Raw genomic sequence first — 138427 nt, 5'->3', positions numbered from 1 at the left:
ATATTAGGATACTCTGGGGGGGGGGGTATTTGCATTTTAATAGGTAGCTTGAATATGGAAAAGCTTCAGACTGAAGCAGCACATCCTCACTGGGGAAAAGGCAGGCCATCTTGGATGGGCTGAGGGTGTGTGAGATTGGAAACATTATCAAATCCTACTGTGTATGTTCTAAGATGCATTGGTGTGGCCTCTGAGCAGAGGTCAAAGACTGAATGAAAGGTGCTCCTTTATGTTCCCAACCCTAGGAGAAAATAGGGGCTGCTGTGGGAGCACAGTCAGCAGTGACCATGCTACAGTGTGGTCAGATTTAGCATATAAAAGTACAAGATGCCCAGCTAAGTTTGCATGTCCAATAAACAATGAACACTTTTTAGCATGAATATGTCCCATGTGATATTTGGGACATACTAATACAAAATAATTCTTGTTTATCTGAATTCAGATTTAACTGGGTGTATTGTTGTTAAAAAATAATTTCTTTCTTTGTTAAAAAATGTTTATATATTTATTTTGAGAGAGAGTGAGCACGTGTGTATGTGTGTGTGTACATGCACAGGAGAGGGGCAGAGAGACAGGGAGAAAGAAAGTCCCAAGCAGGCTCTGTGCTTTCAGCGCAGAGCCCAATGTGGGGCTCCATCTCACAAACTGGGAGGTCATGACCTGAGCAGAAATCAAGCTTAACCGACTGAGCCACCCCGGAAAATAATTTCTAAAGAGATAAAATCATAACCCCTATGCAAACATAAACATGTATCAAAGGTTAAACTCCTTGATCAATGAGAGAACAAGTAAGATGTCACAGTTGGTTCAAAAGAGAATTCAGCACACATATAGACACATACATATGTACAATCAGGAAATGCTGAAATCAATTAGCTAATAGAGGCAAAACTAGCCATATTCATAGGGCAATAATCAATTGCATTCCAGTGGGAAAAATTAATTTGCATTTCTCTGGACAAGAGTCACGGGCATTACTCTCAGTTTTCTACAGTTTGCAATAGTTGTAAAATAGGTCAAAGATAATGAAGGCACAGATAACTAGGAAGGGTGTGTTAGAATATCCAGTAATAATTTTTGCCAATTTTTTAAAAGTTTATTTATTTATTTTGAGAGAGAAAGATAGAGAGCATGTGCATGAGTGAAAGAGGGGCTGAGAGAGAGGGAGAAAGAGAATCCCAAGCAGGCTCCATACTTTCAGCACACATCCCCAACATGAGGTTCAGTTTCAAGAACTGTGAGATCATGACCTGAGCTGAAACCAACGGTTGGACCCTTAACCAACTGAGCCACCCATGCACCCCCAGTTTTGCCTATTTTAAAGTCTTTTACAAGTTCTCCTAACAATGTCATGATATTTCCTGTCTCAGGGCCTTTGCAAGTGATGGTTCCCCCACCTCCTTAGTAATCTTGTATTTGTTATTGATATCCCAAAAATCTTTACCTCTGGGAATACCTCTCTGACCCTCAGTCTGGATTAGATTCATGCTCTACAGCATAGGAGCATGTTTCTTTCATTAGAGCATTTATGTCACTTTGTAATTCATGCTTTTTACTGAGGTCTGTAATTTCTTGCAGGATCTAGCCTCTGTTCTCATTAGCTTCCTCTTTAATAATTAAACTCTGTTCATACTTTTCTCCTGTCAGTTACTTGACCATAACAAGTTCTTCCCTGCCACAGAGACTTTGCACCTGCTGTTCTCTGTGCCTGGATTTTTTTTCTCTTGGCTTTTGCATGGCATGTTTCTTTTTCATGTCTCAGGTCTCAGTTGAGTACCAGGAAGGCCTATCCTGATCATCTTATCTTAAGATGCTCCCTTCCCCACCCTTACTTTTTATCCCAGTGGAACCTTAGCGCAGATCAGAATCCCCTCATGGGCTTGTTAAAACATAGATTTCTGGGGTTCACGCCCAGAATTTTTGATTCAGGCATTAGGGAGAGGCATTAGGATCTGTGTTTTAACATGTTCTTGGGTGATGCTGATGATGCTGGCTTGGGCACCACTCCTGGACAAACAATGCTCTGATTATTTTCTTTCAAAACATAACATTATTCCCCTCATCTTTTAATGATTTGCTTTCTATCTCCTACACAACTGATAGCTCCATATGTGGAGAGACATTGATGACCCTATTCTCTGCTTTATCCACAGTACCGAGGGCAGTGCCTGGTTTTATAAAAGATAATAAATATTTTTTGAATGGATGAACAATTTTCTCTCTTTTGCTCCTGTTCTGTACTATTATAAAGGGTTTGTTCACCAAAGCACTGCTGAATTCAGGTGCTGACACTAAGCCAAAGGGATTGGCTTTCATCACTAAGTTTGTGGAGGAGCGGTCTTGATAAACCACACCAATATCTGATCAGTGTCTGTTGGGACCTGTGCTGTCCCATAAGTGTAACTTCCTCTCTAAGGCTAATGTCACGAACCTGCAGTTTGTTAGATGACATCAGGGCTTTGGGTACTGTTGGCAGGGTCCAGGCTGACCTGGGTTTTATGAAGACTAGTGCTATGATGACCATTTAGAAGACATGGGCAGGTAAAGGTGGGGAGGGCCTTGTGCACTGGCTTCCTGTGTGCCTTCCCATGAGGCAGCTTGTGGAGAGTAACAGAGAGAGTTGGGAGCAAGGCCATCCCTCCTCTAAGTTTGGCAGTAGGTGATGCTCTTACATCTTTAGTCTTTGTATCTTCTTAAATGTCTTTGGGTCCTTTGCCCTTCTAGTCCTAACTTCTGGGCCTCCTGATGCCAATATTCTGTTCCACATTCTACTGTCTTCTGTATCATTCCTCTAGGCTTTCATCTCACCAAGTTACGTGGTAAACAAATGCATCCTTGAGAGTGAGAGAGACAATATGACATAGTGCTTACTCCTTGAAAGTATGTGCTTTGAAGTCAGCCACAGATTCTAATCTTATTCATGCTAGATACCGTGTGTCCTTGAGAAAGTCACTTAACCATTCTGTACTTCAGATTATGGGGATAACAATGGCATTAAATCATAGGGTTGTTGCAGGTATAAAAGAGATGATGCTTGTAAAGAATTTAGTCTCTGTTCCTTGCAGCTACCAGGATAATGGTGTAATACTCCTTTATGGAAATAGTTTTCCATTTTAGTAATGGACTTTGGGAGACACATGCTTTGACTGCAAGAGTCTTTGCAGGTCAGATATTTGGGGGCCTTCAGATGACAAGACATGAGCAGATGCTCATTCTGTGTGTGGGTTAAAGGAACCCTCTGCAGATCTCTCTGGGAGACAGAGCACTAGGTGACTTGGCCATTGGCTCTGGTCCTAAGGAAGAAGCCCTGGAAATTGAGGATAAGACAATAATAGCAATGTTGTATTCAGGAGCATTGCTTTAAATAATCCTTCTCCTTAATAGCTTTGCCCCTGGCGTGTGACAGGTGTTTACATTATTAAGTAAAAGCATTTAAACAGTGACCTCCTTGGTATAAGGGTGAAGGAGATTAAAATCCAAGCAGTGCTCCAGCCATTTAAATCAATGAGACTTGTCAGATCTGTAACACATGAGCTACTTAGAGGGCGCAGGCACCTATTGTTTTTGAGGTTCGACTAATATCTCAATATGCTCATTCCTTCTAAGTCTGGCCAGGCCCTGGGTTGCTCATTAAAAGCTGGTTTGGCCACAGCCTCTCTGCCTTTGGAACTGGCATTATTTAATAGTTGCCTAAATGTGCACCAAGTAGTTAAGCTATTAGGGAAGATCAGAGCTTGGGTTGATTTCTGCTTAGTAAAATGACCTTTCAAGGAATCCCAATGCACAAGTCCCTTAACTCATCAGAGCAAAGACCATGAATGCTAGCTCCTCCTCCAGTAGGGGGTGCTAAACCAGGTTGCTGGGCTTCACCCAGAGTCTCCCTTTCTTGAGTTGTGTTTCAGAGTTTTGCCATAGCACTGGCAACCTCACGTCCACCAGCAGTATTGAAGAACCAAGTTTTTGAGACCTAAGTTTTATTTTTGTTTTTAAACTTCATGTTATTGCCATGCCCTGGATTTTGTTTTTCTAAATTAGACTTTATTTCAGTTTCTAAGAAACATGTACACGTGTGTGTATGACAGGAAGAACATGGTCCAGCCCAGTTCATGGCCATGGGTTTCACCTGATTTTGGCAGACACTAGGTCAATGCAAACACAGTCAAGCGTGGCCCTGGGGCCCCAGATGGGCTGCACAGATGCTATGTCATAAACACATGAACAAGAGTGACTGACCATGAACATGGGGAATGCCTGGGGCCAGCCCAACCTTGGGCCCCTGCCTGTGCCACCCCACAGTGGGCACACAGGTGTTGGCACATGTGCAAACTGGTGGGCCCTGGCAGACACATGCCATCTGTCCATTGAGGGTTGGGGTGATCCCACTAGATGACTCACAACTGAGTCAGGCTGGCCACAAAAGGAACTACATGCAGGAAGGCTTACATGGCAGAGTTTACTTTCCTTCTGCTTATGGCCTCATGGGTCAGCCTATCCCTGACTCCTGAGGGACTGCTCAAGCCTCAGCTTCAGTTGTGCAGGTCCAGCAGAAGGTGAGGAATTTCCTTTCTGGGCGGTCTGAAGGGCTTTTTCCCAGGTGATTGACTTGAGGAATGTTCCCTGCTTCAGAGGAAAGCCCTCCTTCTACTCAGAGCAATGATGTAAGGCCATGGCCTCTAGTCTTTATGGAACTTCTTTGTCAAAAGGCGACATCAAGGGCTTCACAATGGAAACGAGATATGTGCAAATAATACCGGGCCACACGCAGTGTCAGGACCAGCAGTGTGGGCATTGCTGGGAGCTTATTAGGAATGCAGCCTGTTCAAATGCTTTGCGTGCTCTCTTTCTCTCTCAAAAATAAACATAAACAAATCTATAAAAAAAAAAAAAAAAAGAAATGCAGCATTTCAGGACCCCAGACCCAATGAAACAGAATTTGCATTTTAACAAGCTCCTTGTGTGTATGCCAAAGCCTGAGAAGCACTGATACACACAAAAAGGGCCATTTCTTTTTGTCCACACCACCCTTTGTCCACACATCTCCCTCCACCACAGGAAACAACTCCATGAAGCCTGGCTCAGGGAAGAAAGTCTTGTGACATCCCTGTGCTCTGGAGCTGAGAAGTCAACATGGCCTCTGAGGGGTTTTTCCTGGATTATGGCAGAATGACTGGGACCTTCTGCTCAAAGCGAGGGGATAATGAGACCATGTCATGGGTTAGGGACCATCACACAGATTAATTTGCCTTTTTCCATAATCATGGTCAGTACTTCTGGTATCACCTTACCAATGGTGTGTAGGCCTCCAGGGGACCCAGAGCAAGACCATCACTGAGGCAGCAGCCTCCTAGGAAAATGCCCTAGTGAAGCACAGGGAAGTCTCCCAGACAATGCAGCACTTATTCGGGTCAATCAGTTCTGTCAAAAGTCCATTCACTGAAAACAATAGCTCGTGGGTTTATGACTGCTTGGTCAGTTCAGTTGCCACAGCAGTTCAGACAACACCGGTGAATGCAGCCTTGGGTGTTAAAAGAATTCAGGTTATTTAAGAGGCAGTAGAAACCCCTATATCCTCCACTTGCTAGCTCTGACTGGAGGCAAGTGATTTAACTTCCCCTACTTTAGTTTCTCGATTTTAATTTTTTTTAATGTTTATTTTATTTTTGAGAGAGAGTGTGTGAGTGAGTGGGGCAGGAGCAGAGAGAGGGAGACAGAATCTTAAGCAGGCTCCAGGCTCTGAGCTGCCAGCACAGAGCCCTATGCAGGCCTCAAACCCATGAACCGTGAGATCATGACTTGAGCTGAAGTCAGATGCTTAACGGACTGAGCCACCCAGGTGCCCCAGTTTCTTGATTTTTAAATTGATTATCAGAATGGTACTGGTCTTATAGGTGTGTTGTATATAGTAAGCTCAGTATTTACTCTGTAAGACTCTATTACTCAGACTTAAAGTCATATTCACAGGAGGTGAATTATATTTAGAAGTGGAAGGAATCTTGAAATCACCTTATGGAAAGGGGATGAGAAAGGAAAAACCACGAAGAAGAGAAAAAGCCTCTTTTCATTTTGCCAGAGCCCCAGGTTCCAGCTGTAGGTCTGTCACTATGATCCCGAATGAGTATAACTTCCTAGGACCTGTGAAGAACTCTGGACGAAATATGAGTGAGGAGTAGGCATATGATGGTACAAGTCAGCTGGAAGCCATGGAGTTAGTTAACAGAGGAGAGAGATAAACATATTTATTTTGGCAAAATATCAGAAGATCTGAGGTTTCAATAGTGTTGGAAAATAATATGATGGTTGATTCTTGATGATCAGTGTTCCTGGGAAGGAGAACCACACAGCCAAAAACCAAGTTGTGGATTATAAACACCATGTTATGGTTTTTAAAGGTGACTCAATCAGATGTACCCACGTGCTCCCATGCACTGCCTGTCTCCTGCTTGACCTCTACCTTTACATCCCATGGCTGGTAGGGTACCACTGGGCAGACGGGGATTTTCAGCAGCTACCAATAAGCTTGCAAAGTACATGTACTTTCTAAGGAATATTCATTTTTGCAGCTAGATTCCTGGGGCTTAAATAGAGCAGTACTTTCTAGTGACAAATGATTTCAGAGTGGGAGATCTTATGACCTTGTAAATATGGCATCATACATTTGAATATTTTATTCTGGAAGCTAACTGCTGAAAGCAGAAGTTAAATTTTTTTTTTTTTTATCTCCCTCTGTTTTATCTCTGGGAGAGGCTAAAAATCCAGAGAGGGGTTTTCATTTTGCAGACTTGAGCTTCCCTTTCTCATTGCTGTCCCTTTGATCTTCTATTCTCTGTGTTCAGGATCCCCTTTGTGCCTACCTGAACCATGTGAAACAAATCATCTTAATTACTTCAGGCCTGGCTTCTTCCTCTAGTTCTCATTTTTTTTTTTTTTTTTTGAAATTCCTGCAATGGTTACCAAATAAATCTGTGTTGGGCTCCAGCCCTTGGAAAAAGCACGGAGGGACCCGCAGCAGTGAGAGGAATTTCAAAGTTAGTTAAAAGGCACAGGAGGAGTGAGGGAATTGAATGAACCTCTCTGGTTTTCAGCCCGTAGATGTAGTGCTGACTGTACTCCAAGTCCGTGTTCATTGCAGAGCACAGCCCTCGCACCTTTGCTTGTAGAAGAGAGAATAATTAATGCTGTGTCTCCTTGGCTTGGTACCCAGAGCTCTGCTTCTGTCAGCTGTACTCAAATACTGTAGGAACACATACCCTGTGAGAAAGCCCAGGCGGGCAGAAAAAGGGGAAAGAGATGGTGGCGTGCTCTCATCTGCTGGGGCTCCCCGGCTTAGCCAGTAGGAGGCCCCAAGCCAGGCAGGGGTAGCAGGAAGGTAGGCAACTCCAGGGGCCTGTCACTGAGTTGGAGACCAGTTGTGTGGGGCTGCATTTTAAGTGGGCCATTCTGAATGAAGAACCTCTGGCAGAGAGGTGCTGAGGCAGGCCAAGCTGTTGATCCTGTATGCTGGGGGGTCCAAGGGGAGGTAATTAGGAGCAATGAGCTGAAACTGCGGAAAAGAAAATGTAAGCCGTGCAGCATAAAAACCTTCCTGACAGTGATGTCTATTAGCTGATGGCATTGTCTCCTAAGGGAAGTTGAGAAGACCCATTACTGGAGGCATTTAAGGGGGCCCTGGTGACACTGGGGGGTGGAGGGGAGTGGGCTGCTGGGAATTGCATTGCTCCTTCTCAGGGCTGGGGCTCTACCAGAGCTGGCCTAAGGCTAACTGCTTGGACCTCCTCACCCCTTCAGTCCTGTTGGAAGAGCCACTTAATACAAGCCCTTTCAGCAGGATCATTTCACCTTGGAGTGATTTTTGCCTCTGCAAAATTAAGGTGCTGTGTATGCATGTGTATAAATACATGCGGTACACCCCACAGCCCCTCAGGTGTGGGAGAGACTGCTGGGTTAAATCAGAGAAATTTTGAAACAAAATTTTCACTGGTTAGGTGATGGTTTGTCAAATATTTTTTTGGGGGGGGCTTGTTTGAAGTGGATAGATTTATTCTTCTAGCACACTTAATTTTTAAAACATGGTGATGAGACAGCTCTGTGTCCACCAAGTAGAAGGTGTCACTCCTCTACCCCTCTCTCTGATGGCCCCAGTTTCCTGGAGGACTTTGGAGGTCACCCAAGTGACCAGGAAGTGGCTTCTCCTGAGATAATCATAACCGTTGTCTTTCTTGGTTCTAGTCACAAAACACAGCAGTCTGTTAAGTACCCTAGGTAGACAAAATGATCAGACTTGCCCCTTGCCCCCAGTGATTTACATTCTCTTCCATTATACCCTTCCTTCCCCTTCCTTAGAGGGGCTTCTGGAAGCTCTAGGCCAGGCAGTTATTTAGAATGCAAAGCTGGACTAAGTAAATAGCTGGAACTGGTAGTTGCTTTGGGTACTGGCTCACCGTAGATTTTCCTAGGCCAACCGTCCCATACTCTGTGAATAGCTTTACATGATACTGCTCATATTCACCGTCTCTGTCTTACATTAGATGATTTGAGGGCTCATTCCGGGATAATAGCCATTGTGTGACCTCCCTGTGTTTATACTTGTTCCTTCAAACTTTCCTTCCACCATAGCCTGGTCCATCTCTGGAAACTACCTTCTCATCATGATATTTTTGCAAAACTTTTCAATGGCTCCCCAGGGATTTCAAGGCAGAGTACTGGGGCTAGAATAAACATCCTTTGCTATCTATAAAATTAGTTGGTCCTGGTAATATTTTGAGAAATTCAGACCTATTCATTTCAGGAATTGACTAGGGTTGACATTAAAAGCTGGTTATTTCTTTTTCATGATTCTTTTAAAATATATCTAAACATTGCCATTGACAATCAAGTTATATTCTGAATCCTTTACCTTTTGAAGTGCAGCCTCTTCTAAAAGATGAGTGGTTGTAGTAGAACAGTGGTTCTCAGCCCAGGTTGAATGTCAGAATCATTTGGGAACTGTTGCAAATTATGGATGCCTGGGTCAGAATCTTTAGAAGTGGGGTCTGGGTCTCTAATTTTCTAAATATCTCCCCAAGTGATTTAAACATGCAGTCATTGTTGGGAATTATATTAAATTACCTGTTAGACTCCTATAATTTCAGATATTTTTGGTTTCCTAATTATTGAACTCTTCCAGGCCAGCTGACTACTTCCTACTAGCATGAAATTGGATCCTTTTAGCTAAGGTCAGGATAATAGATCCAAATTGACACTACTCTTTTGTGGCCACTATAACCCCAAACAAGATTTTCATTTTCTCTTATTCCAACCCTCCCCCATCTCCCAATTTATCCATTCTACATATGTTTATTGAGCACTGACTATATGCCAGGGGCCATATTCTAGATACTGGGGAAAGATACAACGGTGTCTTCTCCAGGGAAAACAAGGAGCTTGATCTCACAGAACTCATATTCTAGAATCAGGTCCAGATCAATATGAATCTCCTCTTTGTCTTGTATGATTCTTTTTGCTAAGCTTTCATCCATATTCTTCTGGCTACTCATTCTTGTTTCATCCCAGGGCATCAATTAAATTCCACTTTTATACTTGGTTACCTTTCATCTACAGAAAAACACTAAATCAGACAAGAGACAATAATGGTGAAGTACAGCATCTAAAGGGTATTATGGTGTTTTCATAGCAGGTAGGATCAATATTCTTTTATAACTACAAAGGTTAAGGAATCTAACCATTTGGATGCATATTTTTTGCTCTCTGTATTTAAAACTCATTCTTACTTTCTACTGGTAATGAACATCTGTTGTTGCTATCAGCATTCATTTATTCTCTTGTTAAATGTTAGGTGACATTTATTCTCTATTCCTACATTGTGTGTATGAAAGTTTTCAGAGTAACAATCTTAACTCCTCTACCCCCTAGCTGCTCTCCCTTCGCCCCAACTGGGGAAGAGTGACTTATTCGATAGGTGAGTTTCGGTGCAGTGGCTGAGCCCTATTTCCTCTTCTGATGTTACCTATCAGTATGCAGAGAACATTCTGGGCTTCTTCATGCCATAAATCTGATAGGGACAGGCCCCTGTGGGAGCCTACATGTCCATGATGGGGCCGATTCATCTAGTTCAGGAATTAGCAAGCCCTCTTGGTAAATAGACCTAAACTCATATAATAAAGGTAACCTTTTTGTGCCTATCTGGCTCCTGGGTTTTTCAGCTGGTTCCAATGGTGGGGCATTGAGCCTCCTCAAACCCCAACAGTAAGCATACATTTCACCTGTAAAGATCTACCTTGTCCAACTCATTTTGGATTAAGTGAAACTGATTCCACGCATGACACCACAGTTACTTTTACTGGCTATGATAGTTAGCTTAAGGATGAGTGTATGACTCCCAATCAATTCCAATGAGCTACAGTGATGTCTTCCACACTGAGGCACTCTTGATCTTATCTGCTGGACCTAAAGAGGGTGTAAGGTTTAGAACCAGTGTAGCCATTCTGTTCCAACATGAAGCTCAGAGATGGAGAAAAACAGTCCTGATGACATTTGTTGAGCTCAGGATTCAGCCATGGCTGAAGCTAAATATCCCTTTAGACTTTTCATCCTAAGTGAAACAATAAATTCCCTTTTTGCTTAAGCTAGTTCAGACTCAGTTTTATGCTACTTGCAATGGTAAATGAGCCACACTTTGTTTTATTTTCACATTGTTAGTTCTGATTGATTTTAGAAGCTCACAGATCAACTCTATAACTCACTTTAGATCCCAGGAGCTACAGATGACTTTAGAAAGTATTAATTTACTACAGGGAGAGTAGTTAGGTTATAATGTCACAATATAAATTATTTTAGGCACTTTTCATTACTTATTTCCTTTGTCTATTTATTTTTTGGAAACATAATTTGACGTGGTACTTGACTCTAGTAAGTCTTTAATCAAAAACTTTCAAAATGCAAACAGCTTATATTTTCCTTCTGATTAACTGGAGAAGAACGAATCTTGTTCTTAAAGTTATAATTATCAAATAAATATCTTCAAGGAAACAGACTCTTTTGGGAAAGTTACTTTAGTTACTTGTCAAGATAAAAGACTAGAAATTTTTTTGCTGGGAATTCTAGTGGAGGTAAAATATAACCAGAAGGGGGCTCAGATTTGGATGAGCAATAAGAAGGGAGAAAAGCCTGGTAATTGGGAAGGAAGTTAGCAGAGGAAGAGTGAGCCATATTCATAGCTGCTGAGGTGCAGATGTACACAAAAACTTGTGTTCTCCCTTCCATTTTGTAGAATTTGTACAACACCAAAAACCAAATAATCCAATTAAAAATGGCAGAAGATATGAATAGACATTTTTCTAAAGAAGACATACAGATGGCTAACAGATATGATGCTCAACATCACTTATCATCAGGGAAATGCAAATCAAAACCACAGTGAGATATCACCTCACACCTATCAGAATTGCTAAAATAAAAAACACAAGAAACAACAAGTGTTGGTGAGGATGTGGAGAAAGGGGAACACTCACGCACTATTGATGGGAATGCAAACTGGTGCAGCCACTGTGGAAAACAGTATAGATATTCCTCGAAAAGTTAAAAATAGAATTACCATATAGTCCAGTAATCATACTATTGGAATACAAAAACACTAATTTGAAGGGATATATGCACCCCTATGTTCATTGCAGCATTATTTATAATAGCCAAACTATGGAAGCAGCCTGTGTCATTGATAGAGGGAATGGATAAGGAAGAAGTGACATATATAAATAATATGGAATATTACTGAGTCATAAAAAGATGGATCTGGATGGTATAATGCTAAGTGAAATAAGTCTGTAAGACAAAGAAAAATATCACATGATTTCACTCATATGTGGAATTTAAGAAACAAAACAAGCAAATTAAACAGAGAGACAAACCAAAAAATTAGACTCTTAACTATAGAGAACAAACTGGTGGTTGCAAGAGGGGAAGTGGATGGGGGATGGGTGAAATAGGTGAAGGGGATAAGAATAGATCTACTGTGATGAGTAATGAGTAATTTATAGAATTATTGAATCATTACATTATATATCTGAAAGTAATATAACACTGTTAATTATGCTTGAACTAAAAAAGAAGAAAAAAAATGGTCTGATTTCTGGACACCTTTTCTCTCTTCCACCTGTATATGCTCCTAGTGGCTAGTAGAGATTTCAGCTCAAAACATCTTGGGTCCCACACTCACTGAATGAAAGAAACTTGCTGTTGATTGTTTTGTGAAAGAAAAATAAACTTCTATGGTGTTTGGCCAGTACACATTTACAGATATATTTGACACAGTGCGAAATTGATGATACTCAAAGTATGGATGCCAGACAAAGAGCATCAGCATCATTGGGGCTTGTTAGAAATGTATATTCTGGGACACCTGGGTGCCTCAGTCAGTCAAGCATCTGACTCTTGATCTCAGCAGATTGAGCCCTGCATCAGGCTCTGTGCTGACAGTGTGGAGCCTGCTTGGGATTCTCTCTCTGTCCCTCCCTTGCTTGTGCTCTCTCAAAATAAATAAATAAACTTAAAAAAAAATGCAAATTCCCTAGACCTACTGAATCAGAAACTCAGATCCAGAAATCTGTTTTCACAAGCTCTCCAGGTGATTCTAATGCATATTTAAGTTTGAAGGCCATTGCCTTCTTTATCAACTTCACTGCCACTCTAACTGATCAGACATGAGTTGTTTTTCTCCTCAACGTTGCCTTTTCTTGTTCAAACCCTCAAAGTATCCCTCAAAGTTTCTTAAATTGCTGGCTTTAATTAGGAATGGTGGCAAAAAGTTAAGAATAATGTTAGAAAACCTGGTGCAGTTGTGAAGATGTTTGGTGAGTTTGAAGTTCCTTTGAATTTTGAGAAGGAAACATCTTTGCTTAGAAACAACTTTCATACATTCTGAATATTTTCATTACAAAAGATTTTTTTAGATTTTTTTGAAGTTAATTTGAGATAGTGGGGAGGGACAGAGAGAGGGAGAGAGAGAGAGAATCCCCAGCAAGCTCAGCACTGTCAGCATGGAGCCCTATGTGGGGCTTGAACTCAGGAACTGTGAGATCATAACCTGAGTTGAGGTCGGATGCTTCACCTATGGAGACACCCACGCGCCCCTGAATATTTTCATTTTTAGAAGAGTATATATCTTCAAACAGGGGTCACAAGCTACATGCCTATCAGGTAATCTTATCAAAGGAAGAAGTCTGAGTACAGGGCAGCAGCCAGTATTCAGCTACAGCTGATTGTTGAGAATGTGGGCCCAGTGTTTTCAGGTCTAAATATTTTTAAAGACAACTGGAATATTGGATTTCCATGTCAAACCTTCTGGCTTATACATGTTAGCTTACATTTAAAAAAAAAAAAAAGAAATAAAAAAGAAAAAAGCCCAAACCCCAAAACCTTTGTGTGGTCAAACATGCCTAAGTGTTGGATGTGGCCCCTAGGCTACCAGTTTTATAACCTTTGTCTTGAGGAACCAGGGAACCAGTCAGGCTGGCTGATCTTGTCTTAGTCATTAGGAGGCAAAATAACTTTTACATAAATGATGAGCTTCAGGGGAGGGAGGAATAAGAGCTCAACAAAGTAGTTGCCAAGGTAACATCTTGCTGATCAGAAAGGGACGACAATTGGGTTTTATGTAGACGCAGTGGGAGAATGAAACATAATCTTTCTCTGTATTCTTTCTCTTTAAGATCAGTGAGCAAATGGATGTGGATGCAATGCGGCTGCCTGAGATTAGCAGGAAGCAATTCTTTTCCCATTTGGAGAGACCCCAGTGAGACCTGATCACCAACCAGCAACATATGGAAGTCACACCATTAAATCTTCCAATTTGCTAGCAGCAAATCAATGGAATCTGATAGCTGCTGCCCTAAGCTAGCATCCTGGGAACTGTGGACAAGCTATTTGATACCTGAACTTCAGTGAAGGAAAGTTAAAGCTTTTTCTTAAAGCAGGGGGGAAAGAGATTATATTAAGCAATGAGAGAAGAGAATTGAAGTTTTATGAGAGTTGGTTGTTTAAAATTTATATTTACTTAAATGTGTTGGCAAACTGTTGGTAATTAGTATTTTGTTGTGTATTTTAACAAATTAATAAGAAAATCTTTTATACTTTATTTCATTGAATTGAAGTTTAACTTTTTTTTTTAAATTATGAAAATAAGACATTTAGGGCCTGTCAAACATAGGCATTCTCTTCTCTCTGGACAAGATCATTCTTTGGTATATTTTCAGCACAATGAGATGGAAATTTTAGAACACCAAGAGACAGATACTTGCCTGGAGTTTTATTTTGCCTTTAATCCTTATCAAATAACCAGATATTGCCTGTACTGTCTTGGCATGCTGCCTGAAGATGGGCTTCTTTGATTGTGTAAAGAGTTCTGGGCCATGGGGGTGACCTTGCTTACTTTGTGACAGGGAGAAATAATAGGATGTTGTGTGGCAGTCAAGCCTCTTTTTCACGTAGCCAATTTTGGACCTTTTTTTGGGAGAGATCCAACTCATGCATTTTTTGTAACTACTAGACTCTTGGACATTTGGAGTTCTCCAAATATTGGTTGTCATCTATGGTATATTGTTTTTGTTATGATGATTTTGCTATCAATATCCTAGCAAGTCATTTTTGTTTACGTCTAATATAGTATTTTTGAAGGATAAATTCTTGCATATGAAAATGAAGGGTCAAAGTATATATGTATTTAAGATTTCAATGGTTATTACCTAATTGCCCTATACTGAGATTATAATAATTTATACTTCCATCCATAGTTTATGAACCTAGTTTCCTTGATACTTCTGTCACGTAAGGGTTATAAAAATAAATGTTCTAAGTATTCAGTCTCAGCCTAAGGCACCTTGGGAGAATCTAGACAGCAGCTATGCACAGCTATTTGCCCAGTGAAAACTACATGGATCTCAGGCATATAGGATAACCTACAAAGAGGCAACTTGCACATGCAAATCTGTAAAGGAAGACAAAGTCTGAAGGCCATCTGGAGACAATTTATTGAGTGCTCAGCACAATGTCATGGGCACAGGTGATGATTCGAGGTGCCCGGGTAAATGTGTGGTGGTGGTGGGGGGGAGTCAGGGCTAGGTCTGAGGTGGGATTAGTAAGAGTAATGTATATGTGGGCAACTCAAGGCTAGAGCTCTCATGGTAGGGTTTCTTTACATTTGTACTCAAGGACATCCATTTTGCCTCACTGCTTCTTGCTGGTGCATGGAGGATATTTAGTTTCCTGCAGATCCCTTTTGCTGCCAATGCCTTTCCAGGCTAGTGGAGTGCTTGCACTCAGCTTTCCCTCACTTAGAGCCCCAGGCTGGCCTAAACCCTCTGTTAAAGCTAAATAGTAAAGCCACAATCCGGGTTACCCAATTTTCCCCTTTGGTATTTATAAAAAGCAACACTTAAAAACCTTGAAATTTACCTAACCAACAACAAAAGCCATTGCTTTGCTAATTCCTTCCCGGAGATGGTTCTTTCTTCTCAAATAGGCCAATTTTCAGACTGGAAATCACCCCAAATCCTCAAATAGCCTGATGTTTTTCATGTGTGATTCCAGCAAATTGCTGTTTGCCTGATGCCTTGGTGGGGACTCACTTAAGAGCTAGATTTGTTACTGTATTTACTGACATTTTAACATGACGTTTTCAGCTGCTTAAATAATTATAATATTTATCAGAAAAAAGAAATCAAAGTAATGAAAGGTACCTCAAATTATTCATATCTCAACATTACAAGTCTTAATTTCCCGCCTGAAGCATGGTGAATGACTCATTTTTAAAGTCATCTCTAGCTACTGGGAGTCTATGGTGATGTATATAGATGGTGTGTAGATTGGAAAAATCAATGAATATCACATATTGTCAAGACAGGCAGTGTAATTATAGAATAATGAGGTCAGTAAAAACATCAGACTTCAGACATCCACATTGTAATAGACAATGAGGACTAGCAAGAGGGAAGTATCTTGCTTAAAATCTTGCAGGAGCATCTCCCCCACATGTAAGATCTGCTCATACCCACCCATTGCTCTTTTTGCCCTCACAGAAGGCCTGACTAGGCCAGGAGATAGCTTTGCAGGAGCAGAGGACCATGAACTGGGCTTTGGGGGATGGGCTCTCTGGTTTTACCCTGGCTATACGCACTGAGAGAGGCCTGGGACAGCTATTGTTATTCTTGGTGGCCTAGCACTAGGTTAGCCAACCTGCAGATAGAGTGGGAAGCCCCTATAAATTGAATAAACAGAGAATGCTTACTTGATAAAAAATTACTTATTTCTTCTGATAGAAACGGCTATTATTAGAGTCACTCCTTAAGGGCTCATTAGTGTAAAGATCCATTCTAATAGTTTAACTATTCCTTTTAACTGGAAAGGATAGTGCACAAATAGGAAAATAAACATGTAAGTGTTATATCCTCCCTTCCTCTGGATCTGGTCTCATAACCCCACGTTCATTTTTATGCCTCTAAGTCTTTGCTTATATTATTCTCCTGACTTGGAGATATCTTCTCAGACTGGATAAATTTTATGATTTTCCAAGAGTCAGATCACATATCATTTCTTTCTATGATTTTCTTGATCCTTCCTCCCAAGTAGAACACCACATATACGCCTGCACAATTTGTTTGTAATCAACATAAACCTCCTCATTCTATACAGAGTTTGAGAAATCTTACCAACATACCTACAGAAGGATAAAGGAGGATTTGGGATCAAGGGAAAATAAGGACAGCAAAACAAATGCCTACCACCTGCTCTTGTATAGTTGGTAGAGGAGGACTACACATTTGCTCCTAAGCTTCCAGCAGCTACAGCAAAAATGGAGACACAATGAATTATAAGACTCTGTTGTATCCATAAGACAAAAACAAATGAGCTGTTCTGAGGAGGCTCTTCCTGAATCTGAGATGTGAGAAAAACTCCATACGGACCTTAGAAAATGAACACAGGGATGTCCGGGAGGACTCTCTCAACATTCCTACATTGGATACTTATTTAATTTCATTCAGCAGTTTTTAAAATGTTGCTCGATCTAGGCAGATGAGGAGACACCAACGTATAGCTGGGTAAAAGCAGTTCTACTGAGGTATGAAAACAAGGCCATGGATTGTGTTTAGTTTTTTATAGATTTTTTAAAAAATTGAATTATGTTTCTGTGTACATGAAGGTAAAATTTAGGATATCTAAAGTAGTAGATGGACTGTTTGTCTTTTAGGTAAACCTCCATAAATTATTTATTGTAAGTTTATTTGATAAGGATTATATGACTGTGAATTCAAGGTTGCATTTTTTTTCCCCTAGCAAGAACCAAGGATGCAGATAACCTGAAGCCAATTGAGGACAGATCTGTATGGTTTGTCAATCAATCTGCCAGAATGTACCTGTATTATAGCACTTATCACTTTGTTTTATAGACATCTGTGTCCCTGGAATAACTGCATACTCTCCAAGGGCAGGAAGTATTTCTTTTTTGTCTTTGCATCCCTAGCCCCTAGCATAATGCCTGAAACATAGCATTTGTATAATAGATTTTGTTGAATTGAATAAATCTCAAAGCTTCCCATTATCATCCAGTGCTAATTGATAAAAAAAGAGCCCTGAGGAGACAAAGGAGGGAAACATAGGATAGCTAAGCTCTGAGGAAGGGAAAAGGCAAAGAGACAGGGAAGGGTGGGAACTTGGAGTGCAGTTTGAGAAAGCAAGTCTAGGTGAGAGGTTCCAGTGAAGAGTGGTGAGTGGGGCATCAGCTGATTAAGTGAGGGGGACCAGAAGGGATTCTGAAAGAGCAGTTGGGGTGGGAGGTAGTAAATGTTTATTGTTTCATTACATTTTGAGATAATTTGTTATATAATAGCAATAGGTAACTAATACAAGGGCAGATCCATCATTTCCAATACGGGCAGCAACTGTGTACTGGTAAACTGTGGATAGAACCATACTCACCCCTTTGCTCCTCCAACTATAGGGGCCATGGCAACTTCCTGCAGTTGCTGACCTCTAGATAATGCCTCCTTTCCCTTAGCCAGCATTTGCAACACCTTTGTCACAATTTTCCTATATTAAATCTCTTCTCTCTTAAATATCTGAATGGGGGCTGATACATCCACATAACTATTTTTCCTGAGAAAGACATAAAGGGGAGTATCACATTATTCTAAATGCAGTCATGTTTTTTTAGATGTTAAAAAATGTGATGCAACTTTTGGTTTCTTTTTTTAAAAAGCAAATAGAGGTCTGCTTCTCTGCAGGTCCTGGTTTCTGGGAAGGTCAACTTCAAAAAGTAGAGTCATCTGTACCTCCTTCCTGGGTGTAGCTGGTATATATCCCTGCCCTACAGGAAGCAAAGGCAATGCATGAGGGATTGTGGACACACAGTGGCTTCTTCATTTTCATGTGAGAGTCCATGGAAGTGAATCGCTGTATGCTCCCTGTAACTAGGATAAAATAACATGGTGCGTGTATGAGGGCAAACTCTTAACTCAGCAGGTGAACAACCATATCGACTCCATTTCCCTTGGAGACAGTCAAACTAGAAAGAAACCGGCATATCAGGCCAGAGAAGCCCTTGATGAGGCTCAAAAGAGAGGTGGCAAACTCATAACTACACAGCAAAAACCGAGTCAGAGAAAGCAAAAGCTGTAGCTTGAGAACAAAGGGAGAAAAAAGGCTAGTCAAAGAAGCCATATCTAGCCACCCACAGAACACCCAGTGAAGAAAATGAGCTACACTTCTGCCACTGGAAGGCTTGAGGGGAGGAGACATTCAGGAAAACCACAGGTGCAGAAAATTAGATAGTTTATCTGAAATAGGAAAAATACACTGAAGTGTGCTTTTGATATACGGCTGAAAGTGAGGACAAAGGCAAAACACCAACATATACTTAGCATTGGAAGAATGCCTTTTATCCAAAGATCTTAAAGCAGTTTGAGTCTATTAACTGACTTGTGAGACAGTTAAATTGTTACTTTTGTTTTTATGTGACACTTTATTCTAAGATTTGCTAATTATTTTACAACCCAAGTACGTTGGTTGTGCCCCAAACGCTCAGATACATTCGGTGCGGCCATTCCTGTTTGACACATGTGGAAACTGACTCTCAAAGAAGTTGGGTAATGTACTGAGGATCAGGGGAGGGCAGAAGATCAGAAATGAATGTTTAAAGACTGAATAAGGAATGGGGAACTCAGTGGAGACAACTCAGTTGTTTTCTTCTTTTTTTTTAAAGTTTATTTATTGAGAGACAGACAGAGACAGAGACAGAGACAGAGAGAATGTGAGTGGGGGAGGGGCAGAGAGAGAGAGAGAGAGAGAGAGAGAGAGAATCCCAAACAGGCTCTGTGCTGTCAGCATGGAGCCTGACGTGGGGCTCCATTTTACGAACCATGAGATCATGATCTGAGCTGAAACCAAGACTTGGATGCTTGACTGACTGAGCCACCCAAGTACCCCAACTCAGCTTTTTCAATGGCTAGTTCTTCAGGGCGTCTGTGTTGGGCAGAATAATGGTCCCCCAAATGTCCATGTCCTAACCCCCTGGAAACTGTGAATAAGTTACCATATGTGGCAAGAGAGACTTTGCAGATGATTAAGGATCTTGAGATGGCAAGATTACCCTTATTATCTGGATGGGGCCAATATAATCACAAAGGTCTTTGTAAAGGAAAGAGAAAGGCTGAAGAGTCAAAGAAGAAGATGTGATAATGGAAGCAGAGAGTGGAATGATGGGAGGCCATAAGCCAAGGACTGTGGGCAGCCTATGGAAGCTAGAAAGAGCGAGAAGCACTTTCTCCCTTAGAGTCTCCTGACAACCCACTTTAGACTTCTTTCAAAACTGTAAGATAATACCTTTGTGTTGTTTTAAGCCTTTAAGTTTGTGGTCATTTGTTACAGCAGCAATGGGAGACTAATACAATGTCTTTGAGGAATGGAGATCTGGATGATTCCCTGACACTACAGATCTGAAATTTCATTTTCTGAGTTATGAATAACACAAAGAAGTTTTTTGGGGGGCAGGAATTTTTTGGATATTTATTCACAACAATAACAGATTTAATGGTTTGAAGGAAAAGAATAATGGCAGTAATGACAGTAATAGTAACGGGTAATAGTTACTGAGGCTTAATATGTGCTACATTCTGGATCAGGCTCTTGATGTGTCTTCTCTTTTGCTTCTTATAACAGCTGTAGGAGGTAATAATTATCCTCATTTTACAGTGGAGGAAGCTGAGTCTCAGAAAGCCATGCAGTTAGGGAGAGAGCTGACATTACACACCAGTTCATCTGACTCCTAACCACTACTTGAAATGGCCGTTTTAGAGACATCCTGATTTATCAAAGGGAAAGAGTGAGTCACATGTGGAAGCAGGTTATGACAGAAGGTTGATGACAGGCTTCTTTCAGGCATTGAGGAAGTGTGATGACTCTGCTTCAACCAAGGGGGAGGTTAGGGACTCCTCTTTTCCCTCTTTTCCTTCTGCCGTTCTAGCCAACCATGTTACAACATACTCATCATCAGAGGGTGAAACTTTTCCCCCACTTTTTTCTAGCCAAGAGTGATACCCTCTATTGAAATCAAGCAAGCACACTGCATAATGAATGTCTTTCCCACTAGAAGCAACTACAGGCAGGCAGAGGCTCTGGGGCTTCAGGTTACATGAGTGGTAGGGGGGCTTCAGTGAGTGGGATCTGGAGGATTTGAGATGAGACAACCACAGTCTTTTTAAAATGTTTATTTATTTTGAGAGAGACAGAGAGAGAGAGAGAGAGAGAGAGAAGAGGAGAGGAGAGGTTTATAAACGAGCATGAGCAGGGGAGGGGCAGAGACAGAGAGGGAGAAAGAGAACCCTAAGCAGGCTCCATGCTGTCAGCATAGAGTGTGACATGGAGCTTGAACCCACAAAACAGTAAGACCACGACCTGAGCCAAAACCAAGAGCTGGACACCCAACTGACAGAGCCACCCAGGCACCCCGAGAGGACCACAGTCTTAATGAGATGTTGCTGGAACTAGCACAACCAAGTTTGGTATCAGTTAGAACTGAAATAATTCAAAATGTTATAGGCAGTATTGTAAAACAGACATTTATAATAATCCCTACTTCATAGGGTAGTTGTGTGAATTGACTTAATAAATGTAAAGTGCTCTGAACAGTGCTATAAAAGTGTAACTGTTACTTTGCTGCACCCAGCACTGCAACTACTCCTGCTGCTATGATTATCACCATTGCATCCATTACTACTCCGCCGTTGCCCCCACTACTGCTCTGTTACCACCACCACCACTGCTACCATCACTACTACAGTATCACTCCTACTATTGCTGTTACTATCACCACTGCTACCATTACTATTAAATCATTGCTCTTACTACTGCTTTATTACTGCAATTACCACTGCCATGATTACTACTATACCGCTGCTACTGCCACCACTATGATTACTACTCTTCCGTTGCTATGATTATTACTATCACAGTTACTCTTACTACTATTACTATTGACTACCTCTGATACTATCACTATTATTTCAAATACTCCCATTATTGCATTACTACTACTGTTACTACAACAATTACAATCACTACCACTACCTTTATAATAAATATGCAACATGGACATATGTACCTTCAAAAAGGCATGGCTAGAGCAAATCTTCAAGTCATCCGGGGTTTTCCTGGCAATACCTCCTCGTCTGGTCCTTTTCTTTGGGTTATTGCCATCCTTTGGTTACTGTCAGGCTTGGACAAAGTGGCTGTCATTGCCCTGAGCTCTCTGAGGTAGCAACTCTGCTTGCTTCACTAATCCTTGTCAGTGACAAATACTCCTCAAATCCATTCCCAATGGCCCTTTGAAGTGGACAAACAACTCCACAGCCATGAAATATCATGTTTTATATAGAAGGCACTGTGTCAAATGTCATCAGTAGCTCAGCCATGGGGCTGCTGATCTCAGACTAATTCAGATAGTTTGGGGATAGTAATAAGAACTAACATTTATCTAGTGCTTATCAGGTCTTATCAAGTGCTTTTTGAGGCACTAAACACAGATTGACTTATTTAACCATCCACTAAACTTTATGAGGTGGTTCCTATTATTAACCACATTTTACAAATGAGAACGCTTAGGCTTAGAGAAATTAAGACACTTGTTCAAGACAACACAGTAAGTGGGAGAGTTGGGATTTGAACTCAGGCAGTCTGATTCCATGGAAGATGCTGCTAGCCACCACAAACCAACACACTGGCTTCACTGTACACAACATTCTAGTCAAAGGAGATCAAGGCCTAGTGAAGACAGCTGTTCATAGTAGTTGCCTAATAAATGCTAGACCAGCAAATAAATGAATTAACAATGAGTGGAAGAATGAGAATAACCTAACCTGTTGTTTGTGTGAGTAAAGAGAGGAGGCAGCATTTTGAGTGTTCTAAACCAAAGGGACAACTCAGCTATTGGTAAAACAGATTGGCAAGAGAGTTACAGAGGTCAAGAAGAAACTGATGAGGAGGGGCATAAAGATACCTGCTTTCCTGGAGATCAACTGAATTTGTCACTAGGTTTTCACACTGTGAGGATTTTCCTGGGCTTCCTGGGTCTACTTGTGGCTGGGCAAGAGGAAGCTTGAGTGGTGGGAGGCAGGAGGACTTCCGGACGCTTGACTGGTCCTTGGACCTGCATGGAATGATGCATGATGTGGTTCCATCCCCCACAACAAATCAGCACCTTTCTCTGATGTGGAGAATGATTTGTTTGCTTTTCTTATGTATAAAAATTGTAGGCCATAGAATTTTAATGCTGAAAAACTCCTTAAAGCTCAACCCCATTCATTTTACTGATTAGGAAAGTGAGTTACAAGGGGTCATGTAACTTGACAAGGCCACAAAACTAGCGAGGGGCAAATTGCCCTGATTTTCCAGGCGCTAACCACACCTTTAATTATGGTTTGTTAGTCTGCCCCAGTCTGGTGACAGTCCCTTTTGTCAACTTAAATGCCTTGGTGTTTCAGAAAAAGGGTTGGCTTGAACCAGGGCCACAGGCATACTTTGCCTTTCATAATACTGGATACAACAAAGATCTAATTAGCTAATTAATCTACACTGCATTCCCTCGATACAAGGTCATACAACTTTCATCTTTAAGATGGACAAACTAAGGTAGTTTGCATTTTCCTTCATTTAATATTTAAAACCTCTTTATAAGAGGAAGTGGCCCCAAAGAATTCTATTTGCACTTATATTAATATCATTTAATTAAAAACATTTTTCAGCATTATAACAAATAGAACTACCTTAGCTATAATATATGCTCTTTTAGCAGTGAAATTTTGCCTCTTTACATAGTTAACAAATGTGAGCATCATAAGATTGTAATAAATTATTTAGAGGGTATTTACTTTTAATTATTATTTTCTCAATAAATTCTAAAATTCAATTCCAAAGAAACTAAGATGACTTAGTTACATACAAATGTTTCACACTGGACTCATTTTGGCTTTCTGGAAGTGACTATGTTACTTTACTAAAAATTTCTTTTGCTTTTCATAAGGGAGAAAGAACTGTGTCATTTAATCGCTCACTCTGTCCTGACTAGCATGTTAACTTCTTCATAATTATACTTTACCATAGTTCCTCCTCCTGAATAGAAAATATCAAATCTTCACTGTAATTATTACTCCTATCTGACATAAAACAGTGATTAAAGTAACTCATGTCTGGAGCCAATTTGATATATGACAATAAAAATTTCTTGTCAAATTCCAATGTGATCTGGGTGATTTAGGTATATAAATCATCTATTATTGATTTTTCCTACTTTGATAATTCAGCACTACTTGTCTTGGGGTTTTCCTTAGCTTGAAGGGGGAAAAAAATGCCATTTTGTTCTTACTGTCACCAAACATTTTTAAGTGACCATTCTGTACAAGTCATATAAGATTCTATAGTATTATAATCCAGGTAAGCAATCTACTTCTAATAGCTTTGAATTGTGGATGGGCACACACATTTTTGTTGGTTCAATGGCTTACAATTTAACCTGATCCCAAGACTTTGTCTATTCCCTTTCTCTTATATTTCTCTCTTCCATTATTCTACTATTTGATTCTTGTGGGATTGATAGGAATTAGCACAGAAAATGGAACTCAAGTGTCTGCTTTGAGGCCCCTTTCTTCCTTCATGGAGTTCATAGCAGAGAAAAAGGTAGCTCCAGGATTCCTTTTCTTTGTGACCTCAATAAGGGGCCACTATTATTTTTCCATTTCATAGATGGAGATATGAAGACAGAATCAGCTTGGGGACATGCTTCAGGTTGCACAGTGAATCAAGGCTGCAGTCAAGAGGAACAAAACATAGGAATGAAAGTTGATTAAATAAATAACCTCATTGCCTCATACACAGCTTTAGCTGAAAATGCTAATAAAACTCAAGGAGGGTTTAAGCAAAGTTGTGCATGACAGAGCATTAGTAGGAATTTAAGGACATTTAGGAGTTGCTTCCAAGCTTGTGAAGCCATGATTATGGAGGAAGTTGCAATTCCTTCCTACAAAATGTCTCTTGGTACTGTTTTCAGACAGTTGGTCTAAGCCAGCATGGCAATTCTTATTTTGTTATGTTTCCCAAAACCCCTTTTGGTGTTTTATCTACTGGAGCGTTCATTTGAGACAAACAGCTTATGTACTCTTTCTGGCCAAGCAGAAACTAGAATGAATGAGAACATTGCCTAAGAAAATCTGTCCTCCTGATTTCCCACATGAAACCGGCTGGAGAGTCACTGTTCCCGTGACAGGGCCTTCTGCAGGCTCCCCCAATACTTGTCAACTGCCTGGCCTGTCATGGGGATGGTGGCAGCTGTTGCTTCCACTTCTTCAAAATAAAAACTGAGAATAAGTATATTTAAAAAGTGTGTCCCTCCTAGTTCATCTTCCCAGCTGTTTTCCTTGTGGAATGAGATTAGTGGTGTAAGTGAGATATTTTCTGAACTTCACTGAAATCCAGACTTGCCTAGTCAGTGGCTTCACCTATTTATTTTTATTTACCTATATTTTTATTTATACATTTTTCTTATTTTTTTGAACATTTACTATATGCTAAGGACTATGCAAAAAGCTTTATATTATTTCTTAGTCAATTCAGGTTGCTATAACAAGATACCATAGACTGGGTGGCTTAAATAGAAGTTTATTTTTCATGGTTCTGGAAGCTGGGAGGTTCAAGATCAGGGTGTCAGCAGAGTCTGCGTCTGGTGAGGATCCTCTTCCTGTATCCTCACATGACAGAGAGAGTGAGTTCTAGTCTCTTTCTCTTCTTATAAGTGTCCTCATAACTTTAAAAGGTAATATCATCATTGGGGTTCCACTGTCATGACCTCATCTAAACTTAATTACCTCCCAAAGGCCCCAAATCCTAATGTCACCAAACTGGGAATTAGGATTTCAACATTTGGATTCTTTTGAGACACAAACATGCAGTCCATAACACATGTACTATTTTATCTCAAACAGCCCTACAAAGTGGGTGTTATTACCCACAGATGACAATACTAGATTTAAGCGACTTGCAGAGGTCACTCAGCTGGGTGGTATACTCAGGTCTGGCTGACTCCAGGTTCTATGTTCCTAGTCAGGATGCTCCATGCCCCCAGCAGGGGACTTTACTTAATAGTCTATAGTCTTGCAGAGTTGAACCTCTTCAGTGGTCTTTGCAGATGCACCTTGAAAATGAGTTCTTAAAGGGCCATTGGCACTTACAGTTTTTGTATACTTCCTAGAGACTGGTGGTAATGATGTAGGCTTTCTGTTGTAACAAAAGAATACGGTCTCACACATATGGTGGCAATACTAAAAGTGCAAGAGAAAGTGTTCATTTTCTGTATGCCTCTTCACATCAGAGATATGAATAATAAGATATAAAATAGGAACCTTAAATAATAATGAGTTTTTTGGAAAGAATATTTTTTTCTCTTAGGATGTCTCCAATTCTGGGCCTCAGGCTCACATTTAAGGAAATTTCACAATGATGGGTATCAGTTGATGCTTTCGGTTATAATTATGTAACTGAAAACAACTCTGACTCTAAAGCAAATAAGGGCAGTGGTGGTTGGGAGGTCATGTTTGGAAAATGAACAAGAACGAGAGAGTCAAGAAACAAGAGAATCTGGTCATGCCTCTGTGTGGTCAAACTGCTGCTGTGAGTACATTTAACCAACCCTTTGTCTTTGCTTCATTTGCTCAAAATTCAAGTGAGTGAAAGCATCTGACAGGCTGAGCCTTGATTGTGTGCCAGCACTGCCTACTAAGGAATGGGGAGAGAAAGGATCTCTGTAGCTTCCTCTGTGGGAGCCTGTGGGAACCCTCTAAGCCTATGCTCAAGGAGATAGATATTCCTTAAAGCCAGGAAAGGGGTAGGTTGGATGCTAGACTGCCATTAAAAAATCCCCACAAAAAACATTAAGAAGTCAAAGAAGACAAATGACTACAATGGAAAAAAAAAATCCGATGGCCAGTCCAGTGTATTTTTTCAGTACTGTTTTTTAAAAATATCAATTAGTATTCCTAACAGTGTTCTGAATCTATAGGCCTCCCTTTTGTTCTTTCTTAAATACACACTTTTTAGGTTAGCAATTGCCTTAATATTGCCAACATTTTATACTGAGCCTATACAGTCACTGCTAACGCGTATAGTGAGAATTGGATTCAGAAGATTGATGTCCTCTTCAGGCTGCAGACCATCTGATTACTGGATCTCCTCTGGGCAATGAAGCTGCCTCCTTTTTCTCCTCTCTCGACCGTCAAGCTTGCACCACAGTAATAATATTTAATAAGAACAGCAGTAAAACTATGTCATTGCTTCTCTGATGGTCAGAGTGAACGCAGCTCCAAATAAAACAGGAGTGATTGTCATACAGATAATACAGTTGTTTTAGTTCTTTCACCTTGAGAAAGGATGAGGTAGCCTGAATGTTGATTGATGCTTGTCTCTCACAGCCTACTGGAATAATACATTGGGTGTTTGGGTGAAATTGTGAGGTGCACTTGATCATGTATTAAACATTCGTGAGCTATTTGATGCTGCACATTCTGAGTGGATCTTGAAAAACAACCCTGAACTAGTAAGTTCAGGATAAAGGAAATAAAGCCTTTGTATTTTTTCCTGTTCTACCTGAATCAGGTGACTCTTTCTGAGGCTATCTAACCACTTTGCCACATTTATCTGCCTTTTTCACATGTCATCCCAGAATAAATAATGTAGAATATATTATACAGGGGAACCTCATTTAAAAGAAACTTCTATGTACAGAAATCTGGATTTATGAAACAGAAAAATTGTGGTGAGGTTATTTACATTAGCAAATAACTTTCTTTTTGGTTTTACAAAAGGATTTACATTAGGATTCTTTAAATATCAAAATCCCATACTAGATTAAGATTGTGACTGAAACCCTCTCTCAGAAATATGTCTATTAGGAAAACAAGCCATGTTTTATGTCATCGAATTTTATAACTGAAGAACTGAGAATAATACAGGAAAAAAGCCATAGAAACTTTTTGTAGCTCTAGAGAGAATCCAGGATACCTGATTTTCATTTCCTTACTCTTCTAGAAAGAGAATAGCTTCCATGGAAATAAAAACTGGGACCTTTTTTTTTCCAAAAGGCTGGAAGATTCCTGCATTAAGTCATGACATTATCATAAGGTCATTCTACTATTAATGGTGACATTTTCAAACTATGTTGTGAATAACTCATTGATGGTTTGCATTTTCTGGTTTGGAAAAAAGAATTTTAGAAAGTATGATTTCTAAAAATAAAATACATGCCAAGGAAATACTGTGTTAAGATACCATAGTTTGTTATTCAGGGAAAGGCATTTCACTGTAATCTTTCTGAACCTTAGTTCCCTTACCAACAAGATAAAAATTTTAAAAATTGAGATATATCTGACATATAACATTATATTAGTTTTGGGTGCACTACATAATGATTTGATATTTGTATATATTGTGAAGTGATCACCACAATAAATCTACTTAACATCCAAAATGAAGGTTTTGAACTAGATAATCTGAGGTTTTTTATAGCCTCCAAATTTGCTACTTAGTTCTTTATAAGAGTAACATAAATCCTGATTCCAAGATTCTATACCTTTTCCTTTGCTTAATTCATATTCTATGTTAAATCACTGATCTATTCTACACTTTATCTTCTAATCTTATAAACATACTTAGTTGGTGTTTTTAAAGTCTGTGTCCAGATTTACAGCTCATTAGAGGTCTGAAGAACTGCAAAAGAATGTTAGGTGTACCCAGATACTGTTTTTCTATTTTAATGAGGAAAAAAATCTTAGATTCTTACACAGCAAAGGTGCAAAAAAAAAAAAAAAAAAAAAAAAATTTAAGGGAGGAAATCTGAAAGAGCCAAAGGGCAGAAATTCCCCTCTGGTAAGGATCTTACAGCTGTGGTGGTTCATCATTATCATGAATAAGCCCTGTGTCTGGTGTGTTAAAGTAAGATCACCTGGTTATGTGGGACAATGAAACATGGACATGGAAGCAACAGCCCTCAGAGAATTGCTGCTTGTCAAAGCCAATTGATGGTCAGTTCTGAATCCTGAAGATCAATTTCAGTCAAGCAATGATCAACACAGGATTTTCCACACAGCCTTGAGCAATGACTCCTGATGCTAACCACCTAGACTTTGGCCGAACTTCACAGGTTAAGGGCACAGTCCTCCACAAGACCGCAGCCACCACTCAGTCTCAGGGCTTCCCAAGCCATGCTGATTTCTGACCAATTGGCTACAAATTTGGGATACTTGGCTAGAATGACTCAGAACTCAGGAAGTGGCACACTTACAATTAAAATCATAACGTGGCAAACGAAGAGACTCAAAAGCATGAGGTGTCCTTTCCTGGTAGACTTAAGATGCATCAATCTCAGTTCCTCGATGTGTAACATAAAGATACTGTCTCTGTAGTTTCTATTGGGGCTTCATTAAATATGCATGAAAGACACTTCTATTACTCTGGAAATTCCAAGGATTTAGAGGCTGCCTTCCAGGAACTCAGAACAAAGGCCATCCAAATTTTTGTCGTTAGAACACCTTGCTTTTGTCTGTCATGCAGTCTTTGTAAAGAGTACAAGTTGCTAATTCTATCTCGGACAGGGGCTTGAGGAATGGGTGAGGTCATTAATTGGGTTAGACACCAAGTACCAGACTGGCTCACAGCACTAGGCTGTTTGCCGTTGCTGCGACCTCAGAGTTCAGCAGAAGTCGATTCAGAGCCCCAGGAAGCCCGCTCACAGACCCTGCCTCCTGACCTGCAGGGCTAAACATCTAGGACTGCACTTGCGCAGTTCATTGCCCCACGGCGCCTCAGGGGGTCCCGCCCCTGCTCTTCCGGTGGGCCAGAGCACAATGCCCAAACCTAAACGAGTCCCTGTGGTGAACCCTGGCAGCACTGACTTCGACAGAGGTGCGAGGTGCGCGGCCGAGTGGGGAGGTGTCCGTCAGGACTGGGATTTACCTGAAAAGTGGCTTGAACCAGAACCCACGCCAATTCATCTAGAGGAAGTGGCCTCTGGCAACTGGGTGTTTCTCATCCCAGGACGCACAGATAGCCCCGCACAACTCCTGAGATCTCGCGAGATCGACCTGCCTCTGGGGAGAGTAGGCGGTAGTGTCCTGGGACTGCTTGCTCTCGACCTCCTAGACTACCCCGACGGTAATGGTATCGTAACCCAACCAATTTCTGCCTCAGTATCTGGACTCGGCCTTCTGCCCGTTTCCGCACCTAGTTTTAGCCACGAGGTGAACGCCCCAAAGGCTTCAGCCATGTCCTGCTTCCCTTCCTGGGACACCTCGCATTTTACCCACCTAGACGAGGCTTGGGAGCATCCCCCATGGTGTTTGCAAGGGAACATTTCCCTAATCAAGGGGCTTGGGCGAAGAGCCAGCTGCTCTACTGCAGAGTCCTGGCACTGGGCTGAGTCAGAGCAATGTTCTGAGGCTGTGCTTTGTGGAAAGGCCCCAGGGGCAACTTCTGGGCCCCTGGCTGCTGCCAGGCCCTGCCAGGAGGGATAACGGGCCCCTAGGGTGATGGAGTGGTGTGTTTTGGTTGCTGCGGCCTGGTACCCTGGCAGATTTCAGATTGGCACCACAGGAGCCCGTGCTCAGATTCTCTGTTAAACTGCTTGGCTTTATCCTGGTTCCACCAGTTGCTGGCTGATGATCCTGGGCAAGTTGATTAACTTTTCGAAGCTTCAATTTCTTTGTCAGTAAGGTGATAGTTTACCATGATGAACTGTTAATGCCTATAAGGTGTTGAGCACAGTACCGAGCTCCGATAAACTCAGGGTTTGTCATTTTTGGACTTTTGAATTACCATTGGGTATTACTAAATGTTTACTTGTTAAAGGTGGTATATTTTAAATATCTCCTTTAGGTGGTATAGTTTAAATTTCTCCAGGTCAGTGGTTTTATCCGTTTAGAAGTTGATGCCTTTGTTAAAAGAAAATCTTTCACAAAATCCTAATCTATAAAGCAGATAAATTCTATGCAGAGCTGGGCTCTTCTAGTTGAAGAGAGTCTTGCTCATCTAGCCACCCTCTTATTTCCAGGATATTGAGCTATGTTGATGAAGTCGTTTGAAAACTGGTGTAGACTACTTCTAGTCTCCCTCCCTGCCAGTGTCCTCCCAGCCAGCTTCTGTAATAGGGTGAACAGAAGCACTTCTGTACAGTGTCAAAGTCAGGCTCTAATTTTCTTATTTCAGTTTCTCCATAAGCAAAATGGAGAGAATAATGCTGGCTTTGTTGTGACAGTGAATTTTATGTCGTCTGTAAACTATTTTGAGTCTTTATAGATCAGTTTTAAGGACAAAGGTCCTTGCTATCTCTAATTTCTAGTTCACTTAAAAAATCTGGTGTTCTGAACATACTACTTAAAAATGGGTCAAACCCTTATTCTGTGTAATCTTAAGATAAGGTGGCAGCAATGACTTAATCATCAGGGAAAAAATGTGCTCTACTTAATTGAGAAGAGAGAGTTTTGATTTAGAGTTATTCAGAGAGTGTACAGAAACAGCAGAGAGAAGGATATGTGTGGCAGCTTCTATACAAAGCTGTTTATGGACCTGGGTTATAACTGGGTCATTCTGGTCCTTCTTGTAATTTAATGTCCTTTGCTGAAGCCTGGGACAGATCCTTACTAGGGTTCCCTGTCCCAGTATGACTAGTTTCATAGCCAGGCCTAATGTAATCATTCTGCACTGCAGTAATGGGAGGTGAGAAGGCATGGCTGTTAACAGCATGGGCTCTGCTGTTAGTCTGGAGTTTGGTCCTGTTTCCATCACATTACCAGAGAAAAGTCTGTAATTTATTTGAGCATTGCAAGAATGGAAGTAATAACACCAATTTCAAAGGTTTGCTGTAAAGATTACATGAGATAATATGTAGAAAGCACAATTCCTGATACATGGTAAATGATAGCTATTTTAAACATCAGTATTTTTTATTACTTTTAAGCCTTTTTTTTGTTGAGGTATAAGTGACATAATGTTAGTTTTACATATACAATGTAATAACTGTATATATTACAAAATGATCACCAAAGTAAGTACAGTTAACATCCATTGTCATGCATAGTTACAAATTTTTTTTTCTTACAATGAGAATTTTCAGGATCCACTATCCATATTTCATTTCAGATCCATATTTCAAATATGCAGTTTAGTATTATTAACTATAGTCACCATGCTGTATATTACTATTCCCATGGCCACTCATTTTATAACTGGAAATTTGTACTTTTTAACCCTCTCCCACTTATTCCCCTCACCCCACTCCAGGCAATCATAATCTATTCTCTGTATTCATGAACTCGGTTCCACATATAAGTGAGATCATCCCTTTTTCTGTTTGACTTATTTTGCTTAGCATAATACCCTCCAAGTCTATCCATGTTGTCTCAAATGGCAAGATTTCATTCTTTTTAATGGCTGAATAGTATTCCATGTGTATGTGTATTATATATATATGTGTATGTGTATTATATATATATATATATATATATATATATATATATATATAAAATATAGTATATATACCACACACACACACACACACACACCATATTCTTCATTTATTCATCCGTAGATAGACATTTAGATTGTTTCCATGTCTTGGCTATGGTAAATAATGCTGCAGTGGATGTGGGGGATCTTTATGAGTTTGTGTTTTCGTTTTCTTTGGATAAATACTGAGAAGTGGAATTGCTGGATCATGTGGTAGTTCTATTTGTAATTTTTTGAGGAACCTTCATACTGCTTTCCATAGTGGCTGCATAAATTTACATTCCTACCAACAGTGCACAAAGGTTCCCTTTTCTCCTCATCCTTACCAACACTTGTTATTTCTTGTCTTTTTGATAATAGGCATTCTGACTGGTAGGAAGTGATATCTCATTATGGTTTTGATTTGCATCTCCCCCATGATTAGTGATATTGAGCATCTTTTCATGTGCGTGCTATCTGTATGACTTTGGAAAATATCTATTCAGATGCTCTGGCCATTTTTTAAAATCAGATTTTTTTTTTGATATTGAGTTGTATGAATTCTTTATATATTTTGGGTACTAACCCATTATTAGATATATGATATGTGAATATTTTCTCTCATTTGGTAGGTTGCCTTTTCATTTTGTTGATGGTTTTCTTTGCTGTGCAGAAGCTTTTTAGTTTGATGTAGTCCTACCAGTTTATTTTTGTGTTTGTTGCCATTACTTTTGCTATCAGATCCAAAAAAATCATCACTAAGACTGATTTCAAGGGGCTTACTGTCTATGTTTTCTTGTAGGAGTTTTATCGTTTCAAGTCTTACATTCCAGTCTTTAAGCCACTTTGAGTTGATTTTTGTGTATAGTGTGAAATAGTGGTCCAGTTGTATTCTATTGCATGTGGCTGTCCAGTTTTCCCAATACCATTTGATGAAGACATTGTCCTTTCCCATTATATATTCTTGGCTCCTTTATTGTAAATTAATTGGCCATATATGTGTGAGTTTATTTTTGGGCTGTTTTCTGTTCCATTGATCTGTGTGTCTGTTTTTATGCCAACACCATCCTGTTACGATTACTATAGCTTTGGAATATAGTTTGAAATCAAGAAATGTGATACTGATTATTATTAATTTTAACTTTGTTATTATAGGTTGTAAATATCTGCCCATCTATATCTTTGACCCTGATCTAAAATTCTAAGTCCTAAAATCATCAACAAGCTAAAACTTGGGAGGTAATGCCTTTTTGCAATTGGAAAGTGAGGAGACATTTTGACTTACTCAAAGGTATTCTAGGAGTCCTTATTATTTAAGTCTTCATTATCTGGGCTCTTGTACTTATGAGCTTTCATGTGGGTAACAGAGCTCCTTATGCTCCTCCCAAAATGAAATGACCACTTACAGTATTAATCCCCCATTTCAATATCTTTGGGAAGGATTAGCTTTTATCTCTGCTCATCTTATCAACATTTTAAAAAACTGGTCTCTTGCTGATTGCCTCATGTTGTTAACTTCAGACAATACAATACAATAAAATGACAAGGAAAACTAGTTGCAGAGTAAAATTGCAAATCATATAAAGGATTTGGGATTTCTTGAAGGTGACTAAATTAATATTGGAGAACTGCTGAATCAGTCATTAATTCAACAAATATTTATTGGGCACCTTCCCTGTAGCAGTACCAGGTAGGTATTGGAGACTAGGCCTGAATAAGACAGATGAAAATCCTAGCCCTCATGGACCTGACACCAAATTTACACAGAACCAATGACAAATGGATCTGGCAGAGTTGAATCAGTCAAAAATCAGAAGAGAAAATCAACAAAGAAGATGACATGATAGACACTTTTGGTAATTTTAAAACATGTCCACAAATTCTTTGATACTTCTCCCATAAAAGGTAGATCTTTATGCCTCTTCTCTTGAAATAGAGTGGCTTTAGAGATTTACTTCAAAGGAATAGAACATGGCAGAACAGTGATACTGTGTGACTTTCCAGCTTAGGTTGTAAAAAGTGATGTGGCTTCAGCCTTCTCTCTCAGGGGCCCTGAGGTGCCATGTGTAAAATGCAGTCACCTGAAGCCACTATGTTGGATAGACCATGTGTTGAGACCAGGGAGAGAGAGAGAGAAAGAAGCCTGAGGAGTCTGTGCTGTTTTGGCTTCCAGCTGAGTCTTCCCAGCCCAGGTGCCAAACATATGAATGGCAGGCTGGCAGATGATCCTAGCCCCCAGTCTTTGCTCCAGCAGATGACAAGTGGAGCAGTGACAAGCTGTCCCCATTGTGCCCTGCTCAGATTGCTTATTAAGGAGTCCACCATTTAAGTTTCGTTACTGAGCTGCTTCTGCACTAATGTAGTAGCTAGGTAGAGAAGAGAGCATTTTCACAGAATATGGTATTTAGCAGAGGGAGAATGTATTAAGGTAGGTGTTGTTATTTTAAGCCACTAAATTTTGGGAGTAATCTGTTACATAGCTGTAATAACTAGAAGAATGCCTCAAAAGAAACTGATATGAATATCAAAGGAAAATAGAGACCCATGAGAAAACTGAAGGAACCTTTGCATATTTTTTGCAAAAATAACCACCCTCTTTACGATCATTCTGTAGAAGTCAAATGGGAATTTATCAGTCTTAAATTGGGTTGTCATTTAGTTCTTTTGGGGGGAACATAAATGAAAAAACTCCTCCACATCATGATTTAATATTTAAAGATATTTACAACCTACATTCTGTTAAATGTAAGATATAATACACATATTCTCTTAATACATACTTTCATTTTTCTAAATAAAGTCCTTTCAGGCCCTCCCTGCCCACTATGACTTATTTCTCAAATTTGTTCTCTACATTAAGTAGAGTCATGTTAAAGCAGTCTTTTCTCACCTTTTTTTCTCAGGACATCCTACAGCAGTAACAACAAAGGGAGTGGGACTAATGAGGCATTCGATTTATTATGATTGTAACACAGTGGTTTTCCTTCAGTGTTCTCTCAGAAAGTATGGAGCATTTTCTTATATCAACCTGAGACATAAACCGTGAATCAGTTAAAAGGAGGAAGAGGACATGTAGAGGCATTGTTGTATGTAGTTGTCCTAGAGATGTGATGGTCTTATCAGAGGGTGCTATAAACCTAAACCAATCCTTTCTGAAGGTTCCTGAAACAAAGGGTCTCTGATTGGACTGTCCTTCAATTGGTTACAAAGGCCTTGCCTTACATCAGACTGTAACAACATAATTCACGGTTCATTAGGAAAAGCTTTCACCTTGAAAACCAAGATGCGTGAGTATCTCCAAGAGGGTGCCACACAGAGAATAAGGGGTTAACCATTTAAGTTTTGGTACTGAGCTGCTTAGAGTTTTTGTTTTGCAGTTGGGATCTCTTAGGATGAGCCTGGCATTTTTGTATTGATTGCCTTCTGAACTAATGTAGTTGGGTAGGAGAGAGAATTTTTGCAGAATGTAGAATTTAGCAAAGGGAGAATGTATTATACTGGCTGTGTTTCCTTGCCTCTGGGCATGGTTTGCTCCTTGAAGGTTAGAGCCAAGGGGATTCTTTATCTTCCAACATTTTCATTTAGGGCAATCAAACACCACAATTTGCAGTCTTCAGCTTTAGGGAATCTCAGACTTCAATAAAGAGGATGGTATTTTATTATCTCCTCAGGTTGTTTTCAGAACTTTGAAAAAAATCACACAAACACTTCTACTGACTGGATGACTATAACAGGGCAGAACAAACCACTCGAGTCTAGTTTCACTTAGGAAAGCAATTTTCATTGTTCAAGACACTTGTAGTAAGGGTACTACTACAAGTAAGATTTTGGATTTCTTAGAAACCTCTTAAGTAGCCAGCACTTCCATTTTATTGAGTGCACAGAGAGGGGAAGTGGCAAGTCAAAGAATTGTTCATAGTATACAAATGGAGGGCTCCAGAACTTTGTTTTTCAAGCTGGTATTGGCCAGGACAAACCTGATCTACCCACTATGAAATTTTTTTCCCTTCAAAAATAAATCTACCTCTGAAATCTTGGGTGAATGTAGGGAGATCTACTGTTGTGCCTAAATGTGGAGTCAAAGGTGTTGGTCCTAGCCGCAGCTCTCTGAATGCTACATGACTGTACTTGAGCCATTCAACCTGTTGAGTCTTAGTTTCCACATCTCTAAAGTAGGGGCAAGTAATAACTTCTTTGCTGCTAGGATCAGAAGTTTCCATGAGGTAGCTTGTGTAGTGGCCACAGACAGTACCTGGCATATAGGAGATGCTCCATGAGTATTAATTAGCAGCCTACATACTCCTTTGAGACTCACCTTTCTTATCTTTATCATCACTTCAGGAGGCTGTGAGGATCAGATGTGTGTGAAAGGGAAACTGATGCAAGAGACAAATATAAGGCATGTAACTGTTCACTTCTATCTAGAAAGTAGGAAGGGTGTCAGTAAAGACCATGGAAAGAGTGCCCTAAATGAGCAGTCTTTGAGATGATCTATACAATAGCCACGAGCTAGATCTCTGGAAGAGTCGTCATCAGGCTATTAGGACTTGGGCTTAAGGGCTTATGTTCTCACCACAAACGTGGGTCTTACTTTTTACCCTTAGAGTAGAAGGGAACAGTACTGTCATTCTACAGAAGTAGGCTTATCATTCTTGGGCCTGTAGCAGGTTGGTAGTCTTCATGTGAACACTGGGCAGAATTTGGGCTCTTGTGCCCAATTTACCTGGTGCAGTCCAGCCTCATTCAGTGAGCCCCAAGATGGCCAATGCATCTTTGCCCAGAGGCTGATAAGAGCAGTGAGGGTGAGATGCAGAGCAGGGAATGCTTCAGGAGACTCAGGTGGGAAAATGCCAAGTCATAAACCAGGTGCAACTGAAATGCTTCTTCATGTGACAATATGGCTTGGCTTGCTTGCTTGCTTTCTTTCTTTCTTTCTTTCTTTCTTTCTTTCTTTCAAGTTTATTTATTTTGAGAGAGAGAAAGAGAGAGCATGCACATGCATGAGCAGGGGAGGGGCAGAGAGAAAGGGAGAGAGAGAGACAATCCCAAGCAAGCCCTGCACTGTCAGTACTCATGAACTGTGAGATCATGACCTGAGCCGAAACCAAGAGTCTGACGCTTAACTGACTGAGCCACCCAGGTGCCCCTGACATTTTAGCTTTTCTAGACAGTACCCTACTCCTACCTGTTACATGCTTAAGTGATTGGTTGATGTGGGTTGAGTACTGTGTGGTAGTGGAGGGACAGCTAAAGAGGAGGAAGTTCAAGGTCAAACAGTAGGGGGAAGAAAGAATTTAAGTTATTAAAGTTAGATTTGTGCCCAGTCTTGGAGGCAATTACTTATTACATCTAAGAAATAGACAGTGAAACCTTGTCTTAGCTTTGGGTCCTCTGTCTGACTCCTCTCTCTGTCTCTTTGTCTTTGATTCTGTCTCAGTCTATGTTTCTCCCTCCCTGTCTCATTGCCTGTGTCCCATCTCTCTGCTGCCTTTCTCTTTCTCTTTTGTCTCTCATTCTCTCTCTTTTCTTTCTCTCTTTTTTGGGAAGGAAGCTTTCTTTCTTGCTCCTTTTGATTAGACCCAGAAGATAAGTGAATAACAGCAATCCACCTCCATTGCCTAAATAAGAGTCATTGGATCCCAACACTATCTCATCATGCTGGCAGAGAATACAACAGGATATTCATAGTGCTCTCATTTACAGTGGCCTTAGGCAGTCTTCACAGAAACTAGTCCAGGAAAAATGCAGGGCAGGATTATTATCTTCATGTTTTAAATAGGTAGAGAACTTGGAAACTTGCCCAAGGTCACCTGGGCTGTGGGCCCAAGGCAGAGTTGGTCCTGGAGCATAGACTTCCACCAGAAGGACCTCACCCTTCACCACAGGGATGGATTCTGTTCAGGACCAAGATGTTCCAAGCTAGGTCTATCTGGTCTGATCTGAAATGTAAGAGTTGAATCTGCGTTTAGGGTCAGTACTGATGGTGCTGTGTATTGTACCTTTCAGCCATTTTTATTTAGTTGTAAAGTTAACAGTAAAGAACACAAAGGGGAAAAGAAGGCTGGGGTGGGGGAAGAGGTAAAATCACAAAATGGAAAAATGGAACTTGCAACTTGAGGGGATGTATGGAAAGGTCTGTTTAATTTCATGCAAGCTGGAATCAAATTTCCTGGTTTCAAATCCCAGCTCAGATCACTAACTGTGTGATCTTGGGCAAGTTACTTAGTCCTTCTGAGCTTCCAGTTCCTCATTTGTAAAATAAGGATAGTTATGTCATTTACATAATAGGGTCACTTGTAAATATAAAATGAGACAGATATCAAAATATTTCCTACAGTGGCATAAGCACTCAATGAAGGATGATGAAAACAAGCCCCCATTTTTTTGGTTTTGTTTGAACATAGCTGGGACTGGGGCTACCCCTATAGGCTGCTTCCTGAGTCACTATATTTATTGAGTGCTTATATCAGCTAGGCACAATTCCAAGTTCTGCATAAACAAAAGTAAACTAAACCTATTTTCTGGTCACAGAGAAATTATTGCTTATTGGGTGAGATACGCCATCACGTTCCTGGACAGTTTCAGGACAGGGTGACTGATGTGTGTTGAGATGAGGTAAACACAGGGTAGAATAGGAATCCAGAATGAGGCATCTAGTTGAGGTTCCCTAAATCTGGACTCTGGTGCTGCTCCTTTGATTTGCAAACCCCAGGCATACTCTGGACAAGATTTCCATCTCAGCGGGTTTAGCAGAAAGGAATCACTGATGAAAATGGGAAGGTCTCAAAAGTATGGGTCACCCTGTGGGTCAAAAGCCTTGCCTGTGGGACAGACACTGCCACTGGAGTATACGGGCTTTCCTGGAATTTAGAACATTAATAAAAATGGAGAGTAATCCTTTCGAGCCATTTTGTTTGATCTTTTGTGACTGCCTCTCCACAGTACTCACTGCAGATGGAGATGTTTTAGCAGCGGGGAGAGCAGGCAGTGCTTACACCTTTGAAGGGCTTCCCATCAGCACGGTTAGCAGTGGCAGGCATATTCACATTTTGTGAGTGGCTACAAAACGTATTTTCAACAGGCAAGCATCTCTCAGCTTTATCTCCTTATGGGTCTTTTCACACAATAGCATTTATAGAAAAAAACAGCAGGGTCTAGAAAAAATAAAATAAAATCACGGCCTGCTCTCCAAAGACAGAGAGGATACTGGAGTGGAACTGCAGTTCTAGTTAGTCGTGGGCGACCTCAACAGTTATGATGGCTGCTACCCATCCAGTAGGAAGCAGAAGGTTTTGCTATTTGGGATGGCAATGACAGGTGTTTGGGATACAGAATGCCCTCTCTCTGCATCTTGTCATAGTCTGCAATATAGCACAGTGCTTCCATTCATATGCTGTCTCTTTCTTGGGAACAACAAGATTTTCCCCCAGATTAGACCACCAGTTTTAAAAGGAATTGTTGTCATTGAGACATAATGATGATTTGAATACCCTTGTGTGATAAGAGGAGGCTTTGGAAGGAAATTCCTTGCTGTTGCTGATTTCTTTTTCACCGTTATTGATCGTCATGTTGTTCAACATGGCCTCAAAGTATCATTCTTAGGCAGGAAAGCAGGGTGGTTAAAAACACAGACTCTAAATGCTCTCAACTACTTAATGTGTGACTCTGTGCCAGGCATATTACCTCTCTGGGTTTCCTCATCTGTAAAATGGGCATAATGTACTCCTTGCTCTAAAGGGATATTGTAAGGATAAGTTAATTATTGAAAACGGTTCCTGGCCCACATTGAGTTCTATGTAAGGATTTGCTATTATTATTACTATGAATACACAACCAAATTTTTCATGCTAGGTATCTCTTGTGGTGAAACTAGACAGATTTCATGCAGCAGCCAGCATGTTAGTACCAGCTCTGGAGTCAGTCAGATGGCTCTGAGCCCTGGTTTAGTAGTTACTAGGTGTGTGACCTTGGCCAAATTACTAACCTCTCTGTGCTTCAGTTTTCTTATATATAAAATGGTAACTCCCTCAGAGCATTGGCCTGAGGATTAAATGAGATAATAGATGAAAGGTAAGTCACTTAAGGTCTCAGTACCTCAGTTCTCTCAAATGTGAAGTAAGAATTATCATGGAACCTGCCTTGTGGGGCTGTTGGAAGGATTAAATGAGGATTAGACATGGGTAAAGTGCTTAAAACAGTGCCAGGAATGTAGTAAGCACATGATACACTTGAGCCATTATTTTTATTAAATGACTTCTTCCCTCCATTACGTCATAATATCACTACTACCATTTATTTAATGTGCATTGTATTTAAGACTCTAATATAGTGACCCACATATTCTGACTTGTCTCACTGTGTATTTCCTTGGCAACTGGCAGGTTCATCCACCCTCCCATTTTGGCCTGTTTATCCACTCTGACTTTTTATTGACTCAATTACTGCTTCCCTGAGTACCATTCACACACACCAAGTTAATGGCATGTTATTTGCTGAGTGAGGCTTTTTCCCCATCTTGCTTTAGTCTGTGAACAGTCTCTTGAGCTCCCTTCTCACATAAAGAGCTCAGGTGTAATGTTATTAAAGTTCCCAATGGACTCCTGGTGTACCTTGGTTTTGTGACTACAACTGCTTTTAAGCAATTTTAGAATGTTATTAGCCTGAGGCCTTTGCTCAGGTAGGAAGAGTTAGCATTAATTAATTAATGCTCCCAATCTTGGGCTATTTGGAATCTTTCTCTGTTTTACCTTCCATGGTAGTTGTCAGAACATATAAACTCTGACTTGTATAATTAATTCCTCAACCTCCTCAAATCCTTTCTGGAAGCAGCAGAATATAAAAAGTGAATAATAATAGCTTAAATCTTCCCTGCATCATTCATTTATTCATTCACTATTTGAAGCGTTTTTTGAGCTTCTACAGAACTGTGTTTATTCCCTGCCCCTGCCTGGCACCCCCACCCCACCATCAATACTGCAAGGAACTTGATTCTACTGCTTTGTCAGTTTTTTCAGCCAGAAAAATGTTCTGCCATGTGCCTTTTGTTCTTTTTCTGAGGCGGCTACAAAGTTATAATTTACTGGCATGTAGAGAAAAGTGGATTTTTTTCACTGCAGCTCTATTTCTCCCCTCCTTTGGGATTCTTGGGAAAACCTGATTAAAATGTCAGCCAGAAGAATGGCTGGTGATTCTTTAAAAGGACTGATTAAACCAGGATGACCCACAGTACTAACAGGAGAAGGAAACCCTGTGGGGATCTGAGCATATAACTTTTTAGTTATTTGGGTATAGCAAAAAAAGTCAGAAAGAAACAAGAAGCTTTGATAGGAAGGGTGATGATATTAAAATTATTATTATTAACAATGCTAATAATAAATGCCACTTGATAATTTCTGGCCTAGGCCCCATCCTAAACCTTTGTCTATATTATTTCCAGTGTCTGTACCCTTGGAGGTGGGTAGGATTGCCCCATTCTCTATTTGAATGTAAGTAATGTGCCATGCAGTCATATAGCCAGGGCCTGTATGGTCATACTTACATGAGTATAAAGGGTTTTAATGGGAGGAGACTGTCACTTCCAGGATGGCACTATACCACACTGGAAGACTTCATTCCTTCTGCCTGGGATTTAAGCACCAACTCTTTCCGTGTTTTTCTGGGACCTGGCCCTTTTGCCCTGATCTCGTACCTGCTTTCAAAATTTTTTTGCTAGCTGTTTTCTGTTTTAAATTCTCACATTGGAGAAAAGCTGATCATAAATATATGCATAGAATGGTTCTCTGTAGAAAGGGAAGAATTTGTTGGCTTAGTTGCAGTATTTTAATTTTGTGTTTTCTGAGAATTGGGTTCTATGTGTTGAATAATCCTAAGGAGGAACATAACGTGGGACCAAAACCTATGGCTTGTTTATAGGTTAATTAGATGATGGAAATTAAGGGGTGCACTTGTGATAAGCACAGGGTATGATGTATGGAACTGTTGAATTACTGTATTGTATTATGCAGTAGAATTATACCTGAAACTAATAGAACACTCTATGTATTGTAACTAACTGGAATTAAAATAAAAACTTAAAAAAACAAAATTCCATGGCTTGTTTGATCTCTCCTGAGTTTATTTGTGGCTCCCGTTGCCCTATATGGCCACATAGTGGTAGACCAATAGGGACAGGGTGATTGACTTTGGCCAGGCCTATCTAGAGACTGACCTCCTCTATCTTTTCTGTTTTGTTCTCATACCAATCAAGACCTATTCCAGGTTAAAGCACATGGAATCTGGTCTCCTCCAGTGCTAAATATGCTATTGTTTCTGTGGCACGAAGCACCATATTATGTTACCTTTAAATTTATTTTATAATGATACTCTTGTCCATCCAGTGAATTGTGAATTCTATGTGGGTACAAACAGATCACTCTTTACTGTGCCCGCCTTTCCTCATTCTCCCTGCCCCCTCAGTCTTCACCTCTTACTGATCACAATGCTAGGCATATAGAAGTCACTCAGAATCTACCCTTGAGTCACTATTAAAGCATTTTTAAGGTGTTAATTTTGATAATAAAACATATGTTCTATACAATGAACTTATCCATTATCAGGAGGGAGTGGGTTGGGGAACATAAAAGAGAAAATGTCAGGAAGAGGAACAGTGACCCTGTAGATCACTGTTCAGCTCAGTGTTGGGGAACACCCTTTAAAAATCCTCTGAGAATAGAAAACATACAGAAATCTGTCGCATTTCTCTGCACTATTAATGAAGCAGCAGAAAAACAAATCAAGCAATCAACCCCATTTACAATTGCACCAAATATAAGATACTTAGGAATCAACCTAGCCAAAGAGGTAAAAGATCTGTACTCTGAAAACTATAAAACACTGATGAAAGAACTTGAAGACAACACAAAGAAATGGAAAAGCATTCCATGCTCATGGATTAGAAGAACAAATGTCTTTAACACATTGTTAAAATGTGTATATTACCTAAAGCAATATACACATTTAATGCAATCCCTTTCAAAATACCAACAGCATTTTTTCACAGAGCTAGAACAAACAATCCTAAAATGTGCATGGAATCACAAAAGACTCCGAACAGCCAAAGCAATCTTGAAAAAGAAAGCGAAGCTGGAGGCATCACAATTCCAGACTTCAAGATATATTACAAAGTTGTAGTGAATAAGACAGTATGGTACTGCGCAAAAATGACCAGTAGATCATTAGAACTGAATAGATCAGTAGAACTGAATAGAAAACCCAGAAATGAACCAATAATTATATGGTCAGTTAATCTTTGACAAAGCAGGAGAGAAGATCCAATGGAAAAAAAGACAGTGACTTCCACAAACGGTGTTGGGAAAACTTGGCAGCAACATGCAAAAGAATGAAACTGGACCAGTTTCTTACACTGTACACAAAAATAAATTAAAAATGGATGAAATATCTACATGTGAGATAAGGAACCATAAAAATCCAGAGCAGAACACAGGCAGTGACCTCTTTGACATTGGCCCATAGCAGCTTCTTACTAGATATATCTCTGAAGCCAAGGGAAACAAAAGCAAAAGTGAATTCCTGGGACTTTATCAAGATCAAAAGATTCTGCACATCAAAGGAAACAACCAACAAAACTAAACGGCTACCTTCAGAATGGGAAAAGATATTTGCAAATGACATATCTGATAAAGGGTTAGTATCCAAAATATGTAGAGAACTTATAAAAGTCAATACCCAAAAAACAAATATTCCAGTTAAAAATGGGCAGAAGACATGAATAGACATTTTTCCAAAGAAGACATACAGATAGGCCACAGACACATTAAAAGATGCTCAACATCACTAATCATCAGGGAAATACAAATCCAGACTACAATGAGATACCACCTCACACCTTTCAGAAGGGCTAAAGTTAGTAACATAGGAAATAATAGGTGTTGGTGAGGATGTGGAGAAAGGGGAACCTTCTTACACTTTTGGTGGGAATGCAAACTGGTGCAGCTACTCTGGAAAACAGTATGGAGTTTTTGCAAAAAGTTAAAAATGGAACTACCCTACAACCCAGCAATTGCACTACTAGGTATTTACCCGAAGGATACAAAAATACTTACTTGAAGGGATACATGTACCCCAGTGTTTATAGCAGCATTATCAACAATTTCCAAATTATGGAAAGAGTCCAAATGTCCATCGACTGATGAATGGATAAAGAAGAGGTGGTATATAAAAATGGAATATTACTCGTGATCAAAAAGAATGACATCTCATTTGCAACGACATGGATGGAGCAAGAGACTATCATGCTAAGTGAAATAACTCAGTCAGAGGAAGACAAAAACATGATTTCACTCGTGGAATTTAAGACCAAGAACAGATGAACATAGTGGGGAACAAAAAGAGAGGAAAACCAAGAAACAAACTCTTAACTATAGAGAACAAACTGATGGTTAGCAGAAGGGAGGTGAATGGGGGATGGGCTAAATGGGTGATGGGGATTAAGGAGGGTGCTTGTTGTGATGAGTACCGGGTATTAGGTTTAAGTGTTGAATCACTAAATTCTACACTCTACACCTGTAACTAGTATTTCACTGTATGTTAGCTAACTGGAATTTAAATAAAAAATTGAAAAAAAATTGTCTGAGATATCCCTGCATTGGCAGGGAATGTGATGAACAAATGGTAATCATTGGTTTCTGTTCTTAGTTGTGGTATACTTGTGGGCTCCTTTCCAGAAATAGACTAAATATTTGCAACAGTGAGAAGAGTGTGCATTGCCTGAAAAACCCCAAGCTCAAGACTCCTTCTTTGTTTAGGAAGAATAGATTTCTATAAAAGTGGAGGGATAAGCCTGCCCCTTTCTTTCTTGAATAAAATAATATGTTGTAAGTGGATATCCTCATAAGTCCCCAATCTCTGTGTTGAGGAAAGTTGTAAACAGGGATGGAACACCTTCTTGGCTCCGAAGAGGTTCCAGGTTGGTTCTAGAATTTTCATGTCCAGGAGCAGAGGACCACTCTTGTTGCTATGATCTAGTTACTTGTAAGATCCCTGGACTGTTCACATAACTGAAGAATCCCTTCTAGCAGAGGGAAGAGATAATGCCGAAATAACTGGGTCTTACTTTAGCCCACATTTAATCGAGTCTGAAGCAGGGTCTCTGCCTCTTGGGTACTGCAATTTTCTCATCACTAAAAAAAAAAATATAATCAAAGTATTTTTTTCCCTGGAGGGTGGTGGCATAACTCATTTGCGTGGACCCTAGAATATTCATTTTCTTCTTTTTTGGTGCTTCCACATATGCTTTCAACCTTCTTATCATATATAAATCAAGAGACTCTATAGAAGAAATCTCAACTATCAGTCATTCTGTTCCTCTTTTTAATCCTTCCATGTTTTTGTTTTAAAATCTATCCCAAAGGGAAGAATTGAACTAATTTTAAACAGACTTTTTAATGCAAAAATATACACAAGGGAGCAAAGGGCAAGAATTTAAATTACGTGCGATGATGAATTTTTTCCAGATAATACAGTTATTTGATAACACTAGCTTGTCCTGAAATTTCTCATTTGCAATTAGATGTATGCTGCTTTTTTGTATTCAGGAGAAAATGTTACCAAATAGACTCATGGGGTTTAAAAGATTAAAAATGAAACAAAACAAAACAAACTCAAACTGCTGGTACTCAGTTCAATAGATATAGGAGACTGGGAATATGATTCTGGTTTCTTAAGCATTTGCTGACCTCCTGAGGTCCAGTTTTAGGAGTCTGAGCAATTTATTTTAGCATTTTTGTGGTGTTTCACAGAGCTATGGTATGTCAGGGTTGGCAGGAGCTTGGATTAATATCTAGTCCAAATACCCAGTGCTTGAATCTTTCCTTCAATATCTTTACAAAAAGTCAATGGGGAGTTCATTTTCTTATAAGATATTTCATTTCGTTAACGGACGATTCTATAGGAATTTTTTTTTATGTTGAACAAAAATCAATTAAAATATATTTATTGAGTGTGTACCATGTTCCATATACTGTTTAAATTCTGAAGATACAGCAATGAACAAAACAGGCAGAAATCCCTATGCTCTTGAGCTTGCTTTCTACAGGAGGGAGATTGTGAATAAGGCAAGTAAAATGAAGAGCATGACAGGAGATAATTAAGAAAGGAAGAAAGAGAGTGTCAGGAGTGGGAACTTGCAATTTTAACTAGACTTGGAAGGAAAGCCTTCACTGACAAGTGACTTTCAAGTGGAGTCCTGAATGAGACATATGAATGTCTGGAGGATGAACATTTTAGGTAATGGAAACAGTAAATGCAAAGGCCCTTGGCAGGCATGTACATAGTGTGTTCGTGGAGCACTAGTGAGGCCAGTGTGGTTGGAAAGGGGGATACCAAGGAGAGAGCAGTGGGATATGAGATTAGAAAGTGAATGGGAGTGAAATCATGAGGACCATTGTAAGGACACTGGATTTTTCTCTGTAAAAGGTGGGGAGTCACTGGAGGGTATTCAGGTAGGGAGTAATGGGATCTGATCTGTGTTTTAAAAGATTTGCTCTGCAAATAAACTATACAGAGAAAAATGTGGACTTAAGGAGAGTCATTAGAGGCTGTTACTATACTTCAGACCAGAGATGCTAGTATATTGGATGAGAAGAGGTGTCCAAAGTGGTTGGGTTCTGTATATATTTTGCTCTTGGTGCTTTTCAAATTTCACTTGCTGATCCTAGCATTATCATCTGGGGCTTATTTATCACATGTATTTCTCCTTCATTTATTTGGAATAAAAAATAGGATAAATCTTCCCTTTGATTCCCCTCCTCACTCTTTGTAGGCAGCAACCCTAATACATGTGATGTGTATCTTTCTATTTGTATGAATTCTTATAAAACAGGCATTATTCTTTTATCATAGATTTTTAATTTAAGTAGATGGCATTGTGCTACAGGTCATATTTTGTTTCTTCCTGTATTTTAAAGATTTATTTGTGCTGCTGAATGTACCAAGAGTCTGCTGCTTCTGGATGAAGCAACTTCTTCAAATGAGACCACTGAACTATGAAAAGACTCTTCTAGCATCTGTTTCCCCTGAGTTTTTTCCTCTCCAGTCCAAACCTACCCACTTCTTCCAAGTGTCCCCAGATAACATGGCTTTGAGCCTTTTCCTGGCCTGGCCACTCTCCTCTGAGCCTCCCATCGTCTATCTCTGCTCACAGACCTGGACTTCTGAGAGTAGTACCTATGCCTGGAAACCCCTTGCCATTTGTCAGACATGGAAACAAGGTTTAGTGGCTGAGAAATGTCTGGAGGGACTCTGGGGGCTAGAAAACAGAGGCCAAAGGACAAAGTGAGGCTCCATATTTCAAATGTGCCCAGAGCAGGCCTTTGCCTTAGTATTCATGGGCACTATATAGTAGTGGTTAAGAACTTGGGCTCTTGGATCACATAAATGTCGGTTTGCTTTCTTCTTCTCCTCCCTACTGGTTGGGTGACTTTGGATTAGTCACTTAGTCTTTCTGAGCTGCATTTTCCCCATCTTTAAAATGGTGATAATCCCAGGATTAATTTCTTAGGGTTGTTGTCAGTATTAGATATAATTCTGTATGTGAACCTTTTGTCATTGAGCCTGACTCAGAGTGGACCTTTGGTAAATACTGGGGTAGTTTTAAAATATAAATTTATATAAACTCAGATTATTACCGAAAATGAAGTATGGGGTGTTTACTTGCATTACAAAAGATGTGAAAGGATTCTTAAAAAAATTTTTTTTAACAGTTATTTATTTTTGAGAGACAGAGACAGAGCACGAGCAGGGAGGGGCAGAGAGAGAGGGAGACACAGAATCCAAAGCAGGATGCAGGCTCTGAGCTGGCAGTGCAGAGCCCAATGAGGGGCTTGAACCCACACACTATGAGATCATGACCTGAGCCCAAGTTGGATGCCTAACCAACTGAGCCACCCAGGAGCAGAGGATTCTTTTTAATAACCGTTTCTCCACTGTACTTACAGTTTGCTTTAAGTGAACAAAATTTGGCTTACATGTTGCTTTTCAGCAGTACATACTATATAAAGTGTGCGATGGCAGGGAAGGAGATGCAGCCATGACAGTAAGAAGTATGTTAAAAGCCCTATGCAGACATGATGACATTGTTGTGTTTTTTTTTTTTTTCTCTCTCTCCTCTGTTTCTTTCTCTTTCTGTCTTTCCTTTCTCTCTCAGACTCTGTATGCTTGTAGTCTCAGTAGTGGGCTATACTTTTAAAAAAAACTTGAGGATAACACTATACTTTCAGAAGTAATTACCCTATTTTTCTGGTGAAAACCTACAATAATGAAAATATAGATGTGCTGGATTTGAAGAGACTGGAAGAGTTTAGTGTCACTGAAATCACAGGACTGGAAGGGAATCCAGAGGTCACCAAACACTCTCTTTTCTTTTTACAGATGAGGACACTGAGACTCACAGAGGTGGGGTGACTTGGCTAAGGTCACCCAGCTTATAAATGGCACAGCATGGGCTCAGATTCCCTGTCCAGTGTTCTTTATTCTTATGGTTCCTATTAAGAGTTGGGTTTTAGTCACCTATTTTTGGATTATTTATTTTGTGTTAAAAACTCAAGAGAATAGACTTTGTACCTTCCCATAGTAATCTATCCCAGTAAGAAAAATTTTCTTTAAACACAGTCCAACTGCCTTTTGGAGCAATTTAAATACCCAAAGTCAGAACTGTGGTGGTTCCGTTACATTCTGGATATGGTTAAGAGAAAGAATACACAATTTAGGTTGCACACGTTTAATTTGCTTTTTCCTCCTTCTGTCCCCAGCTTGAACTTTTTAAAGGCTCCACCTTCTTTCTTCCCTGCTTGTATTTAATCTCTCCCCCACTGGAATGTGAGGATCATGCATGATATCATCTTTATCTGTTTCATTTCCTGTTGTATGAAGAGGGCCTGGCACAAATTAAGGGCTAAGTGGATGTTTGCTGAGGAACTAGTGAATTTATGCAGTACCTATGATGTGCCAGGCACTCTTCTTGGCACACTGGGCACATAGCCACCCTTAGTCCTCAGAGTAGGGAAGAGTCTGAGAGAGAAAATAGATCTGTCTGTGATGGAGAAGCAAGGCTTAAATTCACCCTATCTGTCCTTAGCAAACTCAGAGGAAATTTTTTTTAATCTTTTGACTAAAGAGCAAGCAACTTTTCTCCCTAACCTTCAAGTCATAATGCCACAACATACCATGCCTCAACATGCCACACTGGGACTGTGTATACATGTGCACATACTCACATATTTGTGGGTTAGTATGTTGTGATGTAAGCAGCACCTAAATTCTTCTGTCTTCCTAATATGTATTTCTCATGGTCTTGCTTGGTGTCTAAAATCTTCATGATCAAAATGACTTTCTGGGTTAAGGAATATCTATAATAGACCCATTTTAAATGATAAATATTTTACCTAGAGACACCAAACATTAACCGTTAGCAACATCAATACCTTTACATGAATTAGCTTTTCAGCTTAGTCACAGAAAACAGCAGAGAATATGGGAAATGAGCATCAAAACAGTTATGAACTGTTTTGATAAGGGGACTGAGAATGTTGTGGAACAGTGCTACTCATAGTGTGGTTTGGGGATTGACGCTGGTCCACCATGAGATAAAGTACAGGTTATGAAGCACTCTTTTAATTTAAGCTGTTTTTTTTTTTTCTTTTGTGATCAAGAATTTCTCATTGAAGGAAGCAGCATGTTAATTTATATTCTAGTGCAAACCCTTTATTTCAACGCTGTCTGCTAACAAACTGCAATGGACAGCTACTTTGAGTAGCATTGATCTAGAAGGCAGGCCAGTGTCTGGTTAGGTTGCCTTACTGAGGCATAGTGAGAGGATCCTTGGGCTTATGGGAGCAACATGAGGATTCTGTTCCCTGGAGTTGGGCAGCAAAGACAGAGATCAGTTTGGCTTACTTTATGTCTTTGTTTAAAGATTAGGTTGAGTTAAGATTGTTTTCTTTCTTTCTTTCTTTCTTTTTTTTTTAATTTGCTTCAGCATCTTGGCAAATGTATGCTATAGGAGACACTCAACATATTTTGTTGAACATCATTGTGGTGCAACAGAAAGAACGAAGAGGCAAATAGAGTTCAGATTCATAGTACTCTATTTATTAGCTGGTTGAACTTGGGCAAATTTCTTAACTTTCCTATTCTCTCATTTATAAAAATTGGAAGCCACCGTGTAAGTGTCATAATAATGATTAAGTGTAGTAACATCCCTAAAAGCAGAGTTCTGGGTCCACAGATGCATTTTTTGAATAAATGGATTGAGTGATATTTCCCATGTATTCTCTCATTTACTCCTCTTAACAATACTGTAAGGCAGGAGCTATTATAAACCCATTTTGCAGATGATGAAACAGAGGCTTAAAAAACAAAGCCTGAGAAAAGTTAAATAGTTTGCCTGAAGTTGGAGCTGAAGCCAAGATGACTCAGAGCAAAAGAACTGCTGTAAAGCAGCACCCACGATTTTCCTAAATATAACTTTGTTATGTTTGATACCAATGACTTGGCTGTGTGGGAAGTGGCTTGATAAAGGAACAGGAACTGAATCCTTAAGCCTCCAATTTATTGTTTCCACTTTACAGACTACAAAACTGACTTGGGTGAGGAAACTCTACCAAAAACTTTAATATGAAGAAAAAAAGGAAGGTGAGATTCCTCTAAATAGCTTAGCAAAGGTCAGTAGGATTAATATACCCTCTGAACATGGTTATTTTAGCTGAAATAAGGAACCAGCATGGGGAAAACTTCACAGACTCCTTGGGTAATAGAAATGTAATATATTTGTCCTTTTTTCCCTTTCTTTGTGGTGAATGTGTGATTACATGAAGCAAGTTGGTAGAACAAATGGTTACACCAAAAATTTTTGCTCTGGAAATGGGTTGATTATCTGTAAATGTTATTTTTCATTCTGAGTTTCATCAAAATCATTAACTCAAAGTACCTTGAAAAGAAAGAGTAGATAATGGGCAGCTAAAATTGATGGATTGGAAGTCTGGAGAAAATGTATGCTCTTGGGGACATTTGCAATTGCCTCCTAAGTTTTATATAATTTAAACAAACTACCTCTAACTCACTTTATAGGTCAAACTTAATTTTTAACCTTCTGTGAAATGAAAATTAACCTTGAGGTAAGTTCATGGAATTTCCCAAGTAGAAATTAGAGTCCTAGCAGACATTAATAAAAGTGTTCCCAGAAAAAAAGGTCATGTGGTTAAAAAGTTCTGAAGCCACTGGGTTCAGCAGAGTTCATAGATTTCTTTAGTGCAGAACTTCTCAGAGCCTCTAAGTGCTAATGTGGACATGAGCCTCGCAGAGGGCTGCAAATCGCATAAACTAATTTGACCATACAACCCCACCCCAGTGCTTCTTTTTTTCTCCCCTGAACATGTTTTAACATCTTGTAAGGTTAGTGTCCTCTGGAACATACTTTGAGAAATATTGATCTTCTCCAACCCTTCTCATTTTGTAGTTTAAGAAATGGAGTTTCCCAGAGTTATATACCTTACATTCAATAACTTTTGTGCTTGCTTATGAGGTGTGACTTTAAAGTTTGTGTTGCCTTATGAGGTGTGGCAATTATAATTTTATGATCATAGAAATACTGTTGGAGATGAGTGTTAACTTTCAAAATGGAACCCAAAAGTGTGTTTACATTGAGTGTCTGGATGATGGTTTCTTCATTCAAAACTGTTTCAGAGCTTCTCTCTTGGATATTGCTGTGCCCATGAAACAATTAGCCTCAGGGCTTCAGAGCAACAACTGACTGGTATTCTTGCAGTAGAAAGAGCACTGGATTAGGGCAGCAAAAAAGAAAAAAAGAACTTTGGTTCTTTTATTCTACACTCGACTATTAACAAATTAAGGGACTTAATTCCTTAAACTCTCAAAGCCCCAATTTCTTCATCTGCAAATTTGGTCATTAGAATAGCTTTTTATAGGGACTTTGTTTGGGTTAAATCAGCTAATGCTTGTGTACATCCTTAATGGGAGAGATGGATGTTAAGTGTGTAAACTCTGGAAGTTGACTTCTTGAGTTAGATTCTCGGTACTGCTGTTTACTAGCTTTTTGACTTTGGGAAACGTATTTTACTTCATTTCCTTACTTTTAGAATGGGAATGTAAGAATTGCTACCTTATAGGGTTGTGTAGATTAATAAAATATGTAAAGTGCTTAGCACAGTGCCTGACACATAGTAAATGTCCTATAAATGCCTGTAAAGTATTAGGTGAATCAAAAGTGGTTCCCTTTCAAGAGAATTCTTGATTTTCTTAGGAGTGCATAGGTAGAAAAGTAAGGTAAGGAAAAGATAATTAAGAGGACAAAATTTAAGAATGATATCTTGGGTAAAAAAAATTGCATGTTATATTGACTAATCTTGGCTCAGAATGATCAGCTTTCACATTAATTATCTATTACTGTGTAATAACATCACGAGCTTTGTGGCTTAAAACGAACTCATTTATTATCTCAGTTTCTCTGGCTCAGGAGTCTGGGCATGGCTGGGTCCTTTGTAAAGCTGCAGAGTATTAGCCAGAGATGGGTCTCATCTGAATGCCTGACCAAAGAACGGTTTTCTTCCAAGCTCACGTGCTTGTTGGCAACATTCTATTCTTTCTGGGCTGTTGGCTAAGGGCTTCAATTTCTTGCTGTCTGGGCTACCCACCTCCTTGCTCTGTGGACCTTCCCAGCATGACTACTTGCTTCCTCAAAGCCAGCAAGGGAGAGAGAGTCTACTAGCAAGATGGGTTACAGTCTTAGATAATGTAATTATATTCATGTAATTAAATACATGTAATTATATGTATTCTGTCATCTTTGCCATCTTCTCTTGGCTGGAAGCAAGTTATGGACCCCACTCACACTTGAGGGGAGGGGATCACACAAAAGCATGAACACCAGGAAGCAGGGGCACCTGCATCCAGGGGCACCAGGAAGCATGGGGGCACCTCAGAGTCTGCCTGTAGCTGGTTGTTTTCCAAAAATCAAGCCTAGCTGAAAAGCCCAGATGAAGATTTTGACAGAATGTGCCCTGAAACTAATTTTAAAAGATGACATATTTTGAACAAAAGTAGCATAGGTAGAGTATGAAAAATCTCCCAAGATGACCATTTTGAAAGGGCAGTACCTATTTCAACCAGAATTTACATCTTATCATGCTGTTAGAAGTCAGTTATTTCATGCTCAAATTTCATCATTTCCAAAACTAAAAGGATTTCCCTTATAGTCCACATTCATTCATATACTTTGTATAACCTTTTGGCATTCTACCCTGCATAGACTTTCCCCTAAAGACCTGTCCAGGCTGACAGATAGGTTGACTGAAGGTGCTTTTCCTATGCAGCAAATCTTAGATATGACCTCTCATTACCTACAGAGATCTGAAAAGATAAATCTGCTTTTATTGAAATTTCCTTGATCTTGTGTGTGCTGATCCCTGAATTTACCACATAATCGCACAAGCATTTGCTTCTCTTTGACTATGTAGTCCTGTGGGAGTTTGTGTTAAATAGTTCCAGTGGCCTCTATTATAATTAGATACAGTCACCAGGCACCTTAGTATTGAACCTCACAACATGGAAGAAGTGTTGTATAGAATTGTGTTATGCTCACTCATGTGATAATCACCTTGAGGAGAATGACACACACAGGCATCATAAAGAAACTGACACTAGGTAGCTTTCCAAACATGGTCTTGGAGTATAAGGTCATCTTAACTTTGGGGCATAAGGAAGCTATAAGGTCAACAAATCACGGGGTGCCTGTGGAAGACAGGTTGTAGGTTGTGTTTAAACAAGGGAATATGAGGTTATAGCCAACTCTATGAAAAATGGAAGTGAGCAAGAAGTCTTGCTTAGTTTCTGCTCCATAGAAATTGCAGTGAGCCAGTAATAAATGCATTTGGATGCTGCAAAAGCTCCCTGGAAGAAAATCTTTTGTGATGATTTTTCAGAACTCTGATCTATTCCCCAGAATTTGCCAGTCATGTATTGATTCATTATTTTCACTTCATTTGAAGCATTATTCATCTATGACTTTGGTTTGTGGTTGAGTTCTACTGAGAATAAAATCAGAAAAACGTTTCTACTTGAACTTCATTTTTTTTTGGATGTTCTTCATAGTACAAACAGAACCTGTAGTGTTTTTGTCATAGGCAAGTATATGTTTGTTTGTATTTAAATCTGATACACTCTTCATTGAAACTTTGGATTAGGGTGGAGCCTCCTGGCTGTACATGTAAATTTATAAGTAAGTCCAACGTTTCTTATAATTCTTATTGTTTTGGCAAATTAATATTCTTAGGCTTATACTTAAAAAAATTACATTCCTGAAAATAACGAGCTCAAGATCACAAAAGAGAAAAACTCTAACCCTATCTATGCCAACAGTATTGAACAACAAAAGATCTCATCATTACATTAGATTTTAGTCGTAGGTCTGCTCCATATGTGACGTTGGGCAGTTCACCAATTCAGATATTATATAAAGAGCATTTGAGCTTTAGAATCCCATAACTCCTAGGTAGTCAGAGGGGTAGCAACCCTTCATAAACAGTGTCAGCTTTTTAACCTTTGATCTTCTGATATTTTCAAGGGATAGCTGAGGTCACTTTGTGCTGACACCTATGAGCAGGGATGAAAGAGGAAGTACAGTGATGATAAAAGGATGAATAGTGGGTCCCAGACTGCCAAAAGAAAGTGTTATTGATAAATCCAGCCACATTTATTGAACATTTTCAAGTTCAGGGTGTAGTGTCAGGTATTGAAGAAGGTGCAAAAAGGGTTAAGACATAGTCACTGCCTTAAAATGCTGACAAGATAGAGGAAAAATAAATGTTATAAATTAATAAATAAGCCCAAGCAAAACAGGCAAGAATTATTATTGCCACAAGGGAGATTCATACAAGGTGTTATTAAAGTTTACATGGAATTATTGTGTCTAGTTTGGAGAGGTGGGCCCAGAACAGCTTTCATTAAAAGATGACATTGCAATAGACCTTAAAGATGGAGAGGAGTTTGATGAAAGTGGAGGGAAGGGGGCTCTGGTTACAGGGAAGATGCACAAGCTTAGGCTTGGAGATGGGAAAACATGGGCTTTGGGGGTAAAATTGAATAGTTCTGTTCAGTTGGATATAGGGCAGTTTTGTTGAAAGAGTAGGCAGTGGGCTCATGGCTTTATCCAAAACAAAATTATGAAAGCCCAGATAGGTTATGTGATTGGGTATTCTGGCTTATCAGCATGCTGGCCTTCTGAGACAAACTCCTTTTTATCTTTATGTCAATAGAATGCATTTTAAGGATACAACTGTCATTCTAACAATATCTTGTCTTTTGCACTGACCCATTGGAGTTATACAATCTCTGTCTGTGTGAAGCAGTGCTTTCTAACAGCATTAGAGAAATAGCTAACGTCTTAATTATTCAACAGCAACAAGCATCATCCAACATTCATTTTGGCAGAGCATTAAAAAAAATCTTCAAGGCTTCTGTTTGGAGAAAAACTACACTCTACTTAGTGTTTCCTCTTGAAAATGAAAATGGTCTGGTTCTTGAAGGGACCATTTCCAAACCAGGCTAAAGAATGTAGTACCTCTTTTACTTTTATCACCTGGTGGCTGTCACCTTCACATTGCTTTTGGGATTAACTGTTCTTTAAATATTGTCTTGTCTTCTTTGGAGCACTTTTTTTTTTTTTTTAAAGCAATACTGAAATTCCATGCTGGCTTCCTGTGTTATCAAAGACCGTGGAAAGGCATGTAAGGAATAAGCTGCTCTTGTGCAGTTTGCCTTGTCTTTGTCAATTGCAGGCACAACTCTCATGAATTATTTAAACTACTATCCTGGAGTGAGCCCAGGAGTACTTCAGGTATTCATAAAGACATCTCCTGAAACTTCCTTTAAGGAATCATAGTCTCAGTGGTAATGAGTAAAATGAGGGGGCAGCAGCAGTTGTAGGACTAAAATAAACATTGGGCCAAAGTCCTGAACTGAAATTTGGGCATTTCCATAACCAATGTCTGTTGTTACCTAACTTAAAGTACTTTTTATACATGGAAGAGGCTGGCAAGGAGGGAGCAAAGCAAAGTAACAAAAACTTTAACAACAGGAAACGTTTTCCCAGTGCTTAGGTGCCAGGAGCTATATTCTGAAAAATCCCATATTGTGATTAGTATTTTCATTTTTCAGGTGAGGAAACAAAAGTACCAAGAGATAAGTTACTGATTCAGAATCACATAGTAAATGGTGGAGTTGAAATAGGCAATAGTCTTTTCTAAGGACAGAGGATTCAACTTTGTCAGTACAGCTGAGGATAGCAAACATGGGGAGACTTGTGTTCTTTGATGTGGTGGATGCTGTAGGACCCTGCCTGGTTCTTTTTGTGGGTCTAAAGCACTCATTCCCTCAGTTTCTGGGAGTATTGGTAGCTGATTCTTGGCTGAGTCCTTCTTTGCCATTGCTGTCCTCAGAAGAGGACCACTTCACCTAAGGTCATACTCTCCTCTCTGGGAAGCCAGAATCTAGACTTATCAATAAGAGAGTGGGATATGGAGGCCCAGGTCCCTTGCCTTAAGACTGGACATCTCTGAAAGGCTGTCTCAGCTCCAGAGCCCTATATGGGATCTTGGGGTCAACATCCTAATTATATTTCTCTCCTGCATGCGGTATTGAGTCTCCCCACCAATAATCTTCTGCACAAACATCTCAAACTCAGTCTGTTCTTGAACTAAGAGACTGGTATGGTGGAAAGATCTTGGGCTTTGGAGCCTGGAACCTTGGCTTTTCCTACTGGATCCAATACTTCCTTCCCAGACATAAGATTTTGGGTATGCTATTATCTTCCTGAGCCTCAGTTTCATCATCTGTTCAGTGGAAATGATATTCTAGGGTGATTGTTAGGACTAAGTAAGATAAATGTATAAACTATATATTGCACGATGGTTAGCCCCTGGGTGGTGCCCAGTTAACACTGTTTATGGACTAGTAGGTGGCTGGTCCTACAGTCTTGGCAGGAGGTGGCTAGGAAGAAGAGAAGCCTGGAGGTTCTCTGGTGAAGGTCAATTGGATAGGTGCTAGGAAGCCTGTGGCCTAATCAGTGCTCATCATCCTCTTTAGTGTGAGACCCATAGTGATGACTGACAGCTTCAGCAGCTTTGCTTAATGGCCTGGCTTCAGGGGAGTTTACTAAGCTTGGTTTGTGCTGAGCTTGGTTTGTCCTGTCAACTTATATATATATTGTGTATTAATTATACATATTTTAATAGATAAATCTGTTTTTATTTTCCTGTATAAATGGATATGGGTATGTGGTAGGGAGAAGGGGGAAGGAAGGAGGGAGGGACAGACAGATAGATTGAAAAAGGGACTGAGTTCGCTTCATGACTTCCTTTTTTTTCATTTTATTTTAGAGAGAGAGAGAGCGAGAGTGAGTGAACAGGCAAGCAGGGGAGAAGGGCTGAGGAAGAGAGAGAGAGAGAGAGAGAGAGAGAGAGAGAATCTTAAGCAGGCTCCATGCTCAGTGAAGAGCCCAACATTGGGCTCCATCCCATGACCCTGGGATCATGACTTGAGCTGAAATCAAGAGTCAGATACTCAACTGACTGAGCCACCCAGGTGCCCCTAGGTTCATGACTTTCAAACTCTTTGACCATGACCTTCAGTGAGAAGTATATTTTACCTCACTACCTGGTACACATATGCAAACACACAATCAAAATAAAAATTGCAGGAACTAATTTGTGCTTTTAGTATGTACAATGCATTGTGATCTCTCCTGCCTACTCTATTCCATTCTATCCTCTTTCTGAATGTCTCTGAAGACTCATTTTCTTTCTTCTTAGCTTAGTAGAGATCTGGCTCTGTAGGTCTGAGACACTCAGCAGAAGAACAGGGCTGAGCTCTGGAGTGTCCCTATCACTTTCTGAAGAGGAAGCCCCTGTGATCTATACAAGTTGCCTCAGTAGAGATATGTGGATTCCTCTGTACTGATTTGCTTGCTGTGTGCATCTGGTCCAGTCAACTCAGTAGGATGAGAGCTTGGTGATCTTATGCATACTGTTCTTTACTTATCAATGTTATTCCTACAAATCCTATTTTGTATTTACTTTGCATGGCACTAGGAATGTCTGTTGGTGACCACGCATCCCCTGCCCCCAGACAACTGAGAGATACATCAAAACTAGTGGGAAAGGATGTTTTGAAAAGCTCAGCAGATATCTCTGGCGTGTGCCTCCCCACTCCCAGCAATGAGAAGCCTTGTTGTGGAGCAATAAAACACCATTGGAAGTAGAAAGGAGCTTTCTGACACTTGTTAGCTGGGTTGTGCTAGCCAGAGAATGTATAGTGCAGAATGAGTAAAACTCCGGGGTCTGATGTGTGCATGTGGCACCAAGGTTCATAAGCAAAACTGAAGTTTTGAAAAAGTCCCCATTTTTTTCTACTGCTTTAAGTGCTTGGGGAAGGTACCTTAAAGATGTGTCTAAACCCTGGCACTACAGACAGATGGGGCAGATAATTCTTTGTTGTGGGGGCCTGTCCTATATATTGTAGGATGTTCAACAGCATCCCTGGCCTCTATCCACCAGATGTTAGTAGCGCCCACCCTCCAGGTGTAACAATGAAAACTGTTTCCAGACATTGCCAAATGTCACCTAGGGCAAAATTGTCCTCAGTTTAGAACCACTGCTTTTGATTGACCCTAAACATCATTAATGCTTTCTTGTATACACATCATGTTGTTATTTTCTTTTCTTGTAAAAGGTTCAAAACTCTTCTACTTTGAACACGTAATGTCAGACATTTAATACTATTCCTTCTTATTTGACATACAGGGATATCACTTTTTTGTATACAGATGTTTGACATACTTTTACAGTTGCTATTAAAAATGCTATAGGCTACCATTAGGCATAGTAATGAATAGACATAAATATTTTCCCCCCTTTGTTTGATTGATAGGGTCACCAGGGAGAATACTGTTAGAAAGGCTTACTGGGTAATGAAAAATGGAGTTCTACTGGATATTGATTAAAGAGCAATCCTTCAACAGTAAGTTCCATGATTAACTCTACAACTTGTTAATAAATAAATTTCAATAAAATATATTAAGTGTTAGCTGTTTCCAAGGTAAATGTTAATAGTAGAGTCTACAGGGAGCCTTTTTTAGAAATGAAATACAGAAAAGTTCATGTGGTATCATTTAAGACACACTGTGAATTTAGTTTCAGCTTGCCCCTGTTCCTGGCTAGGTTTCTCTTTCCTCCTCCAGAACAATATTAATGTGTGCTAGGAAATGCAAAATTCTTTAACCTAAGCAGAACATAAGGAAGGAAAGGGTAGCAACTGGGAAAATAATAATACACTGCATGTTCCAAAGCATTTGGATTGTCTGGTCTTTTGAATAGACCCCATTATGGTGCTTCTCCCCTAGCAGAGAGGTTGCAAGCCTACTGGGCGGGGGTGGTTGCTGGCCTTCAGAGAGGCACAGAATCACTCAGAGAGAAGTGAATGTTTTTTGTATCCAAGAAACAAACAGTAGTTAGCCTCTCAGCATTTAATAGCCATGGCAAGGTGAAGGTCACCAGAGAAAGCTGAGAAAATATTGTAGAACTTGCCTGTGAAACCTCACTTACCAAAGCTGTTTGGCTTACAGAAAAAGGAACTAATTGTTTTGGAATGGTGCTATTTTTCTTTCTTTCATTGTTCCTTCATCACTGTCTTTTATTTGTATTCCTCTTTTGTTGCCCCTTTGCTCTATTAAGCAGTACAGGCATGTGTGTACGCACATACACACACACAGGCACACTCACACAGACATATGCACACACTGTGAAATTTCTGCTGGGCCCTCATTTCCTTTCCTAAAAGCTATGGAAATAGAAGAGGGACTCAGCTTTTGCATAGGTTCTATCTGCTTGGGGTGAGCTCTACCTTATCAGATACCTCTTTGTCTACATTTTGCTTACTTTCACTATCTCTCTTACAGAAGAGGACAGGAATTTGAAAATATATATTTAAAATAAGTTTTAAAAAATAAGGCCTTTTATAGGATTTACTTTGTTCCTCCATTATGAGAATATACACACTTAGAAAAATTTGAATTTAAACAAAAGAAATTCCAAAGGAGAAAGGGGAAAATGGGAAGGAGGTGGTGGGGAGAGAGAGAGAGAGAGAGAGACAGAGAGACAGAGAGACAGAGAGAGAGACAGAGACAGAGAGAGGGAAAGAAGACCTCTGTATATTCCTGCCACTCAAAGGTGACCACCAGTAGGCTTCTGATCAACATTATATGGGACACAGTACACTGTTTTGCAGTTGATAGCTTGCAAGCTCCATGAAAAAGGAAGAAGGTTGGGGCGCCTGGGTGGCTCAGTTGATTGAGCGTCCGACTTTGACTTGTGTCATGATCTCACGGTTTGTGAGTTCGAGCCCCTCGTTGGGCTTTGTGCTGACAGCTCAGAGCCTGGAGCCTGCTTCAGATTCTGTGTCTCCCTCTCTCTCTGCTCCTCCCCTGCTCACACTGTGTCTCTCTCTCAAAAATAAATAAAGATTAAAAAAAGAAAAGGAAAAAGGAAGAAGTCCGGCCTGCATTAATCTTTGTTTTCTTTGTATTCTTAGCAGAGGCTAGCTAGCACAAAGTAAGACCTCTATAAATATTTGTTAAATGTTAATTATTTTTGCTTTGCTCTTAATGAAGAGAACTGCCTAGCAAAAGGTGAAAACATGCAGGATCACAGAATGCTGCAAGCAATCATTATGGTTAAACCCTTCAATTTATGGACGAGAGACATCGAGCTCAGAACGCTTTAGGAACCAGCCCAAAGTCTAATAGTGGCAGAGCCAGGAGATAACTCAGTCCTGTTCTTTCATAATCAGTCTTTTATAATCTAAAATCCTTTTGATTGAGGTTGCTCAAGAAAGTCCAACAGTATTTGTTTATTTAAAAGGAATCTTTTCAGTTTAACCTTTTAGGTGAGTTTGAACATTTATCTTTGATTTTCTCTTTATCATTGGTTTTAGCCCCAACATCCTGTTCACTCCTGGGGACTTAAAAGTTTAGATGTCCAGCCCCCTACCTAGATTTAGAATGTGTGGGACTTAGGCATTGATATTTTAAAATAATTTTCACAGGTGATCCTGATATTCAATGACATCAGTCACAGGTGATCCTGTGACATTCAGTGATGTTTGGAAAAATTGCTCTAGATAGTATACTTAACGTCCTTGACAATATTTCTAGAGTCCGTTTCCAATGGAGCTGAATTTGAGACTCTTACTCTTCATGAAAGTGTCACATCATTACAAATATACCATGATTTTCTACCAGGCTGCTAAATTATTAGTATTGGGCATTTAATTTTATAAATGGGTCTATTTTGGCTTTTTTTGAAGTTAACAAGTGTGACTTGCACTATCTATTTCATCTTCCTCTTCTTTTTCATCATAATAGAAGTTTCTGCTTCTACACATGGCTGCTCAGCAAAAGACCACGATTCCCAACTTTCTTTGCTGCTAGGTTTGGCTATGTGACTTGGTTTGGCCACTTGGATGGGAGAGGAAGTAATACGTGTAAATTGGATCATACCTTAAAAAAGGAAAGAAGTTTGTCCTCCTGGTCATTCTTCCCTTCATGCTGGAGAGCCATCACACCAACTCTGATCCATACTATTATGTGATAGAAATAAAGTGCTATCTTGTTTAAGCCCTTGTATTTTTGTCCTTTGTTACAGCCAGTGCAACAAGGCTGATAAAATGTAAATTATAACTTTGGCTTTCCTGTATCTCATTTCCTTTGTTTATAATCAAATAACTGGGATCAAGTCTCTTATATTCTTTGCAATTCAGAAAGTTTAGCAATGCTAGCTGCACCTAGTTACTCAATAGCTGTATGTTGATCAGTGCCAGTCTGTCTGCACTGTAAAACAGAAAAAGAGATAGACAATTTCAACCTGAGACAAGTGCATTAGCAGAGTGATAGAGTCATAGAAGAACATAGTGACAGAGAATGACACTTGTTCATGAAAATCCATATTCTCTTCTTCCAAAGCACACTTTCCCTGGAGTTAGATGTGGTCCCATGACTGAGCTCTTGATTCATTCTGTTAGATCACTCTATCTTTGAATCACCTTACCTGCCTTCACAAAGTTTGCCACTCTAACTTCTCTTCCTGTTTTCCACTTCCCTATTCAGACTAACTTCTCTTGGAGTCTACCAAAATTTGTGTGCTCAAAATATACTTTATGCATCTTTGAGTTGAGAAACAATTTTTCTACTGCCTTCTCTCACCCTATCACAATATTCCAGCCATGTCCAACATTCATCTTGCAGGTTTCATTCAGAGAGAAACTGTTCATTCAGAAAAGTAACATTGCACTAATGTGCTTGCTTTCTGCTTCAAATTAATTTTTCTGTTGTTCCTTCTTGAAGTATTGTTTTTATATACTTATTTCCATTCTTTCTTGGGCTATGTGCCACATTTTTGGCCTTGGGAAAAGTATGCCTGAAAGCACATAGAAGTATCTTTTATAACATTTTGTTTTCTCTGACAGCATAATGCCTGCTGCAATCTTTGTTTCTCTGTTTGTTCTTCAATTGTCCTTAAAGTAGGAGCATTCATGTATTTCTAACTTGGATGTCCTCTTCCATTGTCAGGTGCTGATTATAGCATGTATTGGTGGAACTGAAACTAAAGCTTGTAACAAGTCAGTGAGTACTCATTAATGGGATGGCAAGTGTAAAACTTGAAGTATGAGAGTCATTTCTAGAGGCTTACTTCTTTGCAAAATAGAAGAGTGACAGTATAAGAAGGTACTCATGTTAATGCTGAAAGTATAGTTTTAAATGTCAAATGCTCATAAATAAAGATGGTCTTCAAAATATTTACTTGCATACAGTTTAATTTCATCAGAGTGTGAATTTATTTGGACTTTCTGCTAATAGAAGAAACTTCAGTTCTTTAATGTGAAATACCGCAATCTAGCCACCAGTTAAGTTTCCAGTTAACTCCCACTGTATTCCCTGCATGCCTCCCTATTCATGTTTGCCTGAATATACCACCTGCATTAGTTAGGGTAACATTAGCTCCTGTAACAAGTAGACCCTAAATGCATAATGGATTCAAACACAGAAGAAGTTCATATATTTCTCACTGAACAGTCCAAGGTGGGTGCTCCTGGTGGGCATGAGGGTTCTCATCTATGAGGCGATACATAGAATTGAACTGCTGAAGGATGTGCCATGTTTATCACAGTGCTTCCAGAGTTGCCCTGTTCATCTGTGTTCCAACCATCTAGGTGGGTAAAAGGGATAGAGAAGCTCATGTGAGAGGTTTCTGTGGGTGAAGCCTGTCAGTCATCACTTCTGTTCATATTCCATTAGTTAGAAGTTTTACTCTAAATGTGGCCACCCTGAACCACACAAGAGTCTTGGGAAATATAATCTGGGCAAGTCCAGGAGGAAGAAGAAATGAATGTTTATGAACAGCTGGTAGTCTATGCCACACGCCCTGCTATGACTCTATCGTTATGCTCACACAACTTCTTTAGACTATCAAAAATTTTACTTTTCAATATCTAGCTCAAAAGAAACTTCCTTGTCCTATACTCCTAGTTGCAATGACTTGTTCCTTCCTCTGCCTTCCATTTTCAATATTTATAATTTCCCCTATTTAATTCTACCTTGTGTTCTGGTGATTATTTTTAAGACTTCATTTTTAAAATTAAAAAAAAAATTTAAAATTATTGGAGAGGGAGAATGAGTAGGGGAGAGGGGCAGAGGGAGAGAGAGAGAGAATCTTAAGCAGATTCCATACTCAAGCGTGAAGCCTGACATGGGGCTTGATCCCCTGACCCTGGGATCATGACCTGAGCCAAAATCAAGAGTTGGACGTTCAACCTACTGAACTATTCAAGTGCCCCAAGATTTCATTTTTTAAGAGCGGTTTTAGGTTTACAACAAAATTGAGAGGAAGGTACAGAGGTTTCCGATATATTCCCTGCCCCCACAGATGCATAGCTCCCCCTTTATCAACATCACTCACTAGATGTAAAGGTTTTTCAACCAAGGATGAACTTACTTTTATACATTAAAATAACCCAAAGTCCATAGTTTTCCTTTAGGGTTCACTCTTGGTGTTGTACATTCTATAGGTTTGGACAAATGTATATAATGATATGCATCCATGATTATAATATCATACAGAGTATTTCACTGCCCTAAAAGTCTTCATCCCTACCCTGCATCCCACCCCTGGCAACCACTAATTTTTTCATTATCACCATAGTGTTAGCTTTTCCAGAATTTTCATAGCATTTTCATATTGGCTTCTTTCACTTATTAACATGCAGTTAAGGTTCCTTCATGTCTTTTCATGGCTTGATAATCATTTCTTGTTAGAGTTGAATAATATTCCATTGTTTACATATAGCACAGTTTCTTTTTCCATTCACCTACTGAAGGACATTCTTGGTTGCTTCTAGGTTTTGGCAATTATCAGTAAAGCTGCCATGAATATCTGTATTCAGGTTTTTATGTGGACATAAACTTTGAACTCCTTTGAATAAATATCAAGAAGCACAATTGCTGAGTCATATGACAGGAGTATATCTGATTTTGTAGGAAACTGCCAAATGGTCTTTCAAAGTGGTTATAACATTTTGCATTCCCACCAGCTATGAATGAGAGTTCCTGTGGCTCCACCTGTTCACCAGTTTGGTGGCATCAGTGTTCTGGATTTTGGCCATTCTAATAGGTGTGTTGTGGTATCTCATTATTTAAATTTACATTTTCCTGATGAGAAATGATGTGGAGCATCTTTTCATATGTTTTTTTGCCATCTGTAAATCCTTTTTGGTGAAGTTTCTGCTAAAGTCTTTGGCCTAGTTTTTAATTGGGATGCTTGTTTTCTTATTGTTGAGCTTTAAAAGTTTTCTGTATATTTTTGGATAACAGTCCTTTATTAGATGTGTCTGTTGCAGACATTTTCTCTAAGTCTGTGGCTTATCTTCTCTCTTTTTAAATCATTCATGTTTATTACCTAAGTTGAATGGAAAGATGAACAAACTTAGGTGGAAAAAATATAGAAATCTTGTCCTAAACATGACACAAAAGTTCTTCCTTTACTTAATGTACCTGGACACTATTATGTTCTATTAGACATGAATTGATCATGACAATTTCTCTGACTCCTTTTGCATTGCTCTCTCTCATTCAATGTACTCCAGCTGCTGCTCTTCTGATTGACCTTTAGGAACACCATGCTCATTCACTTTTAGGGCCTCTATGCATACTCTTCCCCCCAGGGCTTTTCTTGGTCTTATTCTCTTGATTTTGTCTTTTGTGAAGTGGACCTTTTTAATTTTAATGAAGTCTAACTTATCAGTTATTTCTTTCATGGATTGGGCCTTTGGTGTTGTACCTAAAAAGATCTCTCCTTTTGCAAGGTCAACTGTTTCCTATGTTATCTTCTAGGAGTTTTATAGTTTTGTGTTTTACATTTAGGTCTCTGGTCAATTTTGAATTTTTTTGTGAGGGACGTAAGGTTTGTGTCTAGATTAATTTTTTTTTTGTGTGTTTGTGGATGTCTGTTCTAGCACCATTTGTTGAAGATACTATCTTTGCTCCATTGCATTGTCTTTACTCTCTTGACAAAGATCAGTTAGGATTTCTATTCTGGGCTCTATTTTGATGTATTGATCTATTTGTCTGTTCCTTTGCCAATATCACTCTGTCTTGATTATTGTAGTTTTATAGTTAGTTTTGAAGGTGAGTAGTGTCAATTCTCCAACTTTGTTTTTCACCTTCAATGTTGTGTTGGTTATTCTGGGTCTTTTGCCTTTCCATATTAACTTTAGAATTGGTTTGTTTATACCCATAAAATAATTTGCTGGGATTTTGATTAGTAGTTAGCTCTTTAAACACTGGTCTCACTCATTTTACTGTAAGTTCTTTTTAGCAAATCACTATAATGTGTTGGGAGAGAGCAGAGGCCTGCAGTCAGACAGGCCTGGATTTAAATTAGCTTTGCTACTTTTAGCTGTGAGATCTTGATCAAATCACTTTCCTTCCTTCTCATTTCCTCATCTTAAAACAGTGGTAATACTGCATAGTGTTGTGGTAAGGGTAACTGAAATAAGATGTTTGAAATTTTCTATCAGGACCTTGTGTATAATACAAGCTCAATAAATATTAATGTTGGTGCCTTTTATCTGTTGCATAGTAATTTGCCATTAGTCAGTTAAAAAAAACAGTAACTGAATTGAACAGTAGGTCTTCGCATTATTGTAGTAGTAGAAGTTCAAGTTAAGAGTGTGAACTCCTGAGATATACAGCAAGGGCAGCAGAGACCAGGACAGAAGGAAACCATTTGGAACAGTGTCAATATGTTGGCTGGGCAGGTGTTCCTTCAGCTCTGGAGGACTCATTGTCTGCTTATGAATTGTGTTAACTAGCCAAGCTTGCTCTTGCTTTACACAACCTCTCAGAATTGTGTCACACCAAGCAATGGCTGCTTTATCACATATAAGGCCTGAGGCAGGAGGTACAGTTCAGGCCAGTGCTGCCCCCACCTGACACACTTAAGCCTCCCCCAAGGGCTGCTGGATCATTGGTGTGAGAAGAGAGGCTAAGGGGAAATCAGATATCAAGAGAATGGCCTGAAATATGTTACAGATGATTCCACTCAGTATAGATTTATTCTGATGTCAACAGCTTTTCAGCCACTTGGGAAGTAAGATTTTAGCCTTAGCCATTTGTCTGAGTGAGATTGAGAAAAGGAGACCAAGGGATGTAGATTTTTCACTTGATTGTTCTTGCATCTGCATTTCTATCTCAGTGGAATATTAGCACTGTCACATCACATTGGGGATCCAGCCTGGGCTGGGGGGCTCTGTGGCATTGTGATTAAGAATAGGGCCTTGGAGCCAGAGCATCCTCAGAACTTACTTGTGTAACCTCAAGTCACCAATTCTCTACGTGCCTCAGTTTCCTTATGTGTAAGGTTGGCCTAATTACCTTGTAGGGTTGTTTTTGGATTGCATGAGTTAATATATATTAAAGCCTTAGAACAGTGCCAATGGTAATTGTGATGTTTTTAAAATAAATATTCATATATGTGTAGAGCTGAAAAATTCTTGTGCTCCACAGCAGTATTTATCATACTCATTTAAGATGCGGAGGCTTCAAACCCCTCAGCATTTACTACAATTGGGTTCAGATCCACTTGGTAGGTTAAATGTGCTTATGTGTACATAAACTAAAGCTACATCTCAAGAAGGGTATTGTGGAGATGTTGAGAAGAGTTTACTACAAAGATATCCTGAGTCTTGCTCGACTAGGAACACAAATTTCTGAGGCTTGGAGAAAAGTAGATTCAAGGCACAGGATGGTGGCTGGTAATGTAACTTATCCTTCCTGACTACCGTGGCAGTGTCTTCCTGTCTTGGGGAGAAAAAAAAAAACAACTGTGTGAACTGAGAGACACATGTTGGTGGAGCATACACAGAGGAAGGGAGGTCCTTTCTGTATCACAGGGGACTATAGAGCACTCACAGGGCATTGAGGACTGAGGGACTGGTTTCTGGGGTGACCAGCAGAAATGTGTATTGGAGCAAGGGGGTAAAGGAAGAAGATCATGCTAAAGTATTTGAGGCTCTCTGGGCCAAGCCAACTGCTAGGGGCAGTCAGGATGAATTCTTATCATAGGTTGGGTTTTCTAGAAGCAGATGCTGAGATGGAGTTTGGTATGCAGGATATTTATTAGGAATCAGCATCTGTAGAGGGAAGGGGCAAGAAGTACGATTGGGTAAATAGAAATTAAACTGTGGTGTCAGCCAGACAGCCTTAGTTAATTCCATTGAGAGTACTGGGTTGCATGTGACCCCTTAGAGTTGTCTCTACTGGGCTGAGATGGTCAGGCCTTTCCATCTTTCCTCCATCAGCCAATGGGTGTGGGCTGCTCTGGGCAGGATATACCCTTGGATGATGTAGCTTTTGCAGTTGTGGCAGACTGCAGAGGTGCTGACTGCTGGGACAAGTGCTTTCCTAAAGGAAGATCTGAGTGATGCATCTTGTTATCTACCAGAGTTCACAGAGCCAGAGAATAGGATTCTTGGAGATCCTGGAGGCAGGATCTGCTCTGCCAAAGCCTGGTGTTTCCATATTAACAAGTAGAGCTTTGGAGCTGATGAAATGTGTGCAATTAATATTAATGTGAACTTGTTCATACCCATAACCTGGTGAGATCTGGGCATTCAAGTTACATATGTTGATTATATACTCTTATAATAAAAATAACAGTAACAATGAAAAAAATGATCTAAAATTTCACCACCCCCTCTAGTCACCTGCTTCCTTTTGGTCTTCCTCAGATATGTCTGTAACTTTTATAGAGTCCAATTTTATCTTGTTTTTATGCAAATTCAAGGACTTAGATCTGAGCATGTAAACACTATATAGGAAATGTGGTCTTCGGTAGTAATGAGAGGGGTATAACATAGACAGCATGGGTGAGGAGATGTGGCATACATCACTGCTCAGCTGAGGCATTAAGTAAAGAATTGGCTAGAAGAAATAAATACTCTTACAGCTCTGACTAAGAGCTCTACCCCTCCTTTTAGAGAAATTAATCTTTATGATTAAATGGTGATGTTGATATCAAGAGCAATGTTCTTAATATCTTATAGCAGCCTGTTCTTCTGAGTCATCAGTACAATTTTCATGAGCTTGTTAGTTTTTCCATGGTGGCCTCATAATAGGCAGCTGCATTTTGGGTTGATTATCTGCATTTTAAAAAGTAGGCTACTCACATTGCATTAAATTTTTATAGCTACTGTGTTCATTGATCAGATCGCTCTGTTAGCAGTTACTATTCCAGTTGTATATTTTAATTACACTTGAACAATCAGCCTTTCTTAGTCCTTGAGTAATTCGCTGAGTTTAATTTGTCCTTTTGTCTAATTCCGACTTAAATTATTTCATTAGTGTTGGCAGTCCTATATTACACGCCCTTTCGCGTGTTTTAAAATCCATTTCTTGGGGTTTTAATTATGTGGAACAGTCAGTAAAAGTTGATGCCAACAGAAGAACTATTGAGGCAAATGATCACGAAGAACATATGCCCACAAGATATATTTTATTAATGAACATCCTTATTATTTGTGCCAAAACATTGACTAATTAATTCATTCCATTCTCCTTAGGTATGGTCAGCAATGTTATTTTTCATTTAGTTAATAACAAATTATGGCACAGAGAAATTATACAAACTATTGAAAGCTGCACAGCAGGCCAGAGGAAAATGATTAGATATTTCTGGATCATGGGAGCACTAAAATAAATGATTTACTTGGAGGTAATCATAACATGTTAAACTCTGATCAAAACATTGACCTCTGATAACTATTTTATTTTCATACCCAAAAAATTATAGAAGAAAGGGACCTAAACATCTAGTTCTCAGGTGTTAAGTTGCTTGACTTAGGGGCTACATTCGAATCACAGCCCTGTTTCTGAGGTGTTCACAATTTTATTTTTTTAAATTTGGGCTTGAGTGCCTTAATAGGGACATGAGCTCTTCAGCTTCCCATCTCTGCTTTGTAGTCTTGTATTCAGCCTGCTCTATACATATATAAATTACCTTTGTGATTGTTTGAGGCACTTGAGCTTGTTACACCTGATTCTAGTTCAGTGTCCTCACTTTCAGGCAGAAAACTAGGACCTAAAGGGCTGAAGTCTGAAGGTATCCATAAAATTACTAGTAGAGCTCAGCCTAGAACCCTCGTTTCATGGATCTACTCCAACATTTTTTTCCATTACACTGAGCAGCCTCTATAAATTTCCCTCGGGGAATTAAGGCAAGACAAGTATTTCATTACATCTTTTTGGATTATGGAAATAAGGCCTTAAAGCCATAATACAGATCCGTGCTGTACATCATAAGTTTCCTAATGCTTAAGAAGTGTGTTAGTTTGGTGTGGTGTAGAGAATGTTAGCTGTGAGTCAAAAGACACAGTTCCAGCCTCAGCTGTATCACTAACTAGAGGCTATTTGACTCCACAGGCTTTAGTTTTCTCGGGGTATTGTACTAGATGAGCTCTAAGTTCGCTTCCAGCCCTAGGATCCTATGATTCTTTCATGAACTCCAATAAAAGAATACACAGGAGGCAAAGAAAGATAAGCCATTTGATTAAAATGCCACTGTTCCAGGCAATCCATTGTCTCCTGGAAGTATTTTGAAACTGAGCTTTAACATCCTCACCCACCTTTTCAGTAGGGGATGAAATTCAGAACTATGTAGTCTAGGAAGGTAGTTGTTAGTAAATATGCATATTAACACTTAGAAGATCTCTGGAAGAACATAAATAGATACATCAGAAGACTTGAGACTCTGTGATCCCTTTGAAGAGGGTATTGCTAAGTCACTGACATGTCAGCTAGACGATGAGCTCCTTGAAAATGAGGGCTCTCTTTCATTCATCTTTGTTCTGTGTGTGCTTAGTGCATTGTCTTGTACATAGTAGGTGCTCAATGAATACTGACTAAATTTTAACATTCAGAGGAGGACTATGGAGTCCTAGTACTGAGAGGGATCTTAGAAATTGAATCCAGCCTCTTGCCAATGCAGAAATCTTCTCTACAGCATTCTAGAAGGCTGCTCACCATGCTGCACTAGTTCACCAAGTCATTCATTCCATGAATATTTAGAGTGACTCCTATGCATGGGAATAATTCTAGGATATAATTGTGAGTCAAAGGAGATAATAGTCCCTGTACCAGGAAGCATGCTATTTTAGCTATGGCACTTTTAGTGACTGGGATGCACTGTGTATGACAGTTTTGCATTCTACCAGTGGCCATCTCTCAGCTCTAACAACCTTCTTCTGGGAAATGAAACCCCCTTTCTAGTGATGCCAACATCAGTTCTCCCTGATTCTTGGTCCATGTGTCCCAGCACTCTGCTTTAGGACCTCCAGTATTCCTGATTTGTCTTCAAGTGCCTTATTATTATTATTATTATTATTATTATTATTATTATATTTATTTTTTTGAGAGAGAGAGAGAGTGCACAAGTGAGCAGGGAAAGGCAGAGAGAGAGAGAGAGAGAGAGAGAGAGAGAGAGAATGAGAATCTTAAGCAGGCTCCACACCCAGCACAGAGCCTGATGTGGGGCTCAATCCCATGACTGTGAGATCATGACCTGAGCCAAAATCAAGAGTCAGACACTTAACTGACTGAGCCACCCAGTGATTTGTTTGCATTTGTGGCATCTGTCACCCACCCTTCACCTTGAGCTCCATTTCAGATACCATTTAACATCTCTTAAACCACCAGCACATGGGAATGTACCTATGCCAGTGGCCACATTCACCTTCAGACCAACTGGGCTTCTACTTGATCCTGGGAGTGAGAGCAGGAGATGATATTCTAGTGTAGTCATATTTTATCTGGTTGGGCAGAAAAAAGCAATAGTGACCAGTCTCATGTTAGGAAAGACTGCCTTGTACTTAGCCTGGAGTTTTCTTGCTTGATTGCCTGAAGCAATTCAGTCCTTTCTCCAAAACCTCAGTGCAGACCTGGTTGAAAACTTGTCTTTTTGGAGTCTAAATTAAGGAAGATCTGAGTGATTCTTGATGGGGAGCAATACTGCTGAGGGGCAGGCTGGGCCTGCCATGAAACTTGTCCTGTTTCAGGAACATACTGTTCAAAATTGTTGGTCTCCACCTGGATCCTTCACAATTGATTGTTGAACCAAATCCAAGGTATCCAAGGTCTTTAGCATGGAATTCCCAGCTCACCCATGGTTTGCTCATAGCCTATCTTTCTAACTTCATCTCCCACTAGTTGCCCTCATAGAATCTCTTCTTTAGTCACACAGAATCACTCATTATTTAAATCCTGAATCATCTCTTCATTTTCTTTCTTCTACTCCTTGCCGAGGTTTTTCTCTCAGTTTGGAATTCCCTTCCCTTACCTAGAAAACCCTTCCTCCCATCTCTCCATGCTGAAAGCCTACCCACCATTTAAGGCCCATCTATGATGCTGCCTCCCAATGAAAGATTCTGTAGTTTATGATGGTTCTCCCTCTCCCACGACTTCCTCCCCCGCTGGAAGTGTTCTCTTCCTATTTTGAGCTTCGATAGAGCTGATTTCTGCTTCTTTTTCAGAAAGTATGTGCTTTTAAATTGAATATAATTATCATAGCCATTAAATGGTAATTACTCCAGGTTAAGCTCTTGGAAACAGGGTCCTTAGGTGATCTTTTTGAGTTTTGTGCAGGCCAGGTTGAATATTTTTGCACTCAACAAATACTAAATAAATGGAATAAATTACTCTCAAAAAAATGCCAAATAGGTGTAAATATTTAAACATAACGTGTAAGATGAAGTCACTATATAGGCTAGTTTCAACATAGTCTTTTTCAGAAAAGGACTCATGTCTGGAATTCCAAAAATATTGGAAAAGCAATTTAAATCTTTAAAAAAGCAATCTCTCAAAAATATAGCAAACAAGCAAACTCAAAACAAACATAAAACCAAGCCAAAAGGATTTACCTTCACAGTGAGTCGCATAACTTCTTAAAACCATCTTTTTCCATCTTCCTCTTTTAAAATGTCTCAAAGGCCCTTGTGGTCCCCACCTGAGCACCCTAACTCTCTCATGCACAACTTTAGCAGTTTCTCGAGGATCCCTGGCTTCTTTTCTCTGCTCTTATCAGAATAAATCCAGCTAGTCTTTTTGGGTTTGCCAGTTCTCCCCTGTCTTTGCCCTTAACAAGATCACAAAAGTGCAAGGGTTGATGGGGCTGGGTAAGCCAAGACTCCTCTGGGTGGATGTGGGGGTTTGACTAGGGGTCTTCGTGTTTATAGAAGTTGTGTGGAGCTTTTAAGTTCACTGTCAAGACAGCCCTCAGTGGATGTTTTTTTACTAAGGATTTCTTAGGCAGGGAATTGTCATCATTTCCTTTTTGAAAAAAAGCATGTGAGAGCATCATCTGGAGTTAGTGTCTGACAGTGTCTTTCTGAGCTGGACCTTTGGACTAAACAAGTGCACATCGAGGTAGGTGCAAACATGGCAAATTAGGTGAAAACCAGTCTTGCTGCTGGTTGGCAGTCGTCAGCTCCCAAGCTGCAGGTGGGAAAGCCAAGAGCCAGAGCCTGCTAAGCCATTTGTTACTGATGGTGGCAGGCTTCCCTCTCCCCTTGTATGAGGTGACAGTAAGCATTTTTAAGCTTGTGCTTTCAGAATGTAACCAGTGTAGTATTTTTTATTCCATTGATGCTTGACTTGCTTCATTTGCTTTTATGACAGTGCTTGGGTACGATTAAATGACAATTTAATGTGTATAATAACTCATTTAAAGTTTTAGCGAGGGCTTGAATGAAGGTGATGGGGTTTGAGCACATTTTAGAGCAAACTGTACAGTTTAAACCTAAGCCAGGGGCAACTTAGAACAATTTCCTATCTTGGCAGAAGACAGCCCCATTTTCTACATTCTTTCTCTTCTCCTTAGCTCTTTTTTCTTTACATTTGGCTCTGCTTCTCAATTGTATAGGAGACAGTGCTGAGGAATCTGGGCTTAATCCCCCATGCTGTGTATGTGAATTCTCTCTGGAAATTCATATGATATCTGAAAAATATCTTGAGTCAGTGAAACTCTTCTTAGCCAAGATTTTATTAACCAAGAAAAGTGTAGGGAAGTAAGGAGGTTTGGGACACAGACAAAGGCTCTAGACTCTTTCTCTTCCTGTAAGAACATGAGGAAAATGTAACTTGTCATTTGTTTGTCTCATATGTGTCTTCTTCGGAAGACACATCAGAAGATATTTGGTGATTTATTTTGTTACCATCCAGTGAACAGCTGGTAGAAAGAGGGACAATGGGAATTGAGTTCTCTGTCCTCTGCAGGAGATCCCAGACTGAACCCAGGTGTTTGGCTGAGGGGGACAGGCATTTTTCTACCCCAGATTGGATGGCTCATCCCTTGTACTACTGTCTTAGGCTCACCACTATAGTTGTGGCCCAGAGGAGTGGAAGGCAAGGGGAATCCTGACCCAACACAGTTTTCTAGCTTTAAATGTTCCCTGCAAATGGAAGTGGGCTGAATGGAGTGAAGGGTAGGGCCAGAGTCTTTGGGTCTGGAGTTCTTAACAGTCTTCTGTTGACCATGTGTTCACACAAGGTTTGGCACCAATATGGTGACCTCCTGGGAGCAGGGGACCACCAAGTTGCCAGAGGAGAGATGAACTGGCCCAGATCAGAAATGGAGCAGGTCAAAACTCCTGTGTTACCATGACTGATTTCAAACTATCAAGTTGTGTGAAGAAATGTTCACAATCCACTCTTGAGGAGGTATGAGCTGGCTTAGACCCATCACTAGAGAAGGTGTATAGGTCAAAAAGGTTGGCCAGGAGTTGATAAGTTGTTCACCTCAGTGTTGGGTACAAGCAACTTCATTACCTTATCCTATATGTTTGAAATTCTCCATAATAAAATATTTTAAAATGAAAAAAAACACCCAAAATGAAAATAAAATTCCCATGCCGATCAGGTATTGGTTTGGGAATAAAAGGTTCTTTTTTCTTTGTTTCATTGTTTTACCTTTTCACATTTTGAAATGGCAGTTCACAGAGTACATCACATGTTTATAATGGTTTATACATAACTACTAGCAGGTCTCCTTAGGTCCAGAGCTCAGCTTGCTAGGAACCTGGGACACCTACCACTTTGGGAGGAAAAACTATTGGACCCTTGTTGAAGTTGAAGCAAAACTGCAGTTATTTCAGAGCCATTGCTTTTCAACCTACATGTTCTTTTTAAAAAAAAATTTTTTTTTATGTTTATTTATTTTTGAGACAGAAGGAGACAGAGCATGAACAGGGGAGGGTCAGAGAGAGAGGGAGACACAGAATCCGAAACAGGCTCCAGGCTCTGAGCTGTCAGCACACAGCCCGACATGGGGCTCAAACTCACGGACCATGAGATCATGACCTGAGCTGAAGTCAGATGCTTAACCGACTGAAACACCCAGGCACCCCTTAACCTACATGTTCTTAATCCTGATTCTAGGAATGCTGTGTTGTCTGCCCCTAGGAGACATTTTTGGATTCCTTATCTTGTCTTAGCTGCTTTGTACCAAAGAAAGTCAAAGCTGTGCCAGGCTGGCATGGACAGAAATGACCCAGTTTCTAGAAATGTGGTCCATCATAGTGGGGTCTTTTCTTTTTAAATTATTACATACTGGATTTGTGTGTGTGTGTGTGTGTGTGTGTGTGTGTGTGTGTGTGTGTGTGTGATAAGACAACACAAAATCTACCTTCTTATAAATTTTTAAGTGTAAATGCAGTATTGTTAAGTCTAGGCACTATGGTATACAGCAGATCTCTAGAACTTATTCATCTTTCATCTTATTCCCTATGGACTACAACTTTATACTTGTTGAACAGCAAGTCCCCATTTCTCTACCCGCCCCCCACCCCCAAGTCCCTGGTATCCACCATTCTAACTCTGTTTCTTTGAGTTTATAGATATTTCACGTAAGTGGAATCATGCAGTATTTGTCCTGTGACTGGCTTATTTCACTTAGCATAATGCCCTCCAGGTCGATCCATGTTGTTACATATTGTAGGGTTTCCTTCTTTTATAAGGCTGAATAATACTCCACTGTGTGTTTATACCAGATTTTCTTTATCCACTCATCTGTTGATGGACGTTTAGGTTGTTTCTAAGTCTTGGTTATTGTGACTATGCTGCAGTGAACATAGGGGTGCAGATATGTCTTTGAGAAACTGATTTTGTTTCTTTTGGGTATATACTCAGAAGTGGGATTGCTGGATCATATGGTACTTCTATTTTGAGGTTTTCAGAAGATCTTTTTTTCATAATGGCTGTATAATTTACATTCCTACCAACAGTACATAAGAGTTCCCTTTTTCTCCACATCCTCCTCTATACTTGTTACCACTTGTCTTTTCAATAAAAGCCTTCCTAACAGGTATGAGGTGATATCTCATTGTGGTTTTGATTTGCATTTCCCCTATGGTTATTGATATTGAACACCTTTTCATGGACCTGTTGCCAATTTGGATGCTTTCTTTGGTAGAAATGTTTATGGTAGAAATGTTTATTCAAGTCCTTTGCCCATTTTATAATTGGATTATTTGTTTGCTTGTTATTGTATAAGTACTGTATATATTTTAGATATTAATTCCTTGTTTTTTCTTTCATAACTGTCTGTTGGCTCTGGACAAATTAATATCTCCAGTTTAGTGATCTGAGCTTTACTAAAGTCTGCACTTTACTGCCAGTCAGAAGATTCTTGCAGAAGGTAGAGGAAGTCAGGTTTCAGTGGCTCATTTCCTTCCTCTTCAAGGGTGTCTGAACAGGAGTGCCTTGGCACAGTGACCTTGAAGGGGGCTCTTGGGAGAGCTCCCAAGAGAAGTGTGAGTGAGCAAAGACAGTGAGGCTGATTCTCTTTTTGTGGAAACCCTTCAGATCCAACTGGAAATGGGTATCTTAATTACACATGCTTTTTTATTTGTTTGCTTTGTTTTTTCCTACACAAAGAGATAGTTAATTTCCACAAAGCACAACAACCATATTTTGGAATGTCAAGTTTTAAAGTCATTTTGTTTGTATCTCAATGGCCATTTTCAAAATAGGGGCAAGGAGGGTGGTTTGAATGTGCTGAGAATAACAGGGTAGCCAGAACATCAGTGGGGATGCCACTTCATAGGGCAATCAGAAGGAGAGCTGAAATCACAACCTCTCATTTATCCACTGGTAATAATGCCAAGTGAATTACAGGGTGTTTTTCTGGCAGGAGCATTTGTTTCTATAGAACAGGAGTAGGTTTGAAAAATGCATTTTGTGTTAGCAACCCCATTTCCCCCTGACTGAGGGATAAAGGACTTGAATATCACTTTTGTGCTCACTGGCTAATTGTGTGTGTGTGTGTGTGTGTGTGTGTGTGTGTGTGTATGCATGTGGGTACACACATGGATGCCCCCACACATGATGTGGGAGCAGAGAAGGGTGGGAGAGGGCTATGCCATAGAAATGTGAGAAACAGAAACATGCATGTACTCCTAATCACCTAGCTTTTGTTCCTAGGTCTTTTCCTTGGTACCAAATCCAAGCAGTAGGTGCTAGGGAAGAGAAATGGGCACATAATGGAAAAATGATGAAGATAGAGGATGGCAAGGGGGCATCTACTCTTTGTCTTTATCACCAGTACCTAACATTTGAATCTGAAGGCTAAATTTCAATTCTTTAAAAAAAAAATTCAACTTAATTTTAATTCCTATTTTAGAGGACTTAGCTGAATGTTGGACATTTAATCTAATCAAGATTACATTCAGCACCGCTTTTAGTCCTTGCTGAGAGCTCTATTAAGTCATTTATTAACTCAATGATTTAAACAGAATTTACAGGACAGCCACAAATCTGAGAGGAGGCCAAACTTAGATAAGAAAGGAGAAGAGAGTTAGCTTATTTTACACCAGGGCTAGGAGGCCCTGGACAATGTGACATTGGCCTCTAGATGTGGCATGTTTTTGATGAGAAGGATGGAGACCGCTGGTTGTCATAATGTAAAGTGGACAAATAGTTCATGACTTTTAGAAACTGTAAAATCTGTTCCTGGTCAAGGAGAGCTTGCCACATGGAGATGTTCCTGTGTACCAGTGGAAACCTGTGAAGAGAGTGTCCCCTTCACTACTTGCCCCCCTAACAATGCATTGTCTACTCACTGATGGTTGCCACAAATGTCCACCTAGTCTTTGAGGCCCACTGAACAGGGATGCATGTTCTAGGAAACACGCATCCCACTGAAGCTGGACGTGGTCCAGGTTGCCTTAGACATGAAAGTGATATGAGGAGGTCCAGCTCTTGGTATCGGAGGAGAAGATCTCTTATTCATATCAGGTACTTCAGGTGATTTCTAAAGTTCTTATTTTCCTAATTATTCTTTTCTGAGCCTGTTACTTCTCCTAGCTGATTGGAGGTGGACACATCTGTGCATCATACTCTCACTCTTCCAATTCTGATATCTTTATTTTTGATGCTCTCCACTGTGGTGAAGGGACAAATAGAAAATTTTGCCTTCTCTGTAAAAAGTCTATGGCCCTGTCACTACCAATATCTCTGTGAAGATACAACCACAGTGGCTCGTCTAGATCGCAGGGTGAGATGTGATAAACTGGATATGGTAGCTCCTGAGTCCTCCAGTTAAACACTCTGGCATGTGTAAGTATTTGATTATGACAGTTAAAATCTCAACTTCTTATTGTCTCATGTGTCTCCAATGAGAGCTGAGGTACTGGATGTTTATATCTTAGTCTGTAGCACTAAACATTTTCCAGAGGAGAGGGATCATGTCCCTCTTAAATCACACCATGTCCATTATGCTTTAGTCTGAGCTAATCAATCCCACTTCTAGCAAAGTAGGTTGGTTAGTTGTTTTCATTTTCAGAATGAAATGAGGAATTTGCAAACGGGTCCCTAAGCTCAACAGCTGCTCCCTAGATTTTTTTCAACAAAGCTCTCAAATTGAGTATAGGTATGAAGACATTGGGTAAAGGGTGACAGAATGCTGTTGTCTTGTGTTTGAGGGCAGAGCTACTGCATAATTTGGTAGGGATGAGGACGGGCTTAAATTTAGCCTGTGTTCAAGACAATGTCAGTCTTGAGGAAACATACTTTTCTTTTTTGTTTGTTTGTTTAATTTACAAAAAGACACTGCCTGCCAAATTCTGCACCGTCAGAGGAGTGACTTTTTCTTTTTTGCACAAAGATCCCATATATGCTATGACCCTTCTGCATCCAGCATGCCACAAGCATATTCATAGGGACTGAAGGAAAATTTAATGGCAATCCATTTGGTCAAGTCATTCCATTAGCACCAAAGCATTTGACACACTCAGATTATTAAGGAATGCAATCATGTTATGGGAGGGCCTATGGAAGCAGGGAAAATAGAGTAGGATGGGGGACTCAACTTCCCCCCTTTCTTTTGTATGGGGCTCTCACAGTTGTCTAATAAAGGGAAAGGGAAGCTGAATTACCAAGAAAAGCAGAGTAAATTTCAGGGAAGTGATATACTCTTACAAAGAGAAATGCAATGTAAAATGTCCCCCAAATGTAAATGCAAGCTGTGGAGTTTGTCTTTGGGCTGTCTTCAAGAAATGGGCTTAAATCCAATTGCTATGGCTACAAGAGACTCATCTGATCAGCAGGCCTTCCATTCCACAGAGGCTAACACTGTTTTGTTTTCAAAGGGGAAAAACGTATCTGTGTTTGCCCTCCTTTGCTTTGTAAAATTGAATTGCAGAGAACTCATGAATAATAGAAAGAACACTAAGGACTGTGAAATTAACACTGGCATGAAACAGAATTTCTAAAAGGGGAAACTCTACTGGAGGAAGGCTTACTTCAACCTCCCGTACACAGGGGTTTGGAAACTGGGACATCTTAGCGTTGGAGGGTGAAATAAGTTCTTAAGAGGTCCGTTTTGTTTCCTGCTTTCAAGAGGGTGACTATTTCAAATCATTTAGGTCAGAGATATATATTTTTTATTTTTTGAAGATCTTCAAATGTGGTAACTATGGTAGTTTATGGCTCCAATGAGGACCATAGGTCTTGTGACATTTGTCCATGGGAACCACCATCTTACTCTTTAATGATGAAGATAGCTAACTTTTATAGAGTACTTATTATGTGTCAGCACTGTGCTTTACACACACTTTCTCACACAGTTTCATAACTACCTAGTAAGGAAGGTATAATGACCCCCATTTTACAGATGCAGAAACTGAAGTGCAGAATGGTTAAGTCACACAGCCGTTAATAGATGGGGCTGGCTACCCGCCCAAGCCTGAGGGACTCTGGAGCAGCAGCCCTTCATCTCTATGTGTCTTTTTAGCCTTTTGTCTGCAAAGCTCTCACCCAACTTACTGTGATAGCCTAGTGGCCCCTCTTCTTTCTCTTTTCTGTTCTTCTCAAGGCAGCACCCTGCCCTGTGTATTCCTCCTGTTCCAGATTCTCTCCAGGTTGTCTTGGGGTCCTATTGAATAAACTGGGGGAAAAGAAAGTATCTTACAAGAGGTGCTTTATTGGGAGAAATACTACTGTGGGCTATTTCTACCTAAGCTACTGCAGCGTATGGGAAAGTGCTTAAAAATTATAAACCACGCCTGGGTGTCTCAGTCGGTTGAGCGTCCGACTTCAGCTCAGGTCACGATCTCGAGGTCCGTGGGTTCGAGCCCCGCGTCGGGCTCTGGGCTGATTGATGGTTCAGAGCCTGGAGCCTGCTTCCGATTCTGTGTCTCCCTCTCTCTCTGCCCCTCCCCCGTTCATGCTCTGTCTCTCTCTGTCTCAAAAATAAATAAACGTTAAAAAAAATTAAAAAAAAATTATAAACCACTGAATAAATGCACATAGTTGAGAGTTTGAACTTTGGAATCAGATAGATCTGGGTATCATTCACTCATTCATTCATTTGTGGATTGCTTAGCACCTACTATGTGCTAAGCACTATGTCAAGTGCTAGGTTTGAATTCCAGATTCACATTTACAGCTATGGATCTTGGGAGATTTATGCAGCCTCTTTAATGAGAATAATAATAGTAACCTCTGGGCTCTTGTGAGATTAGAAGCTGGCACATAGTAAGAGCTCAATAAATGGTATTATTAATGAAAAGGTAAAAAAAGTGCTGTTGTTGGGCCAATGCCCACTTATATTACTTTCCCTCAGGGTCTTGCTTGCCAAGGTTTCAGTTAGCTAGTGTGAATCACAAGGGGCTGGGAAGTTAATGTGCTAAACTATGCTATTAGCCTTTCAAAGGCCTTTTAGTGAGATAATGACTTAGCTCAAAGGAATACCTAATTCTGGGCACAATGGCAGACTCAGATGGAGGTCATTTCAACAAGGAACTTGCACATCAAGCCATCAAATATCTGCCTGCCTCTTTACTTTAGTAACTGCCTTCTCCTGACTGAGAAGAAGCTTTTCTTTTGTGTGATCAAAGGAATAGGTAGTAGCTTAGGAAATATGGATAAATTTATTTTAAGTAATGAAAGAATTTCCATTTGTCCTTCTAGGTGTTAGTATCTCACCTCTATTTAATGCATAGTCCACTGACGTTAGCACTTGACGTTTTTCGTTTTTCGGATGCCCTCAATAACACTACTTGGCTAATCTAATGTGATTCAGCTAATAGGTTTTCTATCAGCGTTTATGGACCATCTCATCCATCCACCTTCTGCCTAAGAGAAGTATGTATATGCAGTAGGCCTCAGCTGTCCTTTTTCTGAAAGCAGTTAATTCTGTTTCAAGATCAGTGTGTTGAATTTGGGCTTCCCTGGTGTGTTCTCTGAAACAGAATGGAAGCCAGTTTCTCTCCAATAGATTCACAGAAGTATGAAGAATGAGTCTTGAAACAATCCTGTTTTTAGAGTAAGTCTTTTTTTTTTAATCTATAAAACATGAGGGTTAGGAATAGTAACTTCTAGAAAATGATTTCAGTTATTAGGAAGTAAGAGTGTTCCCTCTCTCCCCCACTCTGTAGCCTCCAGTGACTTCCATTTTACTCTGAGTTCCAGCCATACAGAGCTAGGATGGTTGCAAAACCAGTCCTATCTGGCCTCTTGTTCTCTCTGACTCTGTTTCATACCAGCTTCTCCTTGAGTACAGCCACATCAACTTTTCCACTACTCCTAGTCTCAGTCACATCAAGAATGCTTCTGGCACAGGGTCACTTGCTTCAGGTCTTTGCTTACATGTCAGTTTATCAGTGATGCTGTCCCTACTCTCTCTAACCTTTCCTGGCATTCCTTAACTCCTTTCCTGATCTTATTTTTCTTCCTAGCACTTATACCCATCTCATATACTACTTACTTTCTTGTTTAATCATTTATTATGTCTCCCCCTGGTACAATGTAAGCTCCTTGAGAATCAGAATTTTCTTCTTTCTTGTTCACTGCTCAGTCCATAGGGCCTGGAAGGGTATCTGACATGTCATAGGCACTCCATACATACATGTTGAATTCAAGTACGATTATGGATGGGTTATTTAGTTTTTAGTTTGTTAAATTCCACTCTTGGCATTTATTTTAAAAAAAATTTTTTTTAACGTGTATTTTATTTTTGAGACAGAGACAGAGCATGAACGGGGGAGGGTCAGAGAGAGGGAGACACAGAGTCTGAAACAGGCTCCAGGCTCCGAGCTGTCAGCACAGAGCCCGATGAGGGGCTCGAACTCATGGACCATGAGATCATGACCTGAGCCGAAGTCGGCTGCCCAACCGACTGAGCCACCCAGGCGCCCCTCCGCTCTTGGCATTTAGATAGAACAACAATAATACCTTGCTGTCGTATAGGAATTTAGAGGTTCTCAGACACTTTTCAGTCTAGGCTACTGAAAAGCCAGTATTCAAGATACCTAGAGAGCAGCAACAGTTTATCTGGCATTCCAAATAACTTAAAATATAGAGGTTGTTATAAAACCAAGTGAAAATAGAAATCTACATGCTAAAAGAAATCTATGTGTAAATGAAAAATGCATTAAATACCCAGGTCAAAGGACTAAGGAGGAGGGGCTGGGGATGGAGGGGTGGGTGGGGGGCAAGAAGAGAAAGCAACTGGTTTGCAATCTTAGCTTACTTCTGAAGTCACTTTCTGACCAATGGCAATTTTTCTAACCTCTGGGACTCTTTAAATTTTTTCTACAGGGAGATGACTTGCCTCCCTCTCTTTATTATATTTTATTGTTTCAGTCATTTGCTTTGAGATCTTTAAGCTGGCATGTTACTTGTAATGAGCTAAGGAAGGCACACTGGCTCCTTTGAAACTTTGATTGTTGTTAAAACTACTGCTGTGAAGTTGAGCCTTCTCCCAGGGCTTCCCTATAGCCCTTGCTTGCAATCAGTAAATATTCATAAATCTGCTATCATGGAAATGAAATAGAATGCCTCAGAATTACTTCAGAGGCATAAAGAAGGCCCAAAAGAATGAACTGGGAGGGCAATTTCACTTTTAGATTTGGAGTGAAGAAAATACTCTTTTTGTCAGCAGATGACGTGCTCTGCCCTGAAATCCCAAGGACCTGAGCAGATCTTGTTAAAAGCCACACTTGCACAGTGGGGGCTGGGGGCAGCAAGTTCTATCCATATTGAAATGGGGTACCTCTGAGGGGGCTGGACGCAACTTCTTTGGAGTTGTTATCAGTAAAAAGGGACTCTTGGCACCAGTTTACATTTTGAATTACACTTTCTTAAAACTTTATGCCTTTTCATGCTAAAGATTTTCTTTAGGCCGGTGCACATTTACTAAATATTTCCACTGAGCTAGGCATCCCAGGGGGTTGCCCCAGGAATAAAACTCCCCTGGGGAAGGTCTAGCCCCATCTGTAAAGAGTGGATAACAAGCAATTTCTGATGGTGGCCACACTGTTTAGGGCACCTTTAACTGTAGTGTTGAATCTCCTCCTCTACCCCCTCTCATTATCTCCTTGTAGGCAAATTTAGGTTCTAGGGTCAAGGGTAGAATGATTCAGTGGTTCTGGTGAATTGATGAAGATGCTGTGTTTAATCAGAGGCTGTTTCTGGAGAGAGACTTCTGTTCTTTGGAATCACTTAAAGGAGAACTATAATCTAGTAAATTAAAAGCATCAGCAATATTTGCAGTTTTGGAACGTCAAGGTCAGGAGACAAAAAAAAAAAAAAAAAAAAAAAAGCCCGAGAGGGCACTCTTGTCACTGATTTCAAAGGAGCTAATTCTTAGGGTTATTAGCTACCTCAATTTATAACGCTATATACTCTTGAACACCAAATGCTCATTATCAAAAATTAAAGAAGCGTGGAACTAGGATTTGAAGTATATTTTAGGTAATAGATTTTGGAACATGCCTCACATTGTTAGGATTGACCTGACCTTACAACTAATAAAGGTCTCCAATAGGCATGGAATCTCAGTAATAATACCGTGTTTCCATGAGTGTGAGAAAAGCAAGGAAAAGGTCCTTTGTCTTTATTTCCATTGTGGTGATGGGATGCAGGCAAAACTGTTAGGTAGTTAAAGCCTAGCTTTGGAATCTATAGCCTCTACTCTCTTTGGATTTCCTGTGTCTGCAAGGTCTTAACCGTCCACTCAATCTTAACCTTTACTTTCCTAAGGAAACGGAAACATCCTCAGTTTTAAAAGATGGACAGTAGCTTAGTGTGTTTACAGGAAGTCAGAGAAAAATGTTCTAATTGTGAGTTTTCAGGCTTCTGCTCTCTATAGGGGCATCTGGGAGGTGGTGGTTACATACTGAGTCCATGGTAAGGCAGGCTCTTTGCAGTGACTCTAGCTGGCCTCCTTACTCCTGCTCTTTGCTTATTCCAAGCCAATCTACATATATATAAGTGCAGGAAAGAAAACTTCCTTATATATGATTTTTGACACAATAGTTCTCTATTCAAGAGTGACTACCCATTATATACTGGCACCATCACAGACACCTCTGTCTGGCTTCAGTAATCAGACTTCTGTGCTTTGGACCTTGACATTTTACCTCCAAAGTGCTTTTTGTCCCCTATTCCACCAGGTCACATATCTTTGTGCGCGCGCACACACACACACACACACACAATTGTCTAAAAGCCCACTTCCCAGTCTAAGACATTCTGACATACCTTTGGAGAGACTCATGAACCATTTTGAATAATTTTTAAAGGTATTTCTAGGCAGAAAAAAAATTACTTTTGGGTAAATTAAATCCCTTACTTTATGGTTCAATTCCATGTGCTTTTTTCTCCTTCCTTTGTTTTCTTAGAATATAATAAAAAATCTTGTCACCCTCTTCCATTTAAGAGTTCTTCATAAATTTAAAGCTTGTTATAAAATTGCCATTTCCAGCTAAGTACTCTCAGTTTTCTTCAGCCCTTTATTATTGGACATATTTTCCAAACTTTTGATTATTATCTGCCACTTTCTCTTTATATCAAATCCAGACAGAAATACCATATTTCATCGATCCTAGGAAGTACCTTTTTTTCTCACATTTTAACATATCAAATTCCAGCATTTAAAAGGATTCATCATACAACTGATGACATTTTACAGTTATAAATGGCAGCACTTTTTTTTCCCTTAGTGATAATTAAAATGAAGGTATATCTTGATGATTTAAAAAGGCAGGGGAATTAGTCTAGATTAAAGGAGATTAAAGAGAAATGACAACCAAATGCAATGTACAATTTCTTGATGAGATCTTAGATTAAAAAATGAAAGAGCAATATAAGTTTTATCAGTCTTAGAATTATTTTTTCAGCTTTACAAAGGTATAATTAACAAATAAAATTGTAATATATTTAAAGTGCACAGTGTGGTGATTTGATATATATATATACACACACATGTGAAAAGATGCCCACCATTGAGTTATGTAGCATATTCATCACCTCACATATTTACCTTTTTTTGTTGTTGAGAACATTTTTTTGCTCCCTTAGCAAGTTTCAGTTAGGTAATACAGTGTTATCAACCATAGTTTCCATACATTAGATCCTCAGACCTTACTCATCTTATAACTGAAAATCTGCCCTTTTACTAGCCTCTACCTATTTCCCTCATCTCCTAAGCCCTTGGTAGCCACCGTTCTAGTGATGCCATGCAGTATTTGTCTTTCTCTGTCTGGCTCATTTCATTTAGCATAATGCTTTCCAGCTTTATCTATGTTGTCACAAATGGCAGAATTTCCTTTTTTTTAAAGACTGGATAATATTCCATTGTGTACACACACACACACACACACACACACACCACATTCCCTTTATCCTTTCATCTATTGATGGACACTTAGGTTGTTTCCTTACCTTAGCTATTGTGAATAATGCTGCAGTGAACATAGGAGTGCAGATATCTCTGAGATACTGGTTTTGTTTCCTTTGGATATGCATCCAGAAGCGGGGTTGCTGGATCATATGGTCATCCTGTTTTAAATTTCTAGAGGAACTTCCATACTGTTTTCCTTAGCAGCTGCATCAGTTTATATTCCTACCAGCAGTGCACAATGCTTCCCTTTCATTCACATCCTTTCCAACAGTTGTTATCTATTATCTTTTTGATGATAACTATTCTAATGAATAGAGATTATGTGAAAGTTGTGAGGTGATATTTTTCAAGAATTTTTGATTTCTGATTTTATTAGTTCTGTGACTTGTGGTTGTTCAGGAGCGTGTTGTTAAATGTCCACATATTTGTGAGTTTTCCAGTTTTCTTCTTGTAATTGATTACTAGTTTTATACCATTGTGGTTAGAAAAGATGCTTGATACAATTTCAATCTTCTTAAATTTGTTAAGACTTATTTTGTGGCCTAACATATGATCTATCCCAAAGAATATTCCATGTGCTCTTGAGAAAAATGTATATTCTGCTGCTGTTGGATGGAATGTTCTATATATGTCTATTAGGTCCCTCTGGTCTAATGTGTAGCTTAAGTCCAATATGTCCTTATTGATTTTCTGTCTGGATGTTCTATTCATTGTTGAAAGTGGGGTACTGAAGTCCCTTACTATTATTGTTTTGCTGTCTATTTCTCCTATTTATTTAGGTTATCTGATGTTTGGCGCATAAATATTTACAATTATTATATCTTCTTGATGAATTGACCCTTTTGTCATTCTATAATGACCTTCTTTGTCTCTTGTTACAGTTTAAGGTCTGTTTTGTTTGATAAGAATATAGCTACCCCTTGTTTTTTGTTTCAGTTTGTATGAATATATTTTTCCATCCTGTAACTTTCATTCTGTGTGTGTACTTAAAGCTAAAGTGAGTCTCTTGTAGGCAGCATATAGTCAGGTCTTTTTTTTTTTTTTTTTATCCATTCCGCCAATCCATGTCTTTTGACTGGAGTATTCAGTCTATTTACATTTAAACTAATTAAATTATTAATAGGTAAGGACTATTACCTATTAATAGGTAAGGACTTACTGGGACTCCTGGGTGACTCAGTCGGTTAAGTGTCTGACTCTTGATTTTGGCTCAGGTCACGATCTCACAGTTTGTGGGCTCGAGTCCCTCATCGGGCTCTGCACTGTCAGTACAGAGCCTGGTTGGGATTCTCTCTCTGTCCCTTTCTCTGCCCCTCCCCTGCTCTCTCTCTCCATCTCTCTGTCGAAAATAAATAAATAAAAACTTAAAAAAATAGGTAAGGACTTACTCTTGCCATTTTCTTAATTGTTTTCTGATTGTTTTTTTAGTTCCTTTCTTTCTTCCTCTCTTGTTCTCTTCTTTTGTGTTTTCATGATTTTATGTAGAGTATGCTTTGATTCTTTTCTCTTTATCTTTTGTGTATTAACTATAGGTTATTGCTTAGTGGTTACCTCAAGGCTTAAATAAAAATCTTACATTTGTAACAGTCTATTTTAAGCTAATAACAACTCAACTTCAAATGCATATATAAGTTCTACATTTGTATACCCTTCCCACATATTAAAAATTTTTTTTAAAAAATATTTTGATTTATTTTAGAGAGGGGGGGGGGGAGAATGAGAATGAGAATGAGTGAGGGAGGGGCAGAGAGAGAAGAAGACACAGAATCCGAAGGCTCCAGGCTCTGAGCTGTCAACACAGAGCCCGATGCTGGGCTCGAACTCGTGAACTCTGAGATCATGATCTGAACCAAAGTTGGACACCTAACTCACTGAACCACCCAGGCGCCCCCATATTTTTTTGGATGTCACAGTTTACATCTTTTTACATTGTACATCCATTAATAAATTGTTGTAGTTATAGTTATTTTGGATACTTTTGTATTTTAATCTTTATACTAGAGTTATAAGTGATATAACCACTACCATTATATTAGAGTATTCTGAATTTAACTATTTGTTTACTTTTACCAGTAAGTTTTATACTTTTGTATGTTTTCATGTTACTAATTAGTATCCTTTTATTTCAGCTTGAAGAGCTCCCTTTAACATTTCTTGTAAGTCCAGTCTAGTTGTGAAGAACTCTTATCAGCTTTCATTTGTCTAGGAAACTCTTTATCTTTCCTTTGATTCTGAAGGACAACTTTGCCAGGTAGAATATTTTGGTTGCCCAGCACTTTGAGTATATCATCCCACTGCCTTCTTACCTGCAAGCTTTTTGTTGAGAAATTCACTGATAGCCTTATGAGGCTTCCTCTTGTATGTAACAAGTTGCTTTTCTCTTGCTGCTTTTAAGATTCTCTCTTTGTCTTTAACTTTTCACCATTTAATTATACTGTGTTTCAGCGTGGGTCTCTTTGTATTGGATTCATCATGTTTGGTTTTTTTTAGACTTCCTGGATCTGGGTGTCTGTTTTTTTCCCCCAGGTTAGGGAAGATTTTAGCCATTTTTTCTTTGAATAAGCTTTTGGTCCCTTTTTTCTCTTCTCCTTCTAGGACCTCTATAATGCTTATATTGCTGTTTTCTGGTATCCTATAATTCCATTAAGCTATCTTCACTCTTTTTCATTCTTTTTTCTTTTTGCTGCTCTGATTAGATGACTTCCACTGCTCTGTCTTTAAGTATACTGATCCTTTCTTCTGCTTGATCTAGTTTGTTGTTGAATCCCTCTATTACAGTTTTTACTTCAGTAATGGTATTCTTCAGCTCCATGATTTCTGTTTGGAACTTTTAAATATTTCCTTTGTTGAAATTCTCATGTTTTTATGTTGCTCTCCTGATTTTGTTGAGCATCTTTATGACCATTATTCTCAACTCTGTACTGGGTAAATCACTTCTTTCCATTTTATAAGATCTGTGTCTGGAGATTTATTTTGTTTGGAACATATTTATCTATTTCTTCATTTTCCTTGGCTTTCTGTGTTGGTTTCTCTCTGTTAGATAAAACAGCTTCCTCCTCCAGTCTTGGTAGACTGGTCTTGTGTAGGAGATGAAAGTTGTCAATCAGTGTGGCTTGAGTTCCTGGTTGCCTCTCAAACCTTTATAATTATTCAAGTCACAATCTGTTCTAGGTGACTCCCAGGACTTGAAGCTGTGCCAAGACCCATCATTGTCTCAAAGGGGAGGACTGTAAAATGATCTAGGTTTTAAATAAGTATCTAGGTACAGGCTGATTTAGAAGGTGGACTCTGAGGCAGCAGCTTGAAAAGTATGTAGTCGGGGTTTTCCAAGGAACAACTAGGAGATGGGCATTTTTGCTTGCTCCCTCCTTCATTTTGCTTTCTGAGCCAGGTGTTTAGCTGTTGAGTGGTTCTTCTGCGCCCATCTAAAAACTGCTGCTTTATTTGCTACAGTCCTGTGGGACTTGTGAACATAACACCCATTGGCTTTCAAAGCTATGTGTTTCGGGGTTCTGTCCCTTGGGTGAGAGCTTTAAATAAATTCTCTGCCCCCTTTTCCTGTTCTTCTTTTTCTGGGACTCCTATGATATGGATATTGTTTCATTTGATGGAACCACTAAGTTCTCTAAGTCTCCCCTCATGATCTAATAAATTTCTTCTCCCTCTTTTTTTTCCCAACTGCATTATTTTCCTTAATTTTTATCTTTTATATCATTTATTCTCTCCTTGACTTCTTCAGTCCTTATTGTGACTCTATCCAGCTGGTATTCATCTCAGTTTTAGCATTTTTTATTTCAGCCTGACTAGTTTTTAGATCTTTGATTTCTGCAGCAAGCATTTCTCTGGTGTCTTCTATGCTTTTTTTCAAGCCAAGCTAGTAGTCTTATGATTGTTCTAAGTTCTCGTTCAGATATACTGCTTATATCTGTTTTGAACAAGTCCCTGGCTGTGATTTCTTCTTGAGCTTTGTTTTGGGGTGAATTCTTCCATCTTGTCATTTTGGCTAAGTTTCTCTCTTTTGCATGTTTTAAAAGCTTGTTATGTTTCTTGAACCTGAGAGTACTGTTATATTAAAAAGGGGTCATACACTGTCTAGGGCATGGCACTTCAGGAAGTATTTTTACTGTATGCTGTGTTCAACCTGCTGTTGAATTTTGGCTGTTCTTTCCCACTGGTCAGTCCTGTCAGAGCTCCTCCTTGTTTGCAGTGGGGAATGTTTGGACCTTTAAGTAGGTATGTTTTGATTTGTTTTCTGAAGTAAGCCTGGAAAAAAGGGGAAAGAAAAAAAGACCTGATCCTAAAAAAAGAGAAAAGCAAAGGGAACTAAAACACCAAATAGAGAATCAAAAAACTCTAAGGCTGATTCCTAAGAAAAAGAAAGGAAAAAAAAGAAGAAAAGAAGAAAGAAAGAAAAAGAATAAAAAAGCCTGATCTCAAAAGGAAAAGGAAATTAAAAAAGAAAAGGAGGAAAGAAAGAAGGAAAGAAACTATGAGCCTGATTCCAAAAGAAATAAGGGAGAAAAATAGAAAAAAAAATTAAGCCCAGTCCTATTTCCACCAGAACTGCAGGTAACATTTTGAAGCATTCAATTTTCAGTACACTTGGTGCATGTGGGGTGCTGGCTGTGCTGATCTTCTGGAAGAGAGGCCTGCTGTATTGGTTCAGTTTTGCCCCAGTAAATAAACAGATGCAAGGCACAGGGGGGCGGGGTTTGGTGTAAGCAGTCCTGCCTCACTGGGAGCTCCTGTGCTGCTCTCTGAAGTCCCACCGTGTTGGTGTTGGGGGGAAAATAGCACCACCCCAGTCTCTTGGCCCCAGACTACAGATCTTACCTCCACCTTGCTGTTCAGGCAGCCCTCACAGAATATTGAGGGCAGCCAGCTTACCCTGTTCCACAACTCTCCTGCATTTTTTCTTTGGTGCACTGCTAGGATTCAACACCCGAAGTCTTAAAGGACCCATCATTGTTCATATCTGCACCCCTCCTCCAGAGTAGAGCCCCTCCGTAGTGGGTCTGAAGCCCTCTGTCCCTCAAAAACAGTCCTACACTTTCACAGTGTGTGGAATCTATGGTGTAGTACCGCTAAAAGCAGCAAAAGGTCATATTACTTCTGGGTGCACCTCTGTCCTCTGCTGATGAAGGGTCTTGGCTGGCACCTGCAGGGTCTTTTGTCCTTGGGGAGGTAATATACCCTCTTCCAAAAGTAGTCCAGAAAGGGGAGTGTTCTCTCCCAATGTGCTCTGGAGACCCTACACCAGGCTATGCAGTCAGGGGCCAGCTCCCTTCTCCCCAAGAGCATGTACCACAGCTCCACTCTGGAGAAATTCACACATTTCCAACACCTCAGAGTTTGAGCTCCAAATGCTGTTTGCAAAACCGTCCCCCCCCCAAAAAAAATCCTGTGACACTCAGTACTTCTGCTCCCTAATCTGGTCCAGAGAGGTTTTCTTATTGTGTGAACTTGATGCCACACTTTCTCAACCCCTCTCTGTTTCTTTTCTTTTTGTCTTTCCATGGAAAGGGTTCTCTCCCCTCTGCAGCACCACAGTTTGATGTCACCCAATTCATTTCCATGCACCTTGCACCTGCCATGCTATCTCCCTCCAACTTTGGAGATCTTCTGCCACTGCACAGATCGATTTCCTGGGCGTTTCAAGTGACCTGACCTCAATATAGCTGTGTTTGAGGGACAAGCAAAGCTCAGGGTCCCCGTACTTCTCTGCCATCTTAACTTCTTCCATTGGGTGAGAGCTTTAAACTCCTGGGGGGAACACTAGTTGTATGATCCAAACCCTTCACTCTTAGGGAGAAGCTGGGAGTTAAGGGTTCTCTCCAGATTGTATGGTGCTATGCTGAGAGTGGGTTTAATGGTGAGAATGTGTCTCAGCCTTTCTATGTGTTTTTTTTTTAATTTTTTAAAGTTTATTTTGAGAAAGGGAGAGGGACAGTATGAGCAGGGGCAGAGGAAGGGCAGATAGAGGGAGACACAGAATCCAAAGTAGGCTTCCGAGCTGTCAGCACAGAGCCCAATGCAGGGCTTGAACTCACAAACCATGAGATCATGACCTGAGCTGAAGTCGGACACTTAACCACCTGACCCACTCAGGCGCCCCTCTACATGTTTCGATGTGGGTATTTTCTCATTTACCCAATGTGTGGGAGTCACTCATTTAGTTTCTGGATTTCTCTCTGAGGGAAGTTCTCTTTGTGTAGCTGTACATTCATTGCATCTGTGGGAGGAGGGAAATTCAGGAGTCTACTATATCACCCTCTTAGTTCAGAGTTAACTGTAGGGGTATGAATATGAGTCACCTATTAGATAGAATTGTTGGATGTGATACTACTAGAATGTTTAGGAGTGAGATCTCCTTGCAATGAACCTCTAGGTTAGGAGAAAAAGTAGTTGGTGTGTTTATATAAGCATATATCTTACATATATACAACATATGGTAAAAATGTTAACAACTGAATTTACCTAAAATTAATTTAGGTAAAAAGGATGAGAGTTAATTGTACTATACATTCAACTTCTTTTGTGTTTGAAAATTTTCAAAATAAAATGGGGAAATATGAAAAAAAATGAAAACAATAATGAAGGCTTCTGATAATTGAGAACATCTTAGATTTGATGATATTTGGTGAGATTTGTAAAAATAGGAGTTTGTAAGATGTGCTGTTGGCTTGTTTCTTCTTAGTTTGTATACTAGATTCTTTTTAATTTAATTTTTTAAAAAGGGAATGAGTGGGGGAGAGGGGCAGAGGGAGAGAGAGAGAGAGAGAGAGAGAGAGAGAGAGAGAATCTCAAGCAGGCTCCATTCTCAACATGAAGCCTGATGTGGGGCTCAGTCCCATGACCCTGGGATCATGACCTGAGCTGAAATCAATAGTCAGATGCTCAACTGACTGAGCCATGCAGGCGCCTCATATATACTGGATTCTTGACCAAAAGAGTCAAATAGGCCCTGTCAATTCAGAAATTGTATCTGGAATGAGTTGTGAGTATCTTCAAGCATTTAGGTTCTACATGTTCTATAATAAAATGGGGGTAATAATATCAACTTCATAGATTTGGTGTGAGAATTTAATGAAAAAGTATAGAGTGTTTTGGAGAGAGTTTAAAACATAGTAAGCACTCATTAGATATTAGTTATTAGCATAATCATCACTATCATCATTTTAGTCATCATCTTAAGTCTTTGCAAAGACATAAACCAACCTTTACAAACTTAAATAAAAAGAGAAGGGATTTATTATAAGAATTCATGAGAACTCAAGAGACTTAAGACCAGGAACTGCAGTCAGGTCTCAGGGAAGATGGAACCCAGGAACTGGAAAGCTGACAGGATTCAAGGCAACCATCCCCTGAGTTTCACTGTTTCTCTGAAGCCATAGGGTCTTCCTTTCATGCATTTGCTTCATTTCTTTCTGACCACAGACTAATTTTTTTCAGCTGCTTCATGCACAGATTAGAGCATAGACACCACAACTCTGAATCTTCATGTCCTCAATTCACAAGACTAATTACAGAGGTCTAGTATTTTAAGGCAGTCACTTAGGGACCCTTTTTTCAAATTCTTAAAACTTGATTGGTACAGGTTGGATCAGGTGTCTATTCCTGGTGCCATAGTGAGATTTTCAGATGTATGCAAGGGCCCTTTGTGTCATTATTCCACACACAAACCAATTTTGATGCCAGTTGGGAGTCCAACAATTAAATTTTGTAAGAGTTAGTGAAGACCTATAGGTTAAGGGCCAGTCTCATAGGACTGTTCCATATTTAGACACTATCCAACAATGTGGTGTCCAGGCTACCTACACTTCTGCCAGGCCTACTATACTATGGCCCCCTCAGTTTCAATAATTTACTAGAATAACTCACACAACTCAGGAAAGTGCTGTTCTTACTGTTATACCTTATTACAAAAAATACAGATGAATAGCCAGATTAAGAGTACAAAGGACAAAATCTGGAAGGGACCTGAACATAGGAACCTCTGTCCCAGTGGAGTTGGGGTGGATTACCCTTGTGGTACATGAATATGTTCATTGACTTGGTATCACTCCAAACTTCAGGGGTTTTAATCCAGATTTCCTTGTTTGGGCATGATTGATTAAACCAATGGCCATTGGTGATTGAACTCAATCTCCAGCCCATCTTTGTTTCCAAGTCAGAGGGTGGAGCTCAATGTTCTAACCTTCTAATCATCTGGTTGGCTTTTCTGACAACCAGCCCCCATCCTGAAGCTATCTTGGACCTATTCCATGAAGTGTCACTATTACCATACAAAAGACACTCATAATTCAGGAAATTCCAAGAGTTTTATGAGCTCCATAGCAGGAACTTAGGACAAAGACCAAATATTTATTTTTTATTATATTGCAGGCCCATAATGTGAGTGGACTCCAGAAGTTCTCAAAGAGTAGAGTGTGATATGGCTTAAACAGACGTTAGTGATTTCCACATGACCAATAGTGATTGTCACATGATCTTGGAATACATAAGGGAATGAAGAAACTTATTCTTTGAAGGATAACTCTATCCTTAAACATATCTCCTGCATCTGTGTGTATTGTTGAGGGAATGCTCTCCTCAATCTGCTCTATAGGATGTTTCTCCTTGCTTTATTATCCCTTATCTTAATAAACTCAGGCTGGCATACAAAATACCACAGACTGGGTGGTGTAAGCAACAGGAATTAATTTCTCATAGTTCCGGAAGCAGGGTAGGTTTCATTTTGAGGGCTCTGCTCTTGGCTTGTAGGTAGTTGCCATCTTGCCATCTGCTCACATGATTTCTTTGTGCCCGTGAGAAGTGAGAGAGAGAGAGAGAGAGCAAGAGAACACTCTTTGGTGTCTTTAATTATAAGGACATCAGTTCTTTTCCTAGGGCCCCACCCTCATGACCTCATTTAACTTCCTTATGGGCCCTATCTCTAAATACAGTCACATTAGGGGTTAGGATTCCAACATATGAATTTTGTAGGGGGACACCACTCAGTCCATAGCATTTTCTGTTTTCAGTACTACCCCCAAGTGCCTCATACCCTGTTCCTAGTGAATTTGCTTTATAAAAGACCACCAATGAGGGACTAACTCAAGGGAATTGATTACTAATGGTGAAGTTTTAGTTGTCATTAGGAAAGAGATTTGTGGGATAATGTTGGAAATAGCTGGGAGGGGAGATGAGAGGATCTGTTAATTTTAAAATTATGCTTTCTGGGCAACCTTGTATTTTAACTATAATCAAGACTAAGTCTTCATTCTTCAAACAAATGTTATAACTAGTTTTTTGGACCTGGAGTTAATGTTCATTAAAATTTATTTTAAATTTCTGGTTTTCTCCTTTTTATTTTGAGTAGCTCTTGACTTCTTTGGGGAACTATTTTTCTTTTTCCTTGAAGAATTCTCTGATTAGAACAGTTTCTGAGTTCATCGCTTTGAGACACATCATAGATAGGAAAACCTCACTGTGTATGTTGGGATATTTTTGTATTGGCCCCATTTCTCCTCTGCCTGCTCACTCTATGGAGCTGATTCAAGCCCAGAGCTCCCACTGACTTCACAGAGCTCTGAGCTAAAGTGAGAAATAGTCTTACAGAAATTTCCCGAAATTATTTTGAATTTGTAAAAAAGCATTGGTATTATTTTTAAAAGATATGAACATTAGTCCTGGAAAATGAATGCATATTATGATTATCAGTTAGACAAAGTCAAGAAATTCTCCTTTGGAGAGGAGATGAAGATGGTTGCAGAGTAGGAGGACCCTAGACTTGCCTAATCTCATGAATACAACTAGTTAACTATTAAATAATCCTAAATACCCCCCAAACCAACTTGAAGACTGGCGGAACAAACTCCACAACTAAAGGTAGAGAAGAGGCCACGTGATGAAAGTAGGAAATGTGGAGATGGAGTTTGGGAGAGAATTGGATCATAGCCAATGTGGTAGGGAGGGAGCTGTGGTCGTGGAGAAGGTGTGAGACAGACTAACAGGGGAGCACATGGGGAAAATGAATCCCTATAACAATTGGCTTGGAAGGTGAGAGGGCCCAAATTTTCTGAGTTCTGTTAATCAGTGGGACTTAAAGTCTCATGTTCTAACGGTCAGCAAGCGTTGCTTGGGGAGAGACTGGAGGCATTAGGACTGCTCTTGGGAAGAAGGCAGGGCAAACAGTCTGTGGACATACAGTAGGAAACAGCAATATGGAGAGTGGCTGGGGGCATACAGTGAGGAGGTTATTTGCTTATCTCTGAGCCCATCCCAGAGAGGCAGCATTCAGGGAGAGACCCCTCTGGGAACAAAGGACCTGGCAGGCTTTATTTCCCTCCCCTGCACCTCAGCATAAGCACAGGGCCACCTGTGAGAACCAGCTCAGTGCCAACACTTACTGCCTAACTTGCTTACAGCAAATCTACCCCCCGCCCCCAGTCCCTCTGCACTCCAGTGGAACCACTCTTCCTAGTCACACTTGCTTCAATCCCAGTGAGGCAGCCCCTCCCCAGAGGACCTGCCCATACCCCTACCCATGCTGCATCTCCCTCACCTGGGAGTTTTGTAGGACTTTGGTTCTGGTGGAGGTGGTGACAGGTCTCATTTTATAAGCAGATCAGAGCACACCTAGTTAAAATTTGCCACATATAGACCAGGGATCAAACATTGCCCATTATAGGCACAGAGCCTCTGCAGATGACTGACCCAAAAGATGAAGTGGCCAGGATGCAACAGCAGAGCACACACAGCACATATTGGGGTCACTTACTGAAGTGCCAGGCCCTGGAGAACAGGGGACACCACACAGCAGGATACCACAGCACCTCTACTTTGTAAAGCCATTACTTTCAAGATCAGGAGGTGTAGCTGACTTTCCTAACACCCCAAAACAAGCACAGAGTCTTAGATGCAATGAGAAGACAGAGGGATTTGTCCCAAATGAAAGAACAGGACAAAGCCATTGCCAGAGATCTAAGCAAAACAGATGGAAGCAATATGCCTTATAGAGAATTTAAAGTAATGATCATAAAAATACCCACTGGACTTCAGAAAAGGATGGAAGGTATGAGTGTGACCCTTAACAGAGATAAGGAAAAACATAGCAAAGATAAAGGACTCAATAAACAAAATGAGAAACATGCTTGATGGAATGAACAGCAGGATGGAAGAAGCAGAGGAACGAATTAGTGACCTAGAAGACAGAGTAATGGAGACTAATCAAGCCAAACAAAACAGAGAAAAAATAATGATGTAAAACTAGAATAGACTTAGGGAATTCAGTGACTACATCCAACTTAATAACATTAAGATTATAGGGGTCCCAGAAGAAGAAGAGAGGAGAAAGGGAGCAAAAAAATGTATTTGAAGAAATAATAGCTGGAAACTCCCCAAATCTGAGGAAGGAAACAGATATCCAGATCCAGCAGGCAATGAGAACTCGCAACAAAATCAACAAAAGTAGATCCACCCAAAAACATATAATTAAAATGGCAAAGTATAGTGATAAACAAAGAATTTAAAGGCAGCGAGACAAAAGAAGGCAGTTGCATACAAGGGAAACCCCATAAGGCTATCAGGTGATTTTTCAAGAAACATGCTAAGCCAGAAGGGAGTGGTATTATATATTCATAGTGCTGAATGGGAAAAAGCAGTGGCTAAGAAAACTCTACCCAGCAAGGCTATCATTCAAAATAGAACGGGAAATAGTTTCCGAGACAAACAAAATCTAAAGGAGTTCATGACCACTGAACTAGCCCTGTAAGAAATATTAAAGGGGACACTTTGAGTGGGAAGGAAAGACCAAAAGTGACAGAATGAAGGTAGGAAATACCAAAGTAGTAAAAATAAATATTTTTGTAAAATACCGGTTAAGGAACTGACAAAAGGATGTAAAATATGATACCATATACCTAAAATGTGGGGAGGAGAATAGTGAAGAATGGATTCAAACTTAAACGGCCATCAACTTAAGATGGACTGCTATACGCAGGAGATGTTATATATAAACCTAATGGTAACCACTATCAAAACTATTTTTGATCAAAATCAAAAATTACTAATAAATATGCAAAGAATAAAGAGAAAGGAATCTAAATATATCACTAAAGAAAATCAGCAAACCATGAAAGAAAGACAAAGGATCAGAGAAAATCTCTAGAAACAGCCACAAAACAAATAATAGAATGTTGTGCATATTGATAATATGTATCAATAATCACTAATGTAAATGTAATATGTATCAATAATCACTAATGTAAATGTACTAAATGTTCCAAACAAAAGACGTAAGGTAACAGAATGGATAAAAAACAAGACCCATCTATATGCTGCCCACAGGAGACTCATTTCAGATCTAAAGACACCTACAGATTGAAAGTGAGGGAATGGAGACACATTTTTCATGCAAATAGATGTCAAAAGAAAGCTTGAGTAGCAATACATCAGACAAAATTGATTTTAAAACAAAGACTGTAGGGGCGCCTGGGTGGCTCAGTTGGTTGTGTCCGACTTCAGCTCAGGTCATGATCTCACAGTCCGTGAGCCCAAGCCCCATGTCAGGCTCTGTGCTGACAGCTCAGAGCCTGGAGCCTGCTTCACATTCTGTGTCTCTCTCTCTCTGCCCCTCCCCTGCTCATGCTCTGTCTCTCTCTGTCTCAAAAATAAATAAAAAAAAAACATTAAAAAAAATAAAGACTGTAACAGTCAAAGAAGGACACTATATAATAATAATAATAATAATAATAATAATAATAATAATAATGATAATAAAGAAGGACAATCCAACAGGAATATTTAATAATTGTAAATAATTATGCACCCAACATAGAAGCACCCAAATACATAGAACAGTTAATAACAAACATAAAGGAACTAATCAATAGTAATACAATAATAGTGGGGGACTTTAACACCTCACTCATATCAATGGACAGATAATCTAAACAGAAAATTAACAAGCAAACGATAGCTTTGAATGACACACTGGACCAGATGGATTTAAAACATTATTCAAAACATTTCACCCCAAAACAGCAAAATATACTTTCTTTTCAAATGCACATGGAACATTCTCCAGAACAAATCACACATTATGTCACAAATCATGCCTTAACAAGAATAAAAATACTGAAGTCATACTGTGTATCTTTTCTGACCACAATGCTATGAAACTGGAAGTCAATCATAAGAAAAAATCTGGAAAGAGCACGAATATGTGGAGGTTAAATAGCATGCTACTAAAAAATGAATAGGCCAATCAGGAAATAAAAGAAGAGATAAAAAAGTACAAGGAAACAAATGAAAACGCAATGATCCAAAACCTTTGGGATGTAGTAAAAGTGCATTCCCTTCTAAGAGGGAAGTTTTTAGCAGTACAGGCCTACCTTATGAAGCAAGAAAAAAATCTCAAATAAACTACCTAACCCCACAAAAAGAGCAACAAACAAAACCTAAAACAAGCAGAAGGAGGGAAATAAATATTAGAGCAGAAATAAATTATATAGAAACTAAAGGAACAACAGAACAGATCAATGAACCAGGAGCTATTTCTTTGAAAAAAAATCAATAAAATTGATAAACCTCTAGGCAGACTTATCAAGAAAAAGGAGAAAGGACTCAAATAAATAAAATCACAAATGAGAGAGGAGATATAACAATAAATACCACAGAAATACAAACAACTTTAAGAGATTATTATGAAAAACTATATGTGAGCAAACTGGACAATCTAGTAGAAGAAACAGATAAATTCCTAGAAACATATAAAATACCAAAACTTAAATAGGGAGAAATGGAAAATTTGAACAGATTGATAACCAGCAAAGAAATTGAATCAGTAATAAAAAAAAAAACTCCCAACAAACAAAAGCTCACTGCCAGATGGCTTCACAGATGAATTCTCTGAAACATTTCAGGAAGAATTAATACCTATTTTTCTCAAACTGTTCCAAAAATAGAAGAGGAAGGAAAACTTCCAAGATCATTGTATGAAGCCAGCATTACTCTGATACCCAAACTAGATAAAGACACAACAAAAAAAAGAGAACTACAGGCCAATATTTTTGCTGAACATAGATGCAAAATTCCTCAACAAACTACTAGCAAACCGGTTTCAACAATACATTAAAAAAATCATTCACTGCAAGTTGGGTTTATTCCTGGGATACAAGGTGGTTCCATATTTATAAATCAATCAATGTGATACATCACATCAGTAAGAGAAATGGTAAGACCATATGATCATTTTAATAGATGCAGAAAAAGCACTTGACAAAGTACAATATCCATTCATGGTAAAATCCCTCAACAAAATAGGTTTAGAGGGAACATACCTCAACATAACAAAGGCCTTATATGAAAAACACACAGCTCACATTATACTCAATGGTGAAAAACTGAGAGTTTTTCCCCTAAGGTCAGTAACAAGAGGAGGATGTCCACTTTCACCACTTTTATTCAATATAGTACCGGAAGTCCTAGCCACATCAATCAGACAACAAAAAGAAATGAAAGGCTTCCAGATTGGTAAGGAAAAAGTACGAACTTTCTCTATTTGCAGATGACATGATACTGTATATAGAAACCCCTAAAGACTCCACCAATACTAGAACTGATAAATGAATTCAATAAGATTATAGGATACAAAATCAGTGTAGAGTAATCTGTTGAATTTTTATACATCAATAATGAAGCAGAAGAAAGAGAAATTAAGAAAATGTTCTCATTTACAGTTGAACCAAAAATACCTAGGAATAAACCTAACTAAACAGGTGAAAGTCCTGTGAAAACTATAAAGCGCCGATGAAAGAAATTGAAGACACAAGGAAATGGAAAGACATTCCATGCTCATGGATTGGAAGAACAAATGTTAAAACGTCTATACTACCCAAAGTAATCTACACATTCAATAAAGTCCCTATCAAACTACCAACAGCATTTTTCATGGAACTCGAGCTAATAATACTAAAATTTGTATGGAACCACAAAAGATGCTGAACAGCCAAAGCAACCGTGAATAAGAAAAGCAAAGCTGGAGGCATCATAATTCTGGACTTCAACTTATATTACAAAGCTGTAGTAATCAAAGCAGTATGGTACTGACACAAAAGTAGACACATAGATCAATAGTATAGAATAGAAAACCCAGAAATAAACCCACAATTACATGGCCAATTCTTCTTTGAGAAAAGAGACAGGAATATTCAATGGGAAAAAGTCTCTTCAACAAATGGTATTGGGAAAACTGGACAGCTACATACAAAAGAATGACACTGGACCATTTTCTTACCCCATACACAAAAATAAATTCAGTATATGTGCTGCCGAAGCGAGCACTCACAAAAATAAATTCAAACTAGATTAAGGATCTAGGGGCGCCTGGGTGGCTCGGTTGGATAAGCATCCAACTCTTCATTTTGGCTCAGGTCATAATCTCACAGTTTGTGAGTTTGAGCCCTGCATCAGGTTCTGCACTGTGTCCATGTGGAGCCTGCTTAGAAGTCTCTCTTCCTCTGTCTCTGCCCCTACTCCCCCCTCCCCTCAAAATAAATGAACTTAAAAGAATAGATTAAGGACTTAATGTGAGACCTGAATCCATGAAAATCCTAGAAGAGCGCATAGGCAGTAATTTCTCTGACATTGGCCATGGAAACTTTTTTCGGAATAGGTCCCTGAAGCAAGGAAAACAAAAGCAAAAATAACCTGTTGGCTCTACATAAAAATAAAAAAGCTTCTGCACAGTGAAGGAAACAATCAACAAATCTAAAAGGCAACCTACCTAATGGGAGAAGATATTTGCAAGTGACATATTCAATAAAGGGTTAGTATCCAAAATATATAAAGAACTTACAAAAACCAACACCCCCAAAACAAATAATCCAGTTAAAAAAATGGGCAGAAGACCTGAACTGAATTTTCTCCAAAGAAGATATACAAATGGCCAACAGACACATGAAAAGATGCTCACCATCACTTATCATCAGGGAAATGCAAATGAAAACTACAATGAGATATCACCTCACACCTGTGAGAATGTCTAAAATCAACAACAGGAATTGGTAAGGATATAGAGAAAAAGGAACCCTCTTACACTGTTGGTGGGAATGCAAACTTGTGTTGGCACTGTGGAAAACAGTTTGGAGGTTCCTCAAAATGTTAAAAATAGAACTATCTTATGATCCAGCAATTGCACTACTGGGTATTTACCCAAAAGATAGAAAAATACTGATTCTAAGGGATACGTGTAACCTCTATGTTTATGTCAGCATTATTTACAATAGACAAGATATAGAATATGTATATATATATATGTATATATATATGAATATTACTCAGCTATAAAAAGAATGAAATCATGCCATTTGCAACAACACGTATGGAGGTAGAGAGTATAATGTTAAGTGGAATAATTCAGTCAGAGAAAGACAAATACCATATGATTTCACTCATATGTGGCATTTAAGAAACAAAACAAAGGAGCAAAGGGAAAAAGAAACAGACTCATGGGGTGCCTGGGTTGCTCAGTTCGTTAAGCATCCTACTTTGGCTCAGGTCATGAACTCATGGTCTGTGAATTCAAGCCCCATGTCGGGCTCTGTGCTGACAGCTCAGAGCCTAGAGCCTGCTTCAAATTCTGTGTCTCCCTCTCTCTGCCCTTCCCCTGCTCGCGCTCTCTCTCTCTCAAAAATAAACATTAAAAGAAACAATAGAAAAAAAAAAGAAGAAACAGACTCTTTTAGCTATAGGGAGCAAACTGATGGTTACCAGAGGTGGTGGTGGGCTAAATAGATGATGGGGATTAAGGACTGCACTTGTTGTTATGAGCACTGGGTGATGTTTGGAAGTGTTGAATCACTATGTCATATACCTGAAACTAATATAACCATGTATGTTAACTAACTGGAATTACACTTAAAACTTAAAAAATAATTCTCTTTTGATAGAAGAAAAAAAAGCTCTTGTAAATGCATACTTGGTAAATGCATTCATCTGTCTGGGGAGAAATTTTTAGCTTCTTTTGTGGTTTCAAAACCATAAATACGGAATCGTTTAAATCAAATCTCTACAGATGTCAGGTATCAACCACACTATCTTCATGACATGAATATAAAAATTATAAACTATTTTGAGATAGATATTTGGTACATTTAAAGTAGCTGTTTTCTGGGCACCTGGGTGGCTTAGTTGGATGGGTGTTTGACTCTTGGTTTCAGCTCAGGTCATGATCTCATGGTCTGTGAGTTTGAGCCCTGCATCAGGCTCTGTGCTGACAGTGCAGAGCCTGGTTGGGATTCTCTCTGTCTCCATCTCTGCCCCTCCCATGTTTCTCTCTCTCTCTCTCTCTCTCGCTCTCTCTCTCTCTCTCGCTCTCTCTCTCTCTCTTTCTCAAAATAAATAAATAAACTAAAGTAGATGTTTTCTGAATTTGGTAAACTTTTCAAATTTCTCCAGAAAAGTTGTTTTAAATTTCAAGTAAGACTGGACAGGTACTAGTTGTATGTGTAATTGTTGTTTCACAAATGGGAGAATATCACACATCTGTATGAGACTTACACAGATACCTTCAGAAGAAATGAAACATTATAAATATACAAGGGTACATACAGACTGGAGCTGGAAATAGGGTCAGCAAGTATATGGGGATTGACTCTACAATCTCTTTTTATTAATTTCATAATATGATAAATCAAAATTTATTAAGCCAGTCCTTCAATACAGCAATTACATTACATCCAGTTGTTCATTATTATACATAAGCTGGAGTGAACATATTTGTATTTGGATCTTTGCCATTCTTTTTTTTTTTTTTTTTCAGTATATGAAGTATACTGTCAAATTGGTTTCCATACAACACCCAGTGCTCATCCCAAAAGATGCCCTCTTCAATGCCCATCACCTACCCTCCCCTCCCTCCCACCCCCCATCAACCCTCAGTTCTCAGTTTTTAAGAGTCTCTTATGCTTTGGCTCTCTCCCACTCTAACCTCTTTTTTTTTTTCTTCCCCTCCCCCATGGTCTTCTGTTAAGTTTCTCAGGATCCACATAAGAGTGAAAACATATGGTATCTGTCTTTCTCTGTATAGCTTATTTCACTTAGCATCACACTCTCCAGTTCCATCCATGTTGCTACAAAGGGCCATATTTCATTCTTTCTCATTGCCACGTAGTACTCCATTGTGTATATAAACCACAATTTCTTTATCCATTCATCAGTTGATGGACATTTAGGCTCTTTCCATGATTTGGCTATTGTTGAGAGTGCTGCTATAAACATTGGGGTACAGATGGTGGCATAGGAGGACGCTGGGCTCACCGCGCGTCCTGCTGATCACTTAGATTCCACCTACACCTGCCTAAATAACCCAGAAAACCGCCAGAGGATTAACAGAACGGAGTCTCCAGAGCCAAGCGCAGACAAGAGGCCCACGGAAGAGGGTAGGAAGGTCGGTGAGGCGGTGTGCGCTCCACGGACTGGCGGGAGGGAGCCGGGGCGGAGGGGCGGCTCGCCGGCCAAGGAGAGCTCCCGAGTCTGGCTGGCAAAAGCGGAGGGGCCTGACGGACTGTGTTCTGACAGCAAGCGCGACTTAGCGTCTGGGAGGTTATAAGTTAACAGCTCTGCTCAGAAAGCGGGAAGGCTGGAGGACAAAGGGAGGGAGAGCTGCTGAGCCCCCGGAAGACAGAGCTCAGTTTGGTGGGGAACAAAGGCGCTCACCAGCGCCATCTCCCCCGCCCATCCCCCAGCCAAAATCCCAAAGAGAACCAGTTCCTGCCAGGGAACTTGCTTGCTCCCCGCAAACACCCAACTCTGTGCTTCTGCGGAGCCAAACCTCCGGCAGCGGATCTGACTCCCTCCCGCTGCCACAAGGCCCCTCCTGAAGTGGATCACCTAAGGAGAAGCGAGCTAAGCCTGCCCCTCCTGCCCCCGTGCACCTTGCCTACCCACCCCAGCTAATACGCCAGATCCCCAGCACCACAAGCCTGGCAGTGTGCAAGTAGCCCAGACAGGCCACGCCACCCCACAGTGAATCCTGCCCCTAGGAGAGGGGAAGAGAAGGCACACACCAGTCTGACTGTGGCCCCAGCGGTGGGCTGGGGGCAGACATCAGGTCTGACTGCGGCCCCGCCCACCAACTCCAGTTATACACCACAGCACAGGGGAAGTGCCCTGCAGGTCCTCACCACTCCAGGGACTATCCAAAATGACCAAACGGAAGAATTCCCCTCAGAAGAATCTCCAGGAAATAACAACAGCTAATGAACTGATCAAAAAGGATTTAAATAATATAACAGAAAGTGAATTTAGAATAATAGTCATAAAATTAATCGCTGGGCTTGACAACAGTATAGAGGACAGCAGAGAATCTCTTGCCACAGAGATCAAGGGACTAAGGAACAGTCACGAGGAGCTGAAAAGCGCTTTAAACGAAATGCAAAACAAAATGGAAACGACGACAGCTCGGATTGAAGAGGCAGAGGAGAGAATAGGTGAACTAGAAGATAAAGTTATGGAAAAAGAGGAAGCAGAGAGAAAGAGAGATAAAAAAATCCAGGAGTATGAGGGAAAAATTAGAGAACTAAGTGATACACTAAAAAGAAATAATATACGCATAATTGGTATCCCAGAGGAGGAAGAGAGAGGGAAAGGTGCTGAAGGGGTACTTGAAGAAATTATAGCTGAGAACTTCCCTGAACTGGGGAAGGAAAAAGGTACTGAAATCCAAGAGGCACAGAGAACTCCCTTCAGACGTAACTTGAATCGATCTTCTGCACGACATATCATAGTGAAACTGGCAAAATACAAGGATAAAGAGAAAATTCTGAAAGCAGCAAGGGATAAACGTGCCCTCACATATAAAGGGAGACCTATAAGACTGGTGACTGATCTCTCTTTTGAAACTTGGCAGGCCAGAAAGGAATGGCACGATATCTTCAGTGTGCTAAACAGAAAAAATATGCAGCCGAGAATCCTTTATCCAGCAAGTCTGTCATTTAGAATAGAAGGAGAGATAAAGGTCTTCCCAAACAAACAAGAACTGAAGGAATTTGTCACCACTAAACCAGCCCTACAAGAGATCCTCAGGGGGACCCTGTGAGACAAAGTACCAGAGACATCACTACAAGCATAAAACATACAGACATCACAATGACTCTAAACCCGTATCTGTCTATAATAAGACTGAATGTAAATGGATTAAATGCATCAACCAAAAGACATAGGGTATCAGAATGGATAAAAAAACAAGACCCATCTATTTGCTGTCTACAAGAGACTCATTTTAGATCTGAGGACACCTTTAGATTGAGAGTGAGGGGATGGAGAACTATTTATCATGCTACTGGAAGCCAAAAGAAAGCTGGAGTAGCCATACTTATATCAGACACACTAGACTTTAAATTAAAGTCTGTAACAAGAGATGAAGAAGGGCATTATATAATAATTACAGGGTCTATCCATCAGGAAGAGCTAACAATTATAAATGTCTATGCGCCGAATACCGGAGCCCCCAAATATATAAAACAATTACTCATAAACATAAGCAAACTTATTGATAAGAATGTGGTCATTGCAGGGGACTTTAACACCCCACTTACAGAAATGGATAGATCATCTAGACACACAGTCAATAAAGAAACAAGGACCCTGAATGATACATTGGATCAGATGGACTTGACAGATATATTTAGAACTCTGCATCCCAAAGCAACAGAATATACTTTCTTCTCGAGTGCAATGGAACATTCTCCAAGATAGATCATATACTGGGTCACAAAACAGCCCTTCATAAGTTTACAAGAATTGAAATTATACCATGCATACTTTCAGACCACAATGCTATGAAGCTTGAAATCAACCACAGGAAAAAGTCTGGAAAACCTCCAAAAGCATGGAGGTTAAAGAACACCCTACTAACGAATGAGTGGGTCAACCAGGCAATTAGAGAAGAAATTAAAAAATATATGGAAACAAACGAAAATGAAAATACAACAATCCAAACGCTTTGGGACGCAGCGAAGGCAGTCCTGAGAGGAAAATACATTGCAATCCAGGCCTATCTCAAGAAACAAGAAAAATCCCAAATACAAAATCTAACAGCACACCTAAAGGAAATAGAAGCAGAACAGCAAAGGCAGCCTAAATCCAGCAGAAGAAGAGAAATAATAAAGATCAGAGCAGAAATAAACAATATAGAATCTAAAAAAACTGTAGAGCGGATCAATGAAACCAAGAGTTGGTTTTTTGAAAACATAAACAAAATTGACAAACCTCTAGCCAGGCTTCTCAAAAAGAAAAGGGAGATGACCCAAATAGATAAAATCATGAATGAAAATAGAATTATTACAACCAATCCCTCAGAGATACAAGCAATTATCAGGGAATACTATGAAAAATTATATGCCAACAAATTGAACAACCTGGAAGAAATGGACAATTTCCTAAACACCCACAGGCTTCCTAAACTCAATCAGGAGGAAATAGAAAGCTTGAACAGACCCATAACCAGTGAAGAAATTGAATCGGTTATCAAAAATCTCCCAACAAATAAGAGTCCAGGACCAGATGGCTTCCCAGGGGAGTTCTACCAGATGTTTAAAGCAGAGATAATACCTATCCTTCTCAAGCTGTTCCAAGAAATAGAAAGGGAAGGAAAACTTCCAGACTCATTCTATGAAGCCAGTATTACTTTGATTCCTAAACCAGACAGAGACCCAGTAAAAAAAGAGAACTACAGGCCAATATCCCTGATGAATATGGATGCAAAAATTCTCAATAAGATACTAGCAAGTCGAATTCAACAGCATATAAAAAGAATTATTCACCGTGATCAAGTGGGATTCATTCCTGGGATGCAGGGCAGGTTCAACATTCGCAAATCAATCAACGTGATACATCACATTAACAAACAAAAAGAGAAGAACCATATGATCCTGTCAAACGATGCAGAAAAGGCCTTTGACAAAATCCAGCACCCTTTCTTAATAAAACCCTTGAGAAAGTCGGGATAGAAGGAACATACTTAAACATCATAAAAGCCATTTATGAAAAGCCCACAGCTAACATCATCCTCAATGGGGAAAAACTGAGAGCTTTTTCCCTGAGATCAGGAACACAACAGGGATGTCCACTCTCACCGCTGTTGTTTAACATAGTGCTGGAAGTTCTAGCTTCAGCAATCAGACAACAAAAGGAAATCAAAGGCATCAAAATTGGCAAAGATGAAGTCAAGCTTTCGCTTTTTGCAGATGACATGATATTATACATGGAAAATCCGATAGACTCCACCAAAAGTCTGCTAGAACTGATACATGAATTCAGCAAAGTTGCAGGATACAAAATCAATGTACAGAAATCAGTTGCATTCTTATACACTAACAATGAAGCAACAGAGAGACAAATAAAGAAACTGATCCCATTCACAATTGCACCAAGAAGCATAAAATACCTAGGAATAAATCTAACCAAAGATGTAAAAGATCTGTACGCTGAAAACTTAGAAAGCTTATGAAGGTAATTGAAGAAGATATAAAGACATGGAAAGACATTCCCTGCTCATGGATTGGACGAATAAATATTCTCAAAATGTCAATACTACCCAAAGCTATCTACACATTCAATGCAATCCCAATCAAAATTGCACCAGCATTCTTCTCGAAGCTAGAACAAGCAATCCTAAAATTCATACGGAACCACAAAAGGCCCCGAATAGCCAAAGTAATTTTGAAGAAGAAGACCAAAGCAGGAGGCATCACAATCCCAGACTTTAGCCTCTACTACCAAGCTGTCATCATCAAGACAGCATGGTATTGGCATAAAAACAGACACATAGACCAATGGAATAGAATAGAAACCCCAGAACTAGACCCACAAACGTATGGCCAACTCATCTTTGACAAAGCAGGAAAGAACATCCAATGGGAAAAAGACAGTCTCTTTAACAAATGGTGCTGGGAGACCTGGACAGCAACATGCAGAAGGTTGAAACTAGACCACTTTCTCACACCATTCACAAAAATAAACTCAAAATGGATAAAAGACTTGAATGTGAGACAGGAAACCATCAAAACCTTAGAGGAGAAAGCAGGAAAAGACCTCTCTGACCTTAGCCGTAGCAATCTCTTACTCGGCACATCCCCAAAGGCAAGGGAATTAAAAGCAAAAGTGAATTACTGGGACCTTATGAAGAGAAAAAGCTTCTGCACAGCAAAGGAAACAACCAACAAAACTAAAAGGCAACCAACGGAATGGGAAAAGATATTCGCAAATGACATATTGGACAAAGGGCTAGTATCCAAAATCCATAAAGAGCTCACCAAACTCCACACCCGAAAAACAAATAACCCAGTGAAGAAATGGGCAGAAAACATGAATAGACACTTCTCTAAAGAAGACATCCGGATGGCCAACAGGCACATGAAAAGATGTTCAACGTCACTCCTTATCAGGGAAATACAAATCAAAATCACACTCAGATATCACCTCACGCCAGTCAGAGTGGCCAAAATGAACAAATCAGGAGACTATAGATGCTGGAGAGGATGTGGAGAAACAGGAACCCTCTTGCATTGTTGGTTGGAATGCAAATTGGTGCAACCACTCTGGAAAGCAGTGTGGAGGTTCCTCAGAAAATTAAAAATAGACCTACCCTATGACCCAGCAATAGCACTGCTAGGAATTTATCCAAGGGATACAGGAGTACTGATGCATAGGGGCACTTGTACCCCAATGTTTATAGCAGCACTCTCAACAATAGCCAAATTATGGAAAGAGCCGAAATGTCCGTCAACTGATGAATGGATAAAGAAATTGTGGTTTATATACACAATGGAATACTACGTGGCAATGAGAAAGAATGAAATATGGCCTTTTGTAGCAACGTGGATGGAACTGGAGAGTGTGATGCTAAGTGAAATAAGCCATACAGAGAAAGACAGATACCATATGGTTTCACTCTTATGTGGATCCTGAGAAACGTAACAGAAACCCATGGGGGAGGGGAAGGAAAAAAAAAAAAAGAGGTTAGAGTGGGAGAGAGCCAAAGCATAAGAGACTCTTAAAAACTGAGAACAAACTGAGGGTTGATGGGGGGTAGGAGGCAGGGTAGGGTGGGTGATGGGTATTGAGGAGGGCACATTTTGGGATGAGCACTGGGTGTTGTATGGAAACCAATTTGACAGTAAATTTCATATATTAAATAAATAAATAAATAAATAAATAAATAAATAAACATTAAAAAAAAATAAACATTGGGGTACAAGTGCCCCTATGCATCAGTACTCCTGTATCCCTTGGGTAAATTCCTAGCAGTGCTACTGCTGGGTCATAGGGTAGGTCTATTTTTAATTTTCTGAGGAACCTCCACACTGTTTTCCAGAGTGGCTGCACCAATTTGCATTCCCACCAACAGTGCAAGAGGGTTCCCGTTTCTCCACATCCTCTCCAGCATCTATAGTCTCCTGATTTGTTCATTTTGGCCACTCTGACTGGCGTGAGGTGATATCTGAGTGTGGTTTTGATTTGTATTTCCCTGATGAGGAGCGACGTTAAGCATCTTTTCATGTGCCTGTTGGCCATCCGGATGTCTTCTTTAGAGAAGTGTCTATTCATGTTTTCTGCCCATTTCTTCACTGGGTTATTTGTTTTCGGGTTTGGAGTTTGGTGCCTCTTTATAGATTTTGGATACTAGCCCTTTGTCTGATATGTCATTTGCAAATATCTTTTCCCATTCCGTTGGTTGCCTTTTAGTTTCGTTGATTGTTTCCTTTGCCATGCAGAAGCTTTTTATCTTCATGAGGTCCCAGTAGTTCATTTTTGCTTTTAATTCCCTTGCCTTTGGGGATGTGTCGAGTAAGAAATTGCTGCGGCTGAGGTCAGAGAGGTCTTTTCCTTTCTTCTCCTCTAGGGTTTTGATGGTTTCCTGTCTCACATTCAAGTCTTTTATCCATTTTGAGTTTATTTTTGTGAATGGTGTGAGAAAGTGGTCTAGTTTCAATCTTTCGCATGTTGCTGTCCAGTTCCCCTAGCACCATTTGTCAAAGAGACTGTCTTTTTCCCATTGGATGTTCTTTCCTGCTTTGTCAAAGATGAGTTGGCCATACGTTTGTGGGTCTAGTTCTGGGGATTCTATTCTATTCCATTGGTCTATGTGTCTGTTTTTGTGCCAATACCATGCTGTCTTGATGATGACAGCTTGGTAGTAGAGGCTAAAGTCTGGGATTGTGATGCCTCCTGCTTTGGTCTTCTTCTTCAAAATTACTTTGGCTATTCGGGGCCTTTTGTGGTTCCGTATGAATTTTAGGATTGCTTGTTCTAGCTTTGAGAAGAATGCTGGTGCAATTTTGATTGGGATTGCATTGAATGTGTAGATAGCTTTGGGTAGTATTGACATTTTGAGAATATTTATTCGTCCAATCCATGAGCATGGAATGTTTTTCCATGTCTTTATATCTTCTTCAATTTCCTTCATAAACTTTCTATAGTTTTCAGCATACAGATCTTTTACATCTTTGGTTAGATTTATTCCTAGGTATTTTATGCTTCTTGGTGCAATTGTGAATGGGATCAGTTTCTTTATTTGTCTCTCTGTTGCTTCATTGTTAGTGTATAAGAATGCAACTGATTTCTATTTGTTGATTTTGTATCCTGCAACTTTGCTAAATTCATGTATCAGTTCTAGCTGAACTGATTCATGTATCAGTTCTTTGCTAAATTCATGTATCAGTTCTAGTTTTTGGTGGAGTCTGTCGGATTTTCCATGTATAATATGTCATCTGCAAAAAGTGAAAGCTTAACTTCATCTTTGCCAATTTTGATGCCTTTGATTTCCTTTTGTTGTCTGATTGCTGATGCTAGAACTTCCAACACTATGTTAAACAACAGCTGTGAGAGTGGACATCCCTGTTGTGTTCCTGATCTCAGGGAAAAAGCTCTCAGTTTTTCCCCATTGAGGATGATGTTAGCTGTGGGCTTTTCATAAATGGCTTTTATGATGTTTAAGTATGTTCCTTCTATCCCGACTTTTTCAAGGGTTTTTATTAAGAAAGTTGCTGAATTTTGTCAATGGCCCTTTCTGCATTGATTGACAGTATCATATGGTTCTTATCTTTTCTTTTATTAATGTGATGTATCACGTTGATTGATTTGCGAATGTTGAACCTGCCCTGCATCCCAGGAATGAATCCCACTTGATCATGGTGAATAATTCTTTTTATATGCTGTTGAATTTGATTTGCTAGTATCTTATTGAGAATTTTTGCATCCATATTCACCAGGGCTATTGGCCTGTAGTTTTCTTTTTTTTTCTGGGTCTCTGTCTGGTTTGGGAATCAAAGTAATACTGGCTTCATAGAATGAGTCTGGAAGTTTTCCTTCCCTTTCTATTTTTTGGAATAGCTTGAGAAGGATAGGTACAATCTCTTTTTTATTGACTTCAAACACCTTTCTAGTGATGGTTGTGTTTTTTTTTTTTTTTTTTTTTTGGTGTGTGTGTTTTCTCCAGCATACTTTCTCTCCTAACTGACCAGTTGTAGACACCATGCTTGACATGTGCAGTTAATTATTTTTTTTTATCCTGTTTTCCTTCATTCTCTATTTCTTCCACTGCAGCAGCAACTCTGGTAGAGTCTTGCACAAATGCTGGGTGTCCTGGATGTTTCTCTCAGTGCAGAGACAAACACAGTAGATGAAATTAAAAATAGAATTGAGAAGGGGTGCATGGGGGCTTGGTCAGTTAAATATCCCACTCTTTGTACTGGTTCAAGTCTTGATGTCAATGATTGTGAGATGGATCACCACGTCAAGCCCCATCTCAGGCTCTATGCTGGGTGTGCAGTCTGCTTGGGGTTCTCTCTCTTGCTGCCCCTCCCTCACTTGCACTCTCTTTCTCTCTCAAAATAAATAAATAAACTTAAAAAAATAGAAATGAGAAGAAAAGCCCAAATTACAGCCTATAGAAAGAATGATATGAGCATAATAGAATAACATCGTGAAACTCAAAAAAACAATATAGGGTTCTTTGATTAGGAACTGGATAGATATCTTTCTTTGATCAGATCAGAAAGTTCTGTCATTTCTGTCTTGCTCCCAATTTGTTGTTCTTTTCACTGTTCATATGTTCAATCATTGTGAATGACCACTGCCAGCATCCCACCCCCATGGGGGAAAAGGACCAAAGTGGTTTCATGGTAAACTAGTCAACTGATGTCTTTCATTTTCATGAACCTGTGGCTAGAGGTTCATGAAGTATCTAACCTTGATCTCCTGTATTAGTATGTGGATATTTAGCATTTTCACTGCCAGATATAGAGCTTCCTTGGCATATTAAAAAACCATTTCATCAGGAAGATACAGCATCTTTTAAGGGAAAACCAACTTCTTTATGTTTAACAGAGAGCATGATCGTGCTTTGTGTCGATCTATTCACTAACTCCTTATCAGGTATAATATATTCCTGTTGGCAGCTTGATTTAATTGGATTTGTGGTAACTGGTTCAGATGAGCACTTTAATTAGGTAATTATTTTGTTATAAGAACCACTTTTCAGCTTGCTAGAGAGAGGAAATTTTCCATTTTTCTCAGGCTAAAAAGATTCTTTTCTTTTATAATAAAGTGGAATAAAAATGATCAGATATAGAATTAGGTTGAGATTGAGCTGTAGAATGAAGAAAAATAACCTTGACTTAGGTATTGATAAGAGACAAGTACGCTTTGAGAAATGATTACAGAATGAGATTTTCTTAGACTGTGAGTACTGCCACCAGCTATTCATCACTGTTGAACAGAGTGATTATTTGTCCTTTGCCTCAGTTTCCCTTCGGAGGTATAGATTTCTTTTTCTGACCCTATGCAAGAAGATAACTGCTGGAAAAAGAAAATAGAACATAAGTTCCCTTGACTCTAAGCAAATGTCCATGATCTAGGGAATTTTTAAAAACAGATTAATTGATTATTCCCTTCTTTGAAATTTTTTAATGAAAATTAGTTATTTATTAACTTCCTAAAGAAACTTTGTCTTGAAGAAAAGACTCAGGCTCTGAAAATTTTGCCTGAGACTGAGCATACAGGATAAAAGCTGTTTTCTAATTCCCATATACTTGTGAGATTCAACCTTATTATCTTTTGTTGGTTGGCAAGAATAATAGTAAATAATCTAAGGATACCTCAGATCAGACAAACAAATAATTAGAGTTGACACTAGAAAAGCTAACAAGACCCTAATTAATTGATTTGTTAATAGCTACTCTCCATTTACAGACATTAGCCCAAATTGGGTTTTAAGCTGTGACAGGGACCACAGGATAAACATTTTCTTTCTAAATTTCCTGATTTCCTGCCAGCTTTCTAGTCTCACCATCAACTAGTCTTTGGAAGTTTTTGTTCACTAAAGGATTGAAGGTAATTCCTAACAGTTTCCATCTACAACATAATATTCTTGTATTAGCTCTTTGTGGAATGGTCAGTCAGTATTTAAATTATGTTTTGCTGTAGAATTTTTTAGCTTTATCTTTTCTGTGTGAAAATAGAACAAAAGGAAACATTTCTCAATGAAATTCTCATTTAAACAAATGATGTTGCAAGTGAAGCTTTCCCTAGTGGATGATAAGAACAATGACAATTCTGTTCCAGAAACCCAGGTGCCAGAAAGGAGCTGGTTCCAATCACCACTGTGTAACAAACCATTCCAAAATCTGCTGGTGAAAAATAACAAACATTTTAGTATCTGTAACAACTTTGTAGGTTGACTGGTCTCAGAGGGTTGTTCTTCTGTTCTTTTATGATATCATTTGGGCAGCAGTTGTATAGGCTGGAATATCCAAGTTGGTTCATTTACATGACTGGCAGCAGATGCTGGTCATCTGCTGGGAGCTCAGCAGTTGATAGGAGCACCTCAGTTTTCTCCATGTGAGCTTCTTAAATCATCTCCAGTTTCATGTGATGTGGGTTTTGTGGTTTTGAAACTGGGGCTGCAACTGGGAGGGGACCAGGGAGCAGTGAGTGGAAGCAGACCAGAACATACATGTTAGGACTCCTGTCATCTTTACCTAGGTAATATGATACCAGAACCTCTTGAATTGTGTGAGCCTATGGTTTTTGTATTTTATTTTTTAAAAATTTTTAATGTTTATTCATTTTTGAGAGAGAGAGAGAGAAAGTGTGAGAGAGAGAGAGAGAGAGAGAGAGAGAGCGAGAGCGAGCAGGGGAGGGGCAGGGAGAGAGAGAGAGAGAGGGAGACAGAATCCGAAGCAGGCTCCAGGCTCTGAGCTGTCAGCACAGAGCCTGGTGCAGGGCCTGACTCATGAACCGTGAGATTGTGACCTGAGCCGAAGTTTGATGCTTAACTGACTGAGCCACCCAGGTGCCCCTGGATTTTGTATTTTAAATTATTCAACAGCTGCTGCAAAGGAAAAATTATGTATTAGGTATCAGATATTTATCAGAAAAGGAAGAGTGATGATTTGCATGACTTATACCACCTGGGAAAGCAAACTTAACATTTTCCATTTTCTGCTATGTCCTGCATTTATTTGCTCTATACTGTGCTGTGACATAATGTTTGGAAAAGTGACACTTACCAATGGCTTGCCTGTCATGGGATGGGTTCTCTTTCTTTCTTTTTTTTTTTCTGGCTTCACAGTTTCCATGTGCAGGGATTTAGAGTAAACCTTTGGCCTCTAGTCCTACCCGTTATTTCCTGTGAGTTTCCTCAGTTATCTGAGTAACATCCACCAGTCCATGATTCTCAAGGCCCCAAACTCTGGGGATATGATCTCTTACTTTCTGCACTACCTTAGATACAATGAAGAGACACTTACTTTTTTTTTTTAATTTTTAAAAAATCTTTTCATTTATTTTGGAAGGAGAGAGAGACAGAGCATGAGCGGGGGAAGAGCAGAGAGAGAGGGAGGCACAGAATCTGAAGCAGGCTCCAGGCTCCGAGCTGTCAGCACAGAGTCCGATGCGGGGCTTGAACTCATGAACTGCGAGATCATTACTTGAGCTGAAGTCAGATGCTCAACCGCCTGAGCCACCCAGGCACCCCAAGAGACACTTCTTTAAGTGTATGTGTCCTGCAGAGCCAATCCTTCCTTTAGATGGACTTTCTCAAGGTTTATTATGGGATAGGAAGGAGTCATAAATTATTTAGGTTACAGATTGCATGGCTCATTTTTCAATGGACTTGTCAATACTAATGCCACAATTATCAGTGTACCACCTTTATTGGTCCTAAAGTAGGAGAAAGAATAAATGGGTGTTACTTATAGGCTCCCTAAAACTTCCACAGTGACATTTTCCAACTCCATTTAGCTGGGGTTGTCTGAATCGTTGAGACCAATCTGATTGAACTTAACTCATATCATAATATCTATGTATAGAGCAGTAAAAAACTTTTCATTTTAAAAGCACATTTGTAGAGCTCTTAAAAATAATTATTTCTTGTATACTCTGCATGCTCTTACATATTCCTTCTTGTGTAGTACCTCCTTTAGTGAGACATTTGTGTTTCTGTCTACTAATCCAACAAATATTTATTTAGCGCCTTCCACATGCCAAGCACTGTCTTACGTGTTGGAGTTATCACTAGGAAACAAAAACAGATGGGGCCCCTACTCTTCTTGTTGGTCTTATATTCTAGTGGGGGAGGAGACAGGCATGAATCTAAAAATAAATAATAGAAATCGTTGTTTGTGTAAGAACGAGCTGAGACCAGTGGTATGAAGTCCATGATTCTGTGCAAGTTTTAATAGAGCCTGACTTGGATTTTGTCCCCTAAGTTGTCAATTTATTTTAATTTATTCACTCACTCATTCACTCTTTCTGTCTGTTTATGCTTTCTCTCATCCATCCATCCACACTCATCCATCTATCCATCCATCCAAACACACATTTATTGAGTGTCTGTATGTGCCTAGTACCATGCTAGGAAACGAGTTTATAGAAGGGCATAAGAATGAAACTATGGTTAATTGATGTTAATTATATCTTTCCCTGGGCTCCAACACTATTGTGTTTCTCTCTCTGACCTTTCAAGTGTTGTATTTATTTACTTTCATGTTTATCTTTTTCATAAGACTCAGCTCCGCAGTCATATACTTTGTCTCATTCACATTTGGATTCCTGGTGCTTAATAGGGTGACTGGCACACACTATTTAAGAAACACTTGTTAAATGAATTAATTTAATGCATCACTATTACTGAGTAGTATCAAATTAAATGCCAGATGAATTCTCACTGTTATGTGTAGGCTAAAATTGGAGTGACCAGTTTGATGTTTTGATATCTTAAACGATGAACTTAGGTACATTAAAATTTTCAATTATAAGTTGGGCAGTGCCAAACCTTAAGTGGTTAGGAGTGCTCCCCTGGGGAAGAGGTTTTTTTTTTCTTTAATAGAGAAAATGTGGCAGTAAGGCAAAGAAATTATTTGACTGGTTGTATCTTAAGCAGTTGCCTGCTGGCTGTTTGTGATTGGTTTTTCTTAAGTTTCGCTTTCTTCGATTCAAGTGCATTGACTCCAGTTTATGTTTTGGTTTCCTTACATAGGTTACCAAAGCATTAGACCCACCTCAATCTAATAGCCTTCTCGTTTAAAATATGTTAACAGGTACAAACCAATAATGCTATACTTTGAATGAAGTGGATGGCTTCTAGTGAGACCTCAACAGGCATGGCCAGGAGCTATCAGTACTGGTCCCTCTGTCATTGTCCTAATTGGATCCCTCAGCCAACCGCTTTGCCTCTGAGTACATCAAGTCTTGAAATATTCCAGGGAGAAAGAGCAGTAACACGTTTCCCTGTTCCTTGGGAAGATGAACAAAATGAGATTAATAAGGGGACCCTGTTCCTTGGATACAAGAAATGCATAACCGGGGGTTTAATGATTATGGCAATCTAAGAATTGATGTATCTTCATCACACCACACTGCATTGTGTCTCTAGATTCTAGAAGAGTTTAGCAAAATAATCAAAAGCAAAGGAATGAACTTTTTTCTTAGCTTCAGAAAGCATTTCTATAAATTTCACAGTTGAATTCTCTGAAAGTAAAGGCTGTTTTAAAAGAGTGAACGAGGTACTTTACACAGATCTCTCAACTCTCAAAATAGACCTGTGAGATTCAGATGCAAAAAGGGGCCATAATTTCTTCTCTCACAGGTGCAGTTCAAATCAAATGATTTCCATTTGTTTTTCTTGTCACTTTAGCCACCACTATAGCTTTATTATAGCTATGTGTTTCCCTCCTCTTTGCCCTACCAATTCCTCCTAAGGTTTTCCACAGTTCTTGTCTGAGAAGTAAACTTATAAATTACCTGACAGTAAAGTCAGGGGATAAGTAAATCACCATTCAGTCTGATCACAAAATCAAAATGTTTGTGATATGTCAAACCTCTAACAAGTCAATTGCTTCTTTTGAAAAATGTGTCTCTTCTTCATGCTGAGAACAACTATGTCATTCAATGAATTTTACTCTGATGCAAGACCAAAGGCACAATGTCTTCAGGCAATAAATTATGTCAAATATCTAATAAGATGGTTAAGCAGAATTAATGTCTTATTTTTAAGAATCTTATTTCATAGTTTAATTCCCTATAGGACAGATTGAGCTCTGTGTCTGTGGAAACTTGAGTAGATAATGTAAAATTTGTCCTGAAGTTTCAGGGAGTAAAAGTTTAGGTCTTGCAGGCCCTGAGCCATTTGTGGTGTCACCAGACATTTTCCTCCTAAGTAGTCTTCAGAATTATGCTCTGTGTGTGTGTGTGTGTGTGTGTGTGTGTGTGTTCCTCTACTCTAAGAGTTGTTCATCAGACCCTAGTTTGTTAATGACTATTGTTCCTGCCGAACTTCATTTAATCTTGCTCACAGATGAAACTGAGGAGCACATTGGTCAAACCTGTGTTCTTTTACAAAGCCAAAAATAAAAATAAAGATCTTTTTTTTTTTTTTTTTTTTTAAATTTTTTTTAACGTTTATTTATTTTTGAGACAGAGAGAGACAGAGCATGAACGGGGGAGGGGCAGAGAGAGAGAGAGACACAGAATCGGAAGCAGGCTCCAGGCTCCGAGCCATCAGCCCAGAGCCCGACGCGGGGCTCGAACTCACCGACCGCGAGATCGTGACCTGGCTGAAGTCGGACGCTTAACCGACTACGCCACCCAGGCGCCCCAAAAAATAAAGATCTTTTAAAAAAGATTTAAAAGAAGTGTTTGGACATTAGAGTTGAGCAAGAATTTTCAGATTTGCTGAGTAATAGTCACTGCAAACAACAGACTCATTGAGCCTTGAGGAACTCAATCAAGCAAGGATACCAATTTCCAGATGAAAAATTTAATACTAGAGGAATGTGTTGGTTTATTAAATATAGAAACCCATTTCTGAGAATGATTGATAATTGGAGCATTATATAAAAAGGTAGCTTCTCACAGGAAGTTTCAAAATGCTTAAAGAAAACATTCTTGAGCCTTTCCAAACAGTGTAACTAGTAACGTGAGATTTAATGTGAATACTTGTTGAATTGAAAATAGAGAAGAAAACATATTCTTTCTTTTAACCCCTCCCCCCTTTTCTCTCCCTCTCAATCTCTCTCTCTCATGCACATGCATGCACACACATACATACACCCTTACACATGTACATGTAGAGTCCACATAATGCTTTTTCAAACTTAAGTGTGAATTTCTGTGGATGAGAGTTTCAGAACAAAAATATCCTATCTGGTCCTTTAAAGAACTGCAAGGTCCTTTATTCTCAAACTTGTCACTTTCTCTAATCTTGTTTCCTATCTCAGACAGCTTACAAATAAGCTCTAAACACAACATCAGCGTTTTGGGGTTGTCCAACAACTAATAGTCATTTATTTTTCTTGTGTGTAAGTGTCGCTAAGGTAAGTTGGCTAATTCTCTCAAAGATTAGGTTCATCTTGTCATCTTTATTTTAGCTCTAAACGCAAGGTGAAGGGCCAAAAAGACTTTCCTGAGTGTAACTGGGCGACAAGCAGTCTTTCAACGCCCTCTGTTTAGAACCTCCATTATCATTTTTCTCCTACAGTGAATCAGATCATCCTCTTTTCATTAGCCAGCCCTCCCAATGGCTTGGTCTGCTTCAAATGGATTGCTAGCTGCAGATTATGCATGCTCAAATATCTCATCATTTCCACATAATTCCCCTAATTGAGAAACTTGTACTTTCATTGCGTCCTCAAAAAGCAATTTCCTAATGACTTATTAAAATAATGCCATTTGCCAGCCTTTTTAAAAGTCCCACTTCTGCATGGTGTCATGCTATAATTAGTAATACAGTATCAGTGATTAAGTTGAATACCAAATTGAGGCATTTGCACAGCCTTAACGGGGTTTGGTCACTAATGGGGTATGGCACTTTGATTGTTTCTTGATACCTGAATGCTGCAGCAATATCTAGATCCGCAGATTACCTTGAAATGTTGATTTCAGACTCTTGAAACCATGGCAACAGTTGGTTCAAGTGAATCCAGGGCTTTAAATACCAGAATTCTGTTGTTGAATTTTTTTTCTTTTTTTTTAACCCCTTGGTCATAAAGCTCATGAGAAAATAGTTACATCCAGGCTTTGTACAAATGTGGTATTCATTTACCTTTCTATGGAAAAGGGCAGAACACAGGTATGATTATCTTTCCACCAGGATGAGAAGGGAAAACTGAAATGTGGGTCCCATGACTGGTGTTTAAAGGTTACATGATAATATGGTAGCAGAGTAGTAAACAGTATGGTATTAGAATCTACCCAGTTGTCCAAGCTTAGAAATCACTCCTGCCATATCCACTTGGATACCAAAACCTCAAATCCTATTGACGAAATACATATTTTTAAGTTTATTTATTTATTTTGAGAGAGAGCGAGAGAGAGAGAGAGAGAGAGAGAGCAAGCATGTGTGTGAGAGAGCATGTGGTGGGGGAGGGGCAGAGAGAGAGAGAGAGAATCCCAAGCAGGCTTCGTGCTGTCAGTGCAATGCAGAGCTGGACAAGGGTCTCAATCTCATGAACCATGAGATCATGACCTGAGTGGAAATTAAGAGTTGGACGCTTAGAGGTTCCTGGATGGCTCAATTGGTTAAGCGACCAACTCTTGATTTTGGCTCATGTCATGATGTCATGGTTGTAGGATTGAGCCCCAAGCTGGGATCTACACTGGCAGTGCAGAGCCTGCTTGGGATTCTCTCTCTCTCCCTATTTCTCTGTCCCTCCCTTGTTCTGTGGTGCATGCTCTCTCTCCCTCTCTCTCAAAATAAATAAATAAACATTAAAAAAAAGACTTGGACACTTAACCAACTGAGCCATCCAGGCACCCCAACTAAATAATTTTTGTATTTCTTCCCTCCTCCTCATTCTCATTGCTACTTCCCTAATGTAGGCAATAGCCCATTAACCCAGCTGCTTGCTTCTTATCTGGCACCTTTTAAATCCATCCTTATGTTTAGTTGATGCCTGAGTGATTTTGCTGCTTGAAAAATCCATAATGGATCTCCATCATCTTCAGAATAAAATCTGAATTTTTGACATGAATTTAAGGCTTTTGACAAATTGGCTCAAGCCTAACTTTTTAAGCTTTCTCTGTTCATTTCTCCTCATGCATCCCAAATTCTAGATATATCAAATTATTGATGGTCCCTGAACAGAGCTTGTCATTTCTTTTATTTCTGATTTTGTTTTCACTATTCTTTCTAGGATATCCTTTCCCCACCTGGTCTGTCTAATAGCCATCAAGAATTCTTCAAGTCTCATCAAATGTCTTCTCCTTTCTAAGTTTCTCTGATATTTTTGCACCTTTCTATACATCTCAGCAAACTGTCAGCCATGATAGTATTACGTCAATATTAGATTTCATTTTTTTCATATTAGATTTAATTTTATTGTACATTTCTATTTTCTGCTGCACTATGAATTCTTTGAAGGCCAAAAACTTGCCACATTTACTTCTATGTTCCCAGAATTTAGTACAATGCTTGTCAAATGACAAAATTCTAGTTTTTGTTGAGATGAGCTGAATTATCCCTGAAACTGATTCTATACCTGTCACTAATTGAAATAGTCCAAGATAAAATGGTGAGGAAGTAAAAACTTTTTTTCATTGTTTTCTTTTTTCTTTTCAGACCTAACCCTTCTTGTCAGTTTAGTTCCAACATTATTCTTATAGCTTTGATCAGCATGAAGAGAATCTTCCACAGTTGGACCTCCTTCAGAATAATCTCCACAGTTTGTAACACAACCTGAGCAAATGCAAAAGGAGGGGATTCCAATACAAAGGTTAGGAAAGCATAAAAACGGCAAGTCTGGGTTAATGTTTTGATGCTAGGTTTGGATGAATGCCCATCAAGGGCCCCTGTCATATTGTTCTCCTTACCCCCTCTCCTCTCCTTCTCCTTAATGTCCTGGACAAACACAAAATTTCATTTCTTTACAGATTGTCACCCTGAACAACTCTTTCAGATTCTACAGAGAGTCCTTTCTCTTTCCCTTTTGGTGATTTTTTCTTCATCTTCTTTTTTTTTCCCCCCTTCTAGATTTCTGATGCCTCATGGCAAATAGGTAAATTAATATGATCACTTGAGAACAGGAGGTAGTCATGGTCTATTAATAGTTATCTGATTTTCAATAGCATCTGAAAATAGAAGAGATAAACCCCTTGAGAAGTTGCCTACATATACTTATTAAAGAACCTCAATCATTTCACCCTGAAATCCCCAATGCTATATTGCCCCATCCTATGGGTCAGAAAGTTATACAGCAGAAGCAAACTGTTCATCTCAGGATCTTCTCTGTTTATGAATTTTTTTAATGGCTATTTAAGAAAAGGAGGACAGAGAGAGAATAGCAGGAAAAGTGAATTCTCTTTCTGACTGGGGCAAGGCCAGAAGTAGTAGGGATGCTTCATACAGTTTGTGTTTTCCTATCCTTTGTCTTCTGTCTAGGCTTCTTTAATTCTTAAATCTATCTTGTTTCATTCTTAGTTTTACCTTTCCTGCTCATGGTTTCCATCATCTTTATTTAAATATTTCTTAGTTGATTTTTGAGTATTCATTTATTCAATCATTTATTTCAACACAATTTAATTGAACATCTACTGTATTAGAGACAGTAATGCTAATCATTGTAACAAGAATGTCAGTAGCCTATCACGGTAGTTTGTTCCTTGCTCGCCTAAAGTCCCGTCTGAATGTTCCTGCTGAGACTGCTTACCTTTTAAGCGTGATTCAGGGATTTGACTGCTATAGTTCTTTGTTTCTAGCCACATGGATAGAGAACCTTCAAAAGATTGCTTGGGACATGTTATGGCCAGATTTGATAGTGCTGTATGTTGCATGCATTCAGATTCTACTGGATGGAACTCAGTCATGTGATTACAGTCATGCCAGGCTGGGAGTGGACAGATGCAAGAGGTGTGTGGGAAATCTTTTTTAATTGTATATCCAGGAAGGAGAGGAGAACTGATGAACACAATGTCAGACACTTTGCTAAGTATTGGGAATTAAAAAAAAAAATGAATAAGAAACTGGCTTCAGGAGCTCATGTCCAGGGCACCAGACACATATAAACAGAAAATCAAATATGATATGATATTAACAATTACTGAGTGTATACTTTCCTCCACATACTATAGTAAGCCCTTAATATAGTGTCCCTTAATTAATTTATTCTGTACAATAGCCCCATGAGGTAGGCACTTTGATTATCCCTATTTCATAGATAAGGAAACTAAAGCACAAGAGTTTAAGAAATTTGCCCAGGATCACACTACAAATAAGTGACTGAGCAAAGTTTCAAAACTAGGTAATCTATCTCTAAAGTTTTAACACTTAAACTTATATTATACTGCAATAAAGAGATGTACAGGAGCTTAGGGGACTATAAGGGAGACCTAGGTGGTTGTGGGATTAGGAAAAGGCTTTCAGAACAGGCCAATCCCTGAACTGAGGTGTGATAGTGGAGTTGGAATTAATCCAGTTTCAGGGTAGGAAGAATTCCAGCAGAGGAAAAATGGTGGATAAAGGTAGAGCAGTGACAGATAATCTTGGTGTATTTCAAGATCTATAGGCAGTTTGATGCTGTGGGTCAAGATCCAGGCTGGGAGTTGGGAGAGACTAGCTGTAGAGATAGGTGAGACCAGGCCATGGAAGGCATTTTATGCAGTGCTAAGGAGCTCACCACTTATCCTAAGTGATGGGAGCTCTTGAAAAGTTTCATTTAAAGGATTTAAATAATCAAATTTACATTTTACCTACAATCCGCTGGTGGCTATGTGAAGGATGGGTTGGAGTGAATCAAAAGATCAGTTAAAAGGCTTTTAAAGTATTTCAGGAAGGCCAAATTTTGATATATCTTGTTTCCTTTCTTGTTACAGAGAGAATGTAAAATAATAACAAATTTCTGAGTATCACCACACCACTCATTTGTCCTCACAACAGCCATGTGAAAGAGGTAATGTTATTATCCCCATTTCACAGTTGAAGAAACTGAGGCACAGATTGTGTGCATAAGTGGTTAGTAATTAATGGCACCAAAATCCAACCCTCTGTGGTCTGGCTCGAGGGCAGACCCCTAGTAATATAGTCTGTATACTAGTATATATATATATATAATTAACCCCTAGTTTGTAGTCTCCCCATATGAAGTAATGTTACAATTTATTAACGTTACAAAAAGCTGGGTGGGTTATATGGGTGAGGGGGAAAGGAGGGATTGGGCAGTCAAATCAGCAAGGGGTGAGCCAGTCGAGGGTACAGGGACCTTCTCCTGAGGGGCCAGGTATTCTTCATTCTGCAGAAGAAAGAACTTAGGCACAGAAAGATAAATGACTCACCCAAAGTCCCATAATTAGTAAGTCACAGAAAAAGGATATGAACCTAGGTAGTTATTTATGGAGTCCATATTCTATATCACCACGCATTGTTGCCTCTCTCTGTTCCACACACAATCAGTTATTGAGAGTGAAAAACATTTTCCTGGAATGTGAGAAAACCTTGGCTCAATTTAGCAAACCTAAATTTAGGAAACGTTTCGCAGTTATCAGTAAATAGTTTCTATCAATAATAAAACAGGAGTAGCTGCAGAATATACATATTCTTGGTAAAAGTGGGAGCCATTTTCACAGTTTGCTAATGAATTACTTCTCCCAGATATCATAAGGTCTTTAAAAATACATATTTATGTCTAATTTGGTGGTATATGGAAGTGTCCTAACTCTCTCAGAGCTCTCTTGGGGCTTCCCTGTGTTCATTTTCTTTTATCCTGAGGGTATACAGCCCCTTGCTTAGAGCTACCATATACAGGGCTGACTATATAATATGTGGGGCCCAGGGCAATATGAAAATGGGGGCTCCTTGTTCAAAAACTGGTAAGGATTTCAAGATGGCAACAACAGAGAACTAAACCAAGTTTGGGGATCTTCTGAATGTGGGGCCTTGTGTGGTTGCACAGATCACACACCTATGAAGTAGGTCCTGGCAGTGGCTCCGTCCAACACGTAGCTCAGTGGTTCCTGAAGGCATGGTCTGGGGTGCAGTGTTCTGTTGATCCCTAGATTCATTGTGTTTGTGTCTCCAATATGCTTAATGTGCTCATTGGTGGGGGGGGGGCTCCTCATCTTTAAGGTCTTCTCAGTATGCCTCATTGCCCGGAGGTATAGACGATAATGGCTCTGAGAGGACCCTGTTATTTCTCCTGGAAGGCAGCCAGGCTGCTCATCTCAGTCAGATTCTATGTCTCTGCCTCATGGTATCTTGATGCACAGTTAAGATGATGGCTGGAAGGAAAGATTGGGACTCAGTGGCCTTTTTGGTTTTTAGAATATGATCAAAATTGAGGAGGAAGTTTGTTTTTAATACATTTAACTGTCACAGGTAAGTGTACAGAATATATACAGAACCCCTATAAAATCAGTAAGAGAAAGACAACTCAGTAGAAAAATAGGTAAAAAACGTAAGCACTTTACTCCAGAGAAATTGTGAATAGCCAACAATTATAAACATTCTTTTGTATATATTTATTTTTATTAAACATTTTTAATGTTTATTTATTTTTGTGAGAGACAGAGTGCAAGTAGGGGAGGGGCAGAGAGAGATGGAGACACAGAATCTGAAGCAGGCTCCAGGCTCTGAGCTGTCAGCACAGAGCCCAACGTGGGGCTGGAATTCATGGACTGTGAGATCATGACCTGAGCCAAAGTCAGAGGCTTAACCGACTGAGCCACCCACATGCCCCACTATTGTATATATTTAATATCAACAACAGCAAGTATTAAGAAAAGGCTTAGCATCAAAGCAATTAGGAATATAGCTTCCAAAGGAACATATTTTCTTTTAAAAGAAGTTAAAAAAACAGTAAATTTTTGTATAAAAAACACCTACTTTCTTTGCGTGATAAGATGAAAGCATGCAAAATTGATTTGGAAACTACCCCTGCAGCATAAATACCCTTTTAATCACCATGTTGGTCAAAATATTTAATTATGGTACTTTATTCTTCCATTTCAATATAAGAAAAACATGGTTTTGCTGATGACAATTACGCTCTCATATTACAATGGGGGCAGATGTCTGCACTTAATCTGCAAAATTATTTGCATTTCAATATTGCAAATACCCGTCATAGTAATTGATAACAGACTGTGAAAGCGGACCCTTTCACCTCTCTGACAAATTCAGCCAAACCAGTAATACATAACCATCTACAAACTGAGATGCCATATGTTCCATGTAGCATTCCATTCAGGGCTGGACACTAACTAGTCAAGATTTATTAGGCTCTCATCGTTTACTGAGTCTACCATTTCTTTATTATTTATTCTTTACCAGCCCTGAAGAATAGAGCTCGATTGCAACTTCCATTTTGTAGGGAAGGCAGTTAGAGGTGAGGTAATTTGCTAAGGGTGGAAGAGTGAGTTGGTGACAGGCTTGAGATTAGAGCCTGTGGTCCCAGGAGGGTAATTTGGATTCCACTGCCTCTGTGAGTGCATACTGGCTCTGTGTTCATCACGCGCTCTCATCGAGGTTGCTGAAGCATTTCATGAACAGAAATCTTTTTCCTCCTGGGTCTCTCTGGCCGTCCCAGGATATATTGTACCACTTAGCACCTATATTGCTCTTATATGTTTCTATTTTCTTCTTTAAATGTTTCGTTTGTGTAAAGGAGTGGAGTCCCTAATAAAATTGTGAGTACTTTAACAGCAAGAAACATGTTATTTTACTTCTTTTGCTATCCTCTCTCCTTATCAGCATAATGCTGAACATGTTTGGTAAACCCTCAATAAGTAGGGTTATTGTTCTCTGATCCCTTATTATCACCCTTTGTAAACTAGGTGACCAAAACACAGGATTCCAATTTATTTTGCAAAATTAAAATTTGCTTTTATCACAAGGGATCTGTGTTTGGGCGACTTTTGAAATATGGCTATATATTTAAAAAAAAATTTTTTTTTTAACGTTTATTTATTTTTGAGACAGAGAGAGACAGAGCATGAATGGGGGAGGGTCAGAGAGAGGGAGACACAGAATCTGAAATAAGTTCCAGGCTCCGAGCTGTCAGCACAGAGCCCGACGCGGGGCTTGAACTCACGGACCGTGAGATCATGACCTGAGCTGAAGTTGGCCGCTTAACCGACTGAGCCACCCAGGCGCCCCTGAAATATGGCTATATTTAAGAAGATTCAGTTTTGATATAATTTCATGTGTGTGTATTCAGCAGGGGTAGTATATGGATTAATTAACTTAAGGGATCATTTGATCATACATTTGATCTGTAAAAAGTTACAGAAAATGTGCTCTGTGTTCCCCGTGAATACTTGTTTGGGAAACTAATTGTGTAAAGTACCATCATCCCTTGTCAATTCTAATGTTAGATTTCTTATTTAACGAAATATGTCTGGCCTGTATGATTTCAAGATTTGAAAAGAAAATGAAGGAAAGGACAAGGGAATTGAAATGCTTACCCATGGATGGTAGGAATTAATGTGAAAAATACTAATCTTGAGTTTGAATTATTTAAAAATTACTAGTTTTGTAAGATGATCTCTGTTCTTACCTCTTTTTCTTTCTTTTTTCCTTCTTTAAGCCTTTAAAGTATTTCATTTTGTTTGGTTTGGAGGCTCCTAAGTATCAAATCCATCAACCCCAGGCTGACAAATTGCACAGCTTACCCAGGCAGGGCTGATATGCACCAGTTCCCACTGATCGACATAACAGTTGGCATTCATACTGACTTGTCAGTCCCTGCACCACACTGGGTGTTAAAGATTTTGACTATAACCCATCCCCTGTCATACATGATATAGGCTGACTACATATTTGGGTTCTCTTCTATCACAATGTTTTTGCTGAACCTTTCTCTTCAGTTCCACTTTTGATTTCCAAAGTTGAAGATGAACAGGCCATAGTGGACCTTTATTATTTTTGCTTGCCCAGTGCCTATGGATCATGCTTCTGGTAACAGGCCTTGGCTTTTGTTTGCGGCTCAATTCTCCCCATCTCAGCCCATGAGGTCCCAGTAGAACTCACTCCATCCCCACCATGTGTTCTGGACCTGGCCACATTGATTCAGGATGATGTGATCCCCTGCTGCTTATTAGATGCTCTGAAGTATTTCCTGGGACCACTGGCATAGAAGTAAAACATCACTTTCACGGGTTTTGGACTTTAAGGCTGGAGGATCTGGGGCTGCTGCTGCCATCATGGTAAAAATAGAGTCTGAGGATGGAGTCAGCACAGAGGCATAGAACCAGGTAATGGAGAGTGAGAGAAACCTAGTCCTTAGATATTGATCAAAACTCTGTATTTAGCAACTCCTAAAGCCAGTTCTACTGGAGGTCTTTTTTTTTTTTTTTTTAGTATAGAGAATTCCAATATACTTCTTCCCTTTATCTCTCCCTGCAGCCTCCTCCATTGTCCTCTTTCATGTACCCAGAATGGTACATTTGTTGTAATGGGTGAACCTACATTGATGTATCATTATCATCCAAAATCCATAGTTTACATTGGGGTTCACTCTTTGTGTTGTAAATTCTATAGGCTTTAATATATGTATAATAATCATACATTATATAATATATATTATGTGATGTACATTATATGTGATCTGCATTATAGTATTGTACAGAATAGTTTTATTGCCCTAAAAATCCTTTGTGATTCCCTGTTCATACTTCCCTTCCCCCAACCCATAGTAACCAGAGATCTTTTTACTCTCACCATAGTTTTGCCTTTTCTAGAATTTCATGTAGTTGGATTCATACAGAAGCTATCTTTTAAAGATTGGCTTATTTCACTTAGTAATAAATGTTTAAGTCTTTTCCTCCATGTTTTGTTGTGGCTTGATAGCTCACTTCTTTTTAGCACTGAATAATATTCCATTGTTTGGATATACCACAATTTATTCATTCATTTACTGAGGACACCTTGCTGTTTTCCAAGTTTCGGCAGTTATGAATAAAGCAGCTATAAACATTTGTGTGCAGGTTTTTGTGCAGGACATAAGTCCCCTGAATGTTTTAGACATAAAATTCAACCATTTTGCTTTAACAGTTTTGGATTAGATTTTCTATTGTAAGCAAGTAGAAGATACTAATGAAATGCAGAGGCAGGATTATAAACTATCCAAGATGTTCTTGATGTTCTTTTCTGCCCCACCTCATTTCAGGCACCCACTCTTTTTTTTTTTTTTAATTTTTTAATGTTTATTCAGTTTTGAGAGACAGAGAGCAAGCAGGGTTGGGGCAGAGAGAGAGGGAGACATAGAATCCAAAGCAGACTCCAGGCTCCAAGCTTTAGCACAGAGCCCAACGCGGGGCTCAAACTCGTGAACCGTGAGATCATGACCTGAGCTGAAGTCAGACGCTTAACCGACTGAGCCACCCAGGTACCCCTCAGGCACCCACTCTTAATCTTTTCCTCCTCCCTTTTATTAAATAAGGAAGGAGGTGTAATTTGCTTACAATTATTATCATCTTTATGCTGAATTATTACAGCAATCTCCAAAACTGGTCTCTATTCAGTCTTGTTTTCCTTCTGATCGTTCCTCTACCATGCAGTCAGAGGAATTGTTCTGATTTGTGAAATACACTGTATTGCTCCTCTATTTATCTATGCCCCTTTAGCCCATGGCATACTACTGTTCTTGGGGTTACCTATGGTGGCCCATAGGCCTTGGATCATCTATTCCCCTTCCTCAGCACTTTTCTCTCTTGGTTCTTCTGTCAATTCCGTGACAGTTGTGGTACCATTGAATCTTTGTATATGCTGTTATCTTTGCCTTGAAGACATGCCCCTGTGCTCCTCCTCCCTTTGTGGCCATCTCTTTGTAGCCATCCCTTCTTACTCATTCTTCAGTTTTCAATTCAGATATTGCATCTTTCAGAAGGCCTTTCCTGATTCCTTACTCTGGGGTAGGTCTCTCTACTACAAGTACTTCATAATGTGTCTATTTAACATTCAGTATCACAGTGAATTATTGAGGTTTCCCAGCTGCTCTGGAGACAACCTCTGATGTGAAACACTTTGTGAAACCAAGCCTCAAACTCATAAGTGCATGGGTAGGTAGGTGGGTGGGGAAGTGTGTTGGGAGTCCCATATTTATCACAGGCAAGTGGGGAAGAAAGTAGGTGGTCCTCAGAACTGAGGGGGAGGAATAGGTAGGGGAGAGAAGAATATGAAACTCAGCTTGGAGGAATGGGGGAAGGAAAACTTAGTGTGGTAGGTACTTTTATGCATCTCTCTGGGAAATGTGTTCATCTGTGTGAGATGGACATGATTCTCTAATTTCCCAGAAGAGGTTGGGAGATGTTTGAAAATTACCCAAGTCTAACAAGCATTATCAAGAGGCAGAGTTGATAGGATTGCCAGATTTAGGAAGCAAAAACACAGGATGCCTAGTTAAATGTGAATTTTAGATTAACAAGTACTTTTTTAGTGTAAGTATGTCCTAATGATTAATTATTTATCTGAAATTAAAATTTAAGTGGGTGTCCAGTATTCTGTTGAGCAACTGTAAAAGGTAGGGCAGTCTCTACCTTAGTAATGGCAGGTAATTTCACAGGCAGGATAAACTGACCACCCTAGTCTAATCAGTGGTTGAGAGTATTGAACTTGAGAAAGCAGTGGGCAGACCAATGGTATCAAAGTGACAAAAGAACTGTGAAATTCTTATATCTTTAGGGGCAGTAAAAGTGTCCTGTCAAAAAACCATGAGGTGACATGTTTCCAGAAGGGTCACACATTTGACCTGCATCACAATTATAGGCATTTTAGAAAACAGCCTTAAATCCATTTGGAACAAACTGAGATGCCAGTTAATCAGAAAACGATCTCTCAAGGAAGTATTCCAAAATATGAAAATGTTTTTGAAAAGATGCTCATAACTTATTTTTTTATTTTTATTTTTTTTATTTTTTAATTTTTTTTAATATATGAAATTTATTGTCAAATTGGTTTCCATACAACACCCAGTGCTCATCCCAAAAGGTGCCCTCCTCAATACCCATCACCCACCCTACCCTCCCTCCCACCCCCCATCAACCCTTAGTTTGTTCTCAGTTTTTGAGAGTCTCTTATGCTTTGGCTCTCTCCCACTCTAACCTCTTTTTTTTTTTTTCCTTCCCCTCCCCCATGGGTTTCTGTTACGTTTCTCAGGATCCACATAAGAGTGAAACCATATGGTATCTGTCTTTCTCTGTATGGCTTATTTCACTTAGCATCACACTCTCCAGTTCCATCCACGTTGCTACAAAAGGCCATATTTCATTCTTTCTCATTGCCACGTAGTACTCCATTGTGTATATAAACCACAATTTCTTTATCCATTCATCAGTTGACGGACATTTCGGCTCTTTCCATAATTTGGCTATTGTTGAGAGTGCTGCTATAAACATTGGGGTACAAGTGCCCCTATGCATCAGTACTCCTGTATCCCTTGGATAAATTCCTAGCAGTGCTACTGCTGGGTCATAGGGTAGGTCTATTTTTAATTTTCTGAGGAACCTCCACACTGCTTTCCAGAGCGGCTGCACCAATTTGCATTCCAACCAACAGTGCAAGAGGGTTCCCGTTTCTCCACATCCTCTCCAGCATCTATAGTCTCCTGATTTGTTCATTTTGGCCACTCTGACTGGCGTGAGGTGATATCTGAGTGTGGTTTTGATTTGTATTTCCCTGATGAGGAGCGACGTTGAGCATCTTTTCATGTGCCTGTTGGCCATCCGGATGTCTTCTTTAGAGAAGTGTCTATTCATGTTTTCTGCCCATTTCTTCACTGGATTATTTGTTTTTCGGGTGTGGAGTTTGGTGAGCTCTTTATAGATTTTGGATACTAGCCCTTTGTCTGATACGTCATTTGCAAATATCTTTTCCCATTCCGTTGGTTGCCTTTTAGTTTTGTTGGTTGTTTCCTTTGCTGTGCAGAAGCTTTTTCTCTTCATAAGGTCCCAGTAATTCACTTTTGCTTTTAATTCCCTTGCCTTTGGGGATGTGCCGAGTAAGAGATTGCTACGGCTAAGGTCAGAGAGGTCTTATCCTGCTTTCTCCTCTAAGGTTTTGATGGTTTCCTGTCTCACATTCAGGTCCTTCATCCATTTTGAGTTTATTTTTGTGAATGGTGTGAGAAAGTGGTCTAGTTTCAACCTTCTGCATGTTGCTGTCCAGTTCTCCCAGCACCATTTGTTAAAGAGACTGTCTTTTTTCCATTGGATGTTCTTTCCTGCTTTGTCAAAGATGAGTTGGCCATACGTTTGTGGGTCTAGTTCTGGGGTTTCTATTCTATTCCATTGGTCTATGTGTCTGTTTTTGTGGCTCATAACTTATAAATGCATATCCTCCAAAATGTGGAAATAACATTGGATAGATGATTATATCCACTCCATGGAATATTTTGCCATTGTTAAGAATGATGATTACAAAGTCTTTAATAACATGAGAAATACAACAAGATAGGATACATACCTGTATATACGAATAATTACAGCTGTTTGAAAGGGAAAAAAATGAAGAAAGAACAAAAACTTAAGAAAACTTTGGTAAGAATTACCCCAAATGTTGAAAGTGCTTTTCTGTGGGTGGTAGGAAATCTTTTCCTTTTTTTTTTTTAACTTTGCTGTATTTTTCAAAATTTTAATAATAGGCCTAATATTACTTTTATAGTGAAAACTATCAGTGTTTTAAAAGAGGGAATGTGAATACTGTTATTAGTTATTTGTTGTTATATCTGTTTTCCACCCTGGATATAAACTTTTAGTATTGTATTTGACATATAGTAACCATTCAGTAAGTAATTATTCAGTGAGTGAGGACAGGTAATATGTCTGTATTCTTTTTTTTTTTTTTTTTTTTTTTTTACTGTATTTGCTATATCCAACTGAGAGTTGAATGAATGGGGGATTTTAGCTCTTGGAGGTTTTGGACAAGCTTCCTAGACTTCATGGGACTCTGTTTCCTCACTTGTAAATTCAGGACTTAGACTATGACTGATCTCTGTGGTGGTCTCAAGAAGCTGAAAAACACTGTGATTATTTGATTGTGCAAGGCTTAGACTGTCAGACAGGAAGGGTAGCAGCCAGTTCCTGATCTGATAATTCCAGGCCACTTCTTATCTCTAGATGTCTCTACTTTAGGATCTGGCAAGCCTTTTATGATGGACTATATTATGAGACTTCAGAACTGCCCAGTTGTACAGGGATCACTCATGATTATATCCACTGCTTCCTGTATTTCAAAGATTTTATTTTACATTGCTCCTATGCTTTCTGAATTATTGCTTTGTTCTGTAAGGGTAGCAGTGTCTGGCCTATATTAGAATTGTTGGCATTTGTCAGCTGCTCTCTAGAGTTGACTAGACAGTTTGTTGTGCCTATACTATATCAGAGAAATGGCATGTTGAGCTGACCAGTTTCTTCTATTGTTACAATTGTTATTTTGTATTTGGACATTCAAAGGGTATTTCATACAAAAACAAATTACCAAGAAGAAAGAGGAACTCAGAAACCCTTTATGCTCAGGATTTTTTTTTATCCATTTGAGGCACATTCATAGGTAAACCACCTGAACTGGTTATGTTAGGGAGGACATTTCTGGGTTCAGCAATTTTTATGGTGGGTAAGCCTTTCTTATTTTTAAGATTTTTGATGCTGTTCTCAAAAGCTGTTTTCCAGCTCTTTGCTTATAATAAGAGATGGTTAGCAGCTATTTACCTTAGGCCAACAGCGCCTAAAATATTTTCCTGGTTTTTAATAATATATAATATTCTTTTTATCTTTTCCTGAAAACTACTTGGTTTCCTTGACAAAAAATAATTTCAAATATTATGTGGATAGTTTATTTTTAAGGAAAACAAGAAACCCCTGGGTAAATTCTACTTATAACAGTAATCAGCTGAAAATGACATTGGTCCAAGGCTAAGTGAGTTGTGGAAGTTTCAGGAAGGTTGAGTTACCAGAGCCACATGTTGCATCTTTCTCCATATTCTCCCAGGGTTTACTCCTTAGTTCCTTTAAGAGAGGTTCAAATAGAGACAAAGACATAGCGGTAAAGTAATAAATTCATGAAAAAACTCCAAATATACAAAATAAGGAAAAAAATTTTCTTTAACTGTAAATGTAAAACATTTGTGCTTATAGCACACAAAGACAAATGCACATGAAAAGCCAGCAATATTTGGTTCTTATAAGAACACCCTGTTTTTTGAAACTTTATATCTACATCGGTTTGCTCCCTCCAATTAGTACCTAGCTCTGTAATGTGTTTAGCCTTTTCTCTTCACAAAAGTTTATTGATTTTTTTCGCAAGCATTCCATTATTTCAGAAAAAGAGAATATCAGATATTGAACTGACATAAACATTCATACAACTGGATACTTGGCTATTCCAGTCCTTGCTCTCCAGCTATTGGGTTTTGACTGCAATTGTTAGAAACTGACTATAAAGGAAGAGGGAGCATCAATATCTATTGCAGGAGCAGTTTATTCCAATCTCACTCGCAAATTGAGGGGAAAAAATAAAAATGAAAGACCCCATTTCTACCTTCTGTAATAAGGATGTGGATGTTGAATTTAAATTTGTCCATTGGAGGAGGGACAGTTGGCTTGAGAGGATTTGGAGAATGAGGTGGGAAGACATTCTTCAGTTCAGTGAAGGCATACAAAGCCCACAAGCTTTTATGGGAAAAATATGGAATGAGGTAGTGTGTTCTTCAATAGACCAGGAGGTGGGTCAGTTATTAATGCACATATTTAAAATAAATAAATAAATTAAATAAATTAAATAAATCATAATTATTTATTTGTTCTGTGACTTTGGGGCATAATTCCAGTTCATGTCTTAGCTCTAGATGTCCCAACTGTAGATAAGGCAAGCCTTTTATGATAAACTATTTTGTGAGTCTTCAGAAGTGCCCAGTTGTACAGGGATCACTTACATTAAGATAGGTCACAACCTATCTTTCCATGCTGTCACCCCTCTTCCTGATCACCCCTGAATTCTAGACTCACTGTTCTATTTGAGACTCTATAAAAATATCATGTGGTTTCATCCTTTTATGCTTTGCCTATATGGTTCACCGTCCCACTGTCTTTACTTCCCCATCTCCAAATCATGCTTGAAGGCTTGGTTAAAATGTCATTTCCCTATGAGGTCTTTTCAGATACCTTCAGGCAGAAATAACTGCATCCAATCTGTGATCCCACTGCAATTTAAAAATTATTTTTAGAGATCACTCATTATATTTTAGGTAGATATTTGTAACTATCTTGTCCACTACTATGAGCTCCTTGAGAACATGCTAATAATGTTAATCAACGCTGTTTCATAAAACATTGGATATGAAGTAGGCAACTAAGTTTCTTATCATCCATTTTCTTTCTGCCTGTATGTGGCAGGATGAGATTTTTATTCCCCTTTTTCTTTGTTAACTACAGTAAAGAAACAGTGACTTTGCATAACATATATCCAGCTTGAGCTATAAGAGGCAGTCAATAATAGCAAGATAAAGATTTGTCTTGTTCAACTCCAAAAGATGTGAAAGATCTAAGCTTTCTCCTTTGGTAAACTTTAGGGTTCTTTTTCTACCCTACAAGTATAGAGACTTGATTAGCATTCATGCTTTCAAGGACATTGCAAATTATCTCTGAGATGAAAACTAGACAAAGGTGGACCTTGGGGAGCTGAGGGAAATGGAGGGGATCCATAGAAAGCAGGGATTGCTGGTTTTTTTTCTGATGAGATCCCCGTATGGAAGGAAATATGACTCAGAGGAAAGATTGAATAGACCCTTTGTAACATCTTCAGGACTTTTTGTGTTTATAGTCATCTAAAAAGGGATTGTTTTAATGGACGATGCTTTAGATGGGAGTCTGAGAGTCTCTCTTAATGGTGTCCTTTCCTTTTCTTTCTCTTGTCCCCAACATATGCAAGTTTCTGCTTTGTCTCAATTCCATCTTCAGGGCTCAACCCTGACTTAGTGGAGGGAGATTACTTCTGTGCTCTAAGAAATAAGCATAGGTCCAATCTGTGTGAACTGGTGTCCCCTCTACCTCCCCAATTTCTCCTGGTACCAGGGGTTAAGTTTTCTATCTGTCCATTGAAAAGGGGCCTTGGAGTCAGAATGTAAGTTGAGTTATAGAAAATAATGTATTACTTTTTGCATATTTATGTTTGTGGACTATGATACATGCCTGCCAACTTTTTTAACATTTATTTCTTTTTTGGATTACAAAGCAAACATGTCCATTATATACATGTTAAGAATATAGAAAAACATAAAAAGGCCCATCGATAATTCTATTATTTTATCTAATTTTTGAGGTATAAAAAGTAAATAAATCAAAGTTTCCCTCCTCCACTCATGTCCTCTGTTCATAACACCTATATATTGTTATCCAATCTATAATTTTCTTTTAATATATTTAAATACATAAATTATTTAATGCATTAATTTACTACTATAATTATACAGTTCCAAAATATTATTGAATACCTTGAGTGTAGAACATGGTAGTGAGTTCTATGAAACTGTGTGTGTGTGTGTGTTTGCCTGCGTTTGTAATGGTAAGCTTGATTCTTGCCTTTGAGGAATCAGTTAACCACTTGTCAGATATATGTGAAAAAGATGAAAATATTTTAAAAAGAAATATGTAACTACACCTAAACAGTTTCATTAAGACAGATTGAATTATTTCTTAGGGATAGGTTAAGATTGGGGGAAAAAGAATCTATTTTTTTTTTCAGGTCCTCCAGTGATATTTAGTACTTATTATACCTTTGAAGTTACTGCATTGAGTCACACACTCAGAATCTAATCAACTCAAATACTATGTGGCTTTATAAAGAAAGTGAAAAATCCCTTTTTTTCCAGACCAACTGTAGGAATCACCCCTTATCTTTGTGCCCCAATCTGCCTCCCACACAGCACTGTTTGAAAGTGGGCATGAAGAATGATTGGGAAGACAAGCCCCTCTGTGGTACTGACAGGAAGTGAGTAAATACAGCAGTCTTTCATCTTACAAAAATAAATAACATTTCTTCATTCCCTCACCTTGGTTTAGGCTTGATTGAGCATGAAAGGGGAATTTTCTTCCTCCTTTCAGAATAGCATTTATGAACCTCTAAATGGAAGTCTCTCTGCTTCTTTGCTCAGATGAGGGGCCTCGCTTCCATATCCTCAGGGTGTACTACATGGACCATGGACTGCCAAGTGGGAGATGCAGATCCTATTTCTGGCACTGCCCCCTGGCTTGCTGTGTGACCTGGTATAAATCACTTACATCTCTCCATTTCCCCCATGGCAAGACAGCTGCTGAAACATTCACTCCTGTCTCCAGTGTCACAGCCACTCTCTTGCTACAGGCTTGAGAACAGGACAGAGTTGTGTCACTTGTCAGAGGAATCAGCCAGTCAGTTACTCATTTCTTCTGATATGATTAAATCGTTCTGGATAAATCCACCAGAGGCTCAGAAGCAGATGGTGTGGTTTTTCACTTTACCCAATTAAAAAAATGAAAACGAAATTCTCAAAACCTAGAAAACACTCACAAAACACTCAGGTAAAGTTTTGGGAGGTTTTAAGAATTCGATGTTTGTTTGGTATATATACATATGTATATGTGTATATATATATATACATATACATATGTATATGTATATATATATATATATATACATACATATACATATGTATATATATTTGGCTTTAAAAGGAGAATTTTGGAAATTCTTAGAATTGTAAAACTTGAGGATTAGAAGAAAATTTGGAAATAATCACAATCTGATTGCTGATTAGAATCAACCAAGGAATTTTAACAAGGATATAGAGCCCCATATTCCAAGTGAAATGTATTTATTCAGGAGGCCCAGGCAACTGCCTTCTAAGGAAAATCCTCAGATCAGTTAGGGTGGGGAACCATGGATCAAGTCTAGTAAATTGGACATTTATGTTTTCTTTCAGTGTGTTTGAATACTTTCAGATTTGGGGAAATCACTACTTATGAAGAGAGTAAATTCTGGTTTGGAGTTGTTTGGGAAATCAGTTATTATTATCTCC

At 39.3% G+C, this 138427-nt stretch overlaps 1 long non-coding RNA gene across 3 annotated transcripts; it reads left to right on the top strand.

Annotated features, from left to right (window-relative positions):
* The first annotated feature begins 29656 nt into the window (after positions 1 to 29656).
* Positions 29657 to 61750, top strand: LOC122217148. 3 transcript variants are annotated; one of them, XR_006201315.1, is made up of 3 exons: positions 29657 to 29733; positions 59056 to 59145; positions 61547 to 61750. It is a non-coding gene; the product is annotated as an uncharacterized LOC122217148 (long non-coding RNA). The 3 variants fall into 3 exon arrangements; XR_006201316.1 differs by having other exon boundaries at positions 29668 to 29739; XR_006201317.1 differs by lacking the exon at positions 29657 to 29733 and adding an exon at positions 50684 to 50748.
* The last annotated feature ends 76677 nt before the right edge of the window (positions 61751 to 138427 follow it).

The sequence above is a fragment of the Panthera leo genome, chromosome B1 (genome assembly GCF_018350215.1).
Source record: "Panthera leo isolate Ple1 chromosome B1, P.leo_Ple1_pat1.1, whole genome shotgun sequence".
Taxonomy (NCBI): domain Eukaryota; kingdom Metazoa; phylum Chordata; class Mammalia; order Carnivora; family Felidae; genus Panthera; species Panthera leo.
This window is presented reverse-complemented; position numbering and strand designations above follow the sequence as displayed.